The sequence below is a fragment of the Dromiciops gliroides genome, chromosome 5, assembly GCF_019393635.1.
Source record: "Dromiciops gliroides isolate mDroGli1 chromosome 5, mDroGli1.pri, whole genome shotgun sequence".
NCBI classification, from domain to species: domain Eukaryota; kingdom Metazoa; phylum Chordata; class Mammalia; order Microbiotheria; family Microbiotheriidae; genus Dromiciops; species Dromiciops gliroides.
This window is the reverse complement of record NC_057865.1, coordinates 278,720,888-278,831,996: the sequence shown is the minus strand read 5'-3', so window position 1 is coordinate 278,831,996 and position 111,109 is coordinate 278,720,888. Positions and strand designations below refer to the sequence as shown.

The window sequence follows — 111,109 nt, the reverse complement described above, 5'->3', positions numbered from 1 at the left end:
ATGATGTCATTTCAAATATTTTTTTAAAGATCAGAACTTTGATTTTATTAGTATAGGGAATTCACAGTAAGGAACTCCCTCTACCAGAGCATACTAATACCTGGCACTTGAGATTCATAAGCCTAGAAAAGTGTCTGGAGCAATGAGCATTAAGTGACTTATAGAAAATCACAAATTGTCAGAGACAAAAGTTGAACCCAGGTTTTCTCGATGCTGGGGTCGTTCTCTATGTTCTAGCCATGTTCCCACTCACTATTTCAAACCTATCCTAATGAAATTCACAAGTGGCAGAACAGTAAACCCTCATTTTTTTGTACTAATGGCCTAATTTAGTTGACTTTGGTCATGACTTAAGTTGTTTTAAAGCATTAAGTAAGCATGTGCAAGAAAATAAGTGAATATTTAATTTCTGAGGAAGAAACATGTAGTAAATTATTGTGCTTTACGTTGACAAATTAAAAGTGTATTTATCCTAAAAAAACAATTTGAGAGTGACAAAGGCACATACACATATGTGCTAGGTATTGTGTGACCTAAAAGCAAACTGACTTTTTCCAAAACAAAACCTTTGTGGGCAGGAGGGACCAATGGGGAGAGTAGGAGCATCTATATATGGAAAGGGAAAAAGACCAAGTTATTTAGAAGGAAGATATAGTTACAGAACACACGTCATGGCTTCTTTAAAGCTCAAACTTGCTCCTCACTTGGGTTACAGCAGCTCTCCGACCGGCCCAACAACAGATCCCGTGCCGACCAGTTGTATCACATCTCGCTGAGCTTTTTCGATTGGCATGTTTAACCACCTTTTGCTAGGACTGTACATTTAGGATTTCTACAGAAGCATCCACTGCCAAGCACACTCAAATAAGAAGGAAGTGCTAAGGCACATCTGTGCTTTTGGGGGTTATCTGCTATCTGCCAAGTCTGCCCCCTCCTTCTTGCTCTCCCTCCCCATCCCCATCCCCATCCCCCTCCCTTCCCTCTCTCTCTCTCTCTCTCTCTCTCTCTCTCTCTCTCTCTCTCTCTCTCTCTCTCTCTCTCTCTCTCTCAACAGGTTCATGCTGGACTTGGAGTCAGGAAGACCTGAGTTCAAATACTGACGCTAGTTGTATGGCCCTGGAGATGGGCAAGTCACTTACCCTTTCTCTGCCTCAGTTTCCTCATCTGTAAAATGGGGACTATAAATAACACCAACCTTACAGGGTGGTTGTTGGGAGCAAGTGAAATAACATCTAAGAAGCACTTTGTAAACCTTAAAGCATTATATAAAAGCTAGCTATTATTATTATCTCCCTAAATCAAAATGATCTCTGAGCCCTACCCACTGGTTAACTACATTTCTTTCTTTTATATTGTCTCTATTTCAGTAAGTGCTAGTCATGTAACTTTGGCATAATGAAGTGGGCTTTATACTGGATCAGATAAATATACTTAGATATATCGTGCTGTTTCCAGTCAACACAAAGCATAAGATAATAAACCAGGTACCAAACAGCTTCCAAACCCTGGAAGTCTCCCCAAACTAGGGTTAGGCAATGCCCTGCCTCTAGGATTGATCTGCACCGAGCACTTCTGGGCAGTGTTTCCTTTGAGTCCTCCCTCGAGCAGGCAAAATCGTGTCATGATAAGTGCCCACACATGTTCAACTCCCCTTTTTCTTAGTAATGGTCATCACCCCCACACCCCCCACACAAACTCTGGTGTTGGGGTCTTAGCTCATCCTGGAGTGTCGAATTCACAATCCACTGCAAGCTGGTGCCTTTAGGGGGTGATTTCTCCAGTTTCAGTCTTCTCAGGAATATCTGACTTCTGACTTCTGACTTGTCATTTGTTGACCACTAAGGAGCAGCCAGCCCTGGTGGTGAGCCATGACTCATATATGTTCCTTTCTCTTGGACCTTCAGTAGGGGTGAGGGGGTGCTTTCTGCCCCATTTATGTCTCACCATTTGATTTCCCATAACCCCTCCCTCCCACTCCCCACTGCTCCTGTTAACAGGATTGGGGGAAAGGTAGACAATGAAGCTTATTTCAATTCAAAACATTTTTTTAAATGCCTTTCATGTGGAAGACACTATTCTTGGTTCTAGGGATCAAAAGGAAAATGAAACAATCAGTGTTTTCAGAGATTTAATATTTGATGGGGTGTGTGTGGGGGAATATCTTAGACCCATCAGGATATTATGTGAATGTGGTGGTGGTGGTGGTGTTCATCTTTCATTTTTGAAGAGGACTAATGACATCACAGGGGGATGACTTTTGTGTGAATTGGATTTAATTGAGGCAGAGTTGTGCAAAGTTGTCTGCCTCACTCTCTTCCAGAGTCATCAAAGTCCAGTGGTAGGACAAAAGTCAAGACAACTGGTGATGGCCGGGAATGCATTCGATGACCTTGGCATCTTTGATGTCTGACCAGGCTCTAATCACTACACAGAGACTGCTTCAGCTGCCTCCTTGGTCACTGGAACAATTGTTTCCATCTGCTCATTCCCCATAGCACTGGGGGAAGTCTTCACATGTTTAGTAGGGTATACATTCTCTTAACTGATGTGTTAAGCTCAAAGCAAATACCAAAACAAAGTACTCTAGAAAAATTTTGAGGAGAGAGAGAGAGAGAGAACACTTCTAGCTTGGGGGCAGGAAGGAGTTAATGAAGGGACCCTAACGGTGAGGTTTGAGAGAAAAAGATTCAACTGGTGGAGGTGAGAAGTATTCTAAGCCCCAGAGAGGGCTTCATGGATGAATTAAGGTGGGAGAGGCAACAGCTAATAGTCCAGTTAGGGAGGAATACAGAATGTGTGAAGGGGAGTCACCTGAAATATGGCTAGACAGTTAGTTTGGAGATATGTTACAAAGAACCTTAATTGCTAAACCAAGGAGGTTACATTCTATCCTACTGACAATTGAGAGCCATTAAAAATTCTTGAGAAATGGAGTGACAGGGCCATTTTGAAGATTATTTTGGCAACTGTGAAGGATGGAATGGAAAAAGGATTGACTAGAGATATTGAGACCATTTGGGAGACAATTATAAACAACCTAGGTTAAGAGGCGATGAGGTTGTGAATGTACATAATTTTCCTTATTACAAATATAGTGCTTCATGTATTACAAATGAACAAGTTGGAAAAACTGGAATTGTTAATGTCAAATTAATCCTGGGGCTATAAAATTTAATTTTTATTGCACGATATGGCTGTAAAATTGAAGATATTTAGAGTAGGGGCCCAGTAGCTCTGTGTGTGTGTGTGTGTGTGTGTCTATGTCTCCAAGCACCAGTTGAAACTCTTTTGAGTAGGTTTTTGACCCCAGCAGCTCCTACATTGCAAAGGGAATATGAATGGGAGCATTGGAAGGAATGCCCACATCAATTAAGTTATAGATGACTGAAGCTGAGGAAGGGGTGATTCCATTATATTCCATCTCCTGAATGAGATGAAGAGATGAGATGATGCAGAGGAGACAGAGAAGACAAAGGAGGAAGGCAGTGGTCCATGGTATGATATGATGCAGAGAGCTGCAGCAGAATGAGAACAGGAAAGAGGCCATTGGATTTAGCAATAAGGATATCATTAGTGAACTTAGAGCTTTTTCAGTAGAGTGTTGGGGGTGGTGGCAATGGAAGGAAAACCATAGTGAATGATGGGGAGAAGAGGCAGTGAATGTAGACTATTCTTTCTACAAATCTGGCAGCCAAAGGGAGAGATGGGATGGTCAGGTATAGTTTATTTACCTTCTCCCCAAACACTTCAAGTACCTGGACTCTCCCCACCCCCCAGTCCCGTTCTCCCTCTTCCTTCACACCGGTCCTAATCATCTGTTCCCATAGAGGCAACATAGCAAGATGGATAGCAACTGGGCCAGTATTCAAGTGTTGCCTTTGAAACTTACACGCCATGTAACCCTGAGCAAATGATGTTGTGTTCCAAGTTTTGCAAAGCGCTGTACGTGCTATTTCCTCCTAACTACCCTGTAAGGTAGATGTTATTGTTGTTATTATCATTGATTATTGTTATTACCACTTTACAGAGGAGAAAACTAAGGTTGAGAGAAGTGAAGTGATTTGTGCAATACCATGCAACTGGTAAACATCTGAAGCAAGATTTGAACTTAGGTCTTCCTTATTCATTCCCCAATGCCCTGAGCCTCAATTTCCTTATCTGTATAGAGTAGGGATAATAATACCAGTAGCAGTTACTCCAGAGAGTTTTTGTAAGGACCAAATGAGAGGCATATAAAGCATTGTATAAACCTTAAAACATTTTCTAAATATGAGCAAACGTCATTAGTTAATTACCATTACCATTATCCCCCAACTCCAATACAACGAGAAAGAATGACTCTTAACATTTTGTGATTCTACATTATGTCTACAAAACATCAGCCCACAATATTTTGGGGCTACAAAGTAGTCATAGATGTGTAGGCTTTCAAAAAAAATAGGAAGAACTACATTCTTTCTCATCTTCCCCTAGCAAACTTCCTCTCCCAACCCCATACAATGCCCTCTTTCCCCACCAAGAATGCAGAGCTCTGCTCCCCTCCCCGTACCACCCCAGGAAGTTCGGAGAAGCTGCTACAGAGATGACAGCAGAACTATCTTTGGGGTGCTCAAACTTTAAAGAAAAAATATGCTTCTAAGGCTGTCTTTAATGTGACCCTGGGAATGGGTATGACGCATAGAGCCTCAGTCTGTTACTACTGTGCTCCTTCAGAGGTTGGGGGATGAAGTATCAGTGGAAGCACTGCCCTGTTGCTTTTATCTATTTAATCAGAAATAAGTTTACTCCTCTCCCCATCACCAAAAAAAAAAAAGAAAAAAAGAAAGAAAAAGAACACAAGATGCAAGTGAGTTTTTTTCTCCAACAGAAACACTTTGTTTTTTAAAATTATTATGATACAATTAACTGAACACATTTTGCCTTCCTTGAGAACAAATTGGTTTTCAAGGTGAGGTCTTGGGAAATAGAACACTTTTACTGAATTCAGTTGAAAACTGGCTAATGCAGGGCCCTGGACACTGGAACTGGGCAGCCAGTGGATGTGCTATCCTGAGTGAGTGCTACTGGGAGCTGAGAGAACTCCCTTTTCCACAGGGGATATAGAGAGGTTTCACCTTCTCCTGCATTGCCTCTGACTTATCTCTATACTCTTTGGCACTCTGCAGTCTGACAAACACAAATCACACTGAATGCTTGCTCTACACTTTCCTCGTCTTTCTTTTTCTTTTCTTTTTTTTTTTTTAAGTGAGGCAATTGGGGTTAAGTGACTTGCCCAGGGTCACACAGCTAGTAAGTGTTAAGTGTCTGAGGCCGGATTTGAACTCAGGTACTCCTGACTCCAGGGCCGGTGCTCTATCCACTGCGCCACCTAGCCGCCCAGATATAGTTAAATTTCATTCTTTGTTTATTATTTGCCTTATCCAATGCTGTCAATTTTTAAAAAAATTTTTTTCTTTTCTTTTCTTTTTTTAACAAGATAAAATTGTCATCAAACACAAAGCAAGGCTGAACATTACCAAATGCCTGACTTCCAATCTGGGTCTTTCCAAGAATGCCCACTCGACGCAATCCACGTGAATATTTTATTTTCAACAGAAGGAAGAAAGAAATGACCACACTTGGGTTGCTATTGGAAGAACAATAACAAAAAAAATGTTTTCCCACTGGCAACCAGTTTTCACTACAGTAGCAGGGAAGCACTGGGCAGCCTCAGTTTCCCTCAGGATTGCTTGATTCCAAGTCTCGCAAATATGAATCAATTATGTTTGGAGGAACACCTTGCAAAAGAAGCCTGCAGAAGGAAAGGCCACCTATAAAGGAGGAGAAAAGGAAATAGTTCAAAATACCCAAGAGAGACAGGCCTACTTTTATGGCTTGGGGGGAGGGGCTAGCTGCCTGGAGAAGGCAGGACAAAATGCCTTTCGGTATCTTGCTAGGGAACCTGCTCCTGACTTGAAGGTGATTTGGAGGAAGAGGCAAGTTTCAGGGCAAGTCTCCTAAGTATTCTGGATGCCCATGGTCGTGCAAATTTGGTGCTGATGTCAAAGTACTGACTCCTCTTTTAGCATAGATGTGAATACTCTTCATGTGACTTAGTTGTAGGAGCCACATGGTGAATTCACCGAGACTGTGGACAAGTACCATGGTCCACTTTCACGCATTTTTTTTTTCTGGTGGTGGTAGGTGGGGAGAGTGAAAGATGGAGGGACCCATCTGTGATTTCACCTGCAAGGGGCTCCTTTTAGAGAAGCTCTCTTCACCAAAGCAGATCAGCATCTCCCCTTCAACGGGTAGTCTTAGACAGGTGACCGGGTAACTGAGAGCTAGTGACTTGCCCAGGGTCACCCAGCTAGTGACTCTCTGAGGTTGGATATGAGCTTGGGTCCTCCTGACTCACTTTAGTTACTCACACACACCATGCTGCCTCTCCAGCACAACCTTCAATCTTCTAATTAAGTGCAAATTATTCTGACGGAGCAAAATAGGGGAAGGACCAATGGGACAACTCCTGAATTAAGCTAACCAGAATATCTTTTTTCCCCTGGGGGCCAATGTGGGGAAGATGATAAATATAGCTTTGAAAATAAAAGGCCTGCCCTTGTATTTGGTGCGAACACCCACAATCCCTTGTACTTACCTTTGTTTCTAAATTTTATTTAAAAAAATCAAATCTTTACCGAAGGAACCTTTCAGAACAACCTTCCAAAATCTTTTAGGGAAGGGTTAAATCTCTTAACAAAGGTGCAATTCAGACAAAAGCAGCATGCTGTTTGACATTCTTTGAAAACTTCCCCAAGGCAAGTCTCAGAAAACCATTCTTTTCTTAAAATGAAAAAAAAAAAAAATCCAATCACGTCTCAGAAGAGATGCTGCCATTTCTTTACGGGTCCATTCCTTGATGCAGTTAGCCGAAGGATGCTGTCCCACTATCTCCAGCTGGGTGCAAGGCCCTCATGCTTAGAGTGCTGGAGTTAATTGTGATGGGTGAGTACTAGTGGTTAATTTCAAAGTTTCTGAAATACACATTTAAACTACTCGATTAGTGATTAAGGACATACCATTTTCATTAGGTCACATAATGAAAATCATGCCATACTCCACAGGCTCTGTATGGCTTATGACAGGCATAAGCTTCATAGGCCGAAACCATATGAAAGCTTACCTGAGGTGACAATAGACATTCAAAAATCCTTACTGCGCTACGACTAAGGGAGAGAGAGAGAGAGAGAGAGAAGTTGTAAGCATGAATAGAGGCCTGACCAAGCTGGATGACTTATTGGATAAAATTATTTTCACAGTTATGGTAGATAAGGAGATGATTTAATGAATCCTTAGTCATGTCAAAGATGTAGAAAATAGAAGCATTTGGAAAATAAAAGGCAGGATCCAGTACCACTTCAAAGGGCTCATTAATATGTGAAAGCTTTATTAATATGCAGGACCAAGGGAAATTGACTCCTAGTCTCTTGCCTTAGCAGATGGTAGAGCCAATCAGATTGTGCGATGGACGTTTATGGTAATAGCTTCCAAACTGTAAGCTTAAAAAGAAACTACAGCATATATATATGGCGTTTTTCAACAAAAGAAAAACACAGACATAGCACTATGATACATATATATATGTTGAAACTCAAAAAGGCAAAATTATCAAGTAAATCTAAGTTAGCCTACTGTGCCCTACTGGACAGCTAAGCTCTTTGGGTTCATTGTATAAAGTCTCACATTCTAAATTGGAGGGTTCAAATGAACAGAAGCCCTTAGCATACCCCTAATCCACAGGAGGGGAGGGGAGTGTGTGGAACCGAGTTTAGCATTAAGTGCTCAGACTGAGTGACTGGAATGAATGGATATGATTTAATGTTTAGAATATCAATTCCTTGAGGGCTAAGATGATTGAATTTTTGTCTTTCTCTAGTGCCTAGAAATGTGCCTGGCGTATCGCATGCCTATTGATTGGTTGATTATAGGATCATAGACATGGAACTAGAAAGGACCAATGAGTCCAAAGTGTCACTGAGGCCCAGGGAGATGAAGTGACTTGCCCAGGGTCACACAGCTAGTAGAACTGGGTCCAATGCACTACATAGCTACCTTTAATGATTATAATCCAGAAAGTGCATTATTTTGTTTGTTTTTTGCGGGGCAATGAGGGTTAAGTGACTTGCCCAGGGTCACACAGCTAGTAAGTGTCAAGTGTCTGAGGTCGGATTTGAACTCAGGTCCTCCTGAATCCAGGGCTTGTGCTTTATCCACTGCACCACCTAGCCATCCCCCAGAAAGTGCATTTTAAAAGATAGGTTCAGGGCAGCTAGGTGGCGTAGTAGATAAAGCACCGGCCCTGGATTCAGGAGTACCTGAGTTCAAATCCGACCTCAGACACTTGACACTTACTAGCTGTGTGACCCTGGGCAAGTCACTTAACCCCCATTGCCCCGCAAAAAAAAAAAAATTAAAAAAAAAAAAGATAGGTTCAATTTCCTCCTATTTTGGAAGCTATAAATATAACTTTCTGAATGTTCACAATCAATTAATCAATCAGGAAACACTTATTAAGCACTGACTATGTAACAGGCACTGTGCTATTGAAGCCCTGAGGGAACACAAGGAAAATTCATTGTGACCTCTTTGTCTGAGAGTGACAAATGTTTTCTTCATCAACCTCAGAGCCCGAATCTTAATAGATGTGTTTGGATTGGAAGAATTGAACATATCTATGTGTTTGCATCTATATATACATAGATGAGTATATGCACATATATACATAAATCACTGATTTACTTGTACATTGAAGGTGTATTAGAGGTCATTTGGTCTAGCCTCTTATCTTACATGGGAGAAGCCTGTGTGAAGCCCAGTCAGATTGGTTGATTTGTCCATAAGATTCTTCTCCAACTACTCTCTGCCTCCCATATTTCATATCCCAAATTAAAAGCACTATTCCTGATTATGCTATGATTTGAAAATAAATACTGTGTATAAAACAAATCTAGCTTTATTCACAACGCCCCCTCATGAAGGGTCCTGGAAGGGTCTCAGGTTTCACTGAAGGACATAAATCTCTGTTCTAAATGTCAATCACATGAAAACATCCCAACTGCCTGGTAGCGCTTGTTATAGACAAAGATAGGGTTTGTTAAGTCCCTAAAGCTCAAGCCTACGACCTTTTGGTCCCAAACCCTCTTTTAAAAATTTGGACACTTAAAACTGTTCGTACTTTCAAACCTCCCCAAGGACTTTAAGGAGCTAATTCATATATGAGTCTGAAAACAGCAGTATCACAGTCACATAGAAACAGGGGCCTTTATTCCATACATAAGGATCCCCATGGGCCGCATACTGATTTGGCTTTAAAATGTGATATTATTTATATTGTGTTTTTATTTATTTTGTTAAAATTTGCCTAATTATATTTAAATCTGGTTCAGCTATACTCGGGGCTGTTGTAGGCTGAATGTTTGACACCTCTGGCTAAAAGAATGGGCATCTAAGATGTATGAAGACACTATTTTGTTGGTTGTTAAAAATAAGACGATTCATAATGATTATCTGGGGGCACGTTCTGCTGCCTGACTTTCTGCCTGCTACCTTATCTCTTCTATTCCTTCACTGTTCTTGGATAATTTGGCCTTCCTCACTCATGGCATAGCAGTTGTATGCCATGAGCACTAATGAGGACAGTCTAAAAGCAGAAGGAAAGGCAAGCTTTACATGCAAAATGCATTTTCATGTAAAATAGGAATGGAATGGAAAGTAATATCCAGTGGGATATGAATTTTTTAAACCTGTTGCTGCCCCGCCAAGAAGAGTGGTTGTCCTGGGGTAATTAATCCTTGATATATCACTGCAGAATTAGAATAGTGGGACTGATATTTATTTCTTCTCAGTCGACATTCTTACCTTTTTACATTTTAAACAGTTTAACTCTGTTTCAATCAGCTATTGCCTTCAGAACCAACAATGTTTTCCAAGCTATCAAAGTTCACATAACATTCTCATGATTGATAAATGATTTCCTAACAACAAAACGCTTATCTACAATTCAAGTGGCAAAGCATTTAGGAGTGTCCCGTGTTTAATCCCACCCACCTCCAAACATTTTTCTAAGCTGCTTTTATAACATTATAATTTTATACAAAAAGATTTCATTTATTTTCAAAACATAGTGTAGAGGAATTATTTTTTATAAGGTGCCTTGCAAATCTCCACATAAACATTGTCATTACATTAAATATCACAATGCAGTAATTTTTTAAACTATTGGTTTTTTGCTTTGAATCTAAAATAAGCCTTTGATTAAGTCAAGAAAAGAGCAGGAAAAATTATGGAATGACTGTCATGGCTGTAAAACTTGTAAAAATGTATCATGCTCTTTTATATTTGATTCAAAAGTCACCTATTGAGAAAAAATAATTCCTATTATGCATATAAATTATGAATACAAATTATGTTATGTAACCAAAGACAAAACCATTAGAAAGAAAAAATGCTTAAAATTAAGCTCTAAAGACAATTCTTTTTTTAAGTCACATGTCCAATTCTCTACCGTATTTACTCATTTGACCTTTTGAAGATCCTTTTACTAGATTTCTAGATTGGAAAATTCAGTTTTATAATAGAAATCCTGTGAGCGTGTTATTTGAATTTCAGAAATAGACATGGAAAGGGAGCTTTTTTTATGAGTAAATAGGGTAACATTCCCCCCCCCCCAACAACCAACCCACCCCAGGAAGACAAGCACATAGATCTAGGGCTGCAAGGGACATTAATGGTGAGCAAGTACCCTTTCTTCCCCTTCCTCCCCTTCATTTTACTGAGGAGGAAACTCAGACTTAGATTAAGTGCCCAGAGTCATACAGCTAGTAAATGTCAGAAGCGGGATTTGAACTCAGGTCTTCCTGACTTCAAGTTCATGTCCCATTTCCTAGTTTAGAATTTCATTTTATGGGCAGCTAGGTGGCGCAGTGGATAGAGTACCGGCCCTGGAGTCAGGAGTACCTGAGTTCAAATTTGGCCTCAGACACATAACACTTACTAGCTGTGTGACCCTGGGCAAGTCACTTAACCCCAATTGCCTCACAAAAAAAAAAAAAAAGAATTTCATTTTATAGAAATGTAAGAAAACTCGTGGCTTCAAAAGTTTAATGCAACAAGAGCAAGAAAGGATGCTTCAGGATCATGCCAGATGTTCTAGTCATGGTCATCCCGTTGGTGGAAGGGGGTGGGGGTGGGGGTCAATGGAAACTCAAAACACACTCTGGCTTCCAGGAGAAACATACAGCACAAAGGTCATAACCCATTATGCTATGTCCCATGGGTAAACAAAAATACTTATACTTACTCTGGTATTTTTTGTTTCACCAAAGAGTAGATAGGACATTGTGGCCAAATTGAATGGGTTGGCAAAGAATAACCATGATTTGGCAAGTTATGCCAAGGAAATCTGCGGTTCATACATCCTCAAGCACCCTCACAGTTTAAAATGCATTTTTAAAGTAATGTCTTTGAAATCAAATACAAATCAAATGCATCAATAGAAACACAAGTTCTCTAGGACTGTTTTTTAAATCAGCTTTTCAAAATGATATCCCATACACGTCTTTCATTTTTTATGTATTCTTGAGTATGCCAATAGCCTTCACCCAGGTATATAGCATATCCTTCCTCTGATGTTAAAATGATTATTTGGCTCAAAAACTTTTTAAAAAATTTAATCTCTCCTCCTGAATCATCATTTCATTAGATAAATTCATTTTTCTGAGGCTCTTTAACTGTAGACAAATTGCTTTCCTAGGATGTTATCACTGTTGTTCTATTTATACTCACCAAGCTGCTCACACCTTGGCATTCCACTGACGTTAGTCACTGTACCTTAAGTAGACAAGACTCACACAGGATATTATAGCCCCATTTTAAATGATTATATTACCCTTATGTATGATATCAGAATGAAGGGAAATTTCATTTCTCCCCATTTTAAACACTATAAGCTTATTATTATTATTGGTCTTTGGACTTAACAGAGATGATTAAAAAATAAAAGAGCAAGTCTTAGTTCACTTCAGCTGCTTAACAAGGATTTTAGAGCTCATACCTTTCACCTCCAGCTTGCATTCAATTTCCACTGTCCCCAGCTCATTGACTGCTTGGCAGCAGTAGGTCCCTCCATCATAGGGGCTGGGCTTACGGATCTCCAAAGTACAGACTCCTTGGTTACTGAACATCCTATATCTTGGGTCATTCACGATGGCAACTTTGTTTTTCAACCAGGTTATTTTGGGCTATAATTACGATAGGAGGGGGAAGAAGAGAAAGGGGAATGGATTAGAAAAGGTTTAGAAAAGGAACATCAAAGCCAATGAAAATGTTATATTGATGGTTTTACATCAGTCATTTCCTGATGTTATCTCTACCTCTGGCATTGAACCTTTCTTTTTTTACAAAGAAAAACATTTGAGAAATACCAATCCAAGCCTAATAATGTATGCAACACTCCACCCCCTGGAGTCGTCCTCTATAGAGGGGTGAGAGGTATGTTTTCATCACCTGTTTTAGACCACTTTTTTTTTTCATGGGGCAATGAAGGTTAAGTGACTTGCCCAGGGTTGTACAGCTAGTGTTAAGTTTCTGAGGTCAGATTTGAACTCAGGTCCTCCTGAATCCAGGGTGGGTGCTTTATCCACTGCACCACCTAGCTGCCCAGACCACTATTGCTCATGACAATTAGTCAACATTCTGCTGTGTAACATTTTTGCTGTGTAACATAGAATTATTGTTATTTAAATTTTTTTTTCCTGGGGCAATGAGGGTTAAGTGACTTGCCTAGGATCACACAGCTAGTAATTGTCAAGTGTCTGAGATTGGATTTGAATTCAGGTCCTCCTGAATCCAGGGCCTGTGCTTTATCCACTGCACCACCTAGCTGTCCCCAGTAACATTGAATTTAAATGAAGCCATAGGGAAAGAGGAAAAAGAATCAACAGCAACAAGGGTTGTTATTGTTTTAATTAAGCTATATTCACTATTTGTGTAAAGAATGCTAATGAGTAGTTCTGGAGAAAGAAGACAGATTTATTCAGAATTATTTTGCTAGAGTAGAGAGATAGCACCCCTATACAAGTCTACAGTGGCCACGATAATGATTCATCTGTTATGTCTTGGATTCCCTTGCAGACACTTCCAGGAAAGAATCCCAACTGACTACTTGGCCTCCTCTTTTTATTAAAGGTTTTGTTTCTCTGGTGCTTTAAGGCTTACAAAGTGTTCCAAACCCCACGACCAACCCGAGACAATGGGAGTACAAGTACTGCTCTCATTCTGTAGATGAGGAAACCAGCCCAGATGTGTTTAGTGCCTTGGTTCAAACAGTGAAGAGCTTGGATCTGTCCTTGGGTCCTGACTCCATTTCTAGTCTTTCTTTCCAGTACACCTCACTCTCCCTCACCATGGAACTTCTTGGAGGGGCATCTCTTTTCCCAACAGTCCCCTCCAGAGCTCTGGGAGCCAGACTGGGGTCGGACTTCACTGGAATGTTTCTTCTTCAGCTAAACCGCTTCATTCACCGTCTACTAGCCTATCACAAAGCTAGGAAGTGTCAAAGATGGGATTTGAACCCACAACCCTTGATACCAAAGCAAATGTTTCCCCCATCACTCTCCTGCTTCTAACCCCCACTTAAAAAGTATCCACCCTCAAACCTCCTGGTTTTAGAAGTCAGCCCAGATAGTTAAAGAAATATTAGCAAACCCATACTACTTTATTTACCCTGTGTAAATAATGACTTATCTCTAGGGAAGAGAGAAAATAGCATTTGAAAGGCTAACCTATTATTTGTCTTACTAATCATGTAAGTGGCAAATAGAAAAAGCCTTTAGGCAATCCTGCCAGTGAGGAATTGGCTTCTGGGAAAATAAAATACACTTGGGAAATGCCATTCATTAACTTCAAGGGAAGATAATCCAGAGGGACAACATGGCAGCCTCATGATTCATGGGCTCATAATAGCCTCACAGATAAAGAGCTGGAATGGACCTGGGGGTCCTCATTTTACAGATCAGGAAACTGAGGCTCAGACTCCTGAGGCTGGTTAGTCCAACCACTCCTCTAACAGATAAGAGTGTTTTGCCTAAAGTGACATGAGTAGTCTTAGTAGAGGTGGGATTCGAATCCTGCTCCCAGAGTCACTGCTATTTTCACTGAGCCATCCTTCCCAGAACACAGCCCAGGGCCTGATGGATCCTACCTTCGGGTTGCCTCTAACGCTGCAGTTCAGGGTTGCGTTATAGCCCGCGATGGCATACGTGTTCACCAGAGGCTGGGTAAACATCGGGGCTTCGGTGAAATCAAAGTCATCGTAAACGGGGTTTTTGTAGACTTTTCCTAAGGGGAAAACACACAGAGACAAAACATCTATGAAGCAGCCCCCCAAAGCCCTCGTTTGGGGCACACTTTCCAAACGGCCCGCTTTCCGAGCCCAGAGACTTGGCAGACACCAGGCGGTACCCTCGCGGCCCACCCGTGGGCTCCCTGTACGTGGGCATCCACGTAAAGTCCTCTGCCGCTTCTGTCCCCCTCCTTCTTCCCTTGTCTCATGGGGTGGGCGGGCAGAGATGCATCCCACAGGGAAGCAGAAGCACTTTCCCAAACTGGAGCATGACTCGGAGAAGTCCCTTCTCATCTCCTTTCGATGGTCCCCGTGTCTAGGAACTGCTGGAGCTCGTGGAAGCTGGAGGCCCCGAGAGATGCGAAAGTGGGGAGCAGATTTAGAGACTAGAGACAGAAGGGGGCTTAGCGGCCCTGTGGTCTGGGGCTCACAGACGGAGGTGGGAAACGGCAATGAGAGAGCATCTAGATGAGGACCCGGAAGTCTAGAAAGGTTACTGGATCGGCCCAAAATCGCCCGGAAGAGGCTGAATTTGAACCCAGGTCTGGCATCCTCATTTTTCAGTTGAGGACCTTCCCCCAAGTCATACAGGTAAGAAGTAGCAGAGTCAGAATGTGAGGCGGCTTCTCTGAGGACAAACCTCCTAATTAGGAGCACCAAGCACGTACCAGGCATTGGTACGGGACAGACTAAAGCCGTATTCTGAAATGAAAGAATCGTTGCCTGAATTCAAGGGGCCACCACCTCCCCTCCAAGCGAGTTACGGCTGGTTTCATAAATGTCCTAGCATCAAGGAAGCTTGTGTTAATGAAACAAATATTTCTTCTTCCCTTGGCCCACGAAGAGGATCAAATGACCAAAACTGGTTATATTTTAAAGGAGGGGGATGGAGAGGTGATATTGGATTTTAACACTATTTTCAATATCTCTGAAAAAAAAGGCATAATAATACATGCAGCCCGACTCACCATCCTTGGCGATCACGGCGCTCTCTTTTGTCATTGTCGCCTCTTCACTGAGACCACACATGTTTTCAGCAAATACCCGGAAGTAATATTCGTTTCCAATGACCAGTTCGGTGATGGTAGCATTAGTCCTGTGATAGTGCTCGATGACAGTGAACCATTCCTGAAAAACAACCCACAAAGGGTAGAGTGAAACTCAGTCCAGGCATGGTTATCACCCTTTAAAAAACATCACGTGTTTGGCTTTATAGTGTGGTGCAGTCAAAAAACACTGAGCGTGGAGTCCTATGGACTGAGCCCAGATGTCAGCTCTGCTACATGGCACTCCACGAAACTGTAGTAATGTAATGATATAGCGATATAATTTTGAATAACAATAATAACAACTGATATATCACTGTGGGGTATGCAAAGCATCTTGGATGTATGATGACACCTGATCCTCACAACATCTCTGTGGGGCTAGTAGCACATGTATTATTATGCCTTTTTTTTTCAGACCAGGAAACTGAGTCAGAGGCTGAGAGTTCAAACAACTAGCAAGTGTAAGAGAGAATTTGACCACAGGTTACTTGTGCCACTTTTTAGTACCAACATATCAGTCTCTGGAAGCAAATTAAGGTAAATCACTAGAGAAAAATCAGTCATTTATAGTACCAAATTGGCATAATAATATTAATTAATGAGCAATAGAAATTGTATTAAAATAACAGTGATTTTTAATTATCTCTTAATCATTTAAAGACTGTTTAAGTTTATTATGCCTGGTAGAATACATATCTTATCATTCACATTTAGTATAGCTGATAGAGAAAATACTATGCATGTGTGTATGTGTATGTATATGTATATGCATATGTATATGTATGTATAAATATACTTACATATTTGGGGCTCTTTTTAGACAATTAATAAATGTAATATCTTTTCTACATGGGTCACAATACCCTTCTCAGTTTTGGCATTATAGATGAGAAAAAGACTGTTTAAGTCAAATAGTCATTTTATTGAGTATAATGAAATTAATTCACATAAGGTGCAGGCTTTGAGGAACACTGTTTTTCACCACACTGGGCCTGGACCCGGATTGATTGGGGAAAACTACACCAAGAGTTACTAGGGGTGGCCTGATTACCTGCTGGCCCCCTCTTCCTGGGCACTTAGTAATTATCTCTTCTCTCTATCTGGTCACTCTGCTCTCTCCCCGATGTATTCCCTGAGCTGCTCAGCCCCAAACATCTAAATGATGCCCTCTCACATCAGTGTTGTCAGCCTTACTAGCTGACCTTGTGCCAACCTTCAAGTGCTATGGACACTGACCTGACAAGGCTAGGAAGTCCTAGAAGAATTGTGAGAAGGCTAAGGATATCACATTAGAGCAGACAGTGATGGGCAGCACCCTCTCCTGCCTGGCCCCACCACCACACTGTTGTGCCATTGTGCTCCTGGAGGGAATCAAAGCATAAACAGGTATCTTGTCTGTGGTAGGTTGCCTGATTTATAACCTTCCCACTTGCTCTGATTCACTGGGCCTTGGCCCAATCCTACAGTTATCTACTCTCATTGACCTAGGCAGGGGTTCTTCACCTGGGCTCTGTGAACTTGTGTGTGTGTGTCTGTGTGTGTGCGGGTACTTTTAAAATATTTTGAAAACTGCATTTCAAGATACTTGGTTTCCTTCATAATCTTCTGTATATTTGATTTCATACATTTAAAACCAGTATTCTGAGAAGGGGTCCCTAGGTTTCGTCAGGCTGCCCAGAAGGGTCCATGACACTATTGATGGCACTGAGGAAGGCTGGTGAAAACACAGTGGCTCCTGCTTTTTGGATCCTTCTGCCAGCTCTGTATTCAAGTGCTCTGAGGGGAGCAACATTTAGAGCCAACTTTGGGTATGTTCTTTCACTATTTTTGAACTTGTGATTTCTGGCACAGCCCTCCTGTCTTAGGAAGTCTTAGATACTCAGACACATACCTCATAAGTCATCCATTTTGCACAACTCCCTAGAGGCCCATGTTTTGATGAAAGATAATACTCTAGATACCAAATCTGATCAAAGTATGTAATATCTATCCAGAAAAATGAAAAGATGAGATCTAAAAATAGCCTACACAGAGAAGTCTGAAGTTCTTGAGTTCTACTTTCCTTTGGTCTAGGGTTCTAGATGGAGAGCCAGAAGGATCTTCAGAGATCATCTATTCCAACCACTTCATTTTACAGATAAGGAAATTGAGGCGCAGAATGTTGGCATGACTTAACCCAAGTGAGCCAGGTGATAAGTGATAAAGCCAAGATTTAAACCTAGTCCCCTGCCTCCAAATTCAGCTCTCTTTCCATAACACATTCATAGTGCCCTTTCCAATCTTCTCCTTGTCTCCTATTACTTCTATGCCTCCAGTAAATAAATTCATGCTGAGACACATTAGTGCCGAAATACTTCCTATCAATAACAGGAATCACTTTCAACCACAATTGATCCATACTCCACATCAGGCGCTGTTTGGGGAAAATGAACACACACACACACACACACACACACACACACACACACACACTCACTTTCCTTTATGCTACTCCCTGTGGTTTTGTTCCTTATACCAATGCTTATCACAAGAACTTCCCCATGTAGTGGATGGTCTTTCCTCACTCTGTAGTCACTCTGCTGAGAAGCCCCTCCACAGTTAGCTAAGCTTATCCACATACAACGAATTTAAAATAATGGAATCACAAATCTAGAGCTGGAAGAGATCTCAGAGACTATGTAGTCCAGTCCCCACATTTTACAGATGAGGAAACTGAGGCACAGAAAGGTTAAGTGACTTCCCCAGGGTCATACAGCTAGTGTCAAGTGTCTGAGGCCGGATTTGAACTCAGGTCCTCCTGACTCTAGGGCCCGTGCTTTATCCACTGTGCCACCTAGCTACCCCCTCATACATATTTGTCTTTTTTTCTTCTGTTTCTTTCTTTCTTTCTTTCTTTCTTTTTTTCATATGTTTCAAGAGTGAAATAAGGTATTACAAATTTGGAATCACGACTTTTCCCCTTCGCTGCTTCAGAAGGAATACAAACTTACCATGCTCTTTTTGTCAGCTTTTTGAATGGTGTATCCTGTAATGGCAGCATTCCCATCATCCTTTGGTGGTGTCCACACCAAGGCAGCATTTTCTCCCCAGACATCTTCAATCTTCACCATCTGGGGTGGGCCAGGACGGTCTGAGAAAACAAAAAGCACGATATGATAGTAGTGCCATGCTCCATCAATCTACATACGTTTTGTCAGAAGGACATTCATTTCTGAACCTCTTTCTTCCCACTTTGAGTAGTGCATGTTCTAGATGCTCATAATTTGAGAAAATGTGCTTTCTTTTATAACACAGACATGACATATTTCAAAACACATCACAATCTCAATGTTCTTCTTCACCTAATTTTTTTTTTCAGCCAGAAAAATAATGGTTAATATAATGGGCTTATATAAAAACTAATCCCAAAGTGCTGACTTTTGCCATAAGAAATTGCTACTTCGGGTACAGGGTGGTCAAAAGATGAATTGGAAGCTCAATTAAGAATTATTTCTGCCATTTTTATTTATTTTTTATTTTTTTACTTCTGCTATTTTTAAATACATTTTTTGACCTTGCCAAATGAAGCGATGACAGAAGTAGGAGGCACTTTGGGAGGTCATCTCTTCCATTCCCCCATGTTTAGAAATGACTATGATTTATCCACTAGGAAGAATGATCTGTTAACAATTTACCAAATTGTGGTTAGTGTTAGAGATTCGAATTCTGGAAGAGTATTAGAATAGCAAGGAAGGCAGGGTTGTTGGGTTGTTGAGACTGCAATAGCTCTGAGGCCAGATTTTAAAATGTCAGTAAACAACTCCTGTATGTACTAATACATATTTACTACAGTAATGAAAATCTTGAGAGAATCCATAAATCGACTTAGAGGTGGTAGTTTCCTTCTAGAATAGTGCTACTGGCAACAACTGAAAATCATTTAGCAGTTGGGCAGGTCTTGTGTTGTTGTTCAGTCGTGTCCCATTCTTCATGACCCCATTTGGAGTTTTCTCAGCAAAGATACTGAAGTGGTTTGCTATTTCCTTCTCCAGTTCATTTGACAGATGAGGAAACTGAGGCAAACAGGGTTAAGTGACTTGCCCAGGGTCACACAGCTAGTAAGTATTTGAGGACAGATTTGAACTCAGGGAGATGAGTCTGTTCAGTGTTTGACTTTAGGCCCAGGACTCTATCCACTGGGTCACCTAGTATGCCCTCGTGTACCTGGACATAATATGCCTTCAGAATGATGTTGAAAGGCTACCTGTGGAGAATTTTTTGGCAAAATGAAAAAAATATATATTTTGTAATGTGAAAAACTGGTAAGTAAGTAGAAAGGGATGGTGTGCAATGGTTTTCTGAAAGTGGGACATAGCTGTATGAAATTTTACAAACCCTAATTTCTACATTTGCCATAACCACTGGTGATATTAGAGCTCTCTATGGCTTTGACAACATTTTACCAGTCTTCTTTCTTTCAACCTACCAACTATCTGGATGTCTATGGAAGCGCTTTCCACATATTTGTCCACTTTCACCTCCAGATCATATTTCCCTGAGTGACTCCTCTCTGCTTTTCTGATAAAGATGATTGTGTCCGTTTCAGAGTTGCGTATGTTTATTTGGTTCTTATCTATATCCACACCATCCTTCTTCCAGGTTAACTCTGGCCTTGGTTTCCCCTGAAAACAAAGGAAGAGAACCCCAGGGTGAAACAAGGAAGCCATTTAATGTGGCTATGCTCTTTGAGAATACGCAAAGGGGTCACCCAGCTAGTAGAGATCAGGGGCAGGGTTTGAATAGGGGTCCTCCTGACTCTAAGCTCAAGGATTTATCTTCCGTGTCATTGTCACCCCATCCCCATTCCCTACCATCTTGGAGCAGATGCCCTTAGAACAGAGAAAAAGGTTCTGTGTCATTATTACCTGGAAAGGAATGACAAGATTTACAGCTTCTCCGACTCTTCGAATGTAGGTTTGCTTCAGATGTCGTGGGATACGAATCTTTGGAGGCTCTAACAGAGGAAATAACATTTTTGAACTGTCAGATTTCCCCCGACCATGTGGGAAATTAGCATGAGTAACAGAAAAACCTCAGACTTCACAGGGCCACAAATGGAGATTGCTTCCCGGTCTGTGCAGTTAGGGGCTTATTTACGCCCTGACAGTCCTCCAAATGCTGCAGGCAGATATCTCATCTCCTCTGAATATTTCCTTCCCTAGGCCTAATATCCCTCTTTTCTTCAACTGGCCCTTGTGTCTCATGGTGTCCGGCTCTCACTATCCTGTTCTTCCCTGGACATTCTCCAGCTGCCAACGTCCCTTCTAAGAGAGGATGCCCAGAACTGGACAGAATGCTCTAGATGGTATTTGAACAAGGAGGACATAGCAGGACTGTTTATTACTTGCCTCACCAGACACACGATTTAAACTGATGTGAGAAGTCTTTCCAATGGAGCAGAATACAACATACTCACTATCCCTGATCTCATCTGATTTTTGTTCATTGTCTTTTTATTGGTCTGCTGGAGAGGAACTACCTAACATGTTCAAGGCATTCTGCTAAGCATCTTTTTTTAAAAAAAATTATAATTTATTGACATTTAACATTTTTTAAAAATTGAGTTCTAAATTCTCTCCTTCTGTCTTGCCCCCACCCCATTGAGAAGGCAAGCAATTTGATATCAATTCTACATGTGACCCCTCCTTCACCCCCAATTAGGTCTTTTAATACTCCATGAGGCAGTTGTTTTTTGTTTGTTTTTTGGTTTGGTTTTTTTTTTTTTTTTTTTTTTGGTGAGGCAATGGGGGTTAAGTGACTTGCCCAGGGTCACACAGCTAGTAATTGTTATGTGTCCGAGGCCAAATTTGAACTTAGGTCCTCCTGAATCCCGGGCCGGTGCTTTATCCACTGCGCCACCTAGCTGCCCCATGAGGCAGTTGTTATGACTCTCCTTATCCAAGCATCAGCCTTTTTGGGGGGCTATGTTATATGTTGACTCATATGGAACTTGTAGTCTACTGAAAACCTCAGATCTTTTTCACTCAGGACTGGTGCTCTTTCATTTTGAACAGAGGTCCATGGTTCTTTGCTTTCTAACTCCTGGGAGTCATTGGTAATTATATCATTTAAGGATAGAAATCACAAGATTTAAGATGGTGAAGGGGTAGAAGAGAGGGGGAAAGAACAGAGGAAGGGAAGGAACAGAAATAAAAAATTGTCATAATTTACCAATAATCTCCTTGACTAGGATGGGTTGTCCATAATATTTAGGTTCACTGGCACCAGCAGCATTCACAGCTTTTACTCTCACAAAGATTTTTGCATCCGTTGGAAGACCAGTGATGGTGAATTTAGTTTTGTCCGTCAGTTCTGGGTTGGCCACTATCCAGTCCTCCGCTAATGAGTTAAAAAGAAAGGAAGAAGAAAGAGGGGAGAATTCTCCAGTTATTCTCATACAATAGTTAACCTGAAATCTCAAAATTGCATTTCCTTATCAATCATGAAATTAGGGCATGAGACTTTGGGTCCAGACTCAGAGAAAATGGCTAGACAGTTTTCAAATTTAAATGGAAAAATGGCATTAAAATTGTTTAATTTTAGGGTCTCTCCCCTAATTTTCTGGCTATACAGTGTTCACATTCAAATCTATAGTAGCAGCTATGGTTTAAGAGCAGAACGTAAGCTCCATGAGGGCAAGGGCTATTTTGTTTTTGTCTTTGTATTCCCATTTATGTGCACATGCACAGTACCTTGCACATAGTAGCCTCTTCATAAATGCCTGAAGAATTGAACTGAATCTGTTATTTCACTGGTGTGAGTGCAACCTCCACCAGTGACCCCTCTGGGACTTGGCAGATGGTCACTAAAAATTAATATGTCTAAAAAAATTAGTGCCTGTGGCTAACCTGGCACCTGATTTAGACTGGCTATTGGGAGATAGAGACAGTCTAGAACCAGGCCTGTACTCAATGTATTCCAGCTCAGTAGGTCCTGCCAGAATCGGTTTGGCATGGCATTTGAAGACCTTAGGGTTGTGCCTACCACAAAAGGACATGCCAGAAGGGTATCCTATTGTATTTTCCAATAGTTTTCTCTGTGTGGTTTGATAATAACTGATATGAGCATTCCACTTAGCCATTTGTATTCATAAAAACTCAGAAAGCAATTAAAAAGTCCTGATATGGATGATGAAGGCATCAGCATAATTTATAGTTTCAAACAGTTGTGTAATCTCTGCATTCCATCACTGAGACTCAAATATTAGGTAGGGAATCAGATTGAAGACTATTGGTGAGGAGAACAGTTGGTCCCTAGACCAGCTAGTAGATTTGTATTGGGTAGAATTCAGAGCATCTCAGCTTTAAAGCTAGATAGAACCTTAGAGATGACCAAGTCCAGCTTCCTCATTGTATAGATGACATACCTGAAGCCTAGAGGTTAAGCACCTTACCTAAGGTCACACAGGTGGTAAATTGAAGAGCTGTTATTTGAATCCAAATCCCCTGTCTTAAAAACCAGTGCTCTTCAGTTAACCTGGGTGTGTGTATCTATCTATCTATCTATCTATCTATCTATCTATCTATCTATCTATCTATCTATCTATCTATCTATCTATCTATCTATCTATATGTATATGTATAGAGATATATAGATATAACCTATATCAGATTACCTGCTGTCTAGGGGAGGGGGGGAGGGAGGGGAGGGAGGGAGAAAAATCTGAAATTGTAAAGCATGTATAAACAAAAGTTGAGAACTATCTTTACATGTAACGGAAAAAATAAAATATCTCATAAAACAAAACAAAACAAAACAAAAAACCAGTGCTCTGGGGGGGGGGGCAGCGGCTAGGTGGCGCAGTGGATAAAGCACCGGCCCTGGAGTCAGGAGTACCTGAGTTCAAATCCAGCCTCAGACACTTGACACTTACTAGCTGTGTGACCCTGGGCAAGTCACTTAACCCCCATTACCCCGCAAAAAAACCCAAAAAAACAAAACAAAAACCAGTGCTCTTTTTTTCCTCTCTGCCTAAGAAGCTCAGACATTTCAAGGTTCCCCCGCTCCACCCCTAACCCTGCCCCCCAGCACCAAGTAAGTTGTTGGCCCATCCTTAGCTGTGGGGTGTGGACTGGGGAAAGATGGTTGCAAACATTCTAGTTTCCACACTGTTCTTTGCAGTTATGTTCCCATTGGCTGTGTAAGGATTGGCTTGGAAGTCTTAGGTTCCTAAACGTTTCCCCTGACTTCTAGGGGATCCTTTATGTGGAGATGGCAAAGAGAGGGTCAGTTAATTTCACTCTTAGTCATGAATCATTCCCCGATGTCTATACCACAGAGTAAAAAGAAGCTTCATGCTTTCACGGAATACTGTACCTGAGAGATCATACGTAGCCTCCCCCTTTTCATCAGACTCTTTGGCCGATGTACCTTGTAAGAGGTCATCATTAAAATTAATCCAAGACACCCACTTTCACACAAAGAGGAGTATTGTATCAGTAGTTAGCATTCTCTGTTAGTAAGTAATGCAAAGTGTGCAAAGATATCCATCTTCAGGGAAGTGATCAGGAGAGAGACATCGAGTTTCTGGGCAGAGTTCTTGTGAGGTCAAGTTTGCTATCCAGTGGGTAGCCACTGAGGAGGAATACTTGCATACTCAGGGTCACTCTGAGCCTGAGGCCCCAGCCACAGTGAAGAAGGGCAAGAGAGAAGGAAAAGTGAAGGGGAGAAGATGGGAGGCTGAGGCACCTCCAAGCACATAGAGTAAGAGATAAGAACACCCACAGACTGAAGGAGAGTCCCAGGTGAGCAAGGGAGTGAAGCGACCCAGCCTCCCCAGACATTTTGTTTGTGTCATGTTCATCTCTATTCTTTGTTCCGGACCTTTTCTTCTACTCTTTCATAATAATGATAATAATAATTGGGAAAAGAGACTGGAACTGGGACTTCATTCACACCGGGAGCTCCTAGGTAAGGAAACTCCCTCTACCAATGTAGGCTGGCACTGTCTCTGCAACTCTCCCAGGTGGAGGGATCTACCTAGAGTGCTGAGAAGCTGTCACTTCTATGAGGTCACACAATCAGCGTGTGTCAGAGGCTGGACTTAAAACTGGGTCTTCTTCGTGGCTTTGAGGCCGAGTCTCTATCCACTACCCCATACTGCCTCTTGGTTAGACCAAACATAGAGTGCTTTAAGGTTTGCCAAGAGTGTGATAGAGATGATTTATAGCTCTTCCTCTATCCCTCTGAAAATATAGAACCAGGGGAAGAGAGACCTTCTTAGTCTTGGCACAGAGGCTGGGTGCATGGGAGACCTATCCCTGTCCCTAGTCTGGAATTCCCTGCCTGAATTGTCACTCTCTTTTCTTTCTAGGGATGTCATGGGGCCAATAGGAAGTCACAGAAAAACAATATAGGCCCATGGGTGGTCCCAAAGCCCCTCAGGGACCATAGCACTCCTGTGGGTTCTCTAAGGATTCTCTCAGGTCCCAGTATCAAAGGATGAAGCCATAGGCCTTCATTTCCAGCCCACCCTTCAGTAATGACACCAGGGTCTGAATTTCCAAAGGAGCTAGAAAGCCTCCCAGACTATATAGCAAGCAGTGGTTGGCGGTTCATAGCCAGTACTTCTCTTGTTGGACTGGTTGCAACTCCCAAGAAAGCAAGTGAATTCTCAGCTCCCATGTTCCAGATGGGAAAGGGGGGGAAGGATGGTTTTATTGATGGCCTATGGGCCTGAGGATATGAGGGGGAGAAGGACTCAGGAACAGGAATTTTCTTGCATCTGAGACAGAGAAGTAGGTAAAGTCCTAAAAGAAAGAGATCGCACCAACTGCCTGTCGAGTGGGTCTTTTATATTCTTGGTGACCAAAAAGAGGAGAAGGACAGGTGAAGAGGGAGTGAAAATAGGAGAGCGAAAAGAAAACAAAGGAGAAATGATCAAATTAACGATAAATGTGGGGAAGGAGGGAACAAGAGGAAGCAGAATAGAAATGAAGCAAGAGGAAGGAGGGGATAAAAATAGTAAAATCTCCAACCCCCTTGATAAGTAAATCGCTTTAAGGAAGAATAAAAAAAAAGAAAGTGTTGGGAATGGGCAGGTGGTGAGGCAAGGGAATGAACACCATATAAAACAGAAAGGAACACCATAAACAATGCAAAAGGGAAAAGAAAACTGGTAGAAGAAAGAAGAAAATACGGCGGCAGGCATAAACAAGAGAAAGGCAGAGCCAGAAATAACACACCATCTTATAAACAAAGGTTTCTCTTATAGAATAAAATCTGATCTTTTCCAAAAGCATTAAAACATTATAGAAAAAAAATTAGTTTGGGAGAACACAGCCATTGAGAGACTGAAGAACATGGCAGCCAAATAGAGAAAGAAAAGACCACAAGAAGAAAATAGAAAGATATAGACGTTAAACTTTCAGAGACAGCTGATTCCAAAGTCATGTTATGGGGGGGAGGGGATAGATACATAATAATGACTGTGTACATATACATATGTATATATGGGCATATATATGCATATGTATCTACACAGATCACACGCAAAATTATGTAAAATACATTCCATTGTATTTTATCTAAAGGTGGGTAACACCAAAATGACAGCCAGCTATCATTTTGTGGCATCTTCTTACATTTTAAACCTATCGGAAAGAAAAGAGTAAAGAATTTGCTCTATTTCATACAACACAAACATCTGTGGTCAGTGGCCACATCAAACATAAGACTGAACAATTCTCTATGGTTAGTTGTTGATATTATTATAAATGGGGCAGGAGGGGGGGAAGAAGTTCAGGGTTATCTGAAATGTTGCAAGAATTGGAATTTCGGTGCGCCAACCCTGAGAGGCCTTCAAGAAGTCAGGTCACCCAAAGCATCTTGTGTGCATTTACAATGCCACGGGAGCTTGGGGTGGTGTGGTAGAGCTCCTAGGTTGTGGTCCCTCTACCTTCCTGGACACTTTCCTATAGTTTCCCCCTTTCATTCAGGATGACATCTTCCTGGTATTGAAGTACTAGGGCAGATCTCAGGGTGAGAAGCACACATGACAGCAGAAACCCGCTTGACTGGGACTTCATCTCATCCCCATCCGTTCTTCACTCCTGGCCAGAAATGACCATTTCCAGGGGTGCTCTAATCCTGGGGATGGGGATTTCTTCACGAAGTTTCTCTGCACAAGAATTTTCTTCTCTGTAAGTCTCCATCCAACCCCCCCCCCCCGAATCTTTGCATCGATAATCCTCCCCATCTGACAAGTTTTGAGATTCTTGGGTCCAGGAACTATTCAAAGATGCTGAATTTTAAACATTTCTCCTGTTTTCATAGAAAAGTTAGTAAGCTTCTCTGATGGGATACTTACCTAAGATCTAAAATAAAGAAGGAATCTAGGAGACCAGGTTTGCTTACCCTACTTAGACCAGAGCACCTCCTTGATTTCTGCACTTGACTTCCATGTCTGTCTTTGGCTCTTGACAAGGATGCAGCCCAGGAGGCTGGGTTCCTATCCCATAACACCTTGGGTTGTAGGAAGTGCTCTGCTTTGTGCTTTCCCAACCATTTGTCTCTATGTTCCCTGCCTCTTGGTTCTGTGTTTCTCCCTTCTTCCCTCCCCGCCAGCCCCCACCACTTCTCTCTCCCCTCCTGTTCTTAAGGGTGACTTCTATCCCCAAGGCACAAGACAATGTATATTGATCAGGGACTGAATCATTGACTGTCAGGACACAAGGCTGTCAACTTTACATACTGAGAAAGAGCTTTTTAAAAAATTGTTTGTTTGTTTGTTTTTTATAGTTCCTTATTGTTTGTTTATGCTGTAAAGGACCGAGAAGTTCAGTTCAGTGTGAAGTCCTTCCACAAGAGTCAGTGGCTCACCGCCTGGGGGTATTACTGGGGGTGGGCAGTCAGGCTAATATCTTATTAATTAATATCTTATTAATAATATCTTAATCTCTTAGGATCATAGATTTAGAGCTGGAATGAGCCTTGGAAGTAAACTAGTTCAATCCCTTAATGTTACAGATAAGAAAACTGAGGCTCAAAGAAAAGAAGTGACTTGTCCCTGGTCAGACAGGTGGCAGAACCAGGATTCAAATCCTGATCATTTATTTACAAATGCAGAGCTCTTTCCCTGAAGCACAATTCATGGTAGGGTTATCCAATCCATTCATCCTAAACAAACATTGGTTATCTTGTGGAAGAACCACTTCCATTAATGAAAGGACCATGAGTCCTAAAATTGCCTTGCTAAAATAGCAAGCACTGGCTTGCTAGGAGAAGGCTTATTGGGGGGTGCCAGCTAATCAATATAGGCAGGGCTAATTAAGAATACATCCCGGAAGAACTACATTTTATTCCTTATAATTGCTGTTTTGTTTTGTTTTAAGAATTCGGTTCAGCCTTATCCTTAGTATGAAAGAGATCATCTCCCAAGGGGGCGGAAAACATGGTCTCCCCAGTGACGGCTGTCACTGCTGTTACTTACTTCCTTCAAAGCAATACTCTACAACATAGCCGTCTAAACCTGCAGCTCCAATCTGGTCTGGGGGCCTCCATTTCATCGTTACAGTGCTATCAGTTACGGAGTCAACAGCCAGAAGAGTAGGCGGGCTGGTTACAGCTGAAAGAGAGAGAGAGAGAGAGAGAGAGAGAGAGAGAGAGAGAGAGAAGAAAAAGCCCATTACATGAGAGCTCGCAGAATCACAGGACTTTGGAGTCAGAAGGGAACTCAGCTGCCCTGTGGTCCACCTCTCCCCCCACCTGAAAGGAATCTCCCTGACAAACCGGTAGTCATCCAGCTTCTGCTTGGATACCTACAATGGGGGAGACTTTTAAAAACATTTTTTTTACAAGATTTGTTGTCATGCTTTTCTCCAGCCTCCACTCCCCTCTGAGATTGACCATTCCACTTGTGGGCAGCTGTGATTGTTGGCCAAACTTCCCCAACACAATACCCAAGTTTGCTTCTTAGCAACTTCCCCTGTTACTCCTGGACCTGGAGTCAAACAGAACAAGCCTGACCCCACTTCCACACACCAAGCCTTCAAATACACGTAGATGGTTGTAGACAGCAAACGCATCTCCTCGCACCCCTTCTAAATATGCCTGGTTACTTCAACTAGTCCTCAAAAGACAGGGTGGGATCAAGGCTTTCCCTATGCTTGTTGCCATTGTGATTTTTTCCCAAGCTTATCAATGTCTTTTGTAAACTGTAATGCCCAGGATTGAACACAATCCTCTAGAAATTGTCTGAGCAATGCATAAGTGACAGCAGACTATCATTTACTGACTCATGAAAGTAATGGTTCTTATGAAATACAATTCTTAAAAACTCTACAAGGCATAATTGCACATCAGATTGTTTACTGGCTCTGGGAGGGGGGAGGAAAAGAGAATTTAGAACTCAAAACTTTAAATAAAAATGCCTATTAAAGTAAAAACAAAATCTCTACAAGGACTTGGCATGAGTACAGAGGGAAATGAAGGCCCAGGGAGGATGTGATTGCTGTGTTCAAATATTTGAAAGGCCCTCATGTCAAAGTTCTGCTTGGTGCTGGAGGACAGCAGCAGGACAAATGGGCAGAAATTGTAGGGAAATAGATTCCAGCTCAACTTCAGGAAGGCCATTGAACTGACTTCACTGGGAAGTATTGAGTGAAGCCAGACCATCATCATCACCTTATGTTTCAGGGAGGGTTTGAGCTGGATGACCTGTCAGGTCCTTTTCAGCTCTGAATCTGCCAGCCGGGTTTCTTGTGTCTCTCCCTGATTGCCCCCACCTTTTTATTTAATTTTTTAAATTTTTGTGGGACAATGGGGGTTAAGTGACTTGCCCAGGGTCACACAGCTAGTAAGTGTCAAGTGTCTGAGGTCGGATTTGAACTCAGTTCCTCCTGAATCCAGGGCTAGTGCTTTATCCACGGCACCACCTAGCTGCCCCGTGCCCCCACCTCTTTTAATGAACAAGTGAGCTGGATTCCAGAAGTTAAGAATTCTAGGGGGGCAGGTGGGTGGCACAGTGGATAAAGCACCAGTCCTGGATTCAGGAGGAACTGAGTCCAAATCCGGCCTCAGACACTTGACACTTACTAGCTGTGTGACCCTGGGCAAGTCACTTAACCCTCATTGCCCCGCCCCCCCCCCCAAAAAAAAAAGGAATACAAATTCTAGGGATAGAAGAGACCTTAGTAGGAGACTTCACTAAGAGATCCACGTGCAAATATTTGTCTTCACCAAAAGATTGGAGGCTCCCCAAGAGGAGGAAACTGTAACTGTACCACAGACTTCTTAACATCTTATGCAACTTTGGCCACAGCAATAGAATAACTACACATTAAAGACAAGTAATTTTGTTTCCGTCGGAATTTTTTCCATCTGCTGCAGATAGCAACTTTCAATCACTTATAGACTTAGGGCATTTCCTTAGCCACAAAAAGGTTGAAGTGACTTGCCCATTATCATAGAGCTAAAAAGTGTTAGAGGTCTTCTTGACTTCAAGTCTAGCACTATAATACACACGTGCTCGTGTGCATGTGTGCATATATGTGTGTGTGTGTATAAATTTGAATCTCACAACAACCCTATAAAGGAGGGAGGGAATATTTTACATTTTATATTTTTAAAATTTTACACATGAGGAAACAGACTCCGAGAGATTCATTATGGTGACACATTAAGTATCAAAGGTGGGTTTGAACCCAAGTCTCCCTGACTCCAAGTTCAGCCCTCTACCCATTACACAATTCTATTTCTCACAATGCTAATTACAGAGTGGGTGCACCATAAAAGTTGAAATTGAGCTAAATTTTGAGACATTTACTGATTGCCCAAGATGTTCGCCACATTCTACTCAGGATGATTATTTGCTTTTTGGGTGATATACAACTTTAATTCTTTGGAGACTGGTATTCCATGGTTGGTAGTCATTTAGCATCGCTGGAAGAATACTGATGTCCAACTGTGGTAATAAAGAAAATAATTTATTATAAAAATCTTGGCAGTTCTTTTCCATTTTTAGCTATTTGTTCTTCCTGTTTCACTTTTAAATGGTCTCAGAATGATCTGGCTTAATTATAGTTAATTCTCACCAAACTTAATAAATTTGTCTTTCCTTCTACTGATTACTCATCTTACAAAGGAGTTTAAATACTAAAGTGGTGCTGCTGAGGGCAGCTAGGTGGCTCAGTGTATAAAGCACTGGCCCTGGATTCAGGAGGACCTGAGTTCAAATCCAAATTCAGAACTTGACACTTACTATCTGTGTGACCCTGGGAAAATCACTTAAACCTTATTGCCCATCCCCCCCCCAAGGATTAAAAAAATAAAATAAAGTGGTGCTGCCATTTCTACATCTCTCTGGTTGGCAAAGAGGCCAATCATTTGCTGGCTGAGATGGTTTCTGGGTCTTTTAGCCTCTTTATGGTGACTAATTTATATCAAGGATGACAGTCCTTAAAAATAAAAAACATTTTCCATTTTTTCAGTGTCAAGAAATGGTTTAAATTGGTTGAGATGGAGCTTTTTTAATTGCACATGAAATTATTTCATTTTTATTCTTCTAATTTGGTATCAATTTTGATTTTTGCTCTAACAAGTCAAGGCAGCTAGGTGGCACAATGCAGAGAGTGCTGAGCCTGGAGTCAGAATCATCTTCCTGAGTTCAAATCTGGCCTCAGACACTTCCTAGCTATGTGATCCTGGGGGAGCCACTAAATCCTGTTTGCCTCAGTTTCCTCATCTGTAAAATGAATTAGAGAAGGAAATGGCAAACCACTTCAGTATTTTTGCCAAGAAAACAGTAGGAAACAACTAAAAAATGACTGAACAACTAACAAGTCAATGGTCTTATCTGTGTTTTTATGTTTAACTGATTGGTTTAATAACTATAGGTATCTTGAATCTATATTTTTAATTGACTGCAATTAATTAAATTTATATTTTTATATTTGACTGAAAGGCTTAATAACTTGGATTACCCTGAGGGAATTTCCCAGAATCCTGTATATTCAAAGTGAAAACATTTTCACTGAATGGCTTCTAAATTGGGGCATCAATTGGCAGCATATGTATATCAATGGAAAGATTTTTATCATCTATTTCCTTATCTACAGTTTTTTTTGTCCAACATGTAATGTATATTGGATTATCCACAAAGTAACGGGGCTCACTTTTCAAGATCTGTTTCCTCTCTCAATTAAATAAAAAAAGTGTTGTCATACCATTGAATCAAAGAATGAGAACTGATTTCAGATTAGGAGAGAATAAAAATGAGCTTGCAACTCCAACTTGACCACTGGGTGCCAAGGAAGGATCAAGGATATGTATGACATAATGTAGAGAAAAATGTTAAATTAAAAAGAACTTTTTCTATGGAATTCAATAAAGAAAATGTTGTTCCTAGGTGCCTTTAACATAAGGATACTGGACTGCAGTCAGCAAGCTAACCAGTGGAAATAAAAACCAAAATAAATAGAAAAAGTGAGTATGAGATGGAAATACAATTTGGGGGGAAAAGGAGAGAGATAAAATTAAAGAAATTCCCCTTCTCCTCTCCCTTTCCCATTGCAGTAAGTGGAGAAAATAAAGGGTCTTTCCCAAGGGATTGAAGGTCTCAGTGTCACCCCTTCCCTGGTCATACCCTGTGCACTCAATCATAGGGTTGGTCTATCACAGAGGACAATTGGACGACAGTCTGGTGATTCATAGGAGACCTGCACTTTTCAGTGGGGATAGGGAAAATTATTAGGCCTGCTTTATGGAGGCCACATGACACAGTGGAAAGAATGTTGGATCTAAGGTCAGGAGAAACGTGGGTTTGAATCCTGTTTGTTATACTCACTAGTTATGTGACCATGGGTAAGGTATTCAACTTTCTTAAATCTCAACTTTCTCATCTGTGAAATGGGGATAATAATACCTAACTTGCAGGGCTGAAATGAGGACCAAAGAAGATGGTGTCTATGAAATCCTTTGTAAACTTGAAAATCCTAAATAGATGCACGCTGCTATTATCCAAACCCATATAGGAGTTCTTTCTCATTTCAGCAGATATAAATGTCTGAAAGTATTCTATTATCCTCCTATAACCCTGTTTTCATCCCCTTCTATTTTATGAAGAAGTCAAAATCTTGAACAAATGCTTCCATAGGCTTATTTTCCTATTGGGGTAATTATCTCAACAAAGACACACCCCTCTTTACTCACCTAAGGGAACAAAAGGCTTGGAAGGCATGCTGGGCTTGGAGATGCCAATGGCATTCACAGCAAATATCCGGACCTCATAGGCAACACCTTCAATCATTTTCTTGGGCTCAAATGTCGTTTCTTTGATGAGATCAAAATTCAGCCTCATCCACCTAGAGCTCTGTTTTTTTTTCCTTTCGATAAAGTATCCTGTGGGAAGAACAGTATGCGAGTTAAAGGGTCTCTCTGCAAGCTACAATGCAGGGGGGCAAAGATGCTTCTTGGAAGACAGGTTTTTCTCTACAATGAACCATATAACCTTGGATCTGGTACTTCCAAGCTAGATGCACTGGAAATCAAGTGAGTGCCCATCTATTGAGAAGGAGATGAGCAAATGGTGGCATATCAATGTAATGGAATATTATTGTGCCATGAGAAACTCTGAGAAGCATGTGAAGACTTGTATAAATTGATGCAGAGCAAAGTGAGATGAACCAAGACAACACACACCATAACTACAATAATTCAAATGAAAGCAACACTAAAGATGAATTACGATGAACAACCTTGGTTCCAGTTCCTCCTCAGATAACAGGTATGTAATAAGCACAGGCTCCTTACTTGGAACTCTACTGGAAGGCCTCTGTTACATAGGGAGGTACTGGAGTAAGACTTAAGATGGAAAACAGTGTCATCTTACATAATGGAATATCTTATCTTACAGGTGATGATGTTTAAATGATATGATAATTATATTTATTCCTCACAATGCACTTGCCTAGGATAGGGGACCCGCCATCATTTGCTGGGGGCTCCCAGTTCATTATGCACCAGTCATCTCCCACATCTGACACATTGGGTGCCATAGGAGGATCCGGGATATCTATGATAGACAAAACAGAGGAAAATGTTAAGTGGAAAAGAACTTTTTCTATGAAAATCATACTAATAAGACTTCTTAAAGGTACTTTTATCATGAGGATACTAAATGCAGTCAATAAACTAACCTCAGTAAATAGGAAGAGAGGGGAGGGAAAGGAAATAAAACTAGGAAGTTAAAATGAAAGAAAAGCTGGAATCCCTTACTTCCTCTCTTTCCCTGTTGAGTAACCAGGGAAAATAAAATATCTGCTAAAAGGGACAAATGTGTGGATGGCTGGTAAATGGGGAGAGATTGAACAAGGAAAGGGAAGGAAAATTGCTAACAGTGAGAAAGTAGGAGGGGAGAAGCAATGAGAAAAGGAATGAGGAGGGATTGAGTTCTGGTTTTGTCTTCATCTTACTTTGGGCAAATGGCATCTATATCTGGGAGGATTCTGGAGAGAGTCATTGACCTCATCTGAGAAACTGGTGGAGTAAGTGTTATAAAGTCTTGAGGGGGGAGAGAGAGAGAGAGGGAGAAGGAGAAAGGGACACCTATAATGCAAGGGGTGGTGGTAGGTGTTGGGGCATGCAAAGATGAACAAGACAGAGGTCCTGCCTTCAAGAGGTTTATAATCTGAGAGCAAAAGTCAGACAAGGAAACAAAGAATTGATCAATCCTAGACCATTTTCTATTGTTTTTAGGCTCAGATAGAGATACAAGCAGAAGAGACTAATTCTCTGAGCAGATAGAGGATAGTCAGCCAAGGGCCATCATAGATACTAGATCCTACTCGCCAGTTATTTGGGATGGAATGTCTGTTCAGTAATTAGATTTTGAGGAAATTATAAGGGTGTTTTGGTGATGATGTCACCAGCGATCAGAATTGCAGCCTTATTTCCTAAAGGATCAGTGATACAGAACTAAGAGAGGTACCTTAGTGATCACTGAGTACAACGCCCCCTCCCTTTTTCCTTTCATGACAGATGAGGAGAATGCGAGCCAGAGACCTTCAGTGCCTGATCATTGTCATGGCTAGTAAACAGTGCAGGTGGCATTCAAATCTGTGCTCTAAGATGCCCTCCTCCTGTGGTCATTGTGCTGGACCCTCTGCCTTTCTAACCCACACCGGGGAGGAGCGATGCTGGGGTCCTGACTCCAAATCTAAGTCCCTTTACACTTTTGCCACTGGACTGTTTCTCAAAAATGAAGGTCACAGATGCTCTGGAGAACAGCAGCTAACTCCCTCAGCCCTGGGAGGGGCGGTGCTTCATGCCCTCTTCTGAATTTTTTCAAGCCCACCCCCTCCCAGACAGCACCACCTGCATCTTCTTTCTCTGCCTTCACCCTAGCTCCATCCCATTTCTCTCGCCCCAGATGGACTCAAGCTGCTGTCCCAAGGGGCCCAAGGTGGTCACCATGACACAAATCACCTGAGATGAAGATGCCAGGGCTAACTAATTCTGTGGAAACCAAGGCATTTGTTTAAATGTGATTTCCCTCCACTGATATAGAGTGACCAGTCATTTGTTAACTTTGTCTTAGAGAGCTGCCTAGAACAAAGCTTCTTAAAATGTGGGTCACTATCCCATATGGGGTTGTATAACTGAATGAAAAGTTTGGAAACAGTGAAAGGTTATGTATGCCTATTTTATATCCCTATGTACCTGGAATCATGTAAAAATTTTTCCATCGAAAAGGGGTCACAAGTGGAAAGAGTTTAAGAAACCCTGGCTAGAACACCGAGAGGCTTTGTGACTTCCCCGGTATTTGTCCGAGGGACGGTCAGGGGCCACCAGAGTGCACAGAGCCTGGAGTCAGGAAGACTCATCTCTCTGAGCTCAAATCTGGCTTCAGACACTGACTAGCTGTGTGACCCTGGGCAAGTCACTTCACCCTGTTTACTTCAGTTTCCTCATCTGGAAATGGCAAACTACTCCAATGTTTTTGCCAAGAAAATCCTAAATGGGATCATGAAAAGTCAGACATGACTGAAAAATGACTGACCAACAACAATTTGTCAGAGACAGAACTTGAACCCAAGACTTCTTGGTTCCAAGGCTGGCTCTCTATCCCACTATTGCCAGGAGGTCACATCTCTTTAAAAGGTGTGTAACAAACAAGCACAATCTTGTTGCCTGGGACCCATTCAATGCCCCCAGACAGCAATGCCTGACTTACATTGGCTCTCTTGGGTGCTGGAGCCTCCTCACTGCTGGGGAGAACTTACCAACCACCTTGATTTTGATGCTTGCGTGCGCCTCTCCTGCTTCATTCTTGAGATTGATGTTGTAGACGCCAGAGTCTTCCCTTTCAGCTACATCAATGACCAAAGTGCTACTATCGGGATAAGATTCTGCTCGTATCCGACCCCCACCCTCTGCGATCGGCTAGAAGAAAATACAGAAACAAAATGGCAACTCTGCACAAAAGAGGGAGACATCCGCCAGGACTACACTATCTGGGTTCCTCATCTAGCGTCTACCTTTTAGATGGGGGAAAAATAGTCTCTCTAGTTTCAGGACCTCTAACTGAAATTGAACATTTCTTTCAATTACTTAAAAACATGGTTCTGAGGAGGGGTCGGTAGGCTTTGCGACACTGCTAGAAGGAGCCCAACACAAACAAATCCAGGTCCCTGCTACTGATGGACAGGAGAGCTCAAAGACCATCAGTTGGGGGGTGTGGCCATGCTTTGAAAGGCAGGAAAGGAAAAGTTCAGAAATCCCACCCGAGAGTTAAATAAAATCTGTTTTCTGTGGAATTTAGGACTGGAAGGGAATTAAGAGCTCATCTGAATTCCACAGTTTCAGAATCCCAGCCAAGGAGGGGCCCTCAGAGGCACCCAATCCACAGGGGTGGGGGTCGATTTGTCCTTGATGGGTCTGTTCCCCAGGAGGAATAAATCTTTCTCCTGTGGATTTAAATGAGGAATCCATCCTGGTTGTAATGCCTTTGGTTTGATAGGGTGACTTTTCCTCCAAAAGGCAAATCTTTACAATAAGGTAAGGAGTGAGAAAGATGGAGCAAAGAAAATCCCCATGAAATCCATGGACAATTCAAGTTTCAGGAACTAAGTAGACCCTTGACAAATGCTGATTATTGGCTGATTGGATTCAAATGAAACCACCCCATTTTAAACTCATCATCTAAATCTGCTTCAGCCAGTTTTCAAACCAGGATTACTTTTTAAAAAGTGACACAACTGAGTAGAAACTTACCACTTTTTTCTTTTTTCTGGGCTCCCTCACTTTCCCCGAAGGAATTCATCTGTCATATACTGACTGTACCAAATTTGAGGCCACAGACTGTCCCATCCATTATGAGTAGTTCATTTACATGTAACTAGTTACCAGGGAGGTTTCACTGGCTATACTGACTTGCAATGGGAAGCTCTTAATGAAAGACTTAGCTTTTAAGAAAGGGGATGTACCTTGTCTGCCCTGCTCCACATGGCCTTGGGGGCCGGCTCTCCACTGACCGGGATCTCCAGGCGAAGTTTGCTTCCCGCAATGACGGTGACAGTGTTGTCAGCATCTAGACCATCCAGGTAGATCTTAGGAGGATCTGAATATCAAATATGGTCATTAATATTACATTGTCACTTGGGCCAAGCACCGTTCCTGGAGTCAGAGCACCTGGGTTCAAATCTTCTCTCTGATACTCGTGACTTGTGTGGCCTTGGACACATCACTTCAACTCCCTGGGCCTCAGTTTTCTCATCTATGACATGAAGGGAGTAGGCTTGAAGGCCTCTAAGGTATCTCTAATTTTAGATCTAAGACCCTGTCATGAGTCATGAGGTGCTAGAAGAAGGAGCACCCATACAGATGGGCCCGCTGCTCCATCAGGATATCTAATGCATGCAAGGCGCTGTGCAGATATCATGTGAGACACAGGTGAATAAGACACGGTCCTCACAAGAGCCCCAAACCCAGGTCTCTACCTCCTAGTTAATCAACCACAGGCAAACGTCTTACCTTTTCTCTAAACCTCAGTTTTCTGATCTGTGAAGTGATAATATTTATAGCTATCTGTAGTCACTGTGAGAATCAAGAGGTGATGGATGATGACTGAGAGGAGACCGGTGAATGCCGACAGAGGGAGGAACAGAAGCCACATTGTCATGAGAATAGATAGAATTGTGGCCACTTTGGAGGGTTTAGGAAAGAGATCACAAGCCAGGCCTGAAGGAGTGATATTGTGATGGGAAATTTCAGTTGTCCCACCTTTTGCTGGGGTGTTCTCTCTGCTAAACAAACAAAAGCAGCTGATACATGATTGGACTGCTTCTAAGATACTTTTATTCTTCTTAAGGTAGAGGAAGTGGAGAGGGGAATTGGTGCTCTGGAATCACTTTGACTCACAAGGTTGCTGAAGAAGATGCAGCCACTCAATCTCAGAAGGTTTGGAAGGGAAGCTGAGTGCAGCCTGCTCGATATCCAAGTTTTGGGGGAGCAGAATTCAAAGAACTCAGATACAGGCTGGGTAGGACTACAGGGATTAAAATTCAGGAGAAATCAGTCCAGGCAGGATGTGAAGTTATCAAGAATGAAATTCTGAAGACACAAATAGTATTCCAATGTGGGGAAAAGGGAAAGAAGAAGAAGAAGAAGAAGAAGAAGAAGAAGGAGAAGAAGAAGAAGAAGAAGAAGAAGAAGAAGAAGAAGAAGAAGAAGAAGAAGAAGAAGAAGAAGAAGAAGGGAAAGCTGTCTTAAGAGACTGATGTGTACACGCAATGAGCTCTTTGACAAACTTAGGTGTAAAAACAAAACAAGTTTAGAAAGTAGAAGAAGGGCTGGTAATGGAGCGTGACTACATAAGCTTGGCACCATCCTTTAAGAATTCTGACAAGAGCAATATGATCTGAGGATGACAATGAATGCTAAAGACCAAAAAGTACTCATCCTGTTGCTCATGGGATTACAGATCCAAGATGCAAGGGATCTCAGGGGCTCTCTAGTACAACATGGGAAGGGAAGTGACCTGGCCCAAGGTCATACAGGTCATGAGCACCCAAGGTGGGCTTACAAGCAGAGGCCTCTGACTCTAGGGCCAGTGCTCATATCACTGAACTACAGTGATAAAAGACAATGTATGGATAAAGCATCGACTCTGGATTCAGGAGGACCTCAGTTCAAATCTGATCTCAGACACTTGACACTTACTAGGTGTGTGACCCTGGGCAAGTCACTTAACACTCATTGCCGCCCCCCCCCAAGACAATGGAGAGAAGGCAGAATTCCCAACCCTAATTTTGCTTCTATTTTCTCTGCCAAGGAAGATGACCCTTGGACTAAAAAGAACATGATAGAAATAAGGAAGCAGATAGTCAGAACACCCAGCTGCCTCTGATTAATTCAAGTTTCCTGCTTCCAACAAACTATTTTTCTAGATACTGCCAGGCTGGGAGGTGGCATTACTGAGCCGAGGGGAACGCAGAGCACACCAACTCCTCCTCTCTCGTCCTGTGTGTCTGATGGCATGAAAGAAGTAGCAGGCAGCCTTGCAGAGGGTGCCAAGAGATGCACTATCTTCAGTGGGCACCAGTAGTTGGAAGGAATGTGAGAGAAAGAGATCAAGGATCCCAGGATCCTAGATTGAGAACTGGAAGGAATCTTGGAGGTCATCAAATCGAATCCCCTCATTGTACAGATGAGGAAACTGAGGCACAGGGAATGGAAAGGACTTGACTACAGTCACACAGACAGAAAGTAGTAGAGCCAGGATTGGAATGTAGATTTCTTGGACACAAAATTACACCATGACAAAGGAAGATTGCAAAGAGCAGAATAAATAGGCTGAGTTGATTATGGGAGTTGGTGATGGTTTGGTGGTGGAAGCAGCATTTCCTCTCACCTCTGCCAAGATGATCCCACACTCAGGAGTCAGAACAGAGACATGGGCATGGATTCAAGGAATGCAGGTAGTTCAAGTGGACTAGTAGGGCATGTAAAGGGGGTAATGAGAAATGAGGCTGGAATGGTACAAAGGGATAAAATATGGAGCACCTGACTGACAAGCTGATAGATCTACACTTGTAATATGCAAGTGTGCAAAACAATGGGGAGCTATTGAAGGTTTATAAGCTGGAGAGTGATGTACTCATACTTCTTGCTATGATGTTTAAGCTGGTTTGGAGGGAGGAAAAGACCAGAGGCACAGAGAACACTTAGGTGCCTATTATAAGAGTTAAGGGAAGCCATAACAAGAAATTGAATTACAGTGGTGCCATGGGGAATGGAAAGGAATGAATGTATACAACAGACAAAGAAGAGCATGGATAGACAGGGCTTGGGTCACTGAATGAGGGGATTGAGGAAGAATTAATGAATGAAGCATTTAAGTGCTTACTCTGGGTAAAGTGCTGTGCTAATCACTGGAGAAACAAATGAAAAAGTAAAATCATTCCCATTCTCAAGGAACGCATGTTCTAATGGAAGAGGGAAGAGTCAAAGACTTTAGGTTCATTGTTGTCGGTTTCTTTGTGCCTGACCTGGTTCACCTAATTTTTTTGTCTCTAAATTCCACATATTACCAAAACCACCTCTACAGAGGACAATGGCACACTTTGTATACTCACCTATCACGTGAACTTTGGCAGGCAGGGTAACAGAGTAGGCATCAGGCGTAAATACGTATTCACCTTCATCCTCAGTGAGAGCACTGGCTATCACTAATTTGTGGATTCTATGAAAACAGAAACATTCATTCATTCATCAACCACTTATTTGTTTCCTGGATGAGATGGAGGAATTCATGGTCATTTCTGTTTGGTTTTCTTTGTCATTGTTCTTTCTGGTGCATTTTTTTGAGCTCTTGTGGGTGTTCGTGGGTGACCTGGGCTTTTCTAGGTCCTAACATACCACCATCTTTGATGTATATTTCCTTTTCAGCAACCATTTATTAGACACCTTCTTTGGAAGAAGCCCAGGGCCGGGGGTTATAGGTTGATCAAGGAGAAAGATAAAAAGATAAAATCCTTTGTCCTCTTGGGGCTTATCAGCTAACAGGGACACAACTAACTACAACATCAAGTAAGAAGTCACAGAAGGTAACCGAGACACAAGGTGCTCTCTAAAGACAGAGGAAGGAGGGAGAATTTTTGACAGTGGTTTCATGAGGCCTTCATGGAGAAGGTGGCATCTGGGCTAGGCCTTAGACTCTCTACATGGAGCCAAGCATTGTGGAGAGCTGGCCATGATCTGATTGGCTGATGCAGCTCAGATGGATGACAAAATTTTGGACTTTGACCCTTCTCTTTGGTTGCCTATTCTCAGCCATAGTTTTGGATTATATGTGATTCATGGCCTCGGTGCCCTCAGCCTGCCTGTCATGTAGGCATCAGTTTGTGATTTAGTTATTTCATACTCCAGCATTGTGGCCGTGGATTTGTGATGTCATTGGTACCTTGGGTACCTTTCACTGGTGAACGTCCCTCCTGCTCCTGTTCAGTCTTGTCCACGCCCTTCCATGGTCCTTTCATAGATGATCTACCCAACTCCCTGTTCATATATTGTCCTTCATTTGGGTTTTATTGGTTATGAAATAATTAGCAAGAGATGGTCATTTCATAACTAACAAAAGTGCAACTAGAGAATATAGCTTGATAATATATTAGTGGTCCTCTCTACCAGTACAGTGTAAAAATATTTTTACTGACTAGCCTAATTTGGGGGGCTAAATTTGACTGGAGGACTTATCTGGGGACTTTTGACTGTTTGACTATCTGACTGCTATTAACTTAGCCTGGGCCATTTATAAAGTTCCACCACACTGCTCCCAAATTGATAAGCACAGGATTAAGAAGCCTCTTAACCAAATAATCAAAGCAGAGTTTATTTATGAGATACTATTGAAAATTAAGAATACAGGGAAATAAAATGTACAACCTGACTGCATTGCAGTGTGTCTCTTTCCCACCTGCTGTGCCTCGAACTTTTTGAATACAATAAGGGCCTTAGCTGCCTCAGGCCTCAGGGCACATTACACTTTCCCTACTCAGCTATTTTCTTCTAACTCCTCTTAATCTTCACTTTCTCCAACCTATACCTGGTGCTGACCGCTTCTGTGCTCTCCGCTGCCTCCTGTTCAGTCTGTATTCTGCTGCCTTTGCTCCTAGTCCTGTGTTGCTGTTCGCCTTGCCCCCCCCCCTCCCCCGTCTCTCCTTTTTTTTTTTTTTGGTGAGGCAAATGGGGTTAAGTGACTTGCCCAGGGTCACACAGCTAGTAAGTGTTAAGTGTCTGAGGCTGCATTTGAACTCAGGTACTCCTGACTCCAGGGCCGGTGCTCTATCCACTGTGCCACCTAGCTGCCCCTCCGTCTCTCCTTTCTAATCTCGTCAGCTGCCCTCTTGACCTCTTTTCAGCCTCGTCTCCTTGTCCGAACCCCTTCTCAGCCTCTCTCGTCCCTCTTTGTCCGTGCCCCCTCTCTATCTTGTCCCTTGACCTCTTCTCTGCTTCAACTTGTCCCTCCGAACCTCTGAGTCTTGTCCGCAGGCCTCCAGTCCTCCTGTCAGCCCCCGTACCTTGTCAGTCCCCCTCGGCCGACCTTCTTTCCTTGCTGTCTAACTTCCAGGTCTATATATACCTTTTCTTCTCTCCACTCAAATCTCGGGGCTTCCTGTGCCCCCACAGACCAAGCTAATCCTCCAGCCAGGGCTGCGGCTGGTTGGGGTGGGGGTGTGCTCCAGCGGCTCCACGTGCCTCAGCACAGGCTACACCAGAGCCCAGCATCTCTCAGATACCTCCGCTCAGGTCGGAGGGAGCTGGGGGCTTTTTCCCCAGCTGTCTGACCTGGTGTCTTGTACAACCCACGGGGCTTTATGGCTCAGCTGAAGCAGAGGGGGAGAGGGGAAGAGATCCCAAGGGCCTAAGGCTTTCTAATCTCAGCCTAAAGGTAGGGTCCCCAAATCAAAATAAATTTCCACAACAGATTATAGACCTTCATCAACTGGTCTCCATCAGTTGGTATGGCTGAAAAGTCAGTCTCGCAGCCAGCCAAGAGATGAATCTCTTTGGACATAGCTAGTCATGTCCTTGGAAAAGAGCTACAGTGTCAAATCATGAAACACATTTCAATGAAAGCCTTTTGGGCTTGGGAGGACCTGCAGAACTTGCGCCTCCCTGGCATAACTTCTGAGAGCCTAGTCATGGTTCATTGAACAAAACACCATTTTTGGAGTCAGAGCAGCTGGGTTCAAATCCCACATTCATTCCTGTGCGGGTGTTAATGAAGGCTTGCCCCGGATTACTTACTTTCCTTTGTGGACGACCTTTAGGCGTTCACCTTCTTGAACAGGTAGACCATTCTTAGTCCATTTTCCTGTTATGTTTTCAGAGATTTCACACTTCAAGCAGATTTCCTTTCCAAGTTTCACAGTTAAATCTGTTAAGGGCTGCAATATCTTCAGGGGTCTCACTGAGGAAATAGATAGGATGGAGAAACACAGGACTGAAACTATGGACTGGCCTTTGTCATAGAACGTCACAGTGCCTACTGTTTTACGTGGACGAGCCTACAACCACTGTTGCAAAATCACAACGGCAGCATTGTGTGTGCCTCATCATTTTGTGGAGATTTCTTTTCAATAATTAGAATGAGGTACATAAAGTGAAATGAGCTAAGAGAGATAGGAGGAAATCAAGGGGCTTTTCCTGATGTCACCCTTCTCTGAATAATATAGAGATATCCATGACCCCTCCTCTCTTCCTCCATGTTGTTCTCAATTCTGTTCATTCATCATAGTCATAACCGGTTATCATTGTATCTACTTGCAATATTAATGTTCAACTGGGCCTGATCTTGTTGTGATATGAGCCAGGGCTTTTCCCGAAGACATTAATTCTATTTAACACATTAACTCTCAGAGTATTCTCAGTAGAGACCTCCTGATTCGAATGTGCCAGGGCTCTCTCCAAATTAAGTCCCATTTTTCTCCACTTTGGATTTGGGCCCACTATCTGTGTCCTGGCACAACGTTCATAAAGCATTGCATACTCATGTAATGGATGGATGGGAAATCTGAGGATCCTATGAGCCCAAATGTTGTTTATAATACAATTCAGTCAATTCCATCGAACAAATCTATATTAAGCACCTACTATGTATTAGGCACCAAACTAAGGGTTGGGGATACAAATCAGTCCTTCTCAGGAAAATTATAGTCTATTGTGGGGGAAATGGAGAATGAAAAGCAGATGGCTTAATAAATAAAGAATTGGCCTTGAGCCAGGAAGACCTGGGTTTGACATAGGCTGGTTCTGCGACCTTGAAGAAGTCACTTAATCTCTCGGGACTTTAGGCACCTTTCTAAGAATATAAATTATTATTATAGTAGTAATAATAACAGTCCACATTTATTAAGCACCTACTATGTGCCATGACTGTTATGTCTTATTTGATCCTCCTGAGAGGTAAGTGCTATTATTATTCCCACTTTACAGCCGAGGAAATTGAAGCAAGCAGAGGTTAAGCAACTTGCCCAGAATCACGCAGAGAGTAAAGGTCTGAGGCTGGATTTGAACTCAGGTCTTCCTCTCTCCAGGTGCCAGCTCTCTGTGTACAATGGCTCCACCTAGTGGACGGGCTGAGAATTGCAGAGAGAGAGTGTTGCTAGTGTTGGTAGAGGGAATTTCCCCAGCTGAAAGGGTGGGAGGGGCAGAAGTGACATTTGATTTGGGCTTTATGATTTGTGTTTGATCATCCACTTTTTCTCTCTTCAAGCTAGGAAATACTATAGGTCAAATCTGAAGTAAACTTCAAATGTGACATTCAGTTTGTAAAGCCATTCTTGACCACTGATTTCTGTTGGTCTCTTCTCTCTGCACCCTCTGACTTAATGCTCTATGTCAGGTTGGATTCCCTGACCTAACCTGAAATAAAGACTTGGCTAGAACTTCATCTAGTTTGGCCTCTCTCAATACAAGCAGAAAATGAACAATTGGGAAGTTTCCTGCGATCCCAGATTCCCAGTGAGAGACCTTTGGACGTCATCTGGTTTAACCCCCTCTTTTAGAGTGGAGGAGACTGCCCCCCCCCAGGTGAATGATATGCCCACATCACACAAGGAATTGGAGGGCAAGCTGGGATTTGAAATCAAGCATTCTGGACTTCAAATCCAATATTCCTTCTACTGCCCCATGCTGCCTCAATTTCCTGTCAAAAGTGAGAAACAATATGGTCATCAATATTTGAAACACAGGCAGGAAGACTTACGGTCCACGCTCAGTTTGGCAGAAGACTGTCCCCCTGTTGTCATGACAGAATATTCCGCACTGTCCGCCTTGGTGGCTCCCTCTATGATCAAGAAGTGCTTCTTCCCCTCCACCCTGACTCGGTATCTAGACTTTGGACCAAACTCAATCTCCTCACCATTCTTAAACCTTTATGAAAAAGGAGAAAAATGTACACATCAGGAATGGAGAACTAGTAATGTCCCGGTGGCTTAAACTACCCCTTCTGCTTCTAAGATTAAATCAGAATAAGGTCCTAAGAGAGAGGTACCATGAAGTGGTAGAAAGAGGGCTGGGCTCCATATCAGAAGAAACCTGGGTTCGAATCTGACCACAGGAAAGTCATTTAACTTTTCTAAGCTTCATTTTCCTCATCTGTATAATGGAGATAATGCTACATGGAATAGCTACATCATAGGGTTTTCCTTTTTTTGGGGCAGGGCAATGATGGTTAAGTGACTTGCCCAGGGTCACACAGCTAGTAAGTGTCAAGTGTCTGAGGCCAGATTTGAACTCAGGTCTTCCTGAATCCAGGGTCAGTGCTTTATCCACTGTGCCACTTAGCTGCCCCCCATCATAGGGTTTTTAGAAGCATCAGATGAAATTTTATATGTATATATATGTATAATTTTGCGAAATAGCTGGATTTTATCTCTCTGTTTTGGTTTGTTTTTGGTTTGAGTCTGTGATTTCATTGATGTATAGAACTCCTTCTCCTAAGGCAAATTTCGAATCATTCTGCAAATCAGAGACCTCAAAAGTTGCCTGGAGGATCAAGATGTCAAGTGCCTTTCTCAGGGCCCCTCAGTCAGGATGTGCCAGAGGCAGGCCTTGAACCTGGCTTGGAGGCTAGCTCTTTATCCACTAGCGTGCCGCCTCTCTTATTGAGGAAAAACAATGGCACTTGATCCAGTGGGAGGGGAACCTCGACAACCATCGTGTCCAACCTGTCCCCTCAGCCCCCAGAAGAATCCCCCCTTGAGCAGAGCCAGTACACAGTCATCTGGCCTCACCACAAAGACTTTCAAGGAGTGAGTGGCTGCTGTTTCACAGAGCAGCTCATCCTCTTAGGGACAACTCCAGTGGTGAGGAAGTTCTCTGTGACATACGGCCTGAATTTTCTACTTTGAAGCTCACTCCTTGTACTCCTGATTCCATCCTTTCGGGCCAATCAGAACAGAGCTGATCCCTCTGTCCCATGACAACTCTTCAATCACTAGGTTCAAGACAACTATTGTGAAAAAATGATTAATAATAGGACTCCCAGGGGTCCCTGCTGAGAAAGTCTAGCCTGACCTTTCTTTTTTTTTTTTTTTTGGTGGGGCAATGAGGGTTAAGTGACTTGTTACACAGCTAGTTCGTGCCAAGTGTCTAAGGCCTGATTTGAACTCAGGTCCTCCGGAATCCAGGGCTGGTGCTTTATCCACTGCACCACCTAGCTGCCCCCTGACCTTTCTTAAGGTCAGCCCAGAGTCAGGAAATTACCTCATTCAAAACCACACCTACCTGAAAGCCTTGTTCCCACCAGATAATCTGTTCTCTGGGCTCTGACCTCAGCTCAATGGCACAGAACCACCCTCAAATCCAGTGAACCAAATGATGCTAGCCAATTAGCTTTGAACAGTGTCTATGGGAAGGCTCTCCTGCCTGCAGAGAGCTTACAGAGATACTTTCTCTCTCTCTCTCTCTCTCTCTCTCTCTCTCTCTCTCTCTCTCTCTCTCTCTCTCTCTCTCTCTCTCTCTCTCGGGCCTGGGAACTTGGTGAGAGCAGATACAACCCACGAGGGTTCCACATTTTCTCTCTTCTCTCTCTTCTATTTCCTAGCTAGGCTTTTCTATCTTCCAGAGTCGTGTGTGCTCTCTTTCCTAATATTTAATATACTTTAATAAATGCTTAATGCCCCCAAACTGGTGCAGTAGCCTCTAATTTCTAAGTAACAAATATATGACAAACCCCAGCTAATTTTCCCTACACTTGGGACAGTAATAGGGCAACCACCTATAGTTTTACTCTCCCCACTATGAAATGCCCCCCTGACTGGCTAGGAGTTGAAAAGAGCCAATTTAGGCCTGATGTCAGGAAAACCTCCAGAAAATGTAGCTGTCCAGAGGAGAAGAGGCTGCCCAGAAAGGGCTGTGGTTCCTCTTCCTTGGTGGGTCCTCCACTAGAGGCTGGATGACCATTTGTTGGGTGTGTTTGGATTGGACTTCAATTCTCTCATTCTGTGATACTTCAAGTCTAAACACCCTGACTTCCTTTAACAAGTGCTGACATGGCAAGATGTTACCTTGCAGGGATGTTCTCTGGCTTAACAGTGTCCTCTCTTAAACTAGGGCAGCCAGAGTGGAGCACAGGGCTGCCTGACCAGGGCAGAGGATAGCAGGATGGTCACCTCCTTATTCCCTGAGTCCGGGCCCTTCCTCAGTGAAGCCTTGTTTCACATATAGCCCCTGAAAAATACTATTAAAATTACATTCGCTACATTTTCAGAGAGGACAGTGAGGGGACCCCTTTAAATAAAGCTCCGGCTCCAGACTAGAATACATCTACTCCAGTGGGTTCCTATTATATCATCTGTGCTACTTAGGATAAAACATCTTAGATTCAGGGTTCAATTCTGCAAATGTCAGCATCAAATGTGGAAGAAACTGTTTCAGCCTCTCCCAAGAGCAATGCTAACTTCCATTTATAAAAGTGATTCTGGTGGGGCAGCTAGGTGGCACAGTAGATAAAGCACCGGCCTTGGATTCAGGAGGACCTGAGTTCAAATCTGGCCTCAGACACTTGACACTTAGTAGCTGTGTGACCCTGGGCAAGTCACTTAACCATCATTACCCCACAAAACAAAACAAAACAAAACAAAACAAACAAACAAACAAAAAGTGATTCTGGAAACTTTCAGTTGCCAGTCTACATATACTGGCACACTCAGATAGAGATCAGTCCTGGGAGCTAAATTTCCCCAAACCTTCATCACCATATCAGTGAATAATCTATTTTGACATGTTAGCAAATAAGACCCAGGATAGGAGGTATCAAGAAATCCTTCTTTGGGTCAGGGCTGGAGAGCACTTGTCAAGTGGGATAATTTCCCAAGAGACCATTCTTGTCTATTTGAAAATAGATAGACTTGGGGGCAGCTAGGTGGTGCAGTGGATAAAGCACAGGCCCTGAATTCAGGAGGACCTGGGTTCAAATCCAGCCTCAGACTACTAGCTGTGTGACCTCAGGCAAGTCACTTAACCCTCATTGCCCCACAAAAAAAAGAAAGAATGAAAGAATGAAAGAAAGAAAAATAAAATGGACAGACTCATGGGTAGAAGAAAGGCTGCTTACCATTTCACATTGGCGTCATCCTCAGACACCTCACACTCCAGCTCTATTTTTTCCCCACAGTAGGCATTGATGTCTTCTAGTTGTTTGGTCACCATTATTGGGGGCTCTGGCATGAGAGATAAATGACCCAAAGTCATCAAGGGCCCTGGTCACATGGCCTTTCTTTCATCCTCTGACCCCTAACCCACCATAGGCTGGAAGATGCCCCCTCTTCCCCGGAGGGCACTGAAGATTACTCCCCTCCCCACCCCAGCCCTTTGGTGCAGTAGTGCTTCCTCCTTTGAGCTGGTGTGGACGTATGTGGGGATAGGGAGATGGACTAGACTAAGATTTAACTGATGAAGAGAGATCCCAGTGAGAAATTCCTTTTACTAATGCAACTTAGTTTTTGAGGATTGCTTAGAGTCCTGAGAGTGGGTTACTTGTCTGGGTGGGCAGCCTGTTTGTGTATCAAAGACAAGACTTAAATCCATGTTTTCTTCACTAGAATAGAGAAAGAGAAGAGTTTCCTAGTGTTCCCAAAGTAACTTCTATGGTCGATATTTCTGCAGAAGGAAAGGATCCACAAAATTCAATGGAAAACACTACTTCTAGCTCCGGAGTCCTCATCCTTTCTTGTGTCTTGGAGCCTTATTTTAGTGAGGCAGTTGGGATTAAGTGACTTGCCCAGGGTCACACAGCTAGTAAGTGTTAAGTGTCTGAGGCCAGATTTGAACTCAGGTACTCCTGACTCCAGGGCCGGTGCTCTATCCACTGCGCCACCTAGCTGCCCCAGAATCATGTCTTTTCAATGCATAAAAGAAAAGACATAGGATTATGAAGGAACCAAAGGCTAGTAAACATAAAGACGTGGTTCTCCCCCGCTCTGGCAAGTTCAGGACCACTCTGAAATTGAGGCATGGACCCAGGGTAAGCAGCCGCATTCTAGATGGATGGCATAGGTCTCTGAGAGTTTTCCATTGAGTCATTTTGCAGGAAAAGGAATACAGAGCAGACCATTGCGTTCACCCTGGAACAGGCTCCAAATAGTAAGTACCACTCTACAAATGGTCTCTTGGCCAATGACAGTCTTCTAGAAGCTCCCATGTTGTATTGGGACTGATCCATTCTCCCTTACTGAAGCTGGTTATAAAGGAAAGCCTAAGTTTAGGGTAGATGGGCATGGAGCCAGATTTTTCTGGTATGAATGAATAAGGGTCTATAGGATCATGGGCCTTCTAGAGTTGGAAGGAACCTCAGAGGTTATCTAATCAACTCCTCTTCTTTTACAGAAGAGGAAACTGAGATCCAGGGCAGTAAAGTGATTATGTCACACAGGTAGTAAGTGGTAGAACCAGGATTTGAACCCAGGCCCTCTGACTCCACATTGAGTTATCAATCCACAGTACCACACTGCCTCAGGAGGATTCCTACTATGGTCCACATCCTTAAGTCACAGCAGGAAATTCACGTTTTGTTCTTTTAAAAAACTAGTTTCACTGAGTTTGAGACAATTTTTACAATTTTAGAATTTCCTGTTGGAATGTGAAGGAGTTTGGGTCCTCTTCTCTACTTAATCATTCTCTGGAGACATTGCCAAACTCTTGGCTTTGCTGAGGAGCAGGGAATAACTATGAAAAGCAGAAAGGCCGGCAAGGAGGCATTTGCTGAAAATGAAGAAATGTCAGAAGAGCATCAGCAAACAGCTGTTCGAACAGGCCACTTTTTAGGAAGCGAGGACCTTGAGGACAATTGGAGTCAATTCCTCAAACTGGCACCAGCGGTTTTTCTGGAGCCTTTACAATCTTTAAGATCCTGTCTTCTAAAGTTAATCCCAGTCCTTCTGGGATGTATAATGAGGCAAAATAGTAGCTTGAAGGTGGAATCCTCAGGTCATTAACCCAAGCAGAGAGAGAAACAGCTGTGTTAAAACAGGAAAAAAAATAAGTGTGATTTAAGTCATTTTACCTCTTACAAAGAGTTCTGTGGAACATTTCTCATCCCCAGCTGTCACATAATATTCCGAATCATCTGTCATCTGGCAGTTATTGATAAACATGATTCTCTGATTTCCTTTGTGCTCAAAGATGTATCTGTTTTAAACAGGAAGGGGGGAGAGCTTGTTAGTGAAGCTGACATTTTTTTGTTCTGACTCAAAATCATAATAAAAAAAATTAATTGGTCAGTGGGAGGTTCTTAAATTAAAAAACCATGAACAGTGAAATTTGGTCTATCCTTTTGGCTTTTCATTTATGGCATGAGTTCTGCCTAATGCTCAAGATTAATGAATGTTTTCACCTGAGAAGTGCCTTCACTGACAGGAAATTCTTTATCCTGCGAGACTACTTCAGCCCTGAAACTCCCACCTCATGATCTGCAGCTGCTGCGCCTGTGGCTTCGCCCGCTGATCCTGGGGGAGAGCTCTTTGCAGAACCCCCATTTATGGAAGCACCCGGGCCAGACATCTTTTTGTCTCTGACCTGGCTGCATTCTCTGGACTTCTCCACTTTGCCTTCAAGCCCAGAATCTTCCCTCTCCCCTGCCTGCCGTAGGCTTCTTCTTTAGATTGTAAACTCCTCCCGGGCTTTCTTTTTGTATTTTCAATCCCTGCTCTTGGTACAGTACCTAGCACTTAGTAAGCACTTATAAAATGTTTCTTGACTGAATAACAAGATTTAGAGGGTTTCTAGAGGCTCAGCTGAGGTGAAAAGACTTGCCCATCCTCACACGGCTAGAATGCTTCACAGGTAGGATCTGAATCTGGGTCCTCCCGACTAAGCCCAGAACTCATTTTACTCCCTGACACATTGCCTCGGGATCATGAATTGCTCTGATTTTTATAAAACATCTCACCTTCCTCCCTTTTTATATCTCATAAATTCTTTATTTTGTTACTTACTTTTGGGGTCGGGTCTACACATGAAATTTGACTGGTATAATTCTGTCTCCCCAGTGATTTTCTTCTCTGTCACTGACAGTCTCAGAGAAGCACTTGGGACACTGTGAGGTTGAGTGACTTGCCCAGAGTCACATGGTATGAATTGGAGAAAGGTCTTGAACCCAGGTCTTACTGACTTTAAGGCACTACACAAAGACACCTCTACTTACATAATACACATAAGTGCATAAATGTAAGGATCAGATTGTCAGAGGTAGTGTGTGATGGCTGGTCGACCTTATTAAAGCAGGAGGCTGAAGAGTGAGAACTGAGTTAATCATCTGTTTTTGCACACGGGACACCATAATTCCAAATGTGCTGAAATGTTGGACTGAAGTTTCCATTTATTCATCCATACCTTTTGGCAATGGATAGTCACAACAAATGACTGCCTGCCCACCCAAACAGGAAGCAGTGTAAGGTCAAGTTATTATTTTATTTATAGGTAGCATCACACAGAGACCAAGGTTCAGATCATAGCTCTGTCACTTATTATTTGGGTGATCTCTGGCAAGAGACTTCAAACCTCCGAACCTCAGGTTCCTTATCAGCAAAACATCCTCAGAGGCTCCCCCTTCCACACCCCCAGCTCTAAATCTAGGATCCCATCAGCCTCCATTAATTCAACACTTACTTTGTACTGGGTCGTATTTCTTGTCCATTTTTGTACCATTTCACCTCTAACTTTGGGTCTGCCAGTTCCACCACAAATCTGACTTTGCCACCTTTGTCTACCTGGTAAGCAGGATCAAGAATTTTTGAAAAAGCTAGAAAGGAAAGGAAGAAGAATTATTAGAAAAATGTTTTTTTTTTTTAAAGTGTGAGGACCAAGAATTTAAATAGGAAAAATAGATAGATTCACTAACTATACAATGAGAGTGTCTGCAAATAGGCTCACTAGAGGACAATTTATTTTTTGCATCCTCCTTATTCATTTGTCAAAACTCAAAACGGTATTTTAGGTTCTATGTCTATCTGTGTATGCAATGTAGACATACTTTAAAAAACTGAAGCTTATGAAAAAAATTGACTTCAAATCCTGCCTCAGACACTTGACACTAGCTATGTGATCTTGGGCAAGTCACTTAACACCAATTGCCTCACCAAAAAAAAAAAACCCAAAACAAAAAGCAATAAAAAAATGAAGCTTGAAAAAGAAGCAATACACTTTTTAAAAAGGAAAAATAAGGAAAGAAACTGTCTTCTCAATGGGCTTGAGATGTTGCTTTGAAAATTTGCTGGTGCTTCCCAGGGTGAGAGCACTGGAAATGTAAACATACAAAAGGGGCAAAAATTAGAGGAAACATTTATTCTTTCAGCATAAATGCTTACTAAAATGATTAGTATGATTTTGCACTTCTACAGTACAAACATAATTTTCCAGAGTCTCACATGCACATGGATTCTATCAGCATGGTATGTAACAGAGGGCTGGACTTGGAGCCAGAAAATCCTGGGTTCAAGTCCAGCCTCTGACACTTATTAGCTGTGTGACCCTGGGCAAATGACTCCCTGAACTTCATCAGTAAACCAAATCATAGATCTAGGGTTAAAAGGGAACTCAGAGATCATCTAGCCTAACCCTCTCATTTTCCAAATGAGAAAACTGGGGCCCTAAGAGGTTAAATTATTTTCCCAAGGTCCCACAGGTAGTAAGCATCAGAGGTGAGATTAGAACCTGGGACCTCTGACTCCAAAGCGAGGGCTCTTTCCATTGAAACATGCTGGTATAGCATATATAAATAATATTGCCATGACCCTCCTCTTAAAGCATAATTGGAATGGGATTTATGGTTGTGACTGTAAATTCTCAAAGTAAGCTCTGCATCACCAAGGAAAGATTGGTACCTATGCAACCCTGGAAAATCATCCAAAAACAGGACGGTGACACCTGCAGGAGTTAATGATCAGTTTCAGTGTTAATTTCCTCCTTTCTCCTCCTCTCCCCTTCTGCTCCCCTCCCCTCCATCAGCTACACATTTTATTTGCTTCTGGCTACATGGCTTAAACTTTTAGCAATAAATTAATAAATCCAAACAATATTGTGGGTTACAAGAAAAAGCTTCCACTTTCCACATACCTGCGCTTTTCTTCTCAACCCTCCTCATGCGCTTCAGACGCTTGAGCATGCCTCTCAGATCAGTGATACCATACTGAAAGGCGATCTTCTCATATTCATTGGGATTGGCATTTTTCAGAAGCTCCCACACATCTATTTCAGGCTCTTCTTCCTGTTGCTTGACTTCCCTACCGAAGGCAAAAGGCGTTAGCCATCCGGGCTTAGAGTGGCTACACTGTCCTTTCAAGAAAGGAGAGACTGATGAACATTGACAGAGAAGATACTACAATTCCCACTGAAGGTCTGGGGAATTAAGGCAGACAGTTGTTCTCATTGTCTTCTAATTACATTTTAGGGGAGCTTCCAGCTCCATAGAAACAGTCACTTACTGAAAGCAGTGTTTTAGTTTTTCTGGTCATAAAATTTCCTTTTTGAACTAGCAAGAGATGGTTTTTGTTTTATAAACACTCTACTCTTGTTTTTTCCCATCCCTGCTAATTTTTGAAAGCTATTTTGATAATATCTCAATAGAACTTGAGTTTGGTGACACTTCAGAAGAGTTTAGATCTTCATATTTGGATAACAAAAACATAAAAAATGGATTTAGTATTTGAAGATTTTGAAATAAGTACTATGCATGAGAGACAGTGTGGTAGAGTGGATAGAGAACTAGCCTCAGAGTCAGGAAGACCTGGGTTCAAGGTTTGTGTCTGACACAAACTGACTATGTGACTCTGACTATGTGATCTCAGTGTCCCAGGGCACCTTCACAGGCTCTACAATAAAATCTAAGGGCTAGTCCCTGCCATATGTATGTGTATGTACACATATATAGTATTTACAAATATTGATTTACAAAAGTATTGGTTTTAAAACCACTTATTTAATAAAAGTAGGTTTAAAAAATTAAACAAGTGATTATTTTGAGAAATTATGGACAGCCCACCTGTTCTGTTTTCTACATAATGTTAAGAGAACTAGAAGATGGTCCCCAAACATCAGGTGGACAGACCCCTCTAGTGAACTAATGGAAGTGCATTGAGAAAAACAGCAATGGAGAGAGTACCCACTTGATGCAATTGAAGGGCCACTAAAATATCAAAGCATCAAAGTAAATATAACTTAGCCAAGCTGGGTTTCTACACATCAACCATTTCAAATGTTCCTCTAATGGCTACAGTAAAATTTTTGGTGTGTTTGATTTTAATTATAGATACAAATATGCTCTGGAGAATTTCCCTAAAACGGATAAGCATTTGGGCAAAGAACAAGGGAAATGGATAAAGTTTAAAGTTTCCATTTCCATAATGGCCTATCGTTCTCTTGGAGTTCCATGGCCAACTATAAAAGTGACTTTTTGAAATGGACACATCGTGATGAAAGAGCAGAAGGTTCTGATGAGCCTTTGGTCACTGATTAAAGAAGCCTTTCAACTCTGGCATAGACATGTCTACAACCTGCCCATTTGGAGAGACCAATAACACTGAACCTTGCCTCAAGATAAAACACAGCATTGAGAAAACAGCTAGATGTTTTCTTAGGTGACTTTGCATGCATGCTGCTTAGTGTTCAGTTAGTTTTACTTTAAAATTTTACAGTTACTTACTGTGAATCATGTTCGTGCAGATGAGACTCCTCCTACATGAAATTTCATCAAAGCAGCATGGAAATCAATGTAAAAGCTGATAGATGCTCTTACATGATTAGCCATGTCAATTACATTTCTTCCAGGCTTTCTTATAGACGTATAACATAATCTTTGCACTAGGGGCTACTAGTAGAATATAGTAGGGGTCAGGTGAGGGAGGACTTTTATTTGTATGGGGTTGGGTTATCTACTCCTCTGATTTCTTTTCTGGTGGGCTTGATCATTCACTTAGAGCTTTAGCTCACTCTCTAAGTAGAGCAGGGCGAGAATGCTGCTATAAATTTCTGGCAAAACAGAATGCAGCAATTTCCCCAAAGAGCAGCTCAGCCTCTGGAAGTCTAGAAATGTCTTGGTGAGCAGGGTAATGTGAGACTGTATCCCTCAAAATCCTAAGGCCAGAATCCTTATACTCATTCAGCTTATTGAACCAATGGTTATAGCATCTCTGTTGACCAAGGGAAATTGGAAAGCTTTATGAGAAAATTGTTCTGAGGTTGGGACATTGGTAATCATTCAAAAGATTTCCCATATTTATAACTTGTAAGCAGTCTTTGTCATAAATGCATCCTCTGAATTTTCCAGCAGGAAGATTTGGAGAATTGCAACAAAAAATGTGCATGCATAGACATATAGATATATGTTATTTTTTTCCTCTTCACCAAGTCAAAATGTCACAGGCCTCTGGAACTGTGGCAATTGGTGCCACTAAAATGTCACTGCTATGACAAGTCATGCTAAGGATCCACACATTGGTACTGGCATACCATAAAATCAGCACGCCATCAATATCACATGAAGCCTGTGTTTGGACTTGCATTTTTAAACATATATCTATATGCATACATTTAAGCAGCCATTTTGCTATGTGTAAAAAGAATCTAGGGTGTCAGTGTCAAATTCAATAATGCTGAACTTAGTGGGGTGCTCTGGGGAGATCACTTGCTCTTTGGGGCCTCAGTTTTCTCATCTGTAGAGAGTTTTGTCTGGATCAAATGTTTCCAGGGGCAGCTAGGTGACACAGTGGATAAAGCACCAGCCCAGGATTTAGGAAGACCTGAGTTCAAATCCGGTCTCAGACACTTGACACTTACTACCTGTGTGACCCTGGGCAAGTGACTTAACCTTCATTGGCCCGGGGTGGGGGGAAGTTCCTAAGCTGGGGGGGGGTGTCTGTAAATTAAAAAAATATTTTGAAAACTATTTCAAAATAATTAGTTTTGTGCTTTTAAAAACATGATTCTGAGAAGAGGTCCATAGGCTTCACTAGACTGCCCAATGGGTTCATGGCACAATAAAAAGGTTAAGAATCCCTGGATTAGATTATCTCTAAGGGCCCTTCCAGTTTTTATATTGTGATTCTTTGACTTTCCTGATCATGTCTTTAACAAGATGATGAAGAAAGGATTGGCATTTTTGGTGTGGTTTCTTAAGCCAAATTTACCAATTCTCCACCCACTCCCAGACTCTAAGATCTGTTGGTAAATGCTGTAAATATCAAGGACCATTTCTTTCTCCTGACATTCTGTTGAAGGATCACAAGAAACCAGGAAGTTGGTGAACTGAACAGGAATATAACAGTCAGAGCTTCCACCTATTGCACTCAGAGCTCTAGAGCAAGCCATACAAAATAGGTGGAGGAGAAAGGGTCAGAGAATCAGGCTAGTGGTGGGGGGTGGGGCTGGACTGTGACCACAGGAAAGGGAGGAAGAAACCTTCTGGTAGCTTCCTATCTAAAATAATTTTTTCTTGTTAACTAGGGACTAAGCTCAGTTATTTCTGAGCTGCTAAAGGACTCCAATTGCTTTTAGCTCCTTCTACATTTTGGTACCCTGGAACAAAATCCCGATTACTTTCACTTACAACTGCTCGAACTACATCTCAACTCATCTGGGAGATCTATCTATCTAACAGAATGTGGGAGTCAGAAAGGACCTTGGAAGTCACCTATGCCTACCTATACTTGAAAAGGGATCTGTCTGCAATAGACCCAAGTGACGTTTGTTTAAGACCTCCAATGAGGAGGAACTTGCCACTTACCAAGACAGCCACTTTGGGTTACTTCTAATTGTTAGGTAGGTTTTCTTTATATTAGCTTTCAATTTGCCCCTTTGAAATTCCCACCCCTTTGTTCTAGCTCTACTCTCTGTTGTTTGAAGCAAGAGTAGAAAAAAGAAAATACTTATTATCTAGATCCCTCAAATGTCATCTTTTAGACTGAACTTATATTAACGATCCCATCTCCCTAAAATTTAAATAACTTGACAGGTCCATTAACTAATTTTTTATAGATTAAAGTACTAAAGCATCTATATAGGTCACATACCTGGAGAGCAGATTTTAAGGGAGCATCTGCATCGTCTAATCGCACTAAAAACTGGTCCTGTTAAATGTTGTTGGAAATGATCAAAGTTTGGAGATCTTTTGATTTTAACGAAATTTTGGTTGTAATGAAATTGGTGCTAATGGTATTTTGCTTTATACATTAATATAGAAGTAGAGATGGCAACCATATCTTATGATGAAGATGCATGCAATTCACAAAACTATAGAAACATATATGGTCAATAGTAACTGAAATATATTATTATGTTAGTAAAGCATGTTAAAAGAATATAATCTTAAATGACAATACCAGTCCAGTCAATGAAATAAAAAAAAATCATAGGGATGTGAAGAGAATGAAAAAAGGAGACACAAGCTACCCATCTTGTCCAATGTTTTTTCTTTTTCACTTATCTATTATGGTCATGTAGTTTGACAATACTTCCCTTCATCCCTACAAATATCTGCTGTGACCAGGTTTGCTTTTTTAAAAATTTTAATTTTTCATAAATCAAATTATGTTCTTTACTTAGTATTTTGTCATATACTATGTTGTATTGTTTAATTTTTTCTTGTTTTTGTCTTGACATCTTGGATGAAACCATACATTTCCAAAGGGCAGGGACCATATCTTAAGTTTCTTAGTATTCCCCATATTACCAAGCATAGTATTCTACAAATATTAAATAAATGCAGAAATCATGACTAGCTATCTTGGTGTCGGAACAGCAGTGTATATGGGACGAGGACCATGAAAGTGTCCTCAAATCAACTTTGTAATTTAGGATGTGAAAATAATGGAAGCAATTAGGATAAACTCAGTTGAGTATGAAAGAGGTTTTAGTAAGTAAAGTAACTGACTGGTGTGTTATCTAAATTTTGTCACTCTGGGACAAAGTCCTGCTGGTCCAGTCTAGTTATAGCCCTGAGTGTATAAGTGGTCAATATTATGCTGATTGGTTGATTATTGAAAAATGCTGTGAAATGCTACTCAAAAATCTTTAGGGGGGCAGGTTCAGAGTAGCATCTAGAACAAGAGTCAAGAAAGAAAACACAAACAGTTCATTTCAAGTAAAATTGCATTGGAGGGGGCAGCTAGGTGGCACAGTGGATAGAGCACCAGCCCTGGAGTCAGGAGTACCTGAGTTCAAATCCGGCCTCAGACACTTAACACTTACTAGTTGTGTGACCCTGGGCAAGTCACTTAACCCCTATTGCCTCACTAAAAAAAAAATTGCATTGGAGAATTCTAGTACTTTTTTCAATAGAAGAAAAAGCACAAGGTTTGACCTTTAGGCAAAAAGAGAGTCAAAATCAATCTTTTGAATTGTTCATTTAGAATGATCCATCACTGGGATATGTTTTATAAATATAATTAGAACAAAAATTAGCCACCTAGGACCTGGATTTGCATCCCACATAGGCTGCTTACTTCTTTTCTTCCCTGTAAAAGGCCTTGGACTAGACCTCTGAGGTCCCAGTCACCTTTCCATCTCTGATCATAAGTATGTCCATGCTGAAACTGTCAAGGTTTCCACTGAATGGCCAGTGTTGTATAAGGAGGTAGGGAGCATGCTGACTATTTCTTTTCCACATGACCTGCATCCAAAGTTAAGGCATGAAAGTCTGCCAGAACCTTTTGCTCCTAATGTCGGTAACTTTGATAATATCTGATCTTGCGGTAAAGGCAGTGTCCTGAAAAGAGCACCACATTAGGAGTCAGGAGATTTAGGATTCTTCCCTTTCTAACTGTGCAAGTCCCTCTATGAACCTTGACTTTCTCAGCTGGGCAAGGATGAAAACTCCACCTGCCCTGCCTACTTCCTAGGGCTGAGGTGAGGATCAAAGAAGGTTATTTCTCTAAAAGCATCTTGGAAATGGTTCAATGCAAGAGAAATAAGAAAGGGTAGTAATGTCTTTAAAATCCAGACAAATTGAGCATTTCATCAAATGCAAGGTTAAGATCCTATGTTTTGATAATTGACTAGAAGTGATAGATTTTCTATGAATTTCTATTCTTTGTTGGTCAGTGTGAATAATAACGTGGCTCATCTTAAAGGTTTGATAATGGACAGCAGAGATCTGTCTACATCAGTCTCGATTTTCACATCTTCCCATCCCCAGACAGTAAAAAGGTGAAGTTTCACAGAAGAATTTTTCAAAAGACTTTTGAATCCTTAAAGCATTTACTAAAAATTTTCAAACAAAAAGCAATTCTTTCCTTCCTCTATTTTCTTAGTTATGCTGTTATTTTCTCCAAGCAAAACATGTTAGGAAGAAAGAACATTCACTTTAAACTTGACTTTTCTGTGCAAGAAGCCAGCGGTTTCCAGACCACACCTCTGCACTCTGTCATTGGTTCTCACCTACGCTTCAGGAGACCACTAAAGTCAAGTTCCCCTGCATCCTCTTGTCCTTCACCACTGTGGTTAATAAAAGAAAAGCAAACCAGTGTTTACTCACTGAGACAAGGACCGCTGTCCGCCGCAAACACTCTAGAGAGAACGTATATGCAATTTTTTTTTTTGACACACCAGGAACAGGACTAAAACCAACACAAACTTGTATTCTTTTTCACACAAGGGACAGTTTCCATTTCTAGCAGGTGCACTTGTGGAAAAGTCAACACAAGGACTTGTGTTATGCTCCAGTTTCAGAAGAGTTTCTGTGATCTGCATCATGGGAGGGAGGGTTCACATCGATGAGATCACAGACCCAGCAAAGTACCCATATTCCGTAGATTGCATATATATCAAGATGCATGGATTTGTGTTATAATCAAGTAACACAAATGCATTCAAGCCAACCAACAGAAAGTACTTTGTTTTTGCAACTTTGGGGTCGAGACAAAGGACTTTGGTGATCTCTGTCATGCAGGGGGACAGAGGTTGGCTTTGTTCTAAAGAATACCAATGTCAAATACATAGAAGGAAGCCTCATGGCCCAAGTTACCCTGGGGGTGTCAATGAGTGTATGACTCAGATGACATGTTCAAAAGAAAAATAACCCAACATTATGTACATTTCCAAGGTAGAGATAGAGGGTAGCTTACTTAAAGATGCATTCCTTTTGGATTTATAGGGGAATAAATTCATTTTTAGTTATGGCAGGAGTATTTACTCAAGCTTTTTGCTTTTTTTTAGACAGTGAAGAAACAGTTTGGGCTTCACTGCACCGTCAATGAAGCTTCTACTGTTCATTTGTTAAATCATCTCCTGTAGAAGAATGCATCTTAGGGCAGCTAGATGGTGCAGTGGATAAAGCACCAGCCCAGGATTCAGAAGGACCTGAGTTCAAATTCAGCCTCAGACACTTGACACTTACTAGCTCTGTGACCCTGGGCAGGTCACTTAACCCTCATTGCCCCACCAAAAAAAAAAAAAAAAGAAGAAGAATGCATCTTAACTTTGGCATGCAGTCACCTTTTTGAGACTGAGCAGAAGCTAAAGAACTAACATCAAAATGGTACCATTTACTTACATGTTTAAAATTTTAAATGGAGGTTTTGTTTCCTGCTGTTTACAAATGTTATTTATAGTTTTCTAAGAAAGCGTCTGTGGGGTTAAAAAAAACAATGTGCATACAGTACACAAGTTATAACGGTTCAAGGAAAAAATATGTTTCCAAAAAAAAATTTTAAGTTAATATCAAGCATTTAGAGCAAGGAGAGGCCCTTCTGAGGTATGCACATTTCTATATTTCCAAGGATGTAAATTTGTATTTTAGATCTTTTCTCATCCATATAGAATAAACCTGTTTGGAATACAAACTACTTTTTGAGGAAAATATTTGCAATGCCCTACTTAAGAACTGTGGTTAGACACAGGGAGGGTACCAGGACTTGAAGTGTTCCAGTGTAATTTTTCCAAAAGGAAAAGAGAAAGTTATGCATAAAGTTATTAGTAAATAGTAAATATTATTTCATCTGTTGGTTCATTAATTAAACAAACATTTATATTTTCACTGACTAAGACAGTAGAAGGGCAAGTATGCTTAAAACAAAGATGTAAAAAATACCTAATCAGTTTTTTCATTGCTTTGAAACAAAAAAATTTAATGAATAAAACACAAATGCTATATTGGGAAAAACATTTAACTTGATTAAAGAGTTAATACTATATCAAATTAACTTCAATCAGTCAAGGAAAGGCAGTAAGGGGTAGGCTATTTGTGGTGTGAGTTTCTTCTGCAAACTATTTAAGCTCCTTTCTAATCCATCTATTCTGACCAGATTATTATTCATCCCTTCTACATTTGCCAAAATCACATTGGGTGTCTATGTTTTGCCAGGCTCCAATTTTGGTTTTGTTTGTTTTTTTTTATTCTGGTATTCAGTACTCTAATTTGGGCAATGCAATATTTAAATGATGCCAATTTCCATCCTCCAAGGGGAGGGCTTTCTGATGCATAAGTTAAGGATTTGTAAAATTCATTGAAGGCCCTGTGGTCTTTAGATGAAAAGCAACATAGATGGCAAGTCTTTGGTACTACCTATGTTTTGCCATGTAAAGGAAATAATATATGGACTTAAAAAGGAATGAAGAAACACATTTCTAAACCTTATAAACTAAACCCTGACCTATACTGTATGCATGACACCACTACATTTTTTATATACCGGCTTCTTAGATTTGCTTAGGTAACTAGGCTATTTTTGAAGGAAAGTCCTTGGAGACTAGAAGGCATGTCTATAAGACAATCATTTTCCAACTGGCACAGGATTATCTGACCCCAACTTGTCAGGGGATTAGCCTTCCCAAAGCATCCTGGGGAAATTCCCATGATGTCAACTGACTAGACAAGACTAGACAGAGTTTCTAGAAGCACAGTAGGTCACTAACACTCATATCCCTGCTCCCTAGAAAAGTACAAAAATGGTCACTTAGCTGATAGGCCACTAGGTAAGTACCCAACTGCCCTCTGGCCTGCTTTGACCCTCTCTGTCTCTCAGAAGCTGTAGTCTACATGAGTAAACAGTATTAGGGGATATTTTGGCTTCAATAATAAGGACCTTCTCCAATGTTGGACCAGGAGCAAATTTGTCCCAAAGACGTCCCAGAAGGAGCTTGAAGGTAGGTACTATGACTATAAACAATGGACTTAAGAAATGTTCTACAAACAGTGCACTTCATATCTCTGGATGTTGAGGGGGATTAAAGGTGATTTCATCCACAATCCAATTTAATTGCTCCTGAGCTCAGGGAGATTGGAAAAAGAAAAGTTCTTAAGTTCCTTCAGTCTAGGGATCTCCCAGTTCTTGAGAAATAGTGGAAAGAGAGTTCACCTTGGAGTCAGGAGGACCTCGGTTCAAATCACATCTCAGACACAAGCTGTATGAGCCTAGAAAAGTCACTTACTCTCTCTGTACCTCAGTTTTCTCATCTGAAAAGTGGGAATAATAGCACCTGCCTCATAGGGTTATTGTGAGGGTTAAATGGGACAATATATGCAGATAATTTTGTGAACCTTAAAGAGTTGTGTAAATGCTAGCTCTGTTTATATAGTATTTGAGCAGTTCTTTGACAAATTGGGTCTCTACCCCGTCACTAAGCTAAGGGGTGGAGACTGGAAAAAAAAAAGGAAAGATGTTTCCATTCCCTATTAGAATTTAAAAACACATGTGTTTGTGTGTATTCTCATTTTCTACACATAACCCAATAAAAACAAATCTGTTTCAGGAAGAAGAACTCTGAGTCTTTTGAAGACCAATATGACCCTTGGGAAAATATGGGTTTGACATTAAATTGGACATGACTCTCCAGCCCAGCCCAAACCCAAGCCCATCCCTAGCCCCCTACTTAATCTATTCTTGAGTGTATGGGAGGTATGTGACTGCCAGTGATCAGGATCTCCATCAGTGGGATGTGGCATGAGAAAAGGGGAACATATGTCCTTATCCTATCCAATTTTATTATGAGAGTCCTATGCATTCCCAGATGCCCATTTGAAGTTACCTTCTTTTGAAAGCAGATCTGATATCAATGCTTGGAGTGGTTCCAGTAGATTCTTAAAAGAAAAGAAAACAACAAAGTTAATGGCCATGAATAGAAGGGCCTTGGGTGCGATCCTCCACACAGTATGGACATTACTCAGACCTCGAGTGCTCCAACAGCATTGGAGGGGAGTGTGTGTGTGTGTGGGGGGGAGGGTCCTTGCAGAGCTAGACCACAGGCAATGCAGCATGGCACAGTGGAGTTAAATGAACTGGATTAAAATTCTACCTCTGCTACTTATCAGCTGTGTAACCCTGCAGATGTCGCCAAATGCCTCTAGCCCTAAGTTTATTCCCCTATGAAATAAGGGGGTTGAACTAGCTGTGGTTCTTTCTTGTTCTGAATCTATGATCCTATGTTATATTGTCTCTAAGATCATCCCTTTGTATCCCTAGTCCTTAGCATGGTGCCTAGCATACAGCAAATGCTTAATACAGGCTTGCTCATTGACTCGAGTCCCCATTTTGTTGATTGGGAAGCCAAGGCTCTAGAAGGTAAAGTGATATTGGAATTTGAATCGAGCTCTCTTGATTCTAACTTCAGAATTCCTTCCACTATCCCACACTGTCCTTGTTCCTCACGAGACTCAGAGTCTAGAACCTTTACCATTCTGGCCGTGCTCTTCTGACACGCTCTAGTTCATCAAGATTGGTCTTAAGCTGTGTGTGGTCCTCCCACTATGTTCTGACTAGCAGAGGGCACCATGGAACTATTACCTCCTGTGTTCTGGACTTTAAGCTCTTCCTAGTGTGGCTCAAGCTTGCCACAGTCCTTTTGGTGGTGTGGGAAAGATTTATGACATATCATGGAACTGCTTGGCAGTGAATTCTGTAGATAATGAGCACCTTTTCACACAAATGACTTCTGGCTAAGGCTTCATATCTTCTTTCCTGCCTGTACAATTTGTAAAATAAGCTTTACATTCTCAAACTTCTATTAAAGGCCTGCTCTACAGCCTCATCATGTACAGGGAGGTCATCTGGGTTCTCAGAGGCTAACCCAGCTGATTAAAAAGCTCTCATGGTTCCCACCAAACTGGGAAGGCTTCTGTTATGGACCAGGGTTTGGAATTTAAGTCTGACATCCAAGGGCTAGACCAGCAAAGTTTGGTGAGGGTCATTACCAGAAGGCTGGACACCAGGGGATGATGAATGTCATTTCCTAAGGCACAACTGAGTTGTAATCTGTATTATTAGAGGAGTAATCCCACTGATAAGATCATGCATCTGTATAGTATTGAAGTATATTTTCCCCTTCTAATTTCACTTTAAAATCTAAACAAAACCAACGAGCAATTTTGGCCCAAGGCACTTGTCTCCCTTCTCAGTAGCATGAAAGATATCCTGGGTGTCCTTCCAGTCTTGAGCAATATTCAACCCCCCGAAAAATTGAAGGAGAGGAGTCAGACAATAAAACCAATCTTTTTGGTAATAGCAACCACAGTATTACTAAATTCAATGCCCTCTGGCTGGCTCTTTAGAGGAACGAGATGAGTAATTTCTAAAAGCAAAATAAGAACAAGCATTTTTATATCTTGGGGAAGCAACAAGAAATGATCCTCAAGTCAAACTTTAAAGACAGATTCAGTTGTCAGTGGTAAGACAGAGACCTTGGAACAAGGATCCCCCTGCACAAAGACTCCAGGAAACAAAGGGCAGAGGGAGCTAAGGAGGGACTGTCTAAGGTATAGCAGCTAAGAGGAAGAAGCTACTGGTTAGTTTCCCACTTTAACTAATTATTTGACAGCAAGTGCTGTCAACTCCCTCTGAATTTTAGCACCTGGCAGAAAAGCCCTGGTAGCGACCCCCCCCCCCACCTAGTTAGTCCTATCTTTAAACCCTAAGCATTGATGCTTATCAATTTATTGTTAAATCCACTGGAGCCAGAAGCATAGAGTTCTATTTCAAAAAGGAATTCCTTTCATAGTTAGTTAATGGACAGGATCCCTGGCAAGGAACCGGAAAGATCCCGATAGCTGAGAAACCTTACCGTGCACTTCGAGGTCAAAGGAACAGCTGTCAAACTTGTCTTTGTAGGACACTTCACACCTGTAGTTTCCTGCATAGTTCTCCTTGGCTTTGATGATCTGCATCTCAAATGTGTACATCTGAAACGAGATGGGTTGGCATAATTCACACCTGTCTTACAAGTACAAAGTTAAAAATGACACGGTCATGTATTGGAAGCTGACTCTTCGACTCCTGAATCCAAGTGCATGGTCATCCACTGGTACAGTAGAATGAGCCCCTGACTCTGGAGCCAGAGGAAATGAGTTCAAATCCTACATCTGAGGCAGGCTACCTGTGTGACCTTGTCTCAGTTTTCTCAGTTCAGAAAGAGGGAAACAGGGGGCAGCTAGGTGGTGCAGTGGATGGAACACCGACCTTGGATTCAGGAGGGCCTGAGTTCAAGTCTGGCCTCAGACACTTGACACTTACTAGCTGTGTGACCCTGGGCAAGTCACTTAACCCTCATTGCCCTGAAAAAAAAAAGAGGGAAACCCCTCAGTGACTGCTGGGGAGGCTGATGGGGTGCCATCACTGCTGGTCCTGGTGCTGATGCTGGGCATGACCCCTCCCCACCAGGATGTATCCTGAGCAAAGGTTCAGTCACCTGGGGAAAGTCATCTCCACTGACAAGACAATGAGCAATTACACTTTGAGGTCATGATCATACCCTAGTTTGCCTTTCAAAAGTTTCCTTCAGCTGAAGATGTTTCCCAGCTTTGCTGGCCAAGTCCATCCATTTTCCTTTGAACCATTTGACAGTGGGTTTTCTAAGAAGATCTTTGGCTTCAACTTTGGCTATAAAAGTAATATTTTCACCTAAAAAACACACACATAATTACAACTTTGGTTAAAAAAATGCATATGTATTTTTGTTTCATAATCAGCTAGAAACTATTATTTAATTACCAGATTATTCTGCCAAACTTGAAAAGTTAATGAAAATCCTCTATTCCCTCCAGATATTTTTAATAACAATAATGATAGGTAATATGTATATAGTGCTTTAAGATTTACACAATGCTTTACAAATATTATATAATTTTATCTTCACATAAATCTTTTAAGGTAGGTGCTGTTATTATCCCAATTTTATAGCTAAAGAAAGAGAGGCAACCCAGAAGTTAAGTGACTTTTCCAGGGTCACACAACTAGTAAGTGTTTGTGTCTAGATTTGAACTCAGGTCTTCCTTCCTCCAAGTCTAGTACTCTATCTCCTGTGCCACCTAGCTGCCTACAAATAAAACTACAAATAAAATATTCCCTTCTAGGGGCAGCTAGGTGGTGCAGTGGATAGAGCACTGGCCCTGGATTCAGGAGGACCTGAGTTCAAATCTGGCCTCAAACACTTAACAATTACTAGCTGTGTGACTCTAGGCAAGTCACTTAACCCCAATTGCCTCACTAAAAAAAAAATCAGTTCTAAAACCCAATATCTTAGAGACTGTGACTGAAAAAGTATTACCAAATATAATAATCAAGTGACCACAGACTATCTATATGGCTGGACAAAGGACTGGGACCCACTTGTGGAAACCTAAAACTTACTGCTATTATAATATTGAGATGTTCTCCTGGAATTTGGATTCACTGAATGTTTAAAAAAAATTCAAGGAGCATATATTTTTCAGACATGACCTAAAATTAATTGTAAAAGTTGACTTTGAATTAAATCAGTTGCAAACCTTTATTTATATATATCATATTGACCGATTTTAAAGACTAAGCTTTGTTACACTGCTCACCAGAAGAGGGATGAAGCTAGACCTGTGATTTCACTGGAAAGGGAACTCTTGGATGAGGAAAATCCCCCTCCCCCCACAGGTCACCAGCTCCTCTGCAGCTTGTAGCTTTGAGAGTTGAAGGGATTCCCAGGGTCACCCAGTAAGTCTCAGGCAGAGGTGGGATTTGAACACCAAGCACTGATGGCCCTAGGGCCAGCGCTCTGCTCACTATAGCAGGCTGTCTCTATGGAATGCTTTCTACATATTCTATTCTACCTTCAAAAATATTGTGACTCTACATATTTTAGTGATATAATTATCCTTTTAAAAATTCACAAACATTCTCCCAGTAATGCCACATGTCTGTGAATCTTGGAACACAGCCACTTTTGAAGAAGCAAAGTGGCCAATGAACCAGTGGGTAAAGGAGTGATACAGGTGGGGCTTGAGTCCACTTCAGTGGATGTTCAAGAAGTGGAAGGGAAGTTATTGGAGAAGCATATAATAAGAAAGAGAGGTAGGCTTGTCCCAGAGCCAGAGAGGGCAAGCAGATGGGCAGTCCCAGTGCTATATAACTCCCCATGAAATGTAAAGAGGTCTAGTCTATGAAGGATGAGAGACCTCCCACACGATGGCAGGTGGATCCTCTTTGGAGTATCTGTGTGAGAACATACATCTGAATTGCACAAGATGAAATGGTGTAGATGGGTTTTGTTCTCTTCAGATAGAGAGAATGTCCACATCAGTGAGGTACCAGATCATCCACTGAAGTACTGATGAAACAGATGATCGACTCACCTGACTGCCTATCAGACCCTATGCAGCACAGGTCTGTGTATATAGTCACCGTACCTGTGAAATGTAAAGCACCCTGACAGTGGAAGGTTATGGGGCTGCTATCTCAGTTTTCCACATTATTAAGATATCTAGCTAGACAGACAGATGAAACAATAGGTATGCCAGTAAGTAGAATGACAGACAAATAGAACAATAGGTAGATGGATAAATGACAGATGGAATGATCTGTAGACAGATGGAATGATATGTAGACAGATGGAATAATAGAATGATAGAGGTATAGACAGATCTACAGATCATATAGTTAGACAAATGGACAGACAACCAACAGACAGAGAGCTGGCACGAGGGATGCAAATACAAACAGGGATGACAGTCCCTGCCCTCAAGAGCAGCACTAAATAAATTCCAGACACTCACCAACTTTCACTGTTCCATTCTGAGGCTTCTCCACAAAGAGCACACTTTGGGAGGTGTTGGAGTTCTGCTTGTCTTGTTCTTCCCCAACTGGGGATTCACCAAGAGACCATTCTAAGAAGCAGGAAGTAAGAGGTCACTTTTCAAGTAAGGTTGTCCCCAGAAAGAAGACTTACCTGTGCTCAGCATTTGGATTAACTCAGGAACCTACCTTCTTATAAGGCAATAGCTTAGCTTTCCCATTTTTACAGGCTAATGGGCTTCGGTAAAATGAGATCTTCTTGTTAGCATAGCTCTCCATGATGGTGGAAAAAAGACATTAGAATGAGAACATTCCTGGGCAGAGGGAAATATTGCAAGCAAGTACCAGGATTTACCAGTCTTATTTTCATCATTGTTGTTCTAAAACAGCCTAATCTTCCTTTTCTAGGTATACAATAGTGGCAAATAAGTGGAGATGGCAGTGCCCATGAGACTGCTCTAAAGCTGGATGGAATCGGGAGAGCCTATATAGCAGTCCCTGAGGGGGAGAAGGAGGATTAAGGAGATTAGGTGAACATTCCAAGGCTGATGCTCTTGGCTTGATGAGTACATGAAGAAGATCAGCCAGATGGACCTGCTGCTCATCCTATAGATAAACCCATGATTTAGGCTCTTTTAGTGAGCTACATGTGAGGAGCCTTGACTTGTCCAGGCTCATCTATGACTAGGAAGTCCAAAAGTGTCTTCTTGAATCAAGAAAAGTCTTTAGGATACCAGTCCATAAAGAGAGAAAAGTTCACAGACTCTTTCTTTTCCTCCTTCCTTTATCTTTTCCTTCCTTCCTTCCTTCCTTCCTTCCTTCCTTCCTTCCTTCCTTCCTTCCTTCCTTCCTTCCTTCCTTCCTTCCTTCCTTCCTTCCTTCCTTCCTTCCTTCCTTCCTTCCCTTCCTTCCTTCCCTTCCTTCCTTCCTATTTCTCTCCCTTCCTTTTCCCTTCTTTTTCCCCCTCTCTTTTCTCTTAATCTCATGCAATAATTTTTAATCAAGACATTTCTCTTAGAAAAATTCAACCTGGGATAACAGAGTGCTTAGAAATCACACAGAGCTGCAGGCAGCTCAGCTAAGAGGAGAAAGGCAGGAGAGGGAATGCCAGGCATTCCTTAGTCCCTGAAGTCTGTGTACAAAGCAGCTTGCTGAGAGCTATAGAGGAAGAGGGACAGTTTCAGCAGCTGCTATTCAACTGGCAGAGAAAAAACACAACTGAATGAATAAGGCTTCGATGTTTCCAGCTCCCCTAGAAAGGATATATAGAATGCTCCCATTTTCCTTTGAAAGAAAGACAGCTTCATTTTCCAACAAAATACTGCCTACAGCAAGCTGAACATTCCTGTTAACTTTTGGTTTTGCTATTTAGGAAACCAATTATTCATATTTATACTGGGGTGGAGGGATTACATAATGATATCTCTCACATACACATTTTTACGTTGATGTTTTATACTGTATGGATTTATTTTGTCAAAGGATCGCGATAGGACTTCATTGATATAGGGAACTCCCAGGTGAGGGAAACTCCCTCCACCAATGTAGGCAGACATATTTTTTTCCTGTAAATTGTAGTCTTAGAGTGCTTACTGGGACCTTAAGATGTTAAGTGATTTGCTCAGGGTCACACTAATATGAGTTAGAGATGACACTTGAACTCAGGTCTTCCTGGCTTTAAGACTGGCTCTCTATTCACTGTCCTGTCTACCATTTTGTCGAGGAACAGAATTAAGAATGCCTCTTGTTAAGTAATAGCAATGTGCATCATGGGCCTTGAGAGATGTCTTCCTTTGTTGCCTCATTATGGGGTGGAAGTGAACTTGGGTGCTTTGAAGGTTAGGCATCAAAGCACAAGCTCTGGCAGGTTCTACCAGACAGATAAATCTTTGGCTATGACCAAGGTACATATAGGATAAATTGCAGATATTCTCAGAGGGAAGATATTAGCATTAAGTGGGGACCAGTAAAGACTTCTTGTAGAAGGTGACAATTGAGCTGACACTCGAAGAAGGTCAGTCACTAAGAATGGAGAGATTCTTCTATGACTTCTTGATCTCCATGTTTGATAAATATTATAGAAGCATGATATCTGACAGAAGATAAAAGGAAGCATCTCATTTTCTAATCTTATCCCTACCACTTTACCACAGTGTACACAACACATAGTAAGTACTTAATAAATATTTTTTCATTCCTTACTTCATTTTGCCTTTTAATCCATTGCACCTAGCTCTGTGCTGGGCACACAGTATGCTTGTTGAATCGACTTGAAAAGAAAACAAAAGTAATGATAAAACTTGGCTAAACTTTCACCATGTGTATAAAATTACCACTGATTTCCTGTCAAAGTGACGTTCTTGTAAACAAAATGCACTAGAAGGTTACCATGGTGGATAAAACTAAAATAGAACAAATGTTAAAAGCAGAATCACAGAAGCAATCATGCCTTTAAGAAAGGAGGTCATTAGTGGTCATTTGAAAGTTAGAAATGGAATGTGTGGTATATTCAGGATTGGGCTCACCTGAGTCTTTCCTTGCCAGTGCTCGGGCATTGATATCTGAAAGGAAAGAGTAACCTGGATGACACTGTTAAACGAATTTGGGATGATGTCACACCCTCTTACTCCTCCCAAAAGCTGGCTCTTCTGTTGATGGAGAGAATATTGAAGTTGGTTTATGTGCTATATCACCAGGATCTTTGTAAATATAAAACTATATGCACGAAAGCATATGGCTGGACTGGAAACTCAAGCAATGCTATTTGTGTCCAATTAGTATCCCAAGTTATATTAATTGTATTTAATTCATTAAGCAAAGTTTCCTTTTTCAACTCTGTAAAAATTATAGTCCAAGCCAACATTTTTCATTTAGTTCCTGACCATAGAGCCATCCTAGGTGAGATCCCAGGTTCTTGTGGCTCAGAGTTTCACCTAGAAACTGACTTACACTCCTTTTTTCTAACCAATCAATAGTAAACTTAAACTTAAAAATTAGAACCATCCTAACCTGCTGGAAGGGCACTGGGTGGAGAGACATCACCTTCACCTGGGAAAAGAAATAGGAAGAAAATAATCAAGGAAAAAAAGAGCCTTGTCCACATTAACCTTCTTTGGGAGGTGAGGGGATGGGAGAGAGGTGGTAGTGAGAGAAGAACCAGAGATGAGATGAGAAAAGGACACCTGCAGAAAAAAGGAGGAAAGAACCACTTGGATAGAGAACTTCAAACTGAAGGATGAAGCTTGGAACCCTCAGTAAGCGGAGTGGTGATTCAGTGTAATAAATTTTTAAAAATGCAGGCAGCAGACCAACTCAATCAAATCAAAGGTTTAGTGCCGATGTGCTGTGTGAAAGGTTTTTTGTATGACTGAGTAAAGAGGTAACATTAAAATCCCCAAATGGTGAAATCAGAGTCAAAGCCTATTCACATCACAGAATTGGGGTTGGAAGGATCCTTAGAGATGACCTAATACAACCTTCTCTCTTTACATTTCCTTGGATCATAGATTTAGAGCTGGGCCACAGGGACAACCTCATCCTTTTGTAAAAAGGAAACAGGCATAGGGAAGTAACAGTGATTTGCCCCAGGTCACATAAGTGACAGGTGACAGAGCTGGGATTTGAACCCAGGTCTTATGAACCCAGATGCAGTGCTCTTCCCACTGATCCACACTGCCTCTCTTATCTGAGGACCATGTTAATTCAGTAATTTCCTTTTCAACAAGTACAATTGTTATCCTTGGTATTATTGACACATTTGCATTGTTTTGGACATAAGCATCATAAATCAGTGTTTAATCTCCTTTCTGCAAATTTAAGCAAGTTTGGCCTACGTTTAAACCACAGCTTAAAAGTGTTTGCATATTTGGGGGCAGCTAGGTGGCACAGTGGATAAAGCACCAGCCCTGGATTCAGGAGTACCCGAGTTAAAATCTGGCCTCAGACATTTGACACTTACTAACTGTGTGACCCTGGGCAAGTCACTTAACCCCCATTGCCTACCAAAACCAAACCAAAACAAAACAAAAAGTGTTTGCATATGCAATGCTACCACACTGAAGGGAAATAGAAAGAACAGGGGTGCAAGTAGGCAAAGTCCATTTACAAATATGACTTTCATGCAAGAATTAGGATGCACATTCAACATTAAAATGTGAAAATTTCAGAGGCTGTTAAGGTCCTTGAAATGTATTCTGTATTTCAAATGACTTGCAATTCTCTAATGATAAACCATTTCTCCTGGAACTTTGCTCTTACACTATTCATGCTAGAGAGAACTCAACATAAAACGAGCTCAAATCAAGTATTTCCCAAGGATGTAAATTACTGAAATAGCTCAATGATCTCAGTTTCCAATTCCCTCTGCCCCTAAGTGGTACCATATTGGGGTCCTTCATAATTACATTATCGCCTGGCTTGTGTGTTGCTGCAAAAATGAAAAAAAAATACCATTTACCATAAACTTAGCAAAGAACTTCCACCCATATTGGACAAGGAAATGAAAAACTAACTGAAGAGGCCATATCATCCTTCACTTTTTGTTTGTTTGGTTGCTTTTGGAGGGCACTAGATGAGCATAGTTTAAAAATCCACTCTCAGATCCTCGAATTAATTCCATACTAGAAGGAAAAGATAGTCTTCACATGCTTTCATAAAGTCATGATAATTATATCAAAAAATTAAGGAAGATAATTAATTTGGATCGACCATAGTAGATGAGTACCTTCTAAGTTTGGTGAAAGTTAGGCATTTAACTCAACATTTCAAAAATGAAAAATTTTGAAAGATGTAAGAACACCAATCAATTCAATGACCGATCAAGTGTTATTCCACAGGAACAATTATGAAAGACACTACCCATCTCCTGACAGAGAGGCAATGACTGCATGTGCAGAATGAGGAACATTTTGGAATGGACAATGCAAGAATTTGTTTTGCCTCACTATGCTTATTTCTTGCAAGAATTTTTTTAGGGGATGAGAGAAAAAATTAATGTTTGATAAGTGAAAAAATAATTTTTTAAATGTTGGATGTAACCTTCCCCTTTGTGTAGTGAGAGGTCCACGGTTGTTACACACTGTAATTATTTTTGGACTTTTTCAATGTATTGATCAGTTGTGCTGATTTTTTTTTCTCTCTAAAAAATACTATTTGTCATATGGGTGGAGGAGGAAGAGGAGGGATATTTAGGATAACTATGGTGATACAAGAAACAGAAAATAATAATAAAAACTTAATAAAATAGTAGATTTTTTAAAAAAACTGGGCATTATAAAAAGTATTCTTGGGGATGGGAGTGTGGAGATTGGGAAAAGAGGAAGATATATGTGTAAAATCAAGACTTCAGAATACTTCTGTCCTGATGTTCTAAAAAAAACCCATCATTCCTCCAAATGAGCCAGAAAGTTTCCCAGGGAAACTCGGAAATGCTTTCTACTAGAACTGGCAAGTTTCAGAAAATACTAAGGAAAACAATTTCAGGAAAAGAAACCCCATGTTTCTAACAGGAATAATATTTACTACCTCCTCCCCAAAGAGCTTGCATCCAGAAATCGCTTTGCAATAGACAATTTGGTTATTGATATTTGTGTTCAGACCTTAAGTCTTTTTTTAAAAAAAATTTTGGAAGGGCAATGAGGGTTAAGTGACTTGCCCAGGGTCACACAGCTAGTAACTGTTAAGTGTCTGAGGCTGGATTTGAACTCAGGTCCTCCTGAATCCAGGGCCAATGCTTTATCCACTGCGCCACCTAGCTGCCCAGACCTTAAGTCTTGAAAAATTGGTTTTGTTGAGTCAAAGTGTGTGGACCAACTCGGATATGGTTGAAAATGCCTAGGTTCAACTTGCTAGGGAAATATTATCCCCATAGTCCACAGGCGTCATAGTAGGTTCTTGAAGGCAGGGAGGGATTGTTTCTTTTTGTCTTTGTCTCTACAGTCCCCAGCACAGTGCCTGATATACAAGAGGCATTCATTGAATGTGTGTTTAATTGAACAGAATGATAAGGGCCGAGCCTGAGGAGGAGAGGGGAGTAGGACCTTTCATATGGGCATCTAAGGGGTAAGAAGAGTCTAAAGGTCAGAGCATCAGAGGATCAGAGATGTAGGGCTAAACCAGACCTTAGTGGCCAGGTAGTCTAATCCCTTTATTTTGCAGAGGGGGAAAGTGAGTCCTGCAGAGGTTAAGTGACCTGATCAGGGTCACACAAGCTAGTAAGTGGCAGTGCCAGGATTCAGGATGGTGGAATGCAGATGCAATGACCAGGTTCCAAACCAATTTATTGTATTAGCGACATTAAAAGCTCATTTGTCAGTCAAAAAACACCAGGATTCCCTGAGTGAGGTCACTTCTACCCTTGATTAAAAATGATTTCCAGTTTAAAAAAATACATTGAACTCAGTAGCCACTAAGTCTTGAATTTTTAGGGAAAAGGCTGAATGAAGGCAATGAAAAATCAAAGAGAACCAGAAAAGATCTGTATCTCAGTAGGGATTTGCCTGGAGACACTAAAAGCAGTAATTTGCCTGTGGTCCTGCAGTCCTTAGGAGTCTTGAGGCAGGACCAGAAGCCAGATTCTCCTGATTCTAAAGCCATCCTCCATCCACCACAACCACCCTGTGTTTCAGAGACTGAGTTCATTTGTACAATAGACACAAACTAACAAAATGTCATAGTGGTGATAAATTCAGGTGAGGGTAACCAACACTTCAAATGTTACTTGTGCATATGGGTGCCTATGTTTTGGGATATTTGAGTTTCTAAAGCTAGTTTGTAACATACCACTTGCTTAAAAAAAAAAGGAATAATGTAATTAAAATACATAGATGAAGCATGCAGACATTTTAGTTGAGAGTTGATTAACTGGATGGAAGCTAAAATAAAAGGCCACAGGTAAGTTCTCAGTCTGCTAGTTAAAAGCACCAGGGTGTTACTTCATTTGTACGAGAAAGCTGAGGAAAAAAGGAAGAAAACAAGATGAACATAGTAAAGTACACGCAGGCACAATCCAGTTGGGAGTAAATTTGTTAGCACTTCTGGAGGCTTATTTCCATCTCTGCAAAACAGATTCATAATAAAAAGAAGAAAATGGATCCCAGGTTTTCTAAACTATCAGATAGATGCCTCTAGAAATGGAGAAGAGCAGATCTGAAACAAGTCCATGGTGGTTTATAGAGTACTGTTAAGGAGAAAGTTCTAGTGAAATGCCTGAAAAAAGAACAAAGCTGTTCTCATGCCCGGAGAGAATGCCCACATCAGTGAGATCTCGGACCCATTGAAGCACAGGATTATCTGTAATAGGAATATGAAGCAGAGACTAGTACAGACAGACAGGCTTGCCTGTGGTTATAGAAAAATGATGAGATTTTATTTTGACAAATGTTCTAGAACTGTCAGGTGCAAATAAGCTTGCACCTTCAAATCAGACACCTTGAGGCCAAACATCCACGTCTCAAAACCTTTTTAAAAGGCTTCCTATTGAATTGTCCCTAGGACTGGGGTAAAAGAAAATTCAGGCTCCTGATACCATACCAAGAATGGTGTCCCCTAGCTTGGTCATCTACCTCATTCATTGGACTTGGCTCCAAATGACTTTTCTTTGCAAAAATCAAAGCTATCCTGAAAGGGTGGAGATTTGCCACCACTGAGGAGAATGAAAGGAAGGTGTAGGAACGCTTCTTGAGAGAACTTTCATAAGAGAAGCACAAGAATGGTTCAAACCATGATGGTGCCGGTGGGCTCACTTTATGGCCTCCCAAAGGGAAGATTTTGAATGGGACAATAGTCTTTTGACTGTAAACATTCTGGTATATGAATTCTTAAGAAATCACTTTATCTTATAGATATTCCCCCATCTCAACTCTACTAAACTTGGTGGGGTGGCTATGTAGCATCAACAGATGGGAGCCCAAATGGTGGTTACACATTCTTCCAGGATGCTGGGGAACAGGGTAGGCTGGGACAGGAATCATAGGATGTAGGAGTGGTTGGGAGCATGAAGTCAGAACAAAGGCCAACAGATGGCTCTGCTTAGGATTTGGTTGGTTCCCAGACACTGGGTAAATCTGGCAGAGTTGATGAGCTTTGTCATCAATACTTCCTTTAATGTTCTACAGAAACCAGGTGACTCCTGTGGCTGTGAAAGAGATTTATCACAATATCAAAGATAATAAAACAAATAATTCTCTTACCCCACCCCCCCAAAAGACCCATCAAAGCTACCCAGTACTAATCTGGATAAAGCTGAATGTCTAACAATTTAAATTCTTTCTATATTTTGGCCTTTATAGAGAGATAATTCACTTGTGCATCAGCTGGTAAGGCATAGGGCTAAGTGGCCTGTTAAGATTTCAGCCATAGCCTTGTGCAGATGAATTCCATACTCACTATATGCCTATTGTGAGGCCAAAGGGAATATAAGCATCTGGAATGCTGCTGCCTTGTGTCTCTCATATCCCTTCTTATGCTTAAAAAAAAACAACAAACAACAAAACTAAATAAGCACTGTCAAGGGATCTTCATCTTTCTATTGGCCATTCATTTGTAACTGGATACAAATTAATGGGTAGCACCCATGAGGATTTAAAATATTTCTGGATGACCAGCAATCCTGATAGGGAAGAAATTCATTTTGTTCATGTAACACATGAAGGTCCAGTGGCATCAAGTAGCTTGTGTATCATTACACAGTTGAATCATGCAGATGAAATACAAACAACAACAACAACAACAAAACCAAGAAGCATACTCCTGGCAAATAAAGTGGGATAACTTAACAGAGCGTTACAGAGGTATGAACACCAGGACGACAGCTGCTGATGCTTTTTCTGCTCCTAGCTTTGTTGAGGACAATCCCTCCCTTCCCTTCCTCCCAACTTACCTTTAGGGGGTCCAGATCCACCCTCCTTTTCTTTACTTTGTTCTGTGTAGAAAGTACAAAAAAAGTTTGAGAGGATCTTAAAATAAATGGAAAATAAATGGTAATTCTAGAGGTGGTAAGAAAAAAGGGAACCAGTGATTATCACCACCACCACCATCATCTTCTTCATCTTCATAGCTAGCATTTACAAAGCACCTATTATGTGCCGGGCACTGTGCTAAGAACTTTACAAATATTATCTTATTTGATCCTCACAACAATCCTGAAAGGTAAGTGCTAAATCTCCATTTTACAGATGAGAAATCTGAAACTTGCAGAGGTTAAGTGATTTACCCAAGGTCATTCAGCTTTGCCTCTTTTTGTATCCCCAGTGTTTAGCACAATGCCTGGCACATTGTAGGCATTTATTGAATGTTTATTGACTGACTGATTAGTGAGTGTCTGAAGTCAGATTTGAAATTGGATCTTCCTGACTTCAGGCCCAATGCCCTATCCACTGTGATAGCTAGCCACCTGAGTAATTAAAAATTTATTTATAGAAGATGGGTGGAAGACTGGAGCAATGTAGTCTAAATTATTCAGGAACTAGAGAAATCAGATTTGTAGTAATTGTGTTCTTTTTGTGAGATGGATTTGACTCCATTTAATTCAGCAAGCGTTTATCAAGGGTTCATTATACTCAAGGTGCTATGCTTGGTATTCAGGATACAGATTGGAATGGAAAATAGTCCCTTACCTCAAGAAGCTAACATTCCACTGAGGACATGCAAAGAATTCATCACATAAAGTATATAAATGATCATTTGAGTGGGATGGTGTGAGAGAGAAAGCCTTAGCAGATAGAGGAGTCAGAAAAGTCTTCCCTTAGGAGGTAGTACCTGGGCTGAGCCTTGAAGTAAACTAAGGACTCATATGATCCAGACATTTAGAGCTAGAAGGGCTGTGAAGGTCATATACTTGTACAGAAAGGTAAACTGAGGCCCAGGACTGGGAAACATCTTGCCTGAGGTCACATGGGTCAAAAAGGTCAGAGCAAGGATTTGAATGCATGTTTCCTGACATTGGGTAAAGCCCTCTTGCCATGGAGGGCCCTGTGGTGCCTACATTTTAGGAGCTGGGGATGAGGATGGAATATGTTCCAGACATGCAGAGACTAAACAATCCAAGCACATGCTAAAGAAAAGGGTAGCCTCCCAGAAGGCCCAGACTGGACCCTGTGGGTAATAATGTAGAATGGAATTCTGCATGAGTCAGATTCACATGCTGCCTTCCTTCCCCCAGCCCACCCCAAGAAGATGCAGTTACTGAACCTTTTTAATGTGTGCTTTTTTCCACAAAAAGGTTATCTTCCCCATATAGTGGTCTCATAGCACGGAATCTGAGGACTGTGTCATAGTAGATGTCCAGGTTGGAGAATGGCATCCAGAAGGAAGAGTGGGAGAGGCCACAGAGTACAGAGGGAAGAACTACCTCTGAAGTCAGAGGCGTCGGGTTCAAATCTTTCTTCTGATGCTTGTATCTATGTAAACTTGGGCAAGTCACACCACCTCCCTGGGCCTCAATTTCCTAATCTTTGCTATTGGAGTTGCACTCTAGGGCTTCGATGATCCCTCCCATTTCTGAACCAGTTATTCAGTTGCTACGTGCAGCCATCGCAGCCGTTTTTTTGTTTGTTTTTTTTTTTTTGTCAACAAACAGTTCATAGATCTAGGACCCTAAGAATTGCACCTCGATACACCTCCTAGCTGTGTGTCACTCTGGGCAAACCCCAGTCGGGTCTGAGCCTTTGTTTCCTTATGTGTCAAATGAGAGTGACAACAGTAGCTCTCACAGAGTCAGAGGAATAAGACTTGGAGCTGGGTGGGAGCTTACAGCTCATTGAATGGCTCCATTTTGCTTATTTGTGAGGCTTGCAGGAAAGTGCTAAGGACTGTGTAAATGAAAAGGATAACTTCAGATTTCCTCATTAGCTGGTCTATCACTGATCACTGGGATTTTATCTAGCTTCCACCTCTGGTGTCGGTTTTATTTTTAAATAGTTGAAAAAATTTTTTGGACCTGACCTGTTATTTCATAGGTTTAGGGGCACCATAGGGATAAAACTACCCACCCAAGTGGCTCGTGCCCTAAAGCTTATCATCTTAGAGAGCTGCCTGGAAGCAGAGGGTGGTTATAAATGAATTGTGCTATGCCAGCAGGGCCCAAGTTCTGGTTGACCTTACCATGATTCTAGCAGGGGATGGCAACAGATTATGTGTTTTCCAACCACTGCAACTTTTGGAGATATAGAAAGGTCATAATGGTCAATGGTGAAGGGACTCCTCATACCAGTGGAGTTAGAGATCTCTGTCTAGGTCAATTATGTCTACAGCATTCTCCCTAACTTTGTTGTCATTCAGTCTTTTTCAGTCATGTCCAACTCTTGTTGACTCAGTATGGGGTTTTCTTGGCCAGGATATTGGAGTTGGTTTGCCATGCCCTTCTCCAGCTTACTTTATAGATGAGGAAACTGAGGCAAACACAGTTAAGTGACTTGCCCAGGGTCACATAGCTAGCAAGTGTCTGAAGCTGGATTTGAATTTAGGTCTTCCTGACTTCAAGCCTGGCACTCTATTCGCTGTGTCACCTAGCTGAACCTGACTACCCGTTTGGAAACACTGTTGAAAGAGAGAATAAGATAAGTCTAGAATGACTTATTCTTGATGGAGGCATACTGGGTCTTTGTAATCAATGCTTTCTTTTCTACATGCTCAATAACCATCTCTTTAAAGACCTGTCTTAAAATTTTTCCAGGAATCTAAGTCAAGCTAACTATAACTTTTTAACTTTTAACTACTCTTCTCTTCAGTTTAAAAAAAAATCAGTACAAAATTTGCCCTTCTCCGATTCTGTTTTCCATCATTTTTTAATCACAGTTCTTTCAGTCCCTGATGATGTAATTCATCTGGGCCAGGTGACGTGGATTCATTAAAGGCAAGTAGGTGCTCTCTCATTGTCTCCTTATTTATCTTGTGCATCAACTTGCTGGTAGTCTCAGTTCTGCTACCAACTGGGTGACTCTGGAGCAAATAACTTCTCTTTCTGGAGTTTAGTTTCCTCACAGTAAAATGAAAATTTTAGACTAAATGATCTCTAAAGTTCTGTGACTTTATTTATGATCAGAAATTAATAAAAACAACTTTCTAGAATGAAGACTAGTAGCATGGGCTCTTCCATTTTTTAAAGATCCATGACCATGAGTGAGTCCTTTACACTTTCAGTTCCCTGGACAAGTAAGACTGTAAGTTACAAAACAGCTGCTTGGGTGGAGGGAGTTTGCATACTGGGAGTTCCCTATAACAATTATATCACTGGACCAAAAAAACTAAAACTCAAAAAACTTATACCGTGGGAAGTAAACTGGGATCGGTGAATCTAGAGAACTGATATCTGAAAGGGATAGTGTTGGAGGGGGGAAGGAGAGGAAGGAAAGGGAGAATGGCAAAAACCAAACCAAACACTGGAAGTAGAGCTACTTCCACTTGGAATTCTTGATCTTTCTGGGACACCAGGGGAGACAGAAACATAAAGACTGATTATGTGATGTGTACACTGCTCTGGGAAGGCCAGGACCCCAATGTTCCTCTTACCATCTTTCTTTTTCACCCCCAGGGGAATTCTGTCTCTCTTCAGGGAGGTATATGTGCCTCACAGGACAGGCTAATCTGCACAAATGTGCACACACATGGATGTTCTTAGCTATCTCCAAGTGGTTCTTGTTCACTGTGAACTTGTATAGAGTGTGCTAGCAACAGGTGAACTGCCTCCTCCCATTACAACTCAAATAACCTGAGGGGCAGCTAGGTGGTGCAATGGATAAAGCACCGACCCTGGAGTCAGGAGGACCTGAGTTCAAATCCATCCTCAGACACTTGATACTTACTAGCTGTGTGACACTTGGCAAGTCACCAATTGCCTCACCAAAAAAAAAAAATAAAAATTATCTGGGGCTGGATTTGAACTCAGGTCCTCCTGACTCCAGGGCTGGTGCTCTATCCACTGCACCACCTGGCTGCCCCTGGCCTTAGATACTTGATACTTACTAGCTGTGTGACTTTGGACAAGCCACTTGACCATCATTGCCCCACAATAAATAAGTAGATAGATAGAGTGCTATAAAAAACCTAACCCAAATAATACTCTTTAAAATACCAAATAAAAATGAAATCCTGTGTTGCCTGTATTTCAAGCAGTCGGTCAAATAGCAAGCACCTCCAATGTGCCAGGCACAGTGTTAAGCACTGAGCACACAAGGACAAACAATCAAACAGGAGCTTACGTTCTCTCACCTTAGTGGTTCCCTACCTAACAAGGGATGCCCAAGAGCAGAGCTGGTCTTTGGGCTGAGACCAAATGAAAAACACTGTCCCTTTGGGGCCAGCATTCTCTGTCTGCTCAGGCAATGTCCCAGTGTGCCAGGCCCAACCCTTAGTCAACAACTGAGCCTCTTTTGCCCTTGAGGCACTGCCACCAACCATGCCCATGAGAGGGCGGCTGAGGGAGGACAGGGCTGGGAGTAGTGGAGGAGGAGTAAGAGACAGACCCTCAACACAGGGTGACGCCACTACTTCCGAGGCTGCTAAGGTTGGGTAGGGGGTGAGGTACAGGAGGACCTCTCCCTGGGAGCCTCCTATCTAACTAGTTATTTCACAAGCATCATGGCGTAGGAGGCAAGAGGGTTGGGCTCTGAGCCAGGAAGACCTGGGTCCAATTTCTACCTTTGATACCTACTGACTGACTATGTGATCCTAGGCAAGTCATTTAACATCAGTGTTCCGGGCAGCTGCAAAGAAGGTGCCAAACTACATTGGTAGAAGGCGTTTCCTTGCCCAGGAATTGCCCATATTAGTGAAGTCCTAGGTCTGGTCCTTATCTCCTTATCCCTCTAGTCTTTCCAGTCAAATGCTAAGTGCAGTTGTTTCCATACCACAGTACTGTTGATACCGTCTACATTCATCACCTCAGGTCAAAGCCCTGATTGCCCCATCCTAGTTATGTCTCTGGTTAATGATGACTTATGAAATCAGTCATGATTCCTTCATGGTAGTTAGCTCTCAATTGGCATATAAATGTCACACCAAAGCAGGTGAAAAACATTTGGATGGGTGGGTTAATTGTACAGGCCACATAACAACTCACCATGCAGCACATTCACTTACCTTCAGGAGGTGGGGCTGGTGCTTCATTTTCTAGAAATTAAACAAATATAGTGGAATTACTAGGCTTAGTTGACACAGAGAAAGAAAGGCTTCAGTGCAAGGCCGCACCCTCCTGGGCCCCAGTCTCAGTTCTAGATAGGCCTCTTCTTTATGCCTTCCATTAACAGGAAAGAGAGGCGGCTCAGCATCACACAGCATTGTTCCTGAGCACCAACTAAAAATATACCAAAGTGGGGGCAGCTAGGTGGCGCAGTGGATAGAGTACCGGTCCTAGATTTAAGAGGACCTGAGTTCAAATCCAGACTCAGACACTTGATACTTACTAGCTGTGTGACCCTGGGCAAGTCACTTAACCCTCATTGACCTGCCCCCCAAAAGTAGAAGGAACAGATTTTACCTCATATTTCAGTTCATAATGAGCTGCCTAAGGAGGTATTGTGTTCCCCACCAGTGAATTTTTTCTTTTGCAGGGCAATGAGGGTTAAGTGACTTGCCCAGGGTCACACAGCTAGTAAGTGTCAAGTGTCTGAGGCTGGATTTGAACTCAGGTACTCCTGACTCCAGGGCCCGGTGCTTTATCCACTGCGCCACCTAGCTGCCCCTACCAGTGAATATTTTTAAGGGAAGGTTGAATGATTTCTTACTGAAGAAGTTGTATGATGTCATTGACGATGATTTATGTGTGATAAATGATACAAAAGATGTTATATTCACATGTATGATTAGAAAAGGAGGTCGGGGGGGGCAGCTAGGTGGCGCAGTGGTTAAAGCACCGGCCCTGGATTCAGGAGGACCTGAGTTCAAATCCAGCCTCAGACACTTGACACTTACTAGCTGTGTGACCGTGGGCAAGTCACTTGACCCCCATTGCCTTAAAAAAAAAAAAAGAAAAGAAAAGGAGGTCGGAAAGCCATATGGTCAGAGCAGGGGTTCTTAATTGCTATTTTGTCATGGACTCCTTTGACAACTCTCTGATGAAGTTAAAGGACCCTTTTTCAGAATTCTTTTTTTTCTTCAAAATTCATAATTTATGGTGCAGTGGACAAAACACCGGCCCTGGATGCAGGAGGACCTGAGTTCAGGTCCGGCCTCAGACACTTGACATTTACTAGCTGTGTGAGCCTGGGTAAGTCACTTAACCTTCACTGCCCCCCCCCCCAAAAAAAAACCCAACCACCAGCCAAACAAAATTCGTAATTTAAAGAAATGCTAAATTTCAGTTTGAGATTAGTAAAAATCAAGATGGAATACTTTTCCCATCCAAGTATATGGAACCATTGAAGTCTAACCATGTCTTCCTTAGGGTTAATGGACCCTAGGTTAAGAATGCCTGAGTTAGGGCAGCTAGGTAGCACAGTGGATAAAGCACTTGTCCTGGGTTCAGTAGGACCTGAGTTCAAATGTGACCTCAGACACTTGACACTTACTAACTGTGTGACCCTGGGCAAGTCACTTAACCCTCATTGCCTCACACAAATAAATAAATAAATAAATAAAATAATGTTGGGGCAGCTAGGTGGTACAGTGGATAAAGCACTGGCCTTGGATTCAGGCAGACTTGAGCTCAAATCCAGACTCAGACACTTGACACTTACTAGCTGTGTGACCCTGGGCAAGTCACTTAACCCTCATTGCCCCACAAAAAAAAAAAATGAAAGAAAAAAAAAGAATGCCTGAGTTAGAGTAAGAAATAACAGATGGATGGCTTAAATATTGGGTAAATAATAGTTTTTAAATAGAGAAAAGCCTCTAGTCCATTAGATAGATCATCTATGTAGGTTTCATGAAAGATATGGACAAGAATTACATAAGACAAGAATACAAGGATGGAATGCAATCTGTGCCATTGGAGGTAATGCTGAGACTGATGGTTACACTGAAGTCTGGAAGTAAATAAACAAGACAAGCAGCAAGGGTTTAAAAAACACATATATTTTCCTGGGAGGAAGCAGAGTAATCTACTTAATTTCTCTTGAGATATATCTATGTATCTCCTACATTATCATGCACACGATTGTCATTTTCTGTGGTGATAGAGAACTTGGCCATGATTCTCCACTCATTTCAACCTCTGCCTCTTATTGTCCACATTTACTAATCTATAAACCTTTACTAATCATAACCGCTCTATTACATAGCATTATGCAGAGAGCGACAATCCCAACTAGCTTGTACCCTATAAAGGCAATTTATCAATGGACAACTTGGGGCATTTTCCAGGGATGGAGGTTGGGGAAGGGTTTTTTTTCTTTCCTTCTGAATCACTAGACAATTTTAGTGATTTAAATTTGGCTTTAGAAGTGTAACTGTGTCACATTCCAATCTTTCCATGAGCTTGGCCATGGAGATGCTGTTATTTACAAAGCTCTAACAAGAACAGAGCTTTCTCACACATGTTGACTAGCTCCAGATGCATTGAACAGGTGAATCTGTGAAACCTGAGCAGGCCAACTGCTGAACTAATTTCAGAGAGGAGAGAAAGACGTGTAGTACTTTGGGGGAAAGGGTGGTGGAATGTGGAAAACAGAAGGGAACCACTGATGAAACCATATCTTTCCTGTGATTATTACATAAGCCAAATAACACTCAATAGTTTAAACCAAAGGAATGCTAAACAGATCCTAACAGCCTGATCTCACCTCAGTTAGTCACACTTTGCCACTCACCCAATGTTTTTTCCATTTATGACTATTTCTGGGACTACAGGCCAGTGATATCCAGCAATCAATTCTCAATTCATCTAGCTTCACTTTGACCACTTACCAGATGATTTTACATTTGTGAAACTTTTTTTGTTTTGTTTTTGGGTTTTTTTTAGAGATTACTTTTTATATTAAATTCCTCTTCAAATAGCAAGGATTTATTTTCTTTCTCTCCCATGTTGCGCCTCCCCATCCTCCAGCTAATAGAGAAGGGAAAGAGTAAGGAAAAAAGTCCTTATAACTAATACACAAAGTGAAGCACTTTGGGGGGGGAGTCATGGGTCAGTAATATCCAATAATTTATTTTTTTAAAAGATCATTCTTATTTGAAGGTTCTCAAGGCCTTAATGTAGGCTGTGCACTGTTTGCTTCATATTCTATAGTATACTGACATCCTTTGCACATTTCTTTTAAAATTCTAATAGTCACAGCATCATAGATTTAGAGCTGAAAAACATCTTGCAGGTCATTTAATCCAGCCCTTTCATTTTACACATGGGGAAACTGAGGGAGAGAAGCTAGATGCCTCCTGCAACATCACAAAGGTAACAGTGAGAGAGCTGGGATTGAACCTAAAGACGTGCTGGCTGTAGCTTGTTTGGAAAAAGTTATTTTGTTTGCATGTTGTTTCCTCCATTAGACAATGAGCTCCTTGAAAGCCGGGGCTGGCTCTACCTTCCTTTTATGGCCAGCTCTTATCTCCTGGCACATAGTAGGCACTTTAATAAATGCTTATTGACTGACTGACTGACTGGCCTTTCTTTCATTGCACCTTATTGTTCTGCTTTTCCCCACCCCCAACATAGTCTTATGATGACTTATCCTAGTAAACTAACCAGGCTCTTCAGTGAGAGCACAGGCTCTTTATCTGGGCCTCATAGATAGATTACAGGGGATCCATGAACTTGGATGCAAAAAGAGTCATTTTTTCTAACCTCTAACTAACATTTAGTGTTTCCTTCAAGCACTTAAAACCATGATTTTGAGGAGTCGCTAGGCCGAGGGATCTAGGACATGGTTAAGAACTCTTGCGTTAGGGACCATTCCAGAAGAGCACAAAATCTCACAGGTCTTACCAAGTTAAAGACCTTCAGGTACAGGCTGACCCCAAGTTCATCATCCTATGGCACCATAACTGGCCTTCCTGGGTCTAGAGAAATGCATCATCAGAATGACTTTGGAGTGATGAATTTTCTGACCCCAGAAACTCTTTAAGACCATTTGCTAAGTTGTCCAAGAGATGCAAATCTGCCTTGGTGAAGGGAGTACCCACACCCAAAACCTCTGGGATTCTTTAGAGTATTGTCAAATCTACTCTAATATTTCCTGATCCTGGGTCAAGAGATGGGCGCTTGCAAGAATTCATTAGGCAGATATGGGACTTTTAAGATGATCACAAAAAAAGCATATGAACCTGGAAAGGCAGACAGAGAAAAATGTAACCTACCAGCCTGGCAGAAAGCAGACAGTGAGGAGACTATATCCAGGAGCACAATTAACAGATAGAGGGAAAGTATAACTGTTACTGAGATACCATCTCCAGAAATGCTTTCCTGTCTTAGCTGCATCAGAAGATGAACCCTTAGCCAAAGCATTTTATTTTCAGAGATCTGAGCAGAGACATGGAAATCCAATAATGATCTTGCAGCTCTCTGGGCTAGTCCATTATCTCTTGGTTTCTAGATGTCAACGGCAGAATGCCATCCTGATCAAGGAAGGCAACCAATATAGAGGACAATGACAATAAGAATTTTCCAAGAGGGCAACTTGTTTAGATCCAGGATCTTTGCTTTTGTCATCTGTTAAATGGGGATAATAAAACTGGATCTACATAACTCATAGGGCTGTCATGAGGAAAGCACTCTGTGAAGCACAATATAAGTGTTACATACAAACGAATGAAGCACTTATTAAGCACTTAACTATGTGCAAAGTCATGTGTGTGCAAATAGCTAAGTACAATGGTTCTTGTCCTCAAAAAGTTCACATTCTAATGGGGGAGACAACACAAATATGTAACCAATAGTGTATGACATAGCCTTAAAAAGTGGTATAAATGACAGGCTGGATCATAAGCTATTGATTTCATACAGGAAAAATAATAAACTCACCCGTGTCACACAGCTAATATATGTCAGAGGTGTGACTTGACCCCAGACCTTCCCAAGTTCCAGGCCAACTCTCTATCCTTTACACCACAGTGCCCTTCATTTTATTTTATTTTAATATTTTAAAATTAAAAAAAATTTTTTTTGAGGGGTGATGAAGGTTAAGTGACTATCCCAGGGTCACACAGCTAGTTAGTGTCAAGTGTCTGAGGTTGGATTTGAACTCAGGTCCTCCTGAATCCAGGTCCGGTGCTTTATCCACTGTGCCACCTAGCTGCCCCCAGGCCCTTTATTTTAGACCAAATAGGATAGAATAGTGCTATTTGTGTTCACTTTAGTGAAATGCTAAATGCATGAATGAATTTTCTGGATAATAGCATCATTATTCTCAAAAGTGGGAAGATTTTTAGAAATATATGTAAATATCTATTCCTTCCAACTACTATCTGATTTTTCTCCTTTTCATGATGAAACTTTTCAGATTTGTCTCTGCCCCATTCTATTTTTTCATCCCTCCCTCCAGTAATTTGGCTACTATCCTCACCTTTTTTAATGGTATCTGATGACACTAAGGATCCCCTTCCTATTATACTGTATCATCCTTAGGCCCTTCTTCATCTTTTTTGGCTAATTCCTTTTCTCCATTCTCTCATGTTATGGGTAGCATCCCCCCAGATGCAGTCCTAAGGCCTGGGCTCTACCTCTGCCCATGATCACTTTCCAAGGAAGATCATCTAGTAACAAAATCTCAATTCTATACGTAGTAGATGCAGATTAATCTCAAATGGAAATCTCTAAACCTAAAAGACACTTGGATGTCCCAGTGAGATCTGAAACTCACATGCACAATACTGAATTTATCATCCATCCTCCTTAAGAAGAGGGATTTTCATTCATTGTCTTTGCATTCTCAGTACCCAGTTCAGTGCCTGGCACATGGCAGGTGCTTAATAAATATTTGTTGACTGATTGCTCCTCCACAGAAAGGGACCCATTTGTAAGTTCATGCTTACAATAAGAATAACAACTCAGTTTTGCCACTGATGCTGAGTGAAAATGAGCAGAACCAGGACAACATTGTACACAGTAACAGCAACATTGTGTGATGATCAACTGTGATAAACTTGGCTCTTCTCAGCAGTGCAATGATCCAAGACAATTCCAAAGATCTTGTGATGGAAAATATTTTCCACACCCAGAAAAAAGAACTGTGGATTCTGAATGCAGATTGAACCATACTATTTCTACCTTTTGGTTGTTTTTTTTTTCTTTTTTGAGGTTTTCCCCTTTTGGTCTTATTCTTCTTTCACAACATGACTAATGCTGGGTGGGGGGGACATCTTGCACATATTACATGAGAGGGAGTCCATCCTGTGTGCAGGAACAGGTGGTAGCACCAGTGGGTGGGAGGGGGAGGACCACTTTTCTCCAGAGAGATGCTGCTGCTAAATATTCACCATATATCCACTGGTACATGAAGTTGGTGTGTTTATTGTCATCTCTGGACTAGTGGGGAAATAAATGTCTACAAGTAACTTACTCCCACTTAGCAAAGCCTCTATGGAAGAGAGGATTTCAAACATTCAAAGAGAGACTACTTCTGTTTCTAATAGGAAATGAGCTTCCAGGTATTGGGAATGTGAAGAGGTTTGGAATCAGGAATTAGAAAGCCAGGACAGTTGAGGGTGAATGATGGCTTGCTGAAACTATTTTAGAAAGGATTTGTTCCTGAGGAGGGAGTGGAACAAAGAACCTTGGAAGTCTCTTCTAATTCTAAAATTTCACTTCAACTCAACAAGCTTTTTTACTTTTTTGATTTCTTTTGTTTCAGATAACCTTCATTTTCTAACATATCCTTCCCCTCTCAGTTAATCACCAAACCTAACCATTCTTTGTAACAAAGATTTAAAAAGAACAGAGAAAAAAAACCCACACAAACAAAAGTTCAGCAAAACCAATAAAACATACCCACTATGTCTAACAACATATGCAATATTCTGACTGCCTCAGTAAGGGAGGGAAAGTATGTTTTCTCAACTCTGCTTTGGGGCCAACTTGATCACTATAATGATGCATTGTTCAGGGTTGAGTTTTTTGGTTATTGTTGTTATTTTTTCCTCTTATAATAAATAAGCATCTACTATGTGCACAGTATTGTGCTAGAAGACAGGGACTAGGAGCAACTGTGAGTTCATTGGCAGGTAGGGCACTCAGTCTAGAACTTTCTCTACCAAGTCGGCAACTTCCATTTATAGTCTTAGAGATTTGCCTTAAATGTTTTTACTTAGAGATTAAATAACTTGCCCAAGACCACCCAGAAAATTTGAACCCAAGCGGTGTTGGTTCCCAGGCCAGCTCTATCTCCCTACAGCAGGCTGTCCCTCTGTGTTAGAGCATATTAAGACAAAAGAAACAGACACAAAACCAGCCTTTCTTACATTCTATGAAAAGGGAGAAGCATCAGAGGCAGAAAGTCCTCTTTGCCTCACTGTACAGCCTGACACACTCATACTTGCACACTTTTGCTCATGCAGATGCTCACCCATTTTTCCTTAAACTAAGTGCTAGCTGAGCTCACTGCATTCTGACTCACATCCCCATTCCATCAAGGCTCTGCCAGCCCTCCAACACAAGCTTTACCCACTCCCCTGAATTTGACCAATTCAATTCAACTAAACAAAAGCACTGGCCAGGCTGTATCAATAGGTGGGCAGAGAGTGGGCCAGGTGGGCTAGCACATGCTTGGCTCAAGTTTCCATTGGCTTTTCCTCTTCTCTCCTACCTCACTTCTTTCTATCTCCCTGCCCCCTCCCAAGCACAGTTGTCAAGCACAGTTAGGAAAATAATTTAAATGTTAATTAAAGAGTAAAGGACAGAGAAGAGAAGAGGAAAAAAGACAGGGGAGGGAAGGGGAGAGGAGGAGAAGGAGAAGGAGGAGGAGAAGGAGAAGGAGAGGGAGAGGGAGAAAGAGAAAGAGAAAGAAAGAGAAAAAGAGAGAGAAAGAAAGAGGAGGAGGAAGGGGAGGAAGAGAAGGAGAAGGAGGAGAAGGGGAAGGAGGAGAAGGAGAAGAAGAGGCGATAAATGCCAGCAGTGATTCTCCCTTACACCCATTTCCCTGGATCCTTAGTATTTAGAATTGGGTTTACATGGTTTAAGTTTTGTGCTTTATGGTAGTTTGGACTCCATCTCCTCTTTAGGTCACAAAGCTCTTTTAGTCCAGAGGACCCCTTCTATTGAAAGGCCAAAGAACACCTAGAATAACTCTATGCACCCAGCAAGTGCCCAATACATTTTGCTGACAGACAAATTGCTACAACAGCTTCGTCTCTTCAGCTGTCAAGAAGGCGAGCTATGCCTTCTAAAGTTCACTGGGCGAGTTTCTCATTCTGTGCTATCCTCTGGGAACACTATGTCTTCCAATGATGACCCTCATTTTGGCTGCATGCACGCTCCCAAGCCACATCATTTAAGTGTCTTCTTACTGGCGACATATGCCTTCTTTGTCTTAACAAGAGTCTGACAGAGATGAAAGCATAAGCCCTGGCTCTGTGATGACTGATTCTGTACTTTTCAGGGCTTCTTTCACTGGGGATGGAAAAACTTATAATGTAGCTTTATCAACCCATCTGTTCCACTAGTTTCTTAGCAAATAGAATCTTGTTTTAGAATGCCAGTTGCATTCTCAATTGCAATATACATTCTCCTTAAATCTTAAACAAGCAGGTGAAATTTATTTGAGGAGCATTGTTGGGGGGAACTTATTGATCCATTAGTCAACCAATAAACATTTACTAAACACCTATTATATGCCAGGCACTGGTATGAAATCACATATCAAAGTAAGCAAAATCCCCGCTACTTAGATGGATACACATTTCATTCTTTGGCAGGTTTTAGTGCTGAGTTGAAGAGGGAGGAACAATATAAAGGCTAACTTTAAATATTTACCTGGCAGCAAAAACAAAACAAAAAATTTCCCATGGAATTACCCTGTGGACCTTGAATAAATAGAACTATGGCAACACTTGTCTGTTGAAAAAAAATTAATTTTGTAAATGAGGGACTTGCACTTTGTGATTTCTAAAGTCCCTTACTGCTCTAAATCTATGATCCTTCATTCAATGAGCATTTATTAAGCACCTACTATTTGCCAAGCCATAGGGATATAGAGACAAAAGCCAAAACATTCCCTCCTTCAAGGAGCGAAAGTGCGCACATGTTTTTGTTGACTCTTTATCTTAATAAGACTATGAGAAGACAAACCTTCAAAGATGACTTTATAAGTCCTAAAATGACACACTTACTAGCTGTGTGACCCATGGCAAGCCATTTAACCCTGTTTGCCTCTGTTTCCTCTTCTGTAAAATGAGCTGGAGAAGAAATGGAAAACCACTACAGTATCTCTGCCAAGAAAAGCCCAAAAAGGGTTGCGAAGAGTTAGACAGGACTGAACAACAACTAAGCAACAACTAAAATGAAGGGGACTCTGAGCTGTCCCAAGAACCGTCTAGGTTGCATTGTCTTTGTGGCCAGCAGGAGAGTCAAGCCCCTGCGGTTAGTTCGGTTGGCTCGCCTGCCCATGTGTCATCTTTTCCACTTCCCCAGGATAGACTCTCCCTCACCCTGCAGCACTAAATACTTTTGAAAGGCTGGATCTATTTGTGGATTATTTTCCGTATGGTCACCTACTGTAAAAAGGCCCAGGTATGCCACCAATGGCATTGCTGCATGGCATGTGCCATGGGATCCTAACTGACATGCACGGGTGGCAGCTCTAAACTGGGATGACTGTACATGGTCTTGTTTCTGCAGCTCTATAAAGGGCTTGGTTCCTTTCCAGGGGGGAGCCCACTTCTTGCTCTCTGTAGTCAAGGGTTTCATAATTAGTTATTTAAAGGGAAAGAAACATCACATAAGCCTTCTGGAAAGTGCCTTCCAGACCTGTGGAAACTAGAGACAGAAGCCCAGAGTTCTACTCCCAGCTCCCCTTCCACCACTAGCTGTGTGACCCTGAGCAAGTTGTTGCATCATTCTTCACCTCTGTTTTCTCATCTATAAACAAAGGCATTGAATCGCATGATCGCTAGAAGTCTCTAACATTCTACAATTAAATGTGAATACATTAATCATTAATCAAATGAGATAGTACATATAAAGCCCTTGCAAACCTGATATTATTCCTAAACTTGTCTACAAAAGCTTTGCTCTGTCTCTCCATGTAAGCCTAAATAGAGAAAGCATGGCACAGTGGGTAGGGTGTTGGACTTCAAGTGAGAAACCCCTTGGTTCCATTGCCACCTCTAACATTTGCTGGCTGTGTGACCATGGGCAAATCATTTAATCTCTCAGAGCCTCAGTTCTCCCATATGTAAAAATGGGAATAATAATATCTATTCTTCCTATTTCACAGTGTTACGGCAAGGCTCAGATAATAAAACATACATCAAGGACAACCTCAATGTGTTTTACAGCTCTAATGAAGGAGGCGTTATAGGTGTTATTATTTCCAGGACAGCTTAGGTGAAAGAGCTGAGAAACACTGGAACTGTGTACAGAAACCCCATTCTTTAGATGCCAAAATGCTTTTTCTCCCCCACAAAAGTTAGATTGTGAAATTCAAGCCTGAAACTGGGCTACAGTGAATTTGATCAGTTTTGTGTAAAGTGAAAAATGTCGATGATGTTTATTCCTCCTCCCTGGAGTGAGACAGACGATGCCCAGGGCACAGGATCAATAGTGTCAAATGGAAGAAAAGCATGAGACTTTTGTAAACTAGACCATTCTCAGTCTTGTAGCTTCTTTTGCTTGGTGCTGTTTTTATTTCCCCTTAGGAACAGAGCATTCCATTGAATTGGAACAAATCTTAGGGGTCACTGAGAACAACAAATGAAGAAATTGAGAAGTGATGGGGAAGTGAGGCCAAGGTCACACTGATTAAGTGTAGAGTCCAGAATTTAAAAACCCTTGTGTCTCAGTCCAAGGAAGAGAATTTTTGGTTCAACATTTCTGAAATGCCTACTTAGACTTGGCAGTCGGTAGAGACAAAAATTAAATAGTTCCTGCCCTTGATGAGCTTACACTCCAACAGAAACTGGTCATTGTTGAGTCTATAAAGGTCTAGTTTATATTCTCATTTAACCCACATTGGATCCAGGCCCCTAGACATTAGCTAGTTCATTGGTAGCTCAGCCTCTTGGCTTTGACCCAACATTTGAAAAAAAAAAGACTCCCCAGATTAGAAGATGAGCTCTTGACCATTCTCCAAGTAATATTCATTTCACATTATTCCATAAGGACATTGCTGGGCAGGGGGATGGAACAAGGTGGAGGGGGGAGGCATGGGAGATTCCATGTAACTCTTGCCCCAAGCCTTCTTTGGGGCTCTCATTAGGTTCCTTTTTAAAAATAGAGGAAGGAGATGCCTGATGCCAGGTGTGACCATAAAAAGAAAATTCACCAGCAGTGAACACAGTGGCTGTCAATCAGTTGCCCATCAACCTGCCTGTGTCCACATATATTTACATATAATGTTCCTCATTTGCTGAACTCAGGAAATCCCAGGCTCTCTTTCACCCCCTGAGAATGGAATCTGGAAGACTGACTATGTGATACTATGACTCCAATTACTTTAAGACATTTCCAGTCATTCCTGGAATAAAGATAAACTCTACATGCTCCCCAAATTCAAGAAGTTTAATATATTCATTCAAAGAAGAGTAGAGTAGGAGTGTAGGATTTATAGTCTGAGGGACCTGGTTCAAACACTTTTTCGGCTATACTTCTGAGTAGTAGTTTTGGGCAAATGGCTTCTCCTGGCTGTACCCCAGTTCCCCCTTAGTAAAATGACGGACCTGGACTAGATCAGGGTTTCATTTTTCTTTTCTTTTTCTTTCTTTCTTTCCTTTTCTTTTTTTTTTTTTTTGGCAGGGAAATGAGAGTTAAGTGATTTGCCCAGGGTCACACAGCTAGTAAGTATCAAGTGTCTAAGGTCAGATTTGAACTCAGGTCCTCCTGAATCCAGGGTCAGTGTATTATCCACTGTGCCACCTACCTTCCCAAGATCAGGGTTTCTTTTTTTTTCTGATAAAAGTATTTTATTATTTTCCAGTTACATGTAGAGATAGTTTTCAATATTTGTTTATATAAGATTTCCAATTTCAAATTTTTCTCCCCCCCTCCCTTCCCTCCCCATGAAGATCAGGGTTTCTTAACCTGGGATCTATAGATCTCTCAGTTTCAAGGGTTCCATGAAGTTGGAAGGGAAAAATATTTTGATAACTGTATTTCCACAGAACTGGTTTCCGTTATAATTCTATATATTTTATTTTATACACTTATAAGTGTTCTTCTGAGAAGGGGTCCTTAGGCTTTACCAGATGGTCAAAGGGGTCTATGACACACCAAAAGGCTAAGAACCCTTGGACTAGATGATTTCTAAGGTCTTTTTAAAAATCCTATGATCTTACCCCTATGATCAGCTGCAATCAGAGAGAAAATACACATTCACCTGCTCAGAACTAATCTATTCCTGTCCAAATATTCAAAGGGCTGTCACATGGAAGAGGGATTAGGATTTTTTTCTACTTGACCCCAGAGGGCAGAACCAGAAGTGAGGACCTGAAATGGCAAAAAAGCAAATTGAGGCGTGATTTATAAGGTAAAGCTCCTTAACAATTAGAAATCTCTGCAAGTAGGGAAGTGGTGTGGGGGCTCCCTGCCCCCACAGGTCTTGAAGCTACTGGCTGGCTGTTGTAAGAGGAGTTCTAAGCTCTCTTCTAATGTGGAGATTCTGTGAAAGGGGAACAGCCTGTCACTAACTGTCCCCAGGGTGAAAGGACAGGCTGTTACCCATTGAACAGCTGAACATCTCTGACTAGTCATAAGGTCAGAGGTCTAGAGGAAGAAAGGGCCTCAAAGTCTGCTTAGTCCAATCTTCTCCTTTTTCAGATGAGCAAAATGAGGCCCAGGGAGATTCAGGGATCTGTCTGGGACTCTTGGAGACAAAGCATGCGGTTCTGCAATAGAATGGAAAATGGAGCGGTGGTGGTCAAAATCTCCCTGGAGAACCAGCCCACTGTGTATTCTAACATGCCAATGTTAGATATCACAATGGACTTGTGATCCCATCCTGTGTGACCCTCCTCTGTGTCCTCCCATGAGTTCACTATAAAGGGGCTCCACCTGACTGCTCGACACATTGAATCCAAACCATGCAACAGGGAACCATATTTATAGCTGGAGAAAATGGAGACGTTTTAGCTCATGCCCTTGTCAGAGGAGGAGTTAATCATTGCAGGAGGTAAGAAACAATTGTAGGTTAGCCAGAATGCACTTCAAAATGGAATTGAAATGAGAAAGAATTGAATGGATAATTAGCTTTCTGTTTTCTTTGATCAAAGGACATTTTTTTTGGGGGGGGGTGAGGCAATTGGGGTTAAGTGACTTGCCCAGAGTCACACAGCTAATAAGTGTCAACTGTCTGAGTTCGGTTTTGAACTCAGGTCCTCCTGAATCCAGGACCAGTGCTGTATCCACTGTGCCACCTAGCTGCCCCCAAAGGATATTTTAAAGCAGGAAAATCCAGTTTTTCAGATAAAAATTTTCATGGATCCTCATGTTAAAAAAAAAATATATTAGCTGTTTAGAAAATAGCTCGGGGGGGGGGGGCAGCTAGATGGCGCAGTGGATAGAGCACAGGCCCTGGAGTCAGGAGTACCTGAGTTCAAATTTGGCCTCAGACACTTAACACTTACTAGCTGTGTGACCCTGGGCAAGTCACTTAACCCCAATTGCCTCGCTAAAAAAAAAAAAAAGAAAATAGCTCTGGGGGAAAGAGGGAACAGAGACTTAAAATCCTTAGCTCAGTGTCTAATATGAATTAGAAATAGCTTGTATTTAACTAAAGTAGAAGTCAAAGGGAGTTTCCTCAATTCTCTAACCTACTGTGGCATCGGATGTGGCCTGTACATTTTCAAGCACAAAGAAAATTTAAAAACCAGCAGAAACTATTTCTGAACCATTAAAGAATCCAAGATTCAAAGAGGAAGAAAGAATTAAGAAACAGGAAATCGCTTTCCATTAATAACTGAACAATCCCTGTCAGGCCTACCGCTGTCCTCTTGCTTTAGTGTCATGAAATCAAGTTTTCATACTTGAAATTCACTATATGTACACACACACACACACACACACACACACACATATATATATGGTAGATAGTCTATACTATATATACACACATTTGAATGTATATGTACGTGTATGATATGTGTATGTATGGATATAATGTAAAATCATTGAAATTGGTCTGAGTAACTTGTCTATGAAACTGTTGCAGATTATTTGAAGTTCAAGGTTAGAAAGGTCTCAGTGACCATCTAAGGTAACAAGAATCTTCTCTGTAACATCCCCAACAAGTGGACCTTCAGCCTTATTTTGAAGACCTCCAGCAAGGGGGAAAGGCTCAAGACCCACTGTGGAATAGCACTAACCATTAGGAAAGCTTTTTTACAGTGAGTTACAATCTGCCTCTACAGGGTCCATCTATAGTTTTTAGTCCTTCCTCCTGGGGCCAAATCTAATTCTTCTTCCATGTGATAACCATTGAGACATTTCAAGACAAGTTTCATCTCATGTCCTCATTAAGTCTTCTCTTAAACAGGCAGAGTTCCTTCAGGTAATCCTCACTCATGTGGCATGGTCTCCAGGCCTCTCCTGGCCTCTCCTGGCCTTGAATCTCCTCCTCTGGATGTGTTCCAGTTTGTCAGCATCTTTCCTAAAAGGCAGTACTCACAATAGTTCAAATAGGTCCAAATTCTAGACATTATGCTTCTTTCTTAGATCTGTACCTTGTTTCTCCTATCTGAACCTTGTCTAAATCTTGGATATGTAGTGTAAGGGGCTAAAATTCTAGCTCTGCTATCTAAAATCTAACAAGTGGTCACCAATAAATTATAAGCTTTAGCAAGAGTATTTAAGTGTTTAAGTATTTATTAAAGAGCATTAGGATCAGAGAGAAAGGTAAAAATCTAACTATTTCTAAGAGACCCCATCATCCGACCCACCATGGTGAGGTCAGGAACCAAAAGAGAAAAAAACCCTCTGCCAGGGTCCACTTCCTACTTTGTGTCCTCCTCCCAGAAATGGGAGGCTCCTCAAGTTGATTGGCTGGTAGCCTTGATAGACAGTACCCATGAGCAAACGTCACTTCCTGACACCAAGGACCTTGACCGCATGGCTTGCCCTCAGAGGCCTTCTCCTCATGGTGGAGCTTTTCTACAGTAGCTCTCCAACAGGTGGCATCATTCCAATCGTTACAGTAGTTATTTACGTGATGATCCCCCCCCCCCTTAGAATGTGGGCTCCTTGAGGACAGGGACTTTTTGACCTTTCTTCATATTCCCAGTGCTTAGGGACAGTGCCTACCACTTAATAAATGTTTTCTGATTGGCTGATCTGAATGTAGCCCAACTACAACAACTTTCTTGGACACAACATCACATGGCTATCTCATAGGACACTTTCAGTCCACTAAGACCCTCAGGAATTTTTTATTTTTTCACCAGAACTGCCATCAAGCCATTGCTGCAATTGTTTAGTGGATATTTTAAAATTCCAGGATAGAGCATTACCTTTATCCCTATCAAATTTCACTTTTTCTGATTTGGCCTATAATTCTAACCTGTTGAGATCTTTTTGGATCCTGACTGTCATCCAAGGTGCTAGCTGTCCCTTCCAGCTTAGTGTCATCTGTAAATTTGATAAGCATGCCTTCTAAGCCAAGCCTTCAACAGAATCATTGATAAAAATGATGACTACCCAAGGCCAAGATCCCCAGGGGCCTTCCATTAGAGATCTCCCCTGCCCAAACTGATAACTACTCATTGGGCCCAGTCATTTGACCAGTACCAAAATCCACTTAACTGTTCTCTTGTCATCTAGCTCCCATCGCTATCTGGCACACTCACATAGCAGGAGAGGTTTTGCCAAATGCTTTGCTGAAATCTAGGTATATTATGTCCATGGAATTTCACTGATCATTTGGTCTAGTCGCCTTATCAAAAAAGGAAATGAGGTCATCTGGAATGACTTGTTCATGATGACAACATGCTCTTAGTGGCCACTGCTTCCTTTTCTAAATGGCCACAAACCAAAGATTTAGTAACTAAGTTCTAGAATTTTTCCAGGAATCAAAGTCAAGCTCATTGGCTTCTAATTTCAAGATCCCATGCTTTTATGAATGCCAAGGCAGTTGCCTATATATAATCCTGTGGCACCTCTGCTACCGGCAATGCTTTTTCAAACAAAGATTGATGGCAGTAGCCCAACAATCACATCCATAAATCTTTCCATGCTGGGATACTATCTATTCAGGGCAGCCTTAGTGACTCCAAGTGTGTTTAGCAAAGCTAGGTGCTGTCTTGTCATTTTCTCTCCTAGTTTCCATTTCAACTCCTTGTTTCCAAAGCAAGGGTGAACCACATCCTTAATATTTTGAGCCTTCTCTCCATTTTTAACTAAACTTATATCCCTCTGAGCATCACAAACTCAGATGCAACTAGAAAGTTCAATCACTTCAGCTATGCCCTGGATGGTCTCCTAACAGCTGAAGAACTGTAGGTATGGATACCAGCTTCAGGGCTTGCAAGGTCATTTTCCTGCATGCAGTAAATCAAATGGGCCAGACTTCCGATTATTTTTCATTCTTTTCAGTATGATATTCACTTTTAAAAGTTCCCTTTGGGGTAGCTAGATGGCACAGTGGATAGAGCACCAACCCTGGATTCAGGAGGACCTGAGTTCAAATCCAGCCTCAGACACTTAACACTTACTAGCTGTGTGACCCTGGGCAAGTCACTTAACCCCAATTGCCTCACACAAAAAAAAGAAAAAAAAAGGAAAAATTTCCCTTCAATCAGAGACTGTGGCTCTGCTAAACAACAATTCTTGCATATTTGACCCATTCCCAAAGCAACACACTAAAAACTTCTCAAGCATTGTTCCTTTCCATAAATTTTGTGTCCTTTGTACCCCATGAAGAGTGCAGTGCCTTAATGGGCACTATTATTAGAATGTACTGAAAATTGAATAAAAGAGAAGACAGAGGCAGGTAAGCCACTTTGTATATTCAAGTAGGAGATGAAGCTTTGGTTTTCAATTGTTTCAGAATCAGTGCAATAGAGAGGTAGTATGGTATGGTGGTGAGAGCCCTGGACTTAAAAGCAGGAGTCTCTGACATTTCCTGGGTGACTTGGACAAGTGAATTAACCTCTTTGTCCCTCAGTTTTGTCACCTACAAAATGGGGATAATAATAATAGCTTCCTCACATTACTTTGTAAATAATGAACAACTATATAAATTTGAGCTTTTTTTTTTTTTTGGTGAGGCAATTGGGGTTAAGTGACTTGCCCAGGGTCACACAGGCTTATTTAAAAAAAATAATAATTTAAAGAGCTTTTCATCAATTTAAAGAGCTCACTGTTCAACACAGCAAGGGCTGGATGTACCAAAGGAGACAATGCCTCATATTCCTGTGTGGGAACGGTGCTTTTCAATATAGACTTCACAGATTAAACGGAGTGTAGGTTTTTAAAAAAAAAATCCCTAATGAATAAACAAATTATTCTGGTCATAAAAGTACAGGTAAATGACTTCAGTGATTAACCTTGGTAAGTGAACTGTGAAAAATCAAATTCAAGTGAAATAGACCTTCAAGGTTCAAATGAGCATGTAAATGACTTCCCTCCCAGGCTATACCCACAAAGCTCCAAAAGATAGGGCCAGGTGAAAGATAATGCCCTGAGAGGAAGAGCTATTTTTCTTTTGATCTGGCTCCATTTGCTTGCTATATTTGTACAAGACCTTCCACCTCTGGTCTCTGGAATGCTCTTAGCTCTGCCTCTCAGAACTCATTGATTCCTTTCAAGGATCAGTCTAAGTGCTGCCTCCTACAGGAAGCCCTTCTGGATTGCCTCCCCACGCCTACGCCCCAGGCAATCCCCACAGTCTTTAATCCTGTTACTTTGTGTTTTGGAAGTAACTTGTATTTACTTATCTGTATATAAGCTGTATTTCTCCCAGTAGAATGTAACCTTTCTGAGGACTGGATCCATCTATATTTTGTCTTTTTGTATCCCCACCACCTAGCACAGTGCCTCGCATATAGTAGTAGTTTAAGAAATGCTTTTTGAATTGAAAGAAAATTAAAGTGAATTAAGTTATTTGAATTTTGTAAAGTTCAGATCGATATATGCATATATGTGTGTATACATATATGTGTGTATCTCTGCACAAACATATGCATATGTGTATATATTTGTTTATCTATTTGTTCATTCGTTCATTCATTCATTCATTCATTCACTCGTTTATTTATTATTACACTCCAGGTTTTTTAAAGCAACATTTGCCCAGGTGATTCCTTCTAGGTATAATATATCTATCTCAGCATTCCTCTTCTTGTCCAGGCTACTTCGAAAATCCTTCAAATAAAACATTCTCAGTCCCTCCATCTGCTTGAAACCTGAAGCCATCTAGCTGTATCCACCCTACAGAAGTTTCTGAAGCAGCTAGAAAGAGCAGGGGTGCTGGCTGAGTTCAAATCCAGTCTCAGACACTTGCTAGCTGTGTCCCTCCCCCCCCCCCAACCCCGAAAGTCACTTAAATTCTGCCTGCTTCAGTTTCCTCAATTGTATAATGGGGATAATAACAGCGCCTACCTCACAGGATTGTCGTGAGGATCAAATGAAATTAATTTGTAAAGTTCCTGGCAAATGGTAGGTACTCTATAAACACTTATCCCTTTCCTTTCCTATCCCCTATGGCCAAAATGAGGCAGAGCACTGAGGAAGCTCCCCGAGAAGGTGAAAATGACAAGCTGATACTTAGAAAGAATCTTAGATAGCTAACCTGAAGAACAGTCTTTCCTGTTACTAGCCCAGCAATAGCCCTGCCCAATCCTAAGGTACCCTATACCCAATTTGCCTCTTGTCTAACCTGAAACTTATATAAGCTTTGTTCTTTTGTTCCTTCAGGCAATCTATAATTGTATAGGTGGGACTCCCTGGCTGGTAAACTTAATGAATCCTCAGTAGTTCCTTAAAAAAAAAAAATAGGGGCAGCTAGGTGGTACACCAGCCCTGGATTCAGGAGGACCTGAGTTCAAATCTGGCCTCAGACACTTGACACTAGCTGTGTGACCCTGGACAAGTCACTTAACCTTCATTGCCCTGCAAATAAAAAAGAAAGAAAGAAAGAAAGAAAGAAAGAAAGAAAGAAAGAAAGAAAGAAAGAAAGAAAGAAAGAAAGAAGGAAGGAAGGAAGGAAGGAAGGAAGGAAGGAAGGAAGGAAGGAAGGAAAGAAAGAAAGAAAGAAAGAAAGAAAGAAAGAAAGAAAGAAAGAAAGAAAGAAAGAAAGAAAGAAAGAAAGAAAGAAAAAAAGAAAGAAAGAAAGAAAGAAAGGAAGGAAGGAAGGAAGGAAGGAAGGAAGGAAGAAAGAAAGAAAAAAAGAAAGAAAACAAAAGAAGTATTACTTCATTGAAGTCTCGCAACAATCCTATGGGGCGGGAGCTACCTTTGCTAATGGAAGCATCATTCTTATTTTACAGATAAGAAAACCGAGGTTTGGGAAGATCAAGTCATTTGCCCATGGCCACACAGCTAATGGTGGTGGTGAAATCTGAACCAAGTTCTTCCTGCCTGTAAGCCCGGGACTTTCTCTGCTGCTTCTCCCCTTCTCTTTGGTTATATAGATAGATACAGCCAGAACACTGTAGCTCCTGCCACCAGGGTGTCATCTTTCATTGCCTTTGAAATGGCCCTTCACAGTCCTCTCTGGACTTGGTGTCAGCTCAGAGAGACCTGAGAACAAGAGCGGCTCTTCCGAAGACATGCTGGACGAGAAGCGAGGATGTAGCTTGTTTTTCAAAAGCTTTTTCAAAGTGATATATTTAGGACCTAGGAGAGGAAAGAATTGGCCAGTCCTTTATTTATCTTCCTAACAGGTGCAATGTGCAGCTCCATAAAGACATCCAGCCTACTGAGGGGGACAGCCCTTGCCAAGTGCAAAGCCCCCTCTAGTGTCCAGTTCCCTTCTGGGTATTCCCGTAAGGAGACATACTAAATCCACCCCATGGATTGTTAGGATGGCAGAGCACATTTTCTCAAGGGAGAAAATGGGAGGAAAAAAAGATGACACTCTGGTCATGGTGTCTATACTTTGCCACTAAAGTCAGGGGGGAAATATTTTCTTCTCCCTGAAACAAAACCAACCATCCAAATCAACAGCATTTCTTAGCCCGTTTGAGTCACGGACAAAGATTTTTCTCCCTCAAAAATGCTTTCACACTTTTGGAAGTGAGATATCATCCTGTGTCACTAGGGTGGAGGATGAAGGTCAAAGAGTGAATATGAGAGGAGGGTTCACATGACATGGCATGGCCCTGGCTCCTTTGCTGGCCCGTTAGCAAAACTTTGAGCCATGCTTAGAAATAGGGGAGAGGTAACAAAGGCTGATACAGAAATACCTACTTTTCATGCTGGCACGAAATTGTAACATCGAGTCTTTAAAAGCCCAAGAAGGAAACAAGTTATGGAAACTTGCCTGACCCAAACCACTGAAAAGAGGAAATTTATGCAAAACACAGTGTCAAAGGAACTGGAACAAAAGGCCAATACTTTAAATTTTGAAGGCACAAGAGTAATACGCTGACTATTTCTGGCATGAGCCCCTGCTCTCAAAAAAGACCTGAGATCAAAGTAATATGCTGGATTTTTCTTTTTTTTTAAAAAAAGGAGGCATCAGAACAGAACAAGTGCAATGCAACACAACAGGCATACACTATTAGAGTTGGAAGGGACTTTGAGGTCCTTCAGTTCTACCTTATCATTTTACATATGAAGAAACTGAGGCACAGAGAGGTGAAGTGTTTTGACCAAAATTATAATAGTTTAAAAGACACAGGTCTGACAGTCACTTTTCTGCTCAAAAACCTTGGTGGCTCCCTATTGCCCCTAGTATGAAATGCAAACTCATAGACTTGGCACTTAAATTTCCAGGCAACAGATTAATCCTCTTCATGAACTCTACCTTCTTGTCAATCTGGACTTTCTTCTGCTCCCTTCAATAGGCATCAACCCATCTTTGGCTCCTGTGCCTTCACTCAGTCTCTCCTTTCTCCACGCCTGGAATGTAGTCCCTCCATCTCTCAGAAGCCTTGGCTCCTTCGAGACTTAGCTCAGGCTCCACCTTTTTCCTGGAGCTTTTCCTACATAGTTGGTGCTTCATAAATGTTCATTGGGTGGAGCTTAGATTTGAACCAAGCTTTTCTAATTCCAAAATAAATGTTGATTGATTGATATCTCCTTTTTTTATGTTTCTTTGTTTTAAATTTGCTACAGGAGTCTTCCAAGAATATGTTCATTTTCAAAAAGCCACAAATTCGATTCATATTCAGGTCCAACCCTGGTGATTCCTAACAAAAACCTCTCATAGGTCAAGGGGAAAATGGTCTCTGATTCTTAGTAAAAGTGTAATTTTCTGAAAGGGTGAAGCTTTAAGGCGTCTGACTAGCCTGTTCTGCAGAAACTAGTCTTGGAAGCTCATTTCCCTGAAGGTGTTTGTTGTGTTGGGGAGAGCATGATAATCTACCTATGAATCAGGGGCTGTCTCTTCCATTATGATATGACACTCTCCATTAGAAAATAAATTCTTTTAGGGTAGGGATTGATTTTTTTTTGTTCTTGTATCTGTATCCCTAGCACCTACCATAGTGGTTGGCACATAGTAGGTACTTAATAAATGCTTGTTCATTAGATTTGTTTGATGGATAAAGATTCCCATATTTTAACGATATTTCAAAGACCTTCAGAAAAGAAAGAGGGGCTACAATGTTCCAGTTGTGTTTCATGATTCTTAAAATTAAGTGCAGAAATGGCCAACGGAAGGATCCTTTCTAGACTGATGAGATAAAACTTCCAAATTAACAGTAACAGAAACCTGGGGTTGTGGGTTCTTTCCTCCAGCCTCTCTCAAGGTGTTTTATTATGCTATCCTGTTCTTAATAGGGCAATGCTCTACTTGTGGGTTTTGTTTTTGTTTTTCTGGTCTGGGTTGGGAATTGGGGTGGAGAGTGGGGGACATTACAAACAGTAAAGCTCCCAGGTATCAAATAAAATACAGAGTAGGTTTCTCTCTGCTCATGTGTGTAGAGATAACAATGGCACATTTAAAAAGAAAATTCTTTCTTCCAAAAGGGGATCTCTCAGTCAATGGATTAAGATCTGTCTCTCTTTAATGAGACCTCCATTAGAGTTCTACTGCATCTGACCTTCCTCCTCCTTAAGACTCAGGCCCATTGCCAAACTCTTAGAATTAACCCCATGTAGACTGAGGGCACCTGAAAATGTTGAAAAGTCTCTTTATTGAGCTACTAACTTGTTCCTGGGATAGGTCCCTGGATCTCTAAAACAGACAAGGCAGCTGGGTTAGGCCAATAGTTCCTTCTGATTTACAGGAGGTGGCTCTTTTGTTACAGTAGAATGCTATCCTCTCTAAAAAAACAAACCCTGAAAGTCCTAGGTACACCTGTCTTGGTGGTAGGGTTGGTTTCTGCAAATGGTGTGAAATTAGCTTGGGAAGATTGCCAAAGCCCATCAGCTTGGTGTCCTGCTTGGTTCATGCGGCTGTCTTTTGGGAAGTGGATGGATCAAGGTGACCATGATCGATGCTCGTGCCAGCAAATCACAATTTTGCCAAGGGCTGGGGGGGAATTGTCTGGGATATTGAATGAGTTTCTATGTTCCCAAGGACAAAATACCAAAATGTAGCTTTATTAAAGGAGAGCTCTATAATTTGTACGATCGCTATTTCAATCCTTTTGAAGAAAAATATCTTCTCCGACTATTCATGGACTTTGGCTGTGTGACCATGAGCAGATCGTTAAAGCTCCTTGAGTTTCTGTTTCCTCATTGCAAAATGGAGATAATAATAGCTATAATGCATACTTCACAGGGCGGCAGTGAGAATTACATCATATACATATATATGTACATGTATATGTGGGTATATATGTACATGCAGATGTATATGTATGTATATATGTATGTTGCAAACACTAAATCTTATATAAATGTTAGTCATTGTTGATAGTTTATTTTTTTGAGACAGGACCTGCAATTTTATATCTGTAAGTAACTCCCAGTAAGGTAACTCCCTCTACCAATGCCAGTCAAGAACTATTCTGCAACTTGACATTTTAGAGGTTTACCCGAGAAGTTATTGAGGTCACAGCCAGGACATGACAAAGGTAGGGCTTGACCCCAGATGTTCTGGACTCTGTGACTGGCTATTTATCCGTTATGCTGCACTGCTTCTTATTACTATTATCATTTGCTATTGGCATCACTACTAGTATTACTATTTTATATCAACAATTTTTAAACTGAATTCTTCAAATGATGAGAACCAGCCAACTAGAAGGTACACATAAAAAGCCCACAGGGTGATGGGAATGACCTCAGGAGGATCTGTACATCATGGAAACTTCTGTCTCCACCAAATGTAAAAGTCAAAATCTTTGTTTGACAAGAGAAAGCTTTATTTCTTATTCTCTCTGAATTGCCTAGATGTATTCTAACATTCCCTCACTGGCTCCCCAGGATAGAGGCAGTGCAGTTGGGTAGAGAAGGCCCTGGGTGTACAAAGTGCTTGGCTCTGCTGTTTATTATCTGTGTGACTTTGGGGAAGTTGCTTAACCTCAGGAGGCCTCAGTTTCCTCCTCTGTAAAGTATGTATGTGTGAGAGGGCTAAGCTAGTCAATCTCTTTTTTAAAAAAGCATTTTCATTTATTTCATTAAATATTTCCCAATTACATTTTTTAAAAATTTAATATTAATTTCTTAAAATTTTGAGTTCCAAATTTTCTCCCTCCTTCCCACCCCTCCCCTGCCCCTTAAGAAGGCAAGCAATATGATATAAGCTATACATGTCAAGTCATGCAAAACATATTTCCATATTAACCATGTTGCAAAAGAAAACGCCCACATACAAAACCAAGAAAAATAAGGAAAGCAAAAAATGACAAAGCTAGTCGACCTCAAAGATCCCTTCTGCTAAGTCCTGAGATCCCATGAAAAGATTCTGAATGCATCCAGTCATGTTATTTGCCAGCAATTTGGTGAGATTTTCTATCATGTAGTGATCAAAATCAAATTAGTTCCATAACTCGGAAATTATTTTGTGAAGCTTTGTCACACTGTACTTTCTTGTTTTTTATTTAGAATTTTATTTTTCCTGAATTACATGTAGAAACAAATTTTAGCATCAATTTTTAAAATTTTGTGTTCCAAATTCTCTTCCTCTCTCCCTCCCCACACCCCTTAAGAACTCAAGCAATTCAATATAACATTGTACTTTCTTTGAAATACTAAGAAGCAACCATAATCTTCTAGTGTAATCATAATAATATTTATTGAACCTCTAAGTCAGTTTGCTCATCTGTAAAATGGGGACCCTAATAATATTTGATCTTCACAGGATCAAATGAGACAAGACATGTAAAGCTTTGTCCACTTTAAAGTGATATACAAATGCTGGATGCTATCAGTCACTTCATTTGAAACAAGAATCACCTCTGCTCCTGCACTATATACTATATTAGGGAATAGGAACTGAACCTCTGATTTGATTGGCACAGGGAAATGTCTTGACCAATATAAGATGGTAAAGATCTTCTCTACCACTTAAGTCTTAGAGAGCTGCCACCCCTGGTCAGCACGATGCAGAGACTAGCTCCAAACCCAGGTCTTCCCAGCTCCATATCTGGCTTTCTATGCACTCTGCCATCTACACCATATTGGCTACATAGTATGGGATATGAGAACACCTATGCTAAGAGGCCAATCAATCCACAAGCATTTATGAAGAACCTGCTATGTGTGCTAGATATTGGGGCTACAAATATGATAAATGAAATAATGCCTATTTGAAATGACCTTACAACAGTAAAAGCCTAAATCTTTATCTTTTTATAGGTAGAGATGTCTAATTAATAACAGAACCTTGACAGTAATACTGCGGGGAAAGGAAGCCTTTCAGAATTCTTTCCCACCATGATCTCCCAAGTAGTTCAATAAATATTTTTTAAACTCTGACTTTGCATGCAGATGTCACTGAAGAATGCTAAATGAGCCCCTCTCATTGGTCAGAAAATTCAGGGGTGAAGGCAGCCCTGGTTAGGGTCTTGTTAAAACCAAAACCAGGCAAAGTCACGTGAAAACACTGGTATCTGTGAGCTTCTCAGTCTGTTAATTATACTCCTTTGGGCTTGGAATGAACTAACCCTGGCCGTCCGCAAATTCAGGGCAGTTAAAAAGGTTAGAAGCAACATTTTGGTTTTAGTCAGAAATCACAGAAGGCATTCCACCCCCAGTAAGCCTTGGAGTAGCCAGTCAAGTGACAGATCAAATAAAGAGGACACTTAATGCACATGTAAATCATTTGCATTACCAATCAGACACTTTAGAAGGCTTTGGACTCTCAGCCTGAGATTCTGGATTAAGCCACCATATTCATGCATGCATTTGGTGCAGCTATTTTGGGTGGGATACTTCATCCATCATTGTCCTCCAGTACGAAGTAAGGCCAACTAGTAAACTGATCACCCCAGCCTGTCAACACTCTGGGCTTAATGACATAAAGAAAATATACTGAAAAGATGCTTCGAATCATGCATTTTCCTTCATAGTTTAACTTGGAGCCTAAGGTTGTGCAGCATCTTTTCCAAGGCCCTAAAAAGGAATGACTAGAAAGCATTAAAAAATAATAAACAAGTCTACACGAAATAAATGCTTTTTGATTCATCCTTTATGTTTTCTTCTAATCAGCTTCTATTCTAATTTGCACAGACAGATTTTAAGGGTTCAGTAAGCAGTAAATGAAAGATTAAGTGGATAAAATTATTTCATTTTGAAGATTTACCTTCCAAAACTAAGCCTGGCATATGTACTATTAATTTGGAGGAATGTGAACAATGTAAAGCCAAACTGGGAGAGGAGAATATTTACCAATATATAAAATGAACTCCCAGAATGCTCTTTTTAGTGATAAATCTTTTCCCTGCACAATGGAAAATTTTTCTCATTGGAGGATATATTTACAAGAAAACAAATCCTATTAATAAGCCACATAGGTAGGTAGAGTCTTTTTCTGTATATCTGATATATCCTATGAATAACCATGAGACTTTAATAATCTAGTGGATATTACAGTTTTATAAAGTGTGAATAAAGATTCTATTTTGATCATTTTCCATGAATACATTAGCCTTGTATTTCTGACATTAGCAAAACAATATTGCATGTCTAGTTGACTGCCCTGAGCTTTCTTATTTGAAACCTTATCTCCTTTATTAGTTCAATCTGTTAAAAGAAGCCATTTCAAGTCTTATCTCAAACACCACAAATAAACATGAAATGTTTCTGATGAATGATTTTAGCGGTGGTGGTCTGAAAAAAAAATACACCTGAAAAGGTAACTTCCCAACTATAAAGAATTTAAATGTTCCAAATGATAAGGATGCACAAGATCAAACTTCTGACTATTCCAAGCAAAATTCCTTTATAAACTTTGGGAATCAGCTTCCCCCTCCCCCCTCTAATGGATAAAATGCTATGGATCAGGATTTTTCAGTTTTAGCTTTTTTTTCGGGGGGGGGGGCAGGATTTTTACTACAACACAATCATCTGACCTAAATTCCCTGTTATGACATTTCCTCCCTAAGCCACACTGATGACACCTAAGTCATCAGGCACAATACTTTCTTTAAAATGCGATGTTGAAAGACTTCTTACCCTCTTTCTTGGTGGGCTCTGGCATTGTGGAGAGCTTTCTTCTTTCCTGTGCTGGTTGATGGAGACCCCAAGGCCTGCTGAGAGATGCTGCTGGTCAGTTTGACAAGCAGATGGGAAGAATTCCTGGGCTTTATATATGGCCTGGGACACTCAATCACGCTGGCGCCTCCTCTGTCCACCGTGCAGAGTTGCTGGAACTTGACAGCTAGGGGAGCCTCGCTCCCTCACATCTGTTGTCTGCACTCGTTGTGCTTGCTCTCCCTGCCATTGGAAGGAATCTCCACTTCAGCTCATGTGGCTGAGAAGAGAGAGTACCTCTAACTTTCTAAATTCAGCAGCTACAGCTGCATGTTCTCATTCTCTCTCCTCTTTGCTTCTCCCTCCTTCCTTTCTCCCTCTCATCTTCAGTCTTTTTTTCCCGTTCCCTTCTCCCTCTTTCCCCTCTATTGTCTCTCTCCCCTCCCTCCTCTCTTCCCTTTTTTCTTTCTTCCTTTATAATCTTTTTTCTCCTCTTTTCTCTCCCTCTTCCTCCCTTCTTTCGCTTCCCTGCTCTTCTCTTTCTCCAACCTTTCCTTCTTCTTTTTGCTTTCTCTCTCCCCCCTTTCTTCTCCGTACCCTTCTCACTTTCCCCTTCTCTTCTCTCTTTCTCCCCGCTCCCCTCTCCCCCTTCCCCCTATCCTTTCTCTCTTACCCTCTCGATTTCAGTCTATCCTTTTCCTTCCTCTCTGCTCTTCCTTTCTTTGCTCTCCTCCTTTTTTCTCTTTTAACTCTTTCTTTCTTCCTTTTTCTTTCACTCTTTTCCTTCCTTTTTCTCTCTCCCTTTCTTTCTCAATCTTTCCCTGCCCTACCCCCTTCTTTCTCTCTCCCTTAAGCTTCTTCTCACCCTCACCAGGCTCAGAAATTAAAAGATTTTGCTACATAGTATACAGATTCTTGGAAGAGTAGTAGAAATTTTTACTTTTTTCACTAAAATTTTAAAAAATCATGGAGTAACTTTGGTGAAATTATACACTCATTTAGCTTTTCATTAACAACCAATGATTTTTGAAGGAACAGGTCACAGCAAAAGCCTTGGAAACTACTTTTCTGTTTGATGAGATTTAGAAAAAAGGGGATTTGGCATCACGGGACCTGAGTGGCCCCAGAGCGCTACCTGTGTGACCTTGACTGAGTGACTTCCTCTTTATGTCCCAGTCCCCTCCTCTGTAAGATGAGGGGGCAAAAGATGATCCCAGGCCTCTGCTCCTGGGAGTCTAGGACATGCTTGGAGCTGCTTTTGCAGGGGTGATGAGATGATGGGTTTGTGCTGAGGCATCCACACTTTCTCACCCAATTTTCCTCCTGACTCTCACATCTGTAACCTATCTCATTAGCACCATACTTTAACCACATGGAAAAAACAGCTGAGACAACCCCCTTTGCAAAGAGAGAAGAAAGACAGGAACATAATCCTAGGTTATTCCCGAGACTAGATCTCCTACACAAGTGCAGATGTCATTGCTCACATAATTTTTTTTCTTTCACTCCTGGATACTGCTAAAGGGTAATAGTCAGTCTACAGATTATCATTTTTTTTTTTTTGCGGGGCAATTGGGGTTAAGTGACTTGCCCAGGGTCACACAGCTAGTTAGTATTAAGTGTCTGAGGCAGATTTGAACTCAGGTCCTCCTGAATCCAGGCCCGGTGCTCTATCCACTGCTCCATCTAGCTGCCCCCCTACAGGTTATCATTTGATAAAAAACATTATTTCCAAATTTGGTATTATTTTAAAAGCTATAGTTCAGCAGGCTAACATTGCGATGTCACACTATTCAAAGAACCTAATCAAAGTGTTCTCATTTGGAAGTTCTCATCCTGACTAATTGGCTTTGTGTCTTTGAGCAAGGCACTTAACTTGTCTGGGTCCTGATTTCTTTGTAGAATAACGGGGTGAGACAGAATGGTCTCTCAGGATCTGATTTTCTGTGATTCTTTTAGAGTTCTGAGCACTGGATTTGGAGTTAGAAGCCCTGGGTTCAAATTCCAGCTCAGCTACCTGTTTCCTGTGTGACTTTGGGCAAGTCTCTGGGCTTTCATTTCCTTACCTTTAAAACACTTGGACCAGACTCGTGGATCTCTGAGTCCCCTGTCACCTCCGACATGGCAGTAGGCCCATTGAAGGGGCTATTTTGTTTGGAGGCTTTGACTACAAATAGGACCACCCTGCAGAGGGATCATTTTTCAGCATCTCTAGCACATGAACAATCACATATGAGACACGCGCAAGGACAGAGTCTCACATTGCAGGAGAATCTTTACAATGACAGGCAGATTTCCTGCATGCCACCAAAGAGGTGATGGGACATTATTGGCTTGTGACACAATACAGAAAGAAACTCAGAGGGTATGAGATACTTCTCCCTTTACTGACATGCACAACTGCCAGAAGATCTTATAACCT

At 41.4% G+C, this 111,109-nt stretch overlaps 1 protein-coding gene across 8 annotated transcripts; it reads right to left on the bottom strand.

Annotated features, from left to right (window-relative positions):
- Nucleotides 1-5,135: 5,135 nt before the first annotated feature.
- MYBPC1 (myosin binding protein C1) lies at nucleotides 5,136-108,788 on the bottom strand. 8 transcript variants are annotated; one of them, XM_043966819.1, is made up of 34 exons: nucleotides 108,670-108,788; nucleotides 82,011-82,040; nucleotides 76,813-76,854; nucleotides 70,944-70,982; nucleotides 70,460-70,495; nucleotides 67,916-68,026; nucleotides 65,644-65,792; nucleotides 64,957-65,074; nucleotides 62,929-62,980; nucleotides 59,341-59,397; nucleotides 53,026-53,192; nucleotides 51,580-51,712; nucleotides 49,976-50,100; nucleotides 48,029-48,134; nucleotides 44,675-44,841; nucleotides 42,715-42,877; nucleotides 40,041-40,147; nucleotides 36,891-37,024; nucleotides 35,688-35,847; nucleotides 33,374-33,478; nucleotides 32,617-32,805; nucleotides 27,899-28,033; nucleotides 26,052-26,060; nucleotides 23,785-23,838; nucleotides 21,640-21,807; nucleotides 20,334-20,422; nucleotides 19,895-20,090; nucleotides 18,420-18,559; nucleotides 15,349-15,508; nucleotides 14,240-14,376; nucleotides 12,092-12,278; nucleotides 9,783-9,841; nucleotides 7,163-7,205; nucleotides 5,136-5,810 (listed from the first exon to the last, which is right to left on the bottom strand). In XM_043966819.1, the coding sequence occupies exons 1-33, from the start codon at nucleotides 108,692-108,694 to the stop codon at nucleotides 7,200-7,202; spliced, it is 3,555 nt and encodes a 1,184-aa protein (XP_043822754.1). In that variant the 5' UTR covers nucleotides 108,695-108,788; the 3' UTR covers nucleotides 5,136-5,810; nucleotides 7,163-7,199. The 8 variants fall into 8 exon arrangements, with proteins under 8 accessions (XP_043822754.1, XP_043822757.1, XP_043822755.1 ...); XM_043966822.1 differs by lacking the exon at nucleotides 9,783-9,841; XM_043966820.1 differs by lacking the exon at nucleotides 26,052-26,060.
- Nucleotides 108,789-111,109: the final 2,321 nt, after the last annotated feature.

Coding starts and splice junctions, on each gene's coding strand:
- MYBPC1 (XM_043966819.1), bottom strand. CDS start 108,694: ATGCCAGAGCCCACCAAGAAAGAGG. Junction 44,842..48,028: donor GATGACGCCAATGTGAAATG/GTAAGCAGCCTT, acceptor TTTTTCATAAAG/GTTTAAGAATGGTGAGGAGA. Junction 28,034..32,616: donor CAAGCCTTTTGTTCCCTTAG/GTGAGTAAAGAG, acceptor TCTCTCTTTCAG/CTGTAACCAGCCCGCCTACT.